General features: G+C 43.8%; 2 protein-coding genes and 1 long non-coding RNA gene across 4 annotated transcripts; 2 read left to right on the forward strand and 1 right to left on the reverse strand.

Moving 5' to 3' along the window:
* The first annotated feature begins 1,816 nt into the window (after nt 1–1,816).
* Nucleotides 1,817–37,407, forward strand: LOC137357233 (bifunctional methylenetetrahydrofolate dehydrogenase/cyclohydrolase, mitochondrial-like). Of its 2 annotated transcripts, none has more exons than XM_068023408.1 (8): nt 1,817–2,015; nt 8,309–8,493; nt 13,248–13,370; nt 17,779–17,931; nt 18,711–18,818; nt 20,167–20,259; nt 22,082–22,207; nt 37,069–37,407. In XM_068023408.1, exons 1-8 carry the CDS (start codon nt 1,924–1,926, stop codon nt 37,080–37,082), a joined length of 894 nt encoding a protein of 297 aa, XP_067879509.1. In that variant the 5' UTR covers nt 1,817–1,923; the 3' UTR covers nt 37,083–37,407. The 2 variants fall into 2 exon arrangements, with proteins under 2 accessions (XP_067879509.1, XP_067879508.1); XM_068023407.1 differs by lacking the exon at nt 37,069–37,407 and adding an exon at nt 25,947–27,033 and having other exon boundaries at nt 1,821–2,015.
* A 5,089-nt stretch (nt 37,408–42,496) lies between these two features.
* On the reverse strand, nt 42,497–112,452 carry LOC137357123 (electrogenic sodium bicarbonate cotransporter 4-like). Its single transcript, XM_068023174.1, has 23 exons — nt 112,356–112,452; nt 102,290–102,450; nt 101,368–101,523; nt 99,165–99,260; nt 98,870–98,925; nt 92,674–92,831; nt 91,944–92,031; nt 91,280–91,434; nt 90,750–90,875; nt 80,724–80,898; nt 77,830–77,963; nt 75,699–75,970; nt 70,328–70,389; nt 64,945–65,145; nt 63,511–63,624; nt 59,239–59,400; nt 54,305–54,483; nt 52,482–52,554; nt 51,646–51,714; nt 50,617–50,790; nt 48,389–48,544; nt 44,757–44,853; nt 42,497–42,567 (listed from the first exon to the last, which is right to left on the reverse strand). The coding sequence occupies exons 1-23, from the start codon at nt 112,406–112,408 to the stop codon at nt 42,533–42,535; spliced, it is 2,952 nt and encodes a 983-aa protein (XP_067879275.1). The 5' UTR covers nt 112,409–112,452; the 3' UTR covers nt 42,497–42,532.
* LOC137357124 (uncharacterized) lies at nt 48,431–52,800 on the forward strand. Its single transcript, XR_010971143.1, has 3 exons — nt 48,431–48,581; nt 50,625–50,840; nt 52,693–52,800. It is a non-coding gene; the product is annotated as an uncharacterized lncRNA (long non-coding RNA).
* Nucleotides 112,453–144,179: the final 31,727 nt, after the last annotated feature.

Consider the following 144,179-nt stretch of genomic DNA (forward strand, 5'->3'; position numbering starts at 1 on the left):
TCTATGCTGTACGACTCTGGCTCTATAATATAGTTAAAAGAAAATAATAACAAACATGTTAATAAAATTCCCTTTCTGTTCTGGGCCTCTCCAAAGCTGCATGTTTACTGGGACTTAGCTTTCTCATGGTCATGGTGTTTTCACTCCGCTTTGGCCGCATCTGTGATTCCTATTTAAGGAAAGATAGTCTATGCTTAATTACAGTGAGTTGATTCTGCAACAGATTACAAAAATTGTAGGTTAGTGACAAAGCAAGCATTATTCATGGCTGACGGAGGAACAACTTGAGTCAGTTTAAACTATGAAACTGCTTTCAGATTGAGTTTAAAAACACCACTTCTATCGGTATTAGTTTGTGGTGCAGCTTTAGGCCACTTATTAATTCAGCTATTCATTTATGAGCTTAACTTAAAAGGCACAAATTGCATTTAAATGGCAGTTTCTACGTAGGCAGACGTCCCATGGCGCTTCATAAACAGAAAAATTTACACTGAACACACTAGGATCAGTGTCCAAATCTTGGTCAATAATTTGTGTTAATAAGAGAGGGAGGAAAATTTGGAACCATTGACCGAAACAGGTTAGTTCTCGCTCTGAAATAAGAACAAGAAATGCTGGAAATACTCAGCAGGTCTGGCAGCATCTGTGGAGAGAGAAGCAGAGTTAATGTTTCAGGTTGGTGACCTTTCAGAACTAGCAACTCCAGGTTAGCTCTCCTTCTGCTTCGATGCTGCCAGGCTTAATAGGGGTTTCCAATGTTTTTCGTAAGAGTTACTGCTTACTATGCCTCAGGATCATAGCATACATACCAAACCAGTTTTTAATGTGGGACAGTACTGAATCATTTTAAGCTGGAAGTTTCATACGCCCTTGAAATGATTTTGCAATAGGGATGTGGTTTCTGATGCTTATCTCCTGTGAGCGGTTATTGCGACACTACTTAGTGTAGCCATGGCAGTAGCAGCTGCTGAGGGCATGCCACCCGTCTGGGCAGTCATTATGGTCGCTAATTCTCTCTCTCAATGTTAGATCTTGTTGATCACATTATAATGGCCCTGGGTTTCTGCAGGGTGCTCTGGTTTCCTCCCACAGCCAAAGACTTGCAGGTTGGTAGGTAAATTGGCCATTGTAAATTGCCCCTAGTGTAGGTAAGTGGGAGGGAATATGGGATTAATGTAGGATTAGTATAAATGGGTGGTTGTTGGTCGGTACAGACTCGGTAGGCCGAAGGGCCTGTTTCAGTGCTGTATCTCTAAATAAATAAATAAATCAATAGGTGAGGCACTTTTTTTTTTATATACGAGTATACCATATATTGCAATTGGACCAAATCGCCGGAGGAAATGGAGAGCCCCTGAATATGTTATCCTTTGAACAATTGATGCTTGCAGCAAAGGGGATAATCTAGGCTTGTCTTGGAACGGACGGTGAATTTCAAGATTAGACGGTTGGTTGTCTATATCGCTGATGGATAGCAGCTTGGTCTTTCAGGTAAAAAGGAAAACCCTGAAGTTTGCAGCTGCTGGATGTAGTGGTTTGGTTCGATTGTAGTTAACCCAGTAGATTCTGCAATAACATTCTACTTTTTAATTTGTGGAACTATAAGTATGAAGCTATCAGGACTTAAATGAACAAGAAATATGAATTTGTCTCTTTCCGCACCAGACCAAACGTATTCTGTAAAGTTACGTGACGACAAAGCTAGTGACGTATGTTGGTTGCACGGTAACCGAATTAGAAACTGGTGATTGATAGCCGCCTGGCGAATCAGCAGCGGCTACATTTCCATGGGTTAACCAATGGCATTGACTAAAAGGCGGGAATTCTGCCCCTCCCCGCCTTTGGCGGACGTTGAAGGGGTGTAAAAGGCAGGTACAGAGCGGGCAATAAATAGCCTTGATTCTGGGCAACTGCACTAACAGTATGGCTCACAGCAGCGGTCTCCTCCGGAGCTTTAGCGCCAGCCTGAGTAGGCTGTGTGTTCAGCATCGCCAATTACACGTTACCGCACCGAGGTAAGACATCTTTACCGCTTGGCAATGTTGGGAAGTGAGGATGTCTGAGTGGGCTTTGCTGCTGGAAAGCCTCTCCTTGTTCATGTGCGCCAAGGGGTGGGAGCATGCGGCGGCTGCATGATGAAATATCTTGAGCTGGTTTCGCGAGAGCAATCCGAATCACGTTCTCGTTTAACATGAGGCGAAGGAGAAAAGCTTTTATTCATTGTTTGCAGATCAGGAATAAAACGATGTGGAAATAAAATGTTTCCGCTCAGCAAGTTCCCGCCCTCTGATTCCAGCTAATATTTGGGGTTTTTTTAGGCAAGGGAGAGGATAAGTAGTTAACTTCATTAAGTAATTTTTGGCTGGTTTGTCAATACTTTCCCGCGCCCCGGATTCCAGTTTATTTTTTTGTGCCGGGGGTAGGAAGCAGAAGTTAGCAACTCTTTTTTTGAATAAAAAAATCTTAATCTTATAAACCTTCTGTATTGTTGATTATGCTGGTCCCAGGTTGAGATTATTGTTAAATGTTTTCCGCCCTCGTGTTTCCGATCACATCTCAATGTCATGTTTATTAAAATGTGCTCCGTTTCTTTCTGACGAAATCTCATGTCCCTCGTGTATTCAAATGCTAGTTTGCTGGATGTATAATCTAAATTTAGAAGTGTATCAGGTTTTCTGCTCGGTTAGCGTCGATGTTTGAATCATTTGCCACATGCTATTCAGTTCTTCCTACGTAACTTTCGCTCTGCATGGTGCATCCCAAATTAAATCTGGATTTTGGTCAGTCTATTTATTTTATTTATTTTAATTAATTTAGAGATACAGCACTGATGCTCCGACTCAGTCCATTCGCTGGTAGAATGATCCAACTGTTCTTTCCTGTTGGGGTGGGGGTGGAGAGGGGGGGATTGGATTTGAAAGTATATTTTGTTGGTTAAGAGACTACTTGTAACTGCTGAAGGAAACTATGGTACTGAATGAAAAGTTAAGTCTCGAGCAAATAATTGCATTAGTTAATGCTATTTGATTGCATTTTCGTTGAGAAGTCTTTTAACAAAAGGCTGTCTTGAAACTGATTCCATAGGAGAGTTATTAGATGTTTGCAGTTTCTTGATCATCTCCAATTGCCATTCTTTTTAAGTCCATGGGATTCTTTAAAGATACACTCCTAAATAGCAGCTGTCGATTCTAAATCAGGAGATTGGACAGTTACTCTGCCTCAGTTTCCAGGAATCGTGAGTTACACTACCAGGAAGAGCTTTTTAAATCCAATTAATGGTTTAATGTAAGTACCATTGTTGAAATTTTGAGAGAAGTGTCTTAGTTGATGTGTCATGGAAGGGGAATGTCAGAAACCTTCCATGAACACTGCAGCTCTTTTTGGACAACAAATTACCATATTGACAATTTCTTGTACCGTGCACACACTTCACACATGGGAATTATTTAACACTTTATGTTTGGTGACCAGATTTGGCTATCTTGTTCTTTATCCTTACATTGGATCACGGTTAATATGTTCAATGCCAAAAGTAAATTGGGAGTTTGTATCAAGTTTCCTTGTTACTATTTGTGCATATATTTTAAACATGCATTACTGCATTTGATGTGGCAGTATCCCTTTAACACCTTCAATTACGAGGAGCAACTGGCACTTTTTGGGGGATATTTTGTTTGACCAATGAGTGCTGTTAATTACATGGGGTACATTTGGGATGGAGGCATGAAATAGCTGTGTGTTGGGCAAGTTGAAACTTCCAAACTGTGACGAAATGTTTATTCATGAATAGAGTGGCTGAAGTACTCTCAGCTCGTAATTCTTCCACTCAACTCACTAAACAAGCTCTTCAGCACTTTTATTTGTGATCAGAAATCAGCAAGCTGAAGATTAATTCTCAGCCATTATTTGAAATACAAGGACAGGTGAATCTCCTCTTAGTATGAGCACAATACCACCCAAGTTTCTCTGTTCTGACTGGTTGACGTGCTTTGATCTGTTGCAGTGTCTGCTCGTCTTCGCTGGACTTTCCTGTTCTAGCTCCTCCTTTTGCGCTTCCTGAAAAGCTTCAATTCATGGTAAAAAGCACAAACGTAGATGCTATGCTTTTTGGAAAGTTGCACTATTTCCCAATGTTGTGGTTTATTGAGTATCCAACCATTCAGCCACAGGGTTTTTTTTTCTCTTATTCAATCCTTTTGAATGCCCTGACTTGCTGAGAAATAGGATTTATGGGTGCTGGCAGCCCTTTTGTCCCTTTTACCAAAGTGGCTGTTTATGTGGGAGCTTGGACAGTTGGCGCCTGTAGATCATTGGACACTGCATGAGCGTTAAAACCAAGTTTATCTGGTTCTCATCCTGTGCCCACATAAGCACTTTCCAGTAGGGTCATTGAATAAACATCAGGAGCAGGGATCCAAGCCAACCTTCCCTCCTCTTGACCTGATTTGCTGAGGTTAATTGTAGCACCACAGCCCTGCCCTTGTACCACAGATTGAGAATCATACGACGCATTTTCTGTTATTGCTTTGATTCTACTGGAAAATGTAGAAATCTGATTATTGGTGAAGCAGCTCCTATATTTCATTGAGCTTGGTATCCTTTGTGTTGCTTACCGACATTAAATTAAGGGGATATCTTTGTTATGGGGAAGGGAGTAATGTTCTGTGATTCTCAATCTATGCTGCTGGTAGCAAGAAGACTGTTGATTTGAGTGTTTGTTTCGCATCAATTGACCTGGTCAGACAAGCAATCCAACAATCAGTCTTGGATGAACCCCAATTTCCTGCAGTTAAATTTGACTAAGTTTCGGCCCCAGCCACAAATGCCAATTCCTCGCTACCAATTCCATCACTGCCTTTGGCTCAACCAGGCTGTTTGCAGTCTTGATGTGCTGCTCGACCCCAAGTTGAGCTTCAAACCCCATGTGCAAAATTCTGTGGCCTGTAAGATTGTAGATATGTTTTTACATTGTGTTTAGTATGCAATGAAGACAAAACATTCAATACAAATCTTAAAACATTGCCGAAGCTGGAAATACTGAAGGCTAGGCAGCACTTGTGGAGTAAGAAACAGAGGTTAATGTTTCAGAACAAGATGTAGCAGATTTTAAGCAAGTAGAGAGCAGAGAAAGAGGGGAGAGGAGGAACTAAGGAAAGGTCTGTGATTGGGTAGAAGACTGAAGAAATACAGCTAATGTAGCAATTATGGTTAAAGTACAAGAGTAGGCTGAATTTGTTTAAACCATGTGCCTTTGCAGATCTTTTTTCATTCTTCTCCAAGGCCATTGTGATTGTTTAGATACAAATAGGATGTACCCCAATTGGTCATAACATACCCAACAAGGTTAAACTTAGCAAGAATTGGATCATGTTTGTTTAAAATATAGTATCAAAGAGCAATCTAAAGCAAAACTCAGGAACTTTAGTTGCCTTAAAGGTGATGTACAGTGAGCAACCCAGACACGATTCTCAAGGCATTCTTTATATGCAAGTTTTTAGAGGTAGAACAGCGTCCATTGCTTCTATGTAGTCACGCCTATATCATGCATATTGTTACGTCTGGTGACTTCAAGGATTTATCCTTGGTCCCCTCCTATTTCTCATCTCTACGCTTTCCCTTGGTGACATCATCTGAAAACAGTGTCAGGTTTCATTTGTATGTGGACAACTTCTCCTGTACCTTATCACCTCTCTTGCACCTTTCACTGTTTGTAAATTGTCAGGCTTCTTATCCAGCATTCAATGCTGGAGGATGAGCAAACGTTTCTGCCACCTAAATATTGGGAAGACGAAAGTCTTTCTCTTTGGTCCCTGCCACAAACTCCACTCCCTAACCACCATCCATCTAGTTGTTCATAACTTTGGTATCTTATTTGACACCACAACAATCACATCCACACCATCACTAAGACCATCTACTTCCACCTCCATAACATTGCCTGCCTCTGCCCCTACTTGAAATCAACTGCTGCTGAGACCCTTATCCATCCAAGCCTTTGTTATCTCAACTTGACTATTCCGATGCACCCTAGCCATCGTCCCACATTTTGCCCTTAATAAACTGGAGGTTATCAAAAACTCTGCTCCCTGTGTCCTGACTCGCACCAAGTCCCCTTCACCCATTTGCTTGCTGAACTATATTGGCTCGCAGTTTAAAAAAAAAACTTCAATCTTAAGATTTTTCAAATCACTCTGTGGCTTCACCCCTCCCTACTTCTGTAAGCTCCTCGAGCCCGACAGCCCTCAGATATTTGTGCTCCTCAGTTCTGGTTTCTTGGGCATTCCTGATTTTAATCGCTTCATGCAGCTGCCAAGGTCCTAAGTTCTGGCGATCCCTCATAAATCTCTATCTCTCCTCCTTAAGACCTACCACTTTGACCAAGCTTTTGGTCACCTGTCCTATAATCTCTCCTTATGTGGCTTGCTGTCAAGTGCCTTCTGTTGGTTTACTACATTAAAGGCAATATAGTTGACCATAGCTTTTTATTAATTTGGCTAAATATTATAGCGACACGGTCCATATCCTGTCCTGCTCACCCATTGCTCCCGTTCTCACTAAGCTACATGGCCTCCTGCTTTTGATGTCTATAATTTTAAATTGTTATCCTTGCATTCAACTCACTTCATGACCTTGCTACGTCTGACCTCTCTAACGTCCTAAAGCCCTACAGTCCCATCATTTCATCAAGATTCTGTTCCTTTGGCTCTGGCATCTTCCACTCTTGCTCTACCATTGCGGCTACAATTGTAGCTTCCGAAACCCTACATTCTGAAATCCCTCACCTCCTTCAAGACCCCTCCTCTCTTTTCCAAAGTTTTGCTCATCCTTCCTAATTGCTCCTTCTCTAGTTCTGACTTCTGTAGACTGTTTTAGGTTGTTTCGCTACATTACGTTAAACTAAGTTGATGTCAAGTGCAAACCCTTCAAATACAATCAGTATGCATTTAAAAATACATGAACTAATCAAGGACAACCAGCTTGGATTTGGTGAGGATAAGTCGCATTTCACTAGAATTTTTTTTTTCTTTTGAAGAAGTGATCAGTTGACTACGTGGAGGGGATGCAGTAGATGGAGTAAATATGAATTTTCAGAAGACATTCATCAAAATATCTCCAAGATCCTGAGTAATATTCAGGCATCTGGTTTAATAGTAAATGTAACAGCATAGATAGAAAGCTGGTTAATGGGTATAAACAGTTGGGGTACATCGATGTTGCTTATATGAAAGAAAGATTGGAAGTGGTGTACTCCAGACTTCGGCATTTGGGTACGCTTGTGTTTTTGGTGTTAGATTGAGCCTGAGAATGAAGCAAAAATATGGCTCGGTGAACAGTGAGGATGACCGAAAGACTAAAGGAATATATCCACAGGTTCGCAGAATAGGCAAAAAGGTGCCAGGTGCAATCTGCTTTTAAGTTTGAGGCAATACATTTTGGGAGAAAAAAAGAAGACAAATGTACACATATTGGAAAGATGGTGTAGATAAACAGCTGGATCTAGTAAATGAAATATGCAAGTTTTTGAAAGTAAGAATGATGGCAGAAAAAAGCGACTAAAAAGGCCCCACAGCATTTTGGGTTTTCTTAATAGGGACACAGAGCATGAGTTTTTTTTTAAAGGAATAAATTAGTACAAAATATTGGTTAGGCCACAGTAGGAGTACTGTGCAATTTTGGCTGCCTAATTATAGAAAGGAAGTCAAAGCCATACAGCATATATAACCTAAGCTGATTTGAGGAGGGATGGCAAATTAATTATGAGGAAGGACTTAAGCTGCTTATAATATTTCCATTAGAGTAGAGAAAGCTAGAAGGTGATTTTTAATTTTTTTATATCATGAAGGGTTTTGGTACTGAATAGAAAGAACAATTTCTTCTGGTTGGGAATTTGGTGCCTTAATAATGAAAGAGGTCAGGAGAAATCTCTTCACATTGGAGGTTGTTGCAGCATGGAATATTTTGTTACAAGAGGTGTTTGAGACAGATGCATTTGGATCATCTTGGCGGTGGGGGAGAAATTGGATAAATAATTGAAATTGAAGATCCAGAGTGAAGAGCAGGACTGTAGGATTGTTCCAACTAAGAGCCGATACTTGCACAGTGCATGGTTCTTAAGATTAATTATTAGCCATAGACCTGTGCTTCACTTTGTAAATGAACAAGAGAAGAAATTTGGGAAATTTCTAAGATGACACCAATTCCGCCTTTGAGATCCCAATTTAAGCTCATCTTTAAGTTAAAGGAAGGCCTTCAGTTTAATTTGTCTATTCTCCTGTCAAATTTTCTGAGCCTCTTTTCTTAATTTCAGAAACGAGGCAGTGATCATCTCTGGAAAAAGGCTTGCAAGGCAGATTCAAAAAGAGGCCAAGCTTGATGTGGAGAACTGGGTTGCTGATGGGAACAGGAGACCACATCTCAGTGTTGTTCTGGTTGGAGAAAATCCAGCCAGTCATTCTTATGTGAAAAATAAAACAAAAGCTGCTGCTGATGTAGGTATGGATCCCAATATGTTTCCTCCATTTTGTCTGTGTAGTCTATTATGTGGAACATGAATGTTGAAAACACACATTTGCTTAGTTTCAGTGCGTCAGTTGGACTTAAGACTTTTCTATTCAATGTTTTTCTTGTGACAAGCGGTAATCCCATCTTTTTGTTGCAGCAGAAGTTGTTTTTCAGGAACCTGCATTTTGCAGACTACTTCTGCTGATTTAGAATCCTGTTCCTTATTTCCAACAATTCTTAGAAGGGGTAATGCTAGGAGATTTGACGAGCTAATGTGATTTACATTGTTCTTGAAATAGACACAATACATTAGTTTTGGTGGTAAATCCTGATGGATAGAAAATATAGCTGTCTTCACGACTGATTTTTGAAAGACAGAATATGCATGTGCAGCAACTACAAGCATCACTGCAATTGAATTTGCCTGCTGCAAGTTTTTCTGAGTCTAAGATGGAAAGTTTGGGTCTTCTGGAAGCTAAAGTCACAATGTGGAATTTGGATTGCACAAGACTAAGAATCTAACTTTATACTACTGATTTAGCTTTTAATATGATCCTATCAGACTTGCATACACAATGACCATCTCCCCTTGACATTACTGGATCCCCCACTATCAACATCCTGGGGGTTACCATTAACCAGAAACTAAACTGGAGTAGCCATATAAATACCATGGCTACAAGAGCAGGTCAGAGGCTAGGAATCCTGCGGCGAGTAACTCGCCTCCTGACTCCCCAAAGCCTGTCCACAATCTGCAAGGCACAAGTCAGGAGTGTGATGGAATACTCTCTACTTGCCTGGATGGGTGCAGCTCCAACAACACTCTACTTGACACCATCCAGGACAAAGCAGCCTACGCCAGCAACACACAGTGGCAGCAGTCTGTCCCATCTACAAGATGCAGTGCAGTAACGCACCAAGGCTCCTTAGACAGCACCTTCTAGACCCACGACCTCTACCTCCTAGAAGGACAAGGGCAGCAAATGCATGGGAACACCACCACCTGCAAGTTCCGCTCCAAGTCACACACCATCCTGATTTGGAACTATATTGCCATTTCTTCACTGCCGCTGGGTCAAAATCCTGGAACTTCCTCCCTGATGGCACTGTGGGTCTACCTACCTCACGTGCACTGCAGCGGTTCAAGAAGGCGGCTCGTCAACAATTTCTCAAGGGCAATTAGGGATGGAAAATTATTGTTGGCCTAGCCAGTGATGCCCACATCCCATGAATGAATTTTTAAAAAAAAATTCAGAATTGCAATGTTAAACTGAAAATCTAACTTCGTTTAAAAAAAACATTGCAAATAGCAAAATTTTAAGTACAAAACTATTGTGGGAGTTCAGTAAAGTTTTTTTTAAATGGCTTTGTTAATGTAGGAGAAAAAGGGCAATATCTGTAAATATAAATTTTAGTGATTTGACTGGAGTGTTTCAAGATAACCAATGTTCTGGTGTAGCATGAGTTGAAAGACAAGTTGGCCTGTATTGAAAAGCAGCAACTGCAGATACACAATTACCTTCCGGCCTAATATCAAATTCCATCTGTGCTTCTGTGAAGTGCCTCGCCACGTTTTCTACTGTCAGGCTGACGAGAAGAGCAGCGATTTGTTTTTTAAAAAAAACAAAGTATCGAACCAAACCGAAGTTATAAAAAAAATTTAAACAACTTGAAAGAGACTGGTACATGTCCTGTCAACAAAATGGAGGACGAGACACCTGACCCTCAGCATCTCTTGCACTCCAATCCACATCCATATCCACTAAGACTGAAAATCAATTAAGCCCCGTCTGCATGGAAATGCGACAGATAATCTCACCTGGATCTGAGCTATGGTCCAACACAAAGACACAAGACCTGTCTCAGACTTCTCATCTCCAAATAATCTCCATTACAAGAGAGTGTGAACCACCCTCGTCTCAGATGGGGGCCATCCTCAGCCCAGCTAGGACTGAAACCTGAAGTCACATGGGTGAAGCCAATCCTTGTAAAATTCACCTTTTAAAAAGCAATAGTTTGAGGAACAAAGGGGGAGTCTTTTCAGGACAGGACCGGAGACAACGTGATCAGTCTGGTCTCCTCAGCCACACACTGCAACAAAAAGCCATCTTAAATTCCAGCAACACAGAGAGATCCTTTCCAGCCACCACAGTTGAACACTGCTGAGACAAATTGGAAGCTCAGCACAGCAGAGACAAGAGAGTGCATTTGCAACAATGACTTTTCTACCCGTGAGAATTGACCCAAGACATCAACACCATCTTCAACCGAAAGTTGACTGCCAGGAGACTGCAACAGCCCAATGAATACCAGACAACCAGCCAACGGGCCTGCAACTTTAAAATTCACCTTCTGAGGAGGATCCCACAGGTTATTCCTGAAAGTACAGACTTTTACAACCTGAACTCTGAACACTTCTTATCCTGTACCTTTCTTTCTATCTTCTCCTGAGAGTGCATGTGAATGCATGCGTGAGTGGTGTTGCAATCATTTCGAGTTTTGTTCAAAATAGTTATTTTTTTGACCTATGTGAGAACCTGTCATCTGTCTGCTTATTTGGCAAATAAAGCACAAGGCGTTAAAACCCTAGTAATAAAAACACTTGCCGTGGTCAGTTGGGAGGTGAATAGCGGGACTGAGTTGCACCATCACCCACCTGGCCGGACACTATATTCTAACAATTTGCATTTGCATAATTCCTTTGATGTTCCAGTAAATTGAGCTGCTTCTTTGTGTAGACCACAAATCATTCCTTTTAATGGTTGAATGAATAATCCAATTTATTTTAATTTGGACCTTAGTGAATTCATGTTCAAAAGGATAGAAATGGGGGGAAAAACTTTCACGGTGTGGGGGTAATGAGAGGAGGCGAGAGAAAAGTAGAATGTTTGTTTACTTTTGCAAGAACTGTATTGTATTCTCTGCAGAGCTGGCTTATTTGAGGCATGCTGGTATTGGATAAGCACTCGTGAGACTTGGAAAACACTTTCTATCTTGTCGGTAACAGTTAGCTGGAAATGACCATGCTTCCTGCTACCAAATCGGCTTTGAATTTAATCACAGGTTGGGTGGCAGGAACTATTATTACAATAGATATTGTGGACTACATTTAGTGGTCAGAATGCCTATTTCCACCTCTGTAACATCACCTGACCCTGCTGCTACTGCAGAAAGCCTCATCCATGCCTTTCTTACCTCTAGACTTGCCTATTGTTATGTACTCCTGGCCAGCCTCGCATGTTCTACCCTCCTTAAACTTGAGGTTGTCCAAAACTCTACTGCTTGTGTACAATCTCGCACCAAATTCCCTTTACCCATCAGCCATGTGCTCACTGACCTACGCTAGCTCCTGGCTAAGCAATGCCTTGATTGTAGAATTCTCATCCTTGTTTTCAAATCCTCCATGGCCTCACCCCTCCTCCTCTCCCTAATCTCCTCCAGCCCCACAACTCTTTGATCCCCACTGATCTAATTCTGGCCTCTCGAGCAACCCCAATTTTAATAGTGCCACCATCGGTGGCCGTGCCTTCAGCTACCTTGGCCCTAAGATCTGGCATCCCCACCCTAAACATCTCCACCTCTCTATCTCACTTAGCTCCTTTTAAGATGCTTCATAAAACTTGGTTCTTTGACCAAACATTTGCTCATCAGCCCTTCATATTTTGTTTTATAATGCCCATATTAAATGCCTACTGTTCCTGGGCCTCAACTTCCCCACATAGCTCTTGAGATTAAATTGGACAGTCTCGCTCATAATCCTGTCCAAAAGACACTTTTGGCTTTCCTGATTGCTCAGTGAGAAGCTGAGTCAAACAGATGGAGAAAATCACTGGTTCATTTCCCTTGCTGAGTTTGCTGGTAAGCTGCGAGGGTGGCGACCCTAGGTGAGAGAAGGAGAAAAGAGCCAACTTTTGACATCTATTTAGTCAGTGACTTGCTGGAAGGACATCTCTGGATTTTCAGGGAGGACAGGATCGGGTGTGTGTGGTATCTTAAACCAACGTTCTCTCTGAAGGCTCGCAATAGTTCAGTATCCGGAAGCAACAAGAATGAGGAAGAAAAGGTTAGGAGATGGCTAGCTTGATCCATGAATTTAATGTTTTTAAGTCTGAAAGTGACCTTGAGGTGCTCTCGTTATAGCCATGATGTTCAGCAATTTCCGATCGTAACCTCTGTCCCTTTTTTATATGTTTGTGGTTTTGAATTTTGGACAGCAGTTGATGATGATTCTACTTTCCCATTTCACCTGCAGACACTTTTTTTTGTTTCCTTACTTATCCCATTATCTCCCCATTTTGCCTTGCACCATCATCCCTTTTGCCATTTAATCTCTTATCTTCCAAACTATCAGACCGTTGCTTTTGTTCTATCTTAGCTTCTCTCCTTTTATTGCCTCTATACTTGCTTGAAACCTATCGGAACTCTAACATTTTAGTGCTCTCACTGTCTGCTCTCTCTTTTTCTCCCCCCACCCCCAACACACATGCTGCGGATCTTCTGAGGTATTTCCGACATTCTGTGCTTTATTTTCCAGTTTTTCAGCATCTGCAATGTTTTGTTTTTGTATAAGTGAATTAACTAGCCTTTGGAGAACTCACAAATTAAGGGTACTAACGGACAATAAGAGATATTAAAACAGATTAGTAAGATCATTGACTGGGAGATTGCTGCTGCTTCAGACTGCAATGCATTTGAATCTTGCATGTTTTCTTTGTCGTAACTGTTCTTTTTGCCTTGTTGAACAGGTATCACAAGTGAGACCATTCTGAAGCCAGCCAGCATCACTGAGGAGGAAGTACTGCAGCTGATTTCCAAGCTCAACAACGATGATAAAGTTGATGGCTTGCTTGTGCAGCTACCTCTACCTGGTACGGGTCTGTCATACAAATGAGCTCTTGTGCTGAATACTTATTAGCCCTATTTACTTGAATAAAGGCATTCATTTTTGTTGGCACTTTGAGTTTATGGTATATAACTTAATTATCCATCTGAATAGCTGGAAAATTCAGCTGCCATATTAGTGTACAGTGCAAAACTGTTAAATGAATAATTTTTCCAAGTCACTTTATTCACTTCAAACTGTTTTACTATTTTAACTGTTGGATCAAGTTACATAAACTGGATTGCAATTGCATTAAAATGGTTTTATAGTTATTTACTTCATTGTAATATACACATGACAGTGCAGCACAACAAACCCTTTTTTAAAAAAAAAGCGACTTAAACTTTAAAAAACTGATTAATCACAGCTAGCGATGGCATTTCCATTATTCAAGAGACAAAGTTTCTGCCACAGATTGTTGCCAAAAGGTTTGTTGCTGCTAAAACATTAAATTTCAAACATCACAAAACATGAGCCTTGGCATCTGAGGTGAGAAAGACTCTTCAACATGACTGATTTGGTTACAAGGCAATTTCCACATCTAGGTATAAAGAACTCAATTGTTTTATTCTTCAGTTCCTTTAGTACAGATCCATACGAATGCTATCCATTTCATGTTCAATCCTGGTTAAATGAGTCTTGCATTAAGGAAGAAAACAAAATAAGTTTGAGGCCATCCAGCTGACTGAATGTGATGGCCCTTCACTCGAGCAATCCAAAAATAATTCCACTGCCCAGCTGTTTCACCATCGCCCTGCTTCAAATATTTATCCACTTCTCTGAAAAGATGTAATGGTCTCTGCCTCAGTTGTTTCATATACCAGCAAGTCGCACTTGCAAGGAATTATTTCAGCCCCTTGGTGGGAGCGCCTTTGCTCTTCCAGACCATTTTTATCAGTGTTTATCACCATTTGGGTATCCTCCCATTATTTGTTTGTTTTCTTCAAAATGCACCATTTGGTCACTTTTCTCTTCCTTAAATTAGATTTCATTAAATTAAATGACACTTGTTTATGGCTTTGCACAGTCTGGTAGTTTGTGTTGTTTGCCGCATAGAATCATAGAAAGTTTACAGCACAGAAAGAAGCCACTTGGCCCATCGTGTCTGCACTGGCTGAAAAACGAGCCGCAGCCTAATCCCACCTTCCAGCATTTGGTCCGTAGCCCTGCAGGTTTCAGCACTTGAGGTGCATATGCGGACACCTTTTAAATGAATCTGCCTCTATCCTTTCAGGCAGTGAGTTCCAGACCCCCACCACCCTCTGGGTGAAAAAACTTTTTCCTTTTGTCTCCCCTCTAATATTTCTACCAATCACTTTAAATCTATGCCCCCCACCCCTCCTCATCACTGACCTCTCTGCTCAGGTGAATCGGCCCTTCATCTCCACTCTATCCAGGCCGCTCATTTCAATCAGATCTCCCCTCAGCCTTCTCTATTCCAAGCCCCAGCCTATCCAATCTTTTCTCAGAGCTGCATTTTTCCAGTCCTGGCAACATCCTCGTAAATCTCCTGTGTACTCTCGAGTGCAATTACATCCTTTCTGTAATGAGGTTACTAGAACTACCCACAGTATGCAAGGTATGGCCTAACCTATGATTTATACAGTTCCAACATAACCTCCCTGCTCTTGGATTCTATCCTTCGACTAATAAAGGAAAGGATCACCTTATCGACCTGTCCTGCTACCTTCAGGGATCTGTGGCCATTCACTCCAAGGTCCCTCACTTCCTCTGCACTTCTCAGTATTTTCCCATTAATCGTGTATTCTTTGCCTTCTTTGATCTCCCCAAATGCATCACCTCGCACTTCTCCTCCAGCTTGAATTCCATTTGCCATTTTTCTGCCCATCTGGCCAGTCTATCGATATCTTCCTACAGCTATCCTCCTCTTTATCAACCACACAGCCAATGGAAAACTTCTTTGATCATGCCCCCTACATTTATGTCCAAATCGTTAATATATGCCACAAAAAGCAGAGGACCCAGTACCAAGCCCTGCGGAATGCCACTGGAAACCACCTTTCAGTCACAAAAACACCCGTCAACAATTTATTTCCAGCCACTGAGCCAATTTTGTATCTACTTTGCTGCAGTGTCCTAGATCCCATGGGTTTTTTTTTTTAACCAGTCTGTTATGTAGGGCCTTGCTAAAAATCCATGTAGACCACATCATCTACACTACCCTCATCTATCTTCCTTGTTAGTTCAAAAAATTTGTTCAGTTTGGTCAGACAAGATCTTTCTTTAACAAATCCATGCTGACTATCCTTCATTGACCTCTGCCTTGTAAGTGACTGTTTGTTTATCCTGTCTCTCAGAATTGATTCCAATAATTTGCCCACTACTGAGGTTAGACTGACTGGCCTGTAATTGTTCGGACTATCCTTCGCTCCCTTTTTAAACAGAGGTACAACGTTAGCAGTTCTCCAGTCCTCCGGCACCACACCTGTATCCAGTTAGGACTGGAAAATGTTGGTCAGACCTGCAATTTCCTCTCTTGCTTTTAACAGCCTAGGGTACATTTCATCCGGCCCTGGTGATTTATCAACTTTCAAGGACGCTAATTCCATTAATACTTCCTCTCTCCCTATGTTTATCACATCCAATACCTCACCCCACTCTTTTTCTTAACTACAATATCTGCATCCTCCACCTCCTTTGTGAAGACAGTCACAAAGTATTTTTTAAGAATCTTTTTCCTTAGTTATCCTCTTAATGTATTGATTAAAAACTTTCATGTCATCAGCAACTTTTGACATTGTTTCCAAATCCATATCCCTACATATGTCAAGAAGAAATGTGCACTGCGCTAACCAAGAAGTGTGGTTTAATAACTTCAGAATTCTCCAGGGAAACTTATAAAATGCTGTTTTCTTCTCCTTTCCAAGAATATCCTGAAACTGCAATGTGTTTTAAAGCTCTGAAACTGGTTGCAAGCAGCTGAACAGGAGCAATCCAAGGTGACTCTGCTCCTGTCTTGTTTTCACTGTTGTAGGCATTTGAAAAGTATAGAAGTTTATGTGCTGATATCCACATGACCAAATTAGAACCAGGGACATTTGGAGCAGAAATTTCTGTCCAAAATACTCTTGTTGAATTTGAAGAAAAAACCTTAACATATTTGGCACCTGCTATTATTCCTTTTGGAGTTGCCTAGTCCAGAAAATATGCACTTATTGACTGACTATTCAAAGTCTAATGTGTTACAGTTGCCAAAAGATAAGTCAAGCAAAAGGAGAGAAACATTCAACTTGGCATTATCTGCCTGGAGATACTGAGGAACAAGCAATATGTAGCTGACCTTTAGTACAGCTGTGAATGTCCAAAAATATTTACAGTAGGTGATTTGGCGGGGGTGAGCAGCAATTAGTTTAATCATTCCATAGGGAAGGAGTGGGAGGTGGGGAAATACTTGCTGACTTTCCTATGTGGTGATTTTAGATTTCCTTCTAAATTTCTAATGAGCCACAGTCACTTCCTCACTAGGTATTTTGCTAGTGACGTGAAATGTATTGGAGACTAGTTTTAACACTTGGACCCACTGTCATATCAGAATGAGGCCTGGAACAGAGCAACCACTTGATTTTTTTTTTTCCTTCTCTACTGTGTCGAGTAGCAACCCATTATTTCCACTGCTCTTGTATCCAAAAGATCATGCTCTGGGTTGTTTCTCTTTGGCCCTTTTATTTTATAATATATAATTAAAAATATGTTCTTAGCTTGTGACTGGGGGGTTGGCGAGATGAGCTAGTATGGAGTGCCTCTCCAATCCCATCTGATAAGAGTATCCCACCGGATATCAACCTAGTATTCAGAGAGCAGAATTATCCTTTCTGCGTGCTGGGTACTTGGTGGTATGGGATCCAAAAAAGCTAGGCTTACAGTAGAGTAACAGTACCTTGGTGGCTCAGTGTTATGTTCAAATGTGTCACCTGAAGCCGATGATCAGATCACTGCCTTGTGTCCATTCTTTAAATGGAGTGGGGGAGGTGTTGGCAAATGTCAGGGCCTGTTATCAATGAAAGAATTTAAAAATAAAGAATTGGGATGAAAATTACAGACAGGACGATTGAAATTACAGAATTTACAGCATAGAAACCGGCCATTCAGTTCAACTTTTCTGTGCCGTTGTTTATGCTCCAGACAATCCTCCTTTCCCCTTACTTCATCTCAATCTATCAGCATACTCTTTTATTTCTTTCTCCCTCGTACTTTTCTAGCTTCCCTGGCAAACCTGGAAGCCTTAGCATACCAGCTCAATATGAATAAAACAGAATGCCTTAGTTTTGTTCTTGTTACATTGGAATGTGCTTAATTGTACAGCCTGGTTTCAATCCTAACTTTTTAAAATAGCGAATTATCCTAATTGTTTCAACATTGAATTATTTTCTTAGAGCACCTTGATGAACGCAAGATCTGTAATGCAGTGTCTCCTGGTAAAGATGTGGATGGATTTCATGTGATCAATGTAGGCCGCATGTGCCTTGACCAGAAGTCCATGCTCCCTGCTACACCCTGGGGCGTCTGGGAAATAATACAAAGAACAGGTGATTTTGACAAGAATATCTCTTGGCCAGTAACTTGCACTGCAATAATGACAGCTTACCTGAGCAGGAATGTATAAACCTTTTATATATTGCTTCCTGTCTGAAAAGTTTTGAATTTGAGTTTTGTGTTTCCGTGCCTCTTTTATTTAAAAAAAAACAAGCTAAAAATTCAATGCAGTAGGGTTTGGATTTCAGATGTAATATTAACCCAAGGGCCCTGATTTATGTGGCATGACTTGAAGAGTAAGGTTTTCTCTTGGTGTTTGGCCCAGCAGTGATTCCCTCCACCAACATCTCCAGAATCCTGGTGTCGGCAGGAAGAGAAATAGTGTACAACTTGATAACCATGTGGGAATCTTCAGCCTTTGAGAAGATGTATGATACTTAATGGGACAGAGAAACTAGTTTCAAATGCACCATGACAGTAGGGCACAGATTCAAGGTGGTGAAGACAAATTTTTGACTGATACAGGAATATCTCTGAATACATAATATGTAATAAACTTAAATCAGTTTTGGTAGGTTGCCTGGAAGAGCAGTTCAGGCCAGGGGAAATGGCAGGGTTGGTATTCCGGAAAGATGAAATCAAATCCGAACCAGTTTTTCTGGTGATAGCTGTGCTGGCTGGTTTCATCAGGTTATGGTTATCGCTAGTAGTAAAATAAAAGACTGTTTTGCTTTGAGAGATATGTCGACCATATTTAAGTTTTTGAATCGCAACCAAGAACCTAAGTTGTATTAGTTTTTATGAATTAACAGGATGCCATTTTTCCATCCAGGAATCCCAACTCTTGGGAAGAATGTTGTTGTTGCTGGACGGTCAAAAAATGTGGGAATGCCCATTGCTATGCTCCTGCATACTGATGGTGCTCATGAGCGTCCTGGAGGTGAGAGATGTAAATGATCTGTGAAGAATTAAATATTTTTACAGGGACTTCCTTTTGAAGTTCAGTGTACTTTATTTATCCCTCTTAGCTGTTGTTCAAAAGGAAACTTTCATGTTGAAACTTAAGTGCTATCTGTATTTTATGTGGCTACTAAATCTGGGTTGGCAAAGGTGGAAATATTTTCAATGTGACTGCAGAAAAATTACCCTTTGGAAGTCTTTTATTGCTTTTTTATGTCGTTACAAAATAAACCAACTGTTGTAAAGATTAGCTGCAGGATTATGTTATCGCTTTTTATTTCACAAAGGCTGAGTCTCCTGTGGCGTGAAGCTTGAGCTGTTGTACGTGTGATAAGTTGGACTTCATTGTAAAGGGCTAACAGTTGCCGCCACCTTACAGCCACTGTCCATCTCACACTCCACTCTGTTAGTAAGAGTGTGTATATTGCACTCCAACCTGATACATTCAGGCTACAGTTAAATCAAAATATTTTTGCATGTAATATAAAGACATGCGAAGATGGAAGTACAAAAATAATGTAGGGAACGAGCAGTACAAGAATTTGCTTACACAATATATACTTTTTAAAAAAAAATAAGACACTCAAGTCAGTTCTTTGCATTGGCCTTTGGCATCTCCAAAGAACGTTTGCATGTGTGATGGTTTAAGTCAATATAGTAGTCTGTTGTTTTTTGATTATTTCATTATTTTCGATGCCTGATTACAGCAGACACTATTCTAAATGTCCAGTTTGAGTCTCCAAATAAATGTTGGTCTCCAAAAGGTTCTGATACCAAGCGTTTGCTTCTTGGCTCATGTACTTGTCAAACTGCCTGTGTAATGTGGACACTGAATATTCTCAGGAAATGTTTGTGTACTGACTGTTGCCCTGACACAAAATTAAAAGAATTTGTTTCAAGATATAGTTATCCACGCACCTTTCAAATTAATTTAACCTGTTTAACATAACATATTTTCTCCCTATTTGACGCATGAAAAATAATCTGCTCTTGTCACAGTTGGATTAGAGAATTAAGGTAATATCTCAGCATCTCTTCAGAGACATAGCTTCAAAACTTAGGATCGAGCTTATCCTATTGATGCAGATCACTGCATTTATTCTTGCTGTGCCCCCTTCAGTTTGAAGAGCTTGATCTTCCAGTGTTAGCTTGTCTTTATAAGCTACATCTACAGGTGCCTCACAGGAGGCAATTAGTCCCTTCCAGTCATCTGTTGTATTTATCACCAAGCACGCATTTAGAGTTCTTGTATCTCATCTTTACATAGAGCACAAGCATTTAATACTTTTGATTGCTACTCAAAAGATAATGCCACTGTTGTCTTGCAGGGGATGCCACAGTGACCATCTCTCATCGATACACACCCAAAGATCAGCTGAGGGAGCACACCAAGCTTGCTGATATTATTGTGGCTGCAGCAGGTGAAGAAATGGTTTCAAGTTTCGGGAATGTTTGAGACTGGAGTCTTCAAATAGGTTGTCAAACGTGGTTAGGCTTCAAGTGCAAAGCATACAAAGTATTTAATAACCTTTTTTGATAAGTCCAAAACAGCAAATAAAACATTCCCCAAAAATGTGAACTCCACCACGTAACTGTTTGACTTAACCACCCCTTTACCAAACTCTGAGCATTGCTAATATTTACAAGGAATTTAATCTTTTCAGAAGGTGTGGGTAGGCAGTTCAGGAAAAATGAATGACTAACTCTGACTCACAGGGTGTGCCTGGCCTCCTGCTTAACTCTGGAGATGATGAATTTGCAGGTGTCAATAATTATTTGATCCTCCAGTTGTTCGACAAAAAAGTTCTGATTCACTACAGCACAGGAGCATCTCTGCTTTTGTGGATTTTATCTATTTTATTACTAACCTCATCTATGCTTTTTCCCCGACCCCCCCCCCCCCACCCCCACCCAAACCAAAAGCAGGAACCACAAATCCACAAATGCAATTATACATTTCCAGAAAACATGAATTAAACTAAGACTTACTAAAGTGCCACTGGCAAATTTCACGGCAAGCACCGTTTAACAACAATATTTTTCTCTTTTAGTACTAAATAAACTTAGAAATGAGTCAATTTGATCATCTGTACAGATTAGGAAACAGAGAGAGAGGGCAAAGGGGAGAAGATATGGTCAGTTTGTGTTATCTATTATATTTGGAGTCATCAATCAGAAATTACCCATCAGGAAGCTTGTTTGTCAAGGCTGTGGCTCCCGAATGGTTGGACAGCACTGAATTAGTTCTGATTTTGTCCACAGCAATATCTCAAATTATTCTGGCATTGGGATGATTAGCAATCACTCTTTTTTGTTCCTCATGGTTATTTCCAGAAATGCATGACCTGTAATTCATATACAAGTCTTTCCTGGTATCTACTTGATTGCATCACTCCTTGTTTTAATTTATCACAAAAGCCATGGATGATTTCCCTTCTGCTGACTTGAGGCGAAGGCAGGGTCATAGAGTTGACCAATTCAGTTGGAAGTTTTTTTCAAGCGCTGTGTTCAGTGAAATTGGTATTTCTTTCCCTGCTATCAATAATTGGAACTGACTCGGTTGTGCAATATACTGTGACTGTGAAAACCCTTTTAGTCAATGGTTTCGTTTATAGTCTGGCAATCTTCTAATTTAGGCATAAATCCCAGCAGTAACTTAATAACCGAGATTGTTAGATTCTTTGCTTTGATATTTTTTTTAAAATCTGAATTGGCACAAGTTCAGGACTTGGGTTCCAATAGATTTCTTGGGTCTTTGTGTAATCATAAGGATATAAGAAATAGGAACAGCAGTAGGTCGTACAGTCCTTCCAGCCTGCTCTGCCATTTCGTAAGAACAAGGCTGAACTTGTACATAAACTCCATTTTCCCACCCTATCCCCACATTCCTTTATTTCCTTAGTGGTGAAAAATCTAGATTTCAGTCTTGAATGTACTTATCCAGTGAGCGTCCACAACCTTCTACGGGAAAGAATTCCAAAGATTCACAACCCTTTGAGTGAAGAAATGTCTCCTCATTTCAGTTCTAAATGACCAACCCCTTATCCTGAAACTATGTCCCGGAGTTTTCTAGACTCTCCAGCCCTGTAAGAATTTTGTGTTTCAATGAAATCAGCTCTCATTCTTCTAAACTCCAAAGAAGATAGGCCCATTCTACTCAATATCTTCAATTTCTTGAGCGATAAAAATGCATATTGATTTTCCAAGTATTGTGACTTGATCACCTTCCCTTCTGCATTGCAGGTATTCCTAACCTAATCACAGCTGACATGATTAAAGAAGGAGCAGCAGTCATTGATGTTGGTATTAATCGTATCCAGGACCCCATCACTGGGAAGCCCAAGCTTGTTGGCGATGTTGATTTTGAAGGTAATGGAGGTTTAGCAGACCTAGAGTTATTAAAATAATACTGGCGGGCAGCCATAAAGGCGGGGCTAAAGTGTGGCGAGTCAAAGAGACAGTTGGCAGGAAAAAAGACAAGCGCAAGGGGAGAGCCAACTGTGTAACAGCCCCGACAAACAAATTTTTCTGCAGCACCTGTGGAAGAGTCTGTCACTCTAGAATTGGCCTTTATAGCCACTCCAGGCGCTGCTCCACACACCACTGACCACCTCCAGGCGCTTACCCATTGTCTCTCAAGATAAGGAGGCCAAAGAATAACGTGAAATATTGAGAATGCATGACTTAAACCTGATCATTTCAGTTATGGTTAGTCAGCTGAAGAAGGGTAGTCTACTTCCAAGTCTGTTTTGTGCTTTTAAAAAAAATTACCAAATAATTTGAAATGATTTAAACAAATAATTTAAACAGTAAAATGTGAATTTGATGCTTAAAGAAACGTATTACCTTATGATTTGAATTTATATAGTACCTTTAACATAGCAAACTGTCCCAAGGCACTTAACGAATGTTAACAATAACCTGTTTTTGACACCAAGTGGCAGAAAGAGCTTTCAGGACATTGGTGCAAGAGTTAAGTTTTAAGCAGCATCTTAGATGTCTAGGAAGGGAATTCCAGAGTTTTGGGCTAAAGTAGCTGAAAACATAGTTGCCACTTGTAGAGTGATTAAAATCAGGTGTATGCAAGAACATAGAGATCGCAATGGCTTGTAGGACTGGAGGAGGTTCCAGATTTTTTGCGGGGGGGAGGGGGTGGGCAAGGAAATGAAGTGATTTTGAAAATGCTGAATTTTAAATTGAGACTCTCAGTCCAGGTGGCAGTGTTGGTCAGCGAGCACAGGGATAATGAGTAGGTGACACTTGGTGTCAGTTAAGATATGGATAGCATAGTTTTGGATGCGCACAAGTTTAGGAAGTGTGGAAGAAAAGGATTGGAATAATCAAGTCTAGAGTAACAAAGGCATAGACGAGGATTTCAGCGGCCAGTGGGATGAAGCAGCGTTGGAGTCTGGCGATGTTAAGGAGGTACACAAAGGTGGTCTTAGTGATGGAGTGCATCTTGGGGTCAAACTCAACACCAAAACTCCACTTCAGGTATTTGTCAGGAATGGAAACAGTGGTCAATTTGTGGCAGGGATCAAAGACAGTGGCTTAGATGTCAGACCAGCAGTGTGACAAATCCGAAGTATCCAGAAAGCAGTCATGAGAGAGTGCTGAGTGTTGTCAGTGTACTTGTGAACCATGATATGTTTTTGCATGATATTGCTGAGGAGCAGCAAGTGGATGAGAAGCAGAAGGGGGCCAAGGATAGATCCTTTGGGACTCCAGAGGAATGGAGTGGAAGTTGAAAGAAAAAACCATTGTTGGTGATTCTCTGGGTATTGTTCAATAACAATGGAAGCAGGCAAGGGCAGTCCACACAGCTGTACGACACTGAGGTGGATGGTGTGGTCAACTGTGTCAATGGCTATACATAGGTTGAGAAGGATAGTTTGGTACAGTCACACGTAGAATGTCATTTGTGACTTTGATAAAGGATTGTTTCTGTAGTGTGGCAAGGTTGGAAACCTGATTGGAGGGCTGATTTAGCAGATTTGAATGAAGTTAAGTGAAGTGTAAAATAGATTCTCAGTTGCTGTGTTCACTCTGCTTCAGGTAAGTTGTTAAAATGAAATGTTACATTTTTACCCCTTTTTTAATGAGGTAAAGTTCAGGGGTGAGGAAGCTCTGGTAGGAAGTCATAGGACTATACAGCACAGAAACGGGTCCTTTTGGCCCATCATGTCTGTGCCGGCCATCAAGCACCTAACTATTCTAATCCCATTTTCCAGCACTTGGCCCGTAGCCTTGTATGCTATGACGTTTCAAGTGCTCATCTAAATACTTCTGAAATGTTGAGGGTTCCTGCTTCTACTACCCCTTCAGGCAATGCGCTTCATATTCCACCCTCTGGGTGAATATTTTTTTCCTCAAATCCCCTCTAAACCTCCTGCCCCTTACCTTAAATCTATGCCCCTTGGTTATTGACCCCTCCGCTAAGGGGAAGAGTTTCTTCGTATCTAACCTATCAATGTCCCTCATAATTTTGTATACCCAATCACGTCCCCACTCAGCCTTCTCTGCTGCAAGGAAAAGAACACTAGCCTTTCCAGTCTCTCTTCATAGCTGAAATGCTCCAGCCCAGGCAACATCCTGGTGAATCTCCTCTGCACCCTCTCCAGTGTAATCACATCCTTCCTATAGTGTGGTGACCAGATCTGTACACAGTACTCCAGCTGTGGCCTAACTAGTGTTTTATACAGCTTCATCATAACCTTGTTGCTCTTATTTTCCTTGCCTCGGCTAATAAAGGCCAGTATCCCATATGCCTTCCTAACCACCTTATCTACCTGTGCTGCTGCCTTCAGGGATCTATGGACAAATATATCAAGATCCCTCTGACCGTACTTGCTAGGGTCCTACCATCTATTGTATATTCCCTTGCCTTGTTAGTCCTCCCAAAATGCATCACCACACCCTTTTCAGGATTAAATTCCATTTGCCACTGCTCCGCCCATCTTACCAGCCCATCTATATCATCCTGTAATCGAAGGCTTTCCTCTTCACTATTTACGACACCACCAATTTTCGTGTCATCTGCGAACTTACTTATACAGCCTATATTCACTTCTAAATCATTAATGTACACTACAAACAACAAGGGTATCATCTTTGTGTTCATTCCTCACCTTTGAGCCAAGATGGGGAGTGTCACACAACCCAGTTTGATCCTGATATTCCCCCTAATATCCCCAACCTACAGAAACCTGCATTTCATAAAACAATTGGAAGAGTCATGGCAGGGACCAATTTTTCTACCTCAGTTTTTTCTTGGCTCATTGCTGGCACAGTAATGATTTGAGCCTGGGGTCCTGCAAATCTACAGGACTGAGTACCAGTGCATGTACTGTTGTTTGAGCCAAACAGTTGAGTACTTCACATCAACTTTAAAGATTGCTTTGTTAAATTTCTGTACATGTTCTCCAAATCCTGCTGGTGGCACAAATGGTTCCTGTGGAACAGTAGGTACCCGGTAGATTCAGTTTCCACATGTTCAATTATCAGCCACTGTTCTTGTAAGAAAACATTCCAAGGTGCAAGAACAATGGAAGTCCCACATTAAAATCTCCAGCGAAGTTTTTAGAATGCTAATTTTGATGCTTGCTGTCTGAGATGTAACCTTTCATCTCCCTGGTCTGAACAAGTCTGTATATTTTCAAATTATGGTCGACTTGATTGGATTAGAAAATTAAGAGTTGTTAACTAGCTTGTGACTTGTTCATTGCTTCTATTTACTTTGCATGTGATTTCAATTCTTTTTGAACTGGGAAATGACACTGGAATGGGACCACATTATGGAATGAATAAATCTGCCACTATTCATTGTAGGATTTTTAAAACCAGTCCATGTCAACTTTTTGGGAATTCAGGCATGGATTGTTATAAGGTACAAGATGCTTAGGAAGTAAGACTGAGTATACATAGGCTGAATACTACCTGTGTTATCGCCAGACTATCAAGAACTAGGTAGCATTTAAATTGGTCCTACACCTCGGAACTTTCGAAGTGAACACATTTGCAAAGTCTACAATCTAACCCTGCATGAGTGCAGCTACAGTCGGACAAACATGTTTTGCAACATTGTTTTTAACCTGCGTACCCTTTTCAGAGGTGAAGAAGAAAGCCAGTTTTATAACACCAGTACCAGGAGGAGTTGGACCCATGACAGTTGCTATGCTAATGAAGAACACCATCATTGCAGCCAAGAAACTTTTGAAGCTGAGAGAGAACTGAACAAATTTACGCTGTGGTGGTGCCGCAGAGAAATGGGGCACAATGCCCTAATAAACATTCCAATGTACTGTTTTTACATCTTCCCATACCAAAGGCTAACAGTTGAGCAATTTATTTATTTTCATATTTTATGCTTTGAAGGCATTGCATTTTTCATTTTGCATTAAGTGTAATTTATTTAGAAGTACCTTCAGTTAAGAATCTAAATTATGTGCAATTTTTTAGTTTGTCTTATTGAGAGGCTTCCTACACAAAGTCCTTCAGGGCAAATTTTGGGTATATCTGTTCCCCTAAATGATGACGCTGTTTTTATTTCTGAGTTTGAAGTAGTAATGAGAAGAGCCGGTATTTTATGTCAGGAGAGGGCCATGGTATGCAGCTTATAATATGTTAGAAGATATTAGTGAAGGAACTCCAACAAAAGTCTTGCTGGTGCAGTCATTTAGTACTCACTCGGAATATTGTAAAATGTGCAATTTTACAATGATACATAAAATAGGCTATCACTTTTTTCATTACCCTATGCTGGAAAAAAAGCAAAGGAAAGCAAACTTAAATTCCTTAAATTATTTGGACAGACTGGATTAAGCTCAAATATGCAAATATATTAAAAATGGTTGTACTCAGAAAATACAAATGTATTAAAATGACGACTTGGCTATTCTGTTGAAACACCATTTTTGTGAGATTAGTGATAATCTGCATTGGAACATAAGCATGCTGTTTCTCAGAAGGTTGCGACAGAGGTTCTGCATTCTTTTCTTGCCATATCAACTGTTTTGATGGGGGGGGGTTTTTAAGTTAAAATTATGGGGTTCGGATGTAGTGACTAAACTGAGCATCCTCAACTCTCCAGTAAAATCTGAATTTTTATTGTTTGATGCCAGACATCCAAGCATTGTATTATTGACATGGTGGGAGTGGTTCAGAAATAACTGAAATAAAGTTTGTTAAAACTTAAAGTGAATTTTGTCCTCTCATTGGGAGTTTGTGGCAGTTTAACAAAGACTGCCAAATCTACAGGTATGGAGATGATACTTTGTTAAAGTTGCCTGTGCAATATCACTGAGCCAACATAAATAATTATGTTTTTAAATAATATTTCACAGTGCCCCAATAGTAGTTAGTTTGGATCGGGTTATATCTGCCTGGTACTCTTGAGGAAATGGACATTTATTTTATAAAAACAATAGATTGCAGCAAAACTGTGCAATTGATCACAATTGAAATGGGCACTTCAACCAACTCTGAATTCCCCATGTTTATAGGAGATACATGGTTTAAGTCACCAGAAGAATGATCAGCTCTACCAGTCATACAGGTCCTGTATCACAAAGCTGTTTTAAATGTAACCAAAAAGGAAACAAATTCCTGGTTTGATCCCTGATCTAAGAAATACTAAAACTGGATGCAGCGCTCTTGGCTTCATGAACACAAAATTCAAGTATTGTTTATCACTATAGGGCCTGATGGAAAATTAATATATGAAAACAAGTATGGAATAAGGCTTAGCTATCATGTCCATCTTCTTTGCTTCTTCTCCTCCCCTCTCCCTCACAAATAGTCTTGTCAGGCAAACCTCCCCACCTGTCAAGACTGAGACATGCATGATTTTGCCAAATGAACATGAAAACTTCAAATTGCAAGCCCCTGACAGAAAGATATTTGCATAGTAACTAGCAGAGTTGGAACAAGGGACTATGCCCTGACCCATTCAACCAACAATGGACTTTTGATTACCAGACATTGAAGGTGGGGGGGAGCTAGCATTCCAGGTTGACTGCGAAGACAGCAGGAGTCACAAACACAGAAGAAGTGATCAGACCACTTTTAGTCACATTACTATCTGGCTGTTGAGATTTGAACACCCAACAAGGGATTTGAACTCAGAAAGCTGTGTGCTTCCAGTTGCAACAGAACCTCCTCTCCAGTCCTGCCTGCCTCCATCTCTTTACCATGGAATGGAATCTTGTGAAAACACATGAATCTCAGAGAAAAGTCTCCTTCATGAACAAGGTTTAAGAACAACCCTGGGCCCTGACGAGCAGCAAGACGGCCTACAATCAAGTGAGCTTGAAGCACGATGAACAAGAAACTCTTCTGATCTTGCCTCAAATCTCTCTCCTGTATTTGCCTCTTCTCTTTTCTGCCCCGATCTGCATATGTATATCTCGTGGGCGTGCCATATATCCAGAGATGTGAACCATATTAGAGTTTAAGTATCAATAAACTTCACCTTTCTGCTTTAAACCTAAGAAAACATGGTCTGTGGTTGCTTTGCCTTATAATTGGAATAAGGATTCACAAAAAGGGGGGAGCTCAAAACAGTGTGTTTAAAAATAAAACCCTGTTACATTAAGACCAGGTAAAGACAACAAAAGATCCTTGGTTGCATTTCTCGCCTGGTCTTAACACTTCTATCTCACGAGGAATGGGTACTTGGTGATTTTATCTGAAAACATACTCCAACAAACAGTTTCTGCCTTTAAAAATGGAGAGAAACAAATGGTGGAAAAAGAGCAGTGGGGTGGAAAGTTAAAAAGGAAACCATGAATGCTTTCTCACACACTGCTGTCTCGGAGCCACCATTCTTAACAAACTGGTACGATCAATTAGTAGGAATGGAAATTGGCCTCTTAGCCAAAGACTGAATGGAATCCTATCCATGTTGACAGGGAAAGTAAAAAGCCAATAAAATCACTTCCGGAGCTCTAGGATGGCTCAATTGGTATAAGGAACAAAATGAAACTAGGAAAGACCCTGGTTCAGGGACTGGTTTGTGCTGAATGAGCAGTTAATCTGAGGCCACTAGTTGGGAATAACATCAAGCAGACTTGCTGCTCCTACTGACTATTTGGAACACCAAGTTAAAATATACTTGCATAAAAAAACACAAAATATTGGAAATAGTCTGAAGATCATGCAGTATCTGGGGAGAGAAAAAAGAGTTAACGTTTCAGGTTGATGAATTTTCTTCAGAACTGGAAAAAGTTCGAGATGTAACAATCTGCGATTGGACTTCCCAATGTGGAGGAGACTATTGTGAGCACTGCATACAGTTTACTAAATTGAAAATAAGTTATTCGAGTATTTGGGGCCTTGGACGATGTGAAGGGAGGAGGTAAAAGGACAGGTGTTGCATCTCTTGTGCTTGTTTGGGGAGGTGGTGTGATGTTTGAGGGATAGACCAGGGTGCAGCAGAAGGAACCATACCTTTGGAATGCTGGAAGGAGACGCAAAGGTATGTTTGGTGATGGTGTCACGCTGAGGGTGCTGGAAATAGCAGGGGCTGATTGTTGAAGATGGAGTCGAAGATGAGGAGCAAGGGAGCCCTATTGTGGTTCTATGAGGGAGGGGAAGGGGTGAGAGCAGAAGTGTGGGAAATGGAAAGGACACACTCGAGGCCCAGTCTATCATGGGGCAGTGTGGAGAAATCCCTGGATGAGGAGAAAGGAAGACATCACAAGCACTGGTATAGAAGGGAAAATATTCCATAATGCACGAGTATGATGATTGAAGGCACTGCCACTAATGCTAGAGGGAAAACATGATAATTTTGCCTTTCTGTTAAATAAAAGATAAACCATCATAAAGACCACAACAGTAACCAGGTTTAATTCTGCTTGACCCCGTGCAACACCGACGTTGCCATGCCATATGGGGATGTTTTCTACTGTTATCTATGGCTGTGTCCCTTGTTTATCTATTTCCAAACAAAGCTAATGCTTTTAACAACCTCAGAAAAATAATCAAATCAATTTCTGTGGAGAAGTAATATGGTCAAAATATTCAATGTTCCCACTTGGATTTATTTTTAAATAGTGTGATCACATGAGAGGATTGTTACTGCAGAAAACAAGATATGACACAGCATTGAAAGTAAGTCCCAACTGCTCCAAGGAAATGCTTTCTTCTATTGATTGCTGGTGGTACCTGTCCTCTGTAAATGGACATTTTGGAATAAAGCATGGTGGTATTGAATACCTCAAGATAAACACCTGCACACAGCTTTGGAAATAGTTCTGATTTATAACTCTTCATTTCCAGTTGACCAGTGTTCGTAGCCTTGGTGGTGGTTCTGTTGCTGAATCTGACACATTTTGTTGAATTCACCTTGCAGCACAAATGGGTTAACTGTTGTGCGAGATGTTAGTATCCGTGCAAGCACAGTAAAGTTGAAATGATTTATGACTTTAACCCTTTATGAGGACTAAACAAATCAAGAGTACAGCCCTATGAATCTCCTTTAATTTAGTTCAAAGCAGACAAATTCTCATAGACACTTATTTGGGTCCAAAGAATTGAACTAGCTTTCCCTCAAAGAAAGAAAACTAACGGAGAATATTACCATGTTTCAGAAAGCCTATTTTTAATAATTATGGATATCCCAGATATAAGTGTCTGGGAAACTCTCTTCAATACGCATCTCTCCACTAAAGAGACAGAGAGGGGGTTCTTGTAGTTGTATACAGAATGCTACATGAAATGATTTATTAACTCTTATATATTAAAGAATTTAACATACATTACACTTTTAAGTGGATAAGAATATCACAATATCAAATGTTACTAAGAGATGTAACACATAATCTTATTTCTAACATATAATCCAAAAATGTAACCTTGCTAATGTTACAGCAAAATATCTTAGAATATCCATCAAAATTTAAAGTAAACTTTCACCTTAAATTCCCCAAGTAAGCCATGGGGTGAGAAGTATTGTTTGAGGAATTCAACACTTTTAATTTATGCTTCAAATACCTCATGTTTCTACTGTTTCTAAGGTGTCATCTGACCTTTTTGCATATGTGTTACCTTTCTGTGTGTGTTTTTCTTGCTTTTAAGATCCATATTTGGTAGTATCATTAACTAATATCTCCACTTAATGTTTTAGTGGAAACCCCCTTCTCTTGAAGTTGTGAGCATTTATCTGGTCGAAATATTTATAATTGTGTTTTCTTGACCTCTTGTTCCATTTATTGTTTTATCACAGTGTTTTATGGTAGGTTGAACCCTCTTTGTGGGTCAATCTGCAAGGGGAATTTCAGTCAATCTTGAAAACTAACTATTCAATCTTTAATTCTGAGGTATAATATATTAACTATATCTAAATTATACCTAATTAAGCCTATTTTACCTCTATTCCATCATAAAGTGATATTTGCAACTGGATGGAATGAACCCTGGATTTTTCCTAATACTGAATATCTGATTCTTATGACTGGTTTGAGGGGTCAACACACCTCTTTCCAGACCTAAAATGACAAGTGATGATCTTAATGTCACAAGGAGTCACTGTTTATCTTGCTGCCAATACACAGAAGCACCAGACAAACCCCTGTATGAATGGGGAATCTTGGTGTTCCAATGATCATTAGTGTTGAGTTTACAAGTTTGCATCTGGTGTGCCTGCAACACAGTAAAGTAAATATGCTAAATGTTTCTGTCATAAATGCCTTCAGCGAGTTGGGTGCACTGCAGTCGTGCTGTACTCACAGAAACAATAGAGCGATGTTTGAGGCGCTGCCCCATGACAGCTGACCTTGCAAACAATGGATATGGCAAATTACCTCCTCACTGCAACCAAGCAATAGTTTTATTTCAGTACTGCTTTCGAAAACAAAACACCCAGCCAAAGATTTTTCAGTGCACTCACAAGCTCCATTCCAAGATCGATTTATTTCATTCATGTAAGATGACAGTGCTGTAGAATGAAACAGTTGATCCAAGTGAGAGAGTAAGCTCTTTAGTCTATCCTATCAATGATATTTCCACTTTCCTTAAAAGCTTTTTATTTAACCTTAAAGTGAGCCACTTTATTTCCAGTCATGGAAGTGCAGCCACTTGGAACTTTATTCACATTCACAGTGGACAGTCCATTTTATTTGGGATGTTTCAAAATCTTTGGATTGATTCAATCCAATCAATCTATTCAGCTGCTGGCTTCAGTTGAAAGGATGTGTGTAGCCCTCTGCATCACTCTATCCCCAATCATCTACTGATGAATGAACAGTAAGCCTTACACAATTTCCTTTAATTGGTCTAACTTCAAGATTAAAGTATTAAATCATTACCACTAAATGAAATTAAATTGTATAAAAATTATCTGGATGGCTTTACCTTTTAAATGAATGAAACCATAATGGTTAGTTTGGGAACTGTTTTTCATTGTTTGGGACTTCTGTTAGTTTATACCAACTCAGATGCCCCAGTCCACAATTTTCTCATCCTGTCGTCACTGACCATGGAACCATGTTCCACCTTTCCAAGAAGACATGATCAACTCAACTCTAATCTGTCCCTTTTTGATTAGTTATTTTGTAATATTGCAGCTACAACAACACTCAAGAAGCTCAACACCAAGCAGGACAAAGCAGCTCACTTTATCGACACCCCATCTACTACCTTAAACATTCAGTCCCTCCACAAGTGACAGCAATGTATACCATCTCCAAGATGCACTGCAGCAACTCACCAAGCCTCCTTTAACAGCACCTTCCAAACCCGCAAGTTCTATGACAGTAGAAGGCAGGAGAGAGACAAAAGGGATAATACTGCTGGGCAAAAGGAGGGTAATGGAAGAAATAAAAACAAAAGGTGAGTCCAGAGGAAGTGTGAATGGCAAAAGCAAAAACATCAGCTGCCGTCCACAACCAAAAATAAAATAGGGGTCTTCTAATATAGCTCAGAATAAGATGTACCTTCCTTCCGCTCTCTCAGTAAAGTAAAATAGAGATATCAGGGTAGAAATTGTGAAGCATGACACATTTCTGTGCAAGGGAGAAAGGAAAGGTTGTATCTCAGCGTAAGAGGCTGAAGTTCTGCACAGTTCCATCGGGACTGAACAGTGTACAAAGCAAGAAAGAGTGACTTTCATTAAAGGAGCGTCTGTGGTAAATGTATTGAACAGCTATCATGGATAAATACCTTTCCTGACGTGAGATCATTTAAAATGCTACGGCACAGGCTGAAAGCTAGGTTCTCAAAGCTGCCTAGTACTATGTTTTCTTTTGTGTTATGTTACTTTATTAATGACCTTTTGAGTAATTCTACTGAATTTTGATCCTTGCATTCCTATTTGCTTTTGATGAGCGTCTTTTGAGTAGATTTTAATATCCTTCCGTTTCCACCAGCCTTTTGCTGACGGCTGTTCCCTGTCCGAGTGACCATTAGCCCTGGAAGAGGTGCTGCATCACCAGAATTTTCCTCACTCCCTGTGTCCAGTCCAATAGGCGCAGGTAGCATGAAAGGAGCTTATTAGAATGAGCTGGTCTTTGTTGAACTGATGCATTCAGTTTACCTTGACTGCTTCAGGGCAGCAACTTTACTACTCTGCCCATTAACACGACCATAACAAACAGGCCAGCTGAGACCCCCTCGGCTCTTGTTTGTGAGTTTGTGTGACAGGCAGCCCGAGCTTTGCTTCTTGTACTGAGCTATATTACTTTTTTTAAGCTTATATACTTTTGTCTCCTTCCCTCATTTCCCGACAACACTCATGACTCTCCAAGCATAAGCAGGTGAGCAACTTCCAAACTTCTGCCCATGCTTCTGGAATCACTTTCTCACATGTTAACACCATATGGTAAATTACCTGGCCTGTGCTCAACACTTTACTATTACAGACGTGGAACTACCTGATAGCAACAGTATTATCAGCTAATGCAATATATACTTTAAATCATATAAGGCATGAAATATTGCACAATCTCTCAGTTATTGAAGGAGTCACCTGTTGTGTGTTGTATCAGAGGCTGTTATCTTTTCAAGATTTGAGAGTGGCCTTACGAGGTTTATTTGATGTAGTTTATCAATCTGTCGTCCAAGTGGGTGGGACTGCACTTGCCTGGTTCCATTCGTATCTATCTCATCCTGGTCAGAGACTTGCTTTCAGTGGCTTCTCTTTCCACTGGTGTTCCCCAAGGATCTATCTTTGGACCCCTTCTATTCCTCATCTACATGCTGCCCCTCAGTGACATCATCCAAAAGCACAGTGCCAGTTTCCACTTGTACACTGATTCTCAGCTTCACCTCACCTCCACCACCTGTCTCTAAATTGTCACACAGCCTATCTGACATCCAGTACTAGATGGGCAGAAATTTTCTCCAATTAAATATTGGGAACTCTGAAACTATTGTCTTTGGTCACTGCACAAATTCCATTCCTTAGTCACTGACTCCATCTCTCTCCTTGGCAACTGTCTGAGGCTGTTTGCAATCTTGATGTCATATTTGTCCCTGAGATGAGCTTCTGATCACATATCTGCACCCCTTATATCTTCCTCCATAATGTCCCCTGATGCCTCTGCTGTCTCCTGTTGAAACCCTCATTCATGCCTTTGTTACCTCTCGACTTTACTATTCTAATGCAGTCCTGGCTGGTCTCCCATGTTCTACACTCCATAAATTTGAGGTTATCTAAACTGTGCTGCCTGTTTCCTAACTCACACCAAATCCCATTCACCCATCACCCCTGTGCACTCTGACCTCCCGGTTCAACAATGTATTTAAAAATTCTTTACCTTATTTTCAAATCCCTCCATGGCCTTGTCATTCCCTATCTTTGTAATCTCCTCCAGCCCCACAACCCTCTGAGGTATCTGCGCTCCTCGAATTCCGGCCTCTGAGCATCCTCAATTCTAATTGCCCCACCATTGGTGGCTATGCTTTCAGCTGCCTGAACCCGAAGCTCTGAAATTCCCTTCCAAAAACCTCTCTGTCTCTCGATCTCATTTCTTTCCTTGAAGACGCTCATTAAAATCTATCTCTTTGACCAAATTTTTTGGCATCTGCACTATTATTTTCCTTTATGAGACCCCTATAAAGCATTTTATTATGGTAAAAGTGCAATATAAATAAAAGTTATCAGAGAAGGAGACAGGAACAATCAGCTTGATAGTGGAGACTGCAATCTTTCTAAGAAAATTGTTATGGTGGGCATGTGTCAAGAGGTGGTTTTACAAAAGTGAGGGAGCAACACTGAGGGATCATATATTACATCAGCAGTGTTGTCTGAGGAAGAACCAGAGCAGAGGCCAAATTCAGGAAGCAAGCATAAATCTGAGGAAGCTCATTGGTTGCCAATGTGCATCCTCTGTAATGTCACAGCAGCAGAAGACTGAATATTACGTTCATGTAATTTGGCTCTTAGGAAAAGTGAAATCAACTATACTTTAACAAAAAGGGGAGATTGAACCTTTCCTCTATAATTAATAAACTGTTACCAAAGTACGAGGAATAGATGGCTTCAATGTGGGTGGTTTTTGAAGATGCAATCTTCGTAGTAGATTATTGGTTCCAGGGACAAACAGTCACTTCATTAAAAAAGGATTCCTGGAAATCATAGAAAGAAGGAACTTGCATTTAGATAGCAACTTTCAAGTCCTCAGAACCCCCTAAGTGTTTCACAGCCAATGAAATACTTTTCAAACATTGTCACTGTCATGATGTTGGCAAATGTAGCAGCTAATTGAGCACAGCAAGGTCCCACAAATAGCAATGAGGTAAATGAGCTGTTTTAAAATCTGTTTCAGTGATGTTGCTTGAGGGATAAATAGTGATCAGGACACTAGGGAGAATTCCCTGCTCTTTCCAAAACAGTGCTATCGGACTTTGCACGTCCACCTCAAAGGGCAGGTGGAGCCTTGGTTTTAACATCTCATCCCATCTCTTCTCTCAGTAAAAGGAATCAACAGTCGTAATTTGCATGCATGCTTATGTATATTTATCTGTGAACGTTGTATTTGTATGGATTTGCATTGTGTGTGCAATAATCTCCATTATTGAATGAGCATGTCAACTGTTTGTATCATGTAATGCAGCTGAGTTGTAGCAAGGAATTTTCAACAGTTTATTTTGTCCAACTCCTCATATAGCCAGGAGTGACAAGATGGCGAAGAGAGTCATAACTTGTGCAGCCTCCTAATGGACTGAGTTCAGAGTAGCCCATTCCCTCCCCCTGCAGAATACCATCTCCTGAATGGATTCAGGACCGTCATGTATATTCTTACCCAGGAACAAAATGGGAATGCGGGTGTGCCGCTTGTGAGTTCTCAGTTTTTTTTTCTGCTCGCAGCCTGATCAGATTTACTTTCCCAATGTTATTGCATAGGCAAAATTGTTTTAACATTCATAACACAGGGCAAGGCAACAAAACAGCAGAGAAACATTTAGTTACTGGTAAATAATACATGCATTGATCCAGTGCCTTATCATATTGAAGTTTCTCAAAGAAATTAGAATTAGAATTAGAATATTACAGCACAGTACAGGCCCTTCGGCCCTCGATGTTGCGCCGATCATCTGACCTACACTATTCCATTTACATCCATATGTCTATCCAATGACCACTTAAATGCCCTTAAAGTTGGCGAGTCTACTACTGTTGCAGGCAGGGCGTTCCACGCCCCTACTACTCTCTGCGTAAAGAAACTACCTCTGACATCTGTCCTATATCTTTCACCCCTCAACTTAAAGCTATGTCCCCTCGTGTTTGCCATCCTCATCCGAGGAAAAAGACTCTCACTATCCACCCTATCTAACCCTCTGATTATCTTGTATGTCTCTATTAAGTCACCTCTCCTCCTCCTTCTCTCTAACGAAAACAACCCCAAGTCCCTCAGCCTTTCCTCGTAAGACCTTCCTTCCATACCAGGCAACATCCTAGTAAATCTCCTCTGCACCCTTTCCAAAGCTTCGACATCCTTCCTATAATGCGGTGACCAGAACTGCACGCAATACTCCAGGTGCGGCCTCACCAGAGTTTTGTACAGCTGCATCATGACCCCGTGGCTCTGAAACTCGATCCCCCTACTAATAAAGGCTAACACACCATATGCCTTCTTAACAGCCCTATTAACCTGGGACCTATTAACCTAGCAACTTTCAGGGATTTAAGGGATGACTTCCATTTGACTGTTGTCCAAGCTGACTGATGTGACACTAGTAATGTTTCACAAACAATAATGAGATGATTAACCAGTTCATCTGTTTTTTAGGTGGTGGTGGTTGAGGGCCGAATGTTAGCTGGGACATCAAACAACCTTCCTGTTTTTCTTTGAATAATGGTGTGGGATCTTGAATATCTACCGCAAAAGGACAGCACCGCAAATAAAGCAGTATTCCCTCAGGTCCTGTATCTGAGTGTTGGCCTAGGTTCGGAGTTCATATCGTGTTATGGACTCAAACCCATAAGCTTACAACCCAGACAGGAGAATAATGTCAACTGAGTCAAGATCCCATTTAGTCATCAGCATTTGATGGCATGTTTTGAACTAAAGTTGCTCATGTGAATATAGTATTGTCAAATCATTGAACATTTTCTATTATGTTTGTTATGGCAAGTAGTCACCAGTTAGCTTCATTTGAACTTACAAATGTCAATAACATTTTCATATATAAAGCTAAACAGAGGATCAATTGTGTGCAAGTGTGCTGGAGGATTTATTAATCACATCCATGAACCTTTCATCTACTCAAAGGAATTAGCATTGTTAGTCTCATACAAAAATGTATGAACCCTCAGGCATGAGTTTTCCCCACCCCTTCAGAATCCAGTCTCAGCTCTTAGATGACAGCTTTTACTGATTGTTTATCCTTCAAGGACTTTCTTACTTTTGGACCCATTCACTGAACAGCCACCATATTATACATTTATGGAAGTGCATAGTAATGGAGGTAGGAACTGCTACTTGCTACCAGTCTATAACCAGTTTTTGTCTATTCATAGAGAGATACAGCACTGAAACAGGCCCTTCGGCCCACCAAGTATGTGCCGACCAACAACCACCCATTTATACTAATCCTACATTAATCCCATATTCCCTACCACATCCCCACCATTCTCCTACAACCTACCTACACTAGGGGCAATTTACAATGGCCAATTTACCTATCAACCTGCAAGTCTTTGGCTGTGGGAGGAAACCGGAGCACCCGGCAGAAACCCACACGGCCACAGGGAGAACTTACAAACTCCACACAGGTAGTACCCAGAATCGAACCCAGGTCGCTGGAGCTGTGAGGCTGCGGTGCTAACCACTGTGCTGCCCTGCACAGGTCATGAGCAAACCTGACCTTGGATAGAAGTAATAATGTGCTTTGGGCTCGTAAAGGATTCGGTTCCACAGTTTCAGCAAAGTGTGCATGAGATAAGGTGAACCCAGTATAGAGGTCTGTAACGGATACCTGCAATTATACAGGGCCTTGGTGAGGCCACACCTGGAATATTGTGTGCAGTTTTGGTCTCCTTATCTGAGGAAGGATGTTCTTGCAGTAGAGGGAGTGCAGCGAAGGTTTACCAGACTGATTCCTGGGATGGTGGGACTGACGTACGAGGAGAGATTGAGTCGGTTAGGTTTATATTCGCTGGGGTTCAGAAGAGTGAGGGGGGATCTCATAGAAACCTATTAAAATTCTAAGGACTTGACAGGGTAGATGTAGGAAGGATGTTCCCAAAGGTGGGGGAGTCCAGAACCAGGGGTCATAGTCTAAGGATACGGAGTAAACCTTTCAGGACTGCGATGAGGAGAAATTTCTTCACCCAGAGAGTGGTGAGCCTGTGGAATTTGCTACCACAGAAAGCAGTTGAGGCCAAAACATTGTATGTTTTCAAGAAGGAGTTAGATACAGCTCTTGGGTCTAAAGGGATCAAAGGGTATGGGGGGAAAGCGGGGACAGGTTACTGAGTTGGATGATCAGCCATGATCATAATGAATGGCGGAGTAGGCTCGAAGGGCCGAATGGCCTACTCTGCTCCTATTTTCTATGTTCCTAGACTCGAGTTGTTTTATATTTCCAGACATGCCCACTTTGTAGGTAAGCCTCTGAACTTATGATTAAACATGGTAATTGCCTACTGAAACATTAATTTCAAACCCAAATGTAATTGTCAGCAAACTGTTTGAGACTATTTAACCTTCTATCTGTATTAATTAACTGAGAAGAGAAAATGCTAACAATTGAATGAAAGACGATTCAACAGGAGCAGGTGCTGAGGATGCAGTTAATAATGTATTTCAACTCCTTTTAGCCGTACACTTTGGAAGACAGTGGTGAGTGTTTTATTATTTACATAAAGTACTTTATTTTTTTCCTTCCAGAGTTGCTTTGCTGATTGAACTCAAAGTTACCTGATGTCAAACGTGCTTCACTTTTGAATTCAAAAATGACAGATTTGCTTGCACCTAATTTCAACTGATTTTTCTTTAAAAGTAAAACCTGAAGAATCTGACTGCCAAATTGGAGGAATACCTCCCATCTTTCTTGTCTATTTTGTTCAATTCCTCACTTCTTAGCATGAAGATAGACTGCTCGAAAAAATGTTGCAGCAATAGTTTGTCATACACAATTTCTACAGATAATTTCAAAAACAGCAATTACAAAATAAATTAGAAAGGGAATAAAGAAATACATGGTTGGCATTTGTAGAGCAACCTGAACCTGCCAAGAAAAATGATTAAGTTTGATCAGGTATTCCCAATTTTGTACCACTTAAATAGGAATAAACTGCACCAACATCAAATAGAAAAACTACAGCCCAGGAACCTTTGAAAAGCTACTAGATGATTAACAGCTATGTGACCTACACCATCTGAGTTCCCTCCACTTCATGCATTGTGCAATATAATTAAAAACTATTTGTTTGTAAAAGCAGTAAGTTGTTCTCATCAGGATTACAATCCTGTTGAATCAAACGGAGCAAAACCTGCTCTTAACAGCAATGATCTTAATGAGAAAAGCTTACAGGTGCCAAAGGATGCATTTACATAAACAATGGTTCAACCTCTTCACAGCATCAAAGTTAAATCTCAAGAGAGAACTGGCTTGAAAAATTACAATTGCCTCAAAGCAATTTCCCAATTCTTGGAATTTGTTGGCATATACTGCAGTCTTGTCTGACTGGTACTAACAGTTGTTTGCTAATCTTTGATAATGTCACTATCCTTTAAAAACATATTTTACACAACACAGGCAAAGGACAGCATAGATACATAGAAGTCTTCACTTGTGGTAGATACTCAGATCTGGTATTATGTCTGGACAAAGTGCAGGTCTCAGAAAGTTAACATGCACAAATTGTGGCTCTGATCTGTCAGCCCATCAACAGTTCACGAGGTCCATGTGCTAACAAAGGTGTTTCTGGAAGGACCAGGCTGTTATTTTCTAAAGCTATGGCAGAGCAGGCTACAAAGTAGTCTCACCGCCTGTGTCTCTCCGAGCCTTCTCGGTGTCTGTGTCATCATAATCGGACTCCATTTCTATCTTGACCTGTGGGACAGAGCATATGGCGTTCCGGGAGTAATTGAAAGCAGGGGAGGATGGGCAGGAAATCTTGAGGTGTAAAGTTATACTGTGGAGAGATTGAGACAGAAGAAAACATTATTCCCTTCATTTGTACACAGTTTTATTCTAAAGTATGCCATTGAGAGCACCTCAAACGGCTCCAAGAGTCGGCGCTCTTCCAAGTGTGGTACTGAGTCTTGTAGACAAGAGAAGTTCCAGAATCAATGCCCAGTCTGAACTGAATGAAGTTGTCTCAGTCACGTTCACAGTAAGAACATGAGAGTCAGCCTCAATACAGTGACAGCAAATTTGGAAACCAGCCTGAGCTATAACTCCAGATCTAGTGAGGTTTGCTGAATAATGAGTATGTGGACAAAATCAGGTTCGAGTGTGATCAATCGCCACAGTTGATTATGCCTCTATGAAGAGTTTTAAGGTGCATAATGTAAATGCAAATGATTAACTTGCTGACGTTCACAGTTCACACGTTTACTAAAAAGCTGTTAAATCTCTAACATCTTTCAGTTCTGATGAAAGGTCATGGACCCGAAATTATAACTCGGTTTTCCACAGATGCTGCCTGATTTGCTGAGTGTTCCCAGCATTTTTCTGCTTCTAACCACTTTGTCCCATCCTTTCATAAATGTTCCGAAAATATATTGCAGTAATCTGCATTACTCTAACAAAAAATGTGCCAGACTTTAAGCCTTTCTTATTATTTATATTTTCTCACACCAGGCAGCCTCCTCGTGTTGTGTATTGTACTCCTTTCTAAAGCCTCAGCATCATCCTATAGTGTGAAGCCCAATACTGCACTCAGTACTCTCACTGAAGTCTTAAAGTTTTATATAGGCTGATCATTACCTCTTGGCTTTTAAGAACATAGGGACAGGACAAGGCCATTCAGCTCCTCGAACCTGTTGCACAAATTGTTTAAATTGTGGCTGTGTCATGGTCCTGTAGTTTTTTTTTCGGAATAAGCTGTTTGCCTTTAAGGCTTGCAAGGGATCAGTATTGCTTTAAGAAATGGCAAGCCTCAGGAGTTATAGGAAGGTGCATTTTCGTTGCCTTAGAAACAGCCATTTGGAGTCTGCAATTCAAAGGGTGCATTCTCGTTACCATAGAAACGGCCACTGGGAGTGAGTCTCATGTGATACATTTGTTCCAATTCAGTTTTGAACTGGCTTTTAGTTGAAGACAGTTTGTACTAACAGACAGACAGGACACAGACAGCTGTGGTGACCGCACCTGGAAAAAGAGCTCTCAACCATTTAAACTGAAGGAAGAGGATTTTAGCCTGTTTAATTATTATCTCTTAAAATTCTAAAACATCAAGCCAAAACAGAGATCTCTGATAATTTAAACTGAAGGGAGGGAAGTTAGACTGTGACAATCCTTTATCCCTCAAAAACTAAAGTCAGATTGATTCCATTGAAAGTGTTTGTAAGTGGTTAATTGTTGAAATTCGCTGGAGAAGGAAAGCAACATTGGACTGTAAATTTGCAAGGACTCTTTTTTTCCTATTTTAAATGTTGTTTATACCTTCATAGTGTTTAAGAATTTAGTTCTTCTAATTAAAGAGTTAATTTGTTGATTTGAAGACACCTGGTTTGGTTAGCCTCATTCGGGGGTTAATAGAAGTGCAATTTGGCCAGTCTTTAATTTGGAAAGTTTGAAATGATATGTTAGCCGATCTGTGGAGTGATGGGATTGAATTAACAGTGCGTTGGTGCCACCGCAATCAGAATCGTATATTTTGATTGGGGGCTTTGACAGGAGCAGTCGGTCGTAACAGCTGATCGACCTCAATTCCACTTACCCGTCTTGGCTCCATTTCCCTTGATATGCTTACCTAACAAAAATATTCAATATTTTATATTCTTATGAATAAAGAGTTCCACTATTGCACTCTTGACCAATGAATTATTTTTGAAATATAGTGGCTATTATTTAGATAAATGACAACTTTTTTACTGTAATACAAGCAATTAAAACAACTTGGTTGTTTCTGTGCTCTGTATTCTGGGCACACAGAGCAATACAGTCGACACAGAAATCTAGTCAATGCAAAGACGTGCACTCATCTGGAAGCTTGCAGATGTTTTATCTTGTAATAAGAGAGAAATAAAAAGACGAGCATACCTGCGATCAAGTGAATCGGAGTTGCTTGGCGACAATTCAGCTTGCATAGCTCCAACTGGAGGACCTTTCTCCTGGTAACCAACCACATTCACAGGTCAGGTGAAGTAAAGACATTAAACAGACCCCATGTTGCACCCCTCAACTCAGCATGGTTCCATTGCGATATCCAATATTAAACAGCACCATGGAGAAATGTGAAATCCCTGAACTAGACAAAAATCAGCCGATTTTTTTGATTTATGGAAAATCAGTGATATACAGCTCAACACTACCTGAATTGCAGCCGTATAACACACGGCAAGTTGAGCAGGATGCACTCTACTGGCTAAAAATGTGAAATTCCTGATTTGTGGGTGAGGACGTTTGCTACCCACAGCATCATCTCTCTGTTATCATCTGAGTTGAGGCTGAAAAGCTAGGATTTAGGTCACGGTCAGAGCATATATGAAAAATCAGTTGGCAAAAAGATTGATTTGGCAGAATAAAATTTGGGGAAAGTGGCATTGAGTCAGACCTTTTGTCCAAGATTTAGAGTGGAACATTTTGTAAATCAGTAAGTTGTACTTTGTGGACAATTGGCGCATCAGAAATAAGAAAAAAACATGAAAGCAAATCCTGGTCCCTCCCTCTGGCAAGGCGTGGCTTCACCCAACAATGTCCCCATAAAAATACAGAGGAAGGAAACTTGCCGCTTTTACCCACTCTGGGCCTATGTGGGACTCCAGCACCAGTCCATTATGGTTAACTCTTAACTGCACTCTGAAGTGGCCTAACAAGCCACTCAGTTGTATCACCGCCTTTCTTGGGCAACTGAGGATGACCAACAAATGCTGGCCTTGCCAGCTACGTCCACATCCCAGAATTAGAAAGTAAAACTAGAAAATTCTGGAAATACTCAGCAGATCAGGCTGCATCTGTGCATAAAGAAGGGTCTTAATGTTTCAGGTCGGCAAACTTCCATCAGAACTGCAAAAAGTTAGACATGTAACAGGTTTTAAGCAAGTACAGTGGCAGAGAAAGGAGGGAGGAGAGGCAAGTTCAAGAACAGCAGAATTCAGCAAAGGTGTTTTCCCTGCCTCTGTACTTGCTTAAATCCTGTTACATCTCTAACTTCATCCGGTTCTGATAAAAGGCTCTGAACCCAAAATGTTAGCTGTGTGTTTTCCCCTCTCCACAGATGTTGCCTGACCTGCTGAATATTTCCAATAGAACAAGTGTCAAATTCTGTTAATGCTCCTCTGAAGCATCTTGGGATTTTCTACTATGTTAAAGGCACCAGATAAATGAAAGTTGTTGTAGTGGAATCACATCAACACCAGCGTGAATGACAGTGTCAATTCATCTTGATATGAGAAAGCATGGGTGAGATAATAAGCTTTTTGAACATCACAATAACCCTGAAACCCAGTGCTGTGGATAATCTGATACGAGGGTGAGCAGTAAAGTGAAGTGATGCAGGGTGTTTGTGACAGATTTCAAGAATGGGTCCTGATACTTTGTTGAAGTAAGTCTTCCAGGGATAACTATCGCATAATTTTGGGAGAGGTCACAGTCTAATAATCCTACAACAAACTAGTTTTCCTATCTGCATATCTTTTGCACTATTTTCTAGTTCACCAAAAGCATGGTAGGCTGTGCAAGCTGCATGTTACTGGAGAACTTCAATCAGATAATTATTACTTTTATGAAATAAAGTATAATCTTCACGTTATGATCTAACTGTCAAAGCTTGTTCATCATTACTGGAAGTAAACTGATCTATTTAAGAAATATAATAATCATGAAGCCATCAAATTCTCATTCACTGAAACCTATTTGCAAATCCCTTCCAAAATTGAGTGGCAATTGTCAAGGAAGATACAATGATAAAATAAGAGATTTCACTTGCGCAAGACTTGTGAAAGCCATATCGAGGTAGCTGAGGCCAGCCATGGTAGTACTGGGCTATGATAGTAAGCTTCAGTGGCTCAATTGGTCATTTTAGCAAAGAGCCTGAGGAGCTACAGCCAACAAAAAGGGAAGTTGGGGAAGATGAACAAGGCAAAGAAATTGCTAAAATCAGGTAAGAAGAGCAATAATTGAGTGATTGTGCTGCAAGATTCAATAGCTAAAGTGGAGTACAGATGATTACATTGTTAAAGTGTTTTCATAAGATGAAAGTGATTATTGGCTTTAAATGTGTGGAAGAGACGAGTTGATTAGTTGAGTATCCAGTTAAGACATTTAATAACAAGAAGTTGTTGTTGAGCACTTTACTCACTAGCAGGGCCCTGCGAGCCATTTTTCTGTGGTTCAATTTGTTCCATGGGAATCTTTACTGGCGCTGAGGGAGTGCGACTCTTGGGCTGGAGGGAAACCTAGAATTTCAGGCAGAAGGTTTAGGACTTTAATAGATACAACATGGTTATCCTGAATTTGGTAACAAAGTGAAGTGGTGAGTATTTTGAAGAGTAGAAAGTCCTGATAATCTGAAGGTTTGTCCTCAGACTGTTATCGCTGAGCCAAGCTACTATGCTATGGGATGGTAGAAGGCAGTCTTGTACCTGTGATTCTTCACATGGCTAATTGATGCCTTTTGGCATGAGCTGTACACAATGCTTGTGGCAGCAAGATCAGACTGTAATCTAATTTCAGGTTTGGATGATTATCAAACTTTCAGGTTTGCTTTTTCTGTTGTGATTTGTTTCCCTTATCCAACTCGCCTTCTGATTTTATTTCTTTTCACCCCTTTTACTTTTGCTTCTATCTCAAAAGGGAGCAACTCATGCTGGGCTTTGATTTCATTTGTGACGTTGGGTTTCTGCTATCTTGTGGAAGTGGCCGTTCTTGACATGTAGGTCTGGACCTTTGATGATCGCCATGACAAATGTATTGGATTCAACCTTGTTTGATAGATACATTTCCAGCAGAGAACACCAGTTAGGTTCAGAAACTTGGCACTTCTTGTCTTTTTCTTAGCCTAAGAAACTGAAAGCTAACTGTAGAATCTTTGACTGAGTTTGGTCAAACACCAGGGACTGATTATTGAGTGCAGCCCATGTCACCTGTTGACATATTGGATGATTCCAATTGTCACGCTGAAGGACCTTGAATCAACAGTGGGGCCATATTAAGCTATGCCTAATTAGGACCTGCTAAGTTCAGGATGCCCTTAATGGACTGAGTATAAAAGAACAAAAGGCACTCTGAAAGAACTAGTCATTTTGTCCATTCTCCCTGCATTGACCTGTTTTAAATTTGTCCTTGTTCAAATATTATTCACTTCCCTGTTAAAAACAATTATGGACTCTGATTCTAGCATTGTTCCTAGTAGGGCACTCCACGTATTTACAACTCCCTCCTTAAGAGTTTTCCCTGATTTATCCCTTCATTCTTTTCATGATGATTATGAATTTATGCTCTTTAGTGACTGACACAATGATCAGTGGAAATAGTTTCTCCTGATTTTCTTTATGAAGTCCCCTCAAGTTCCTGAACGTTGCATAAGATGTTGTGAATGTTGCATAAGATGTTCTCTTCGCATTCTTCCAAAGACTTGAGCACAAAATCTAGGCTGATGCTCCAGTACAGTACTGAGAGAGTGCTGCACTAATCGGAGATGTCTTTCGGATGAGATATGAAACCAAGGCCCTGTCTGCTCTCTCAGGTGGCCATAAAAGATCCCATGGCACAACTTGAAGACGAACAGGGGAGTTCTCCCCAGTTTCCTGGCCAGTACTAGTCCTGGTCATTATCACATGACTATTTGAGAACCTTGTGTCTGCACGTTTCCTACTACAACAATGATTACACTTCAAAACTACTTGATTGGTTGTCAAGCACTTTGGGAAGCCCTGAAGTTGTGAATGGCACTAAATAAATGAAAGTCTTCCTTTTCAGTGCAATGAACAGAGCCCCAGTTTCATAGAATCGTAGAGTAGTACAGAATCGCAGGAGGCCACTTGACTCATCGAGTCTGCACCGGATCTTTCAAAGATCTATCCAGTTAGTGCTATTCCCCTGCTCTTTTCATATCGCTCTGCAATTTTTCCTGTTGTTTCTGTTTTGTTCCTCAACTGAGAGCTTCTCATGGCTGGGAACAATTTTCAAATAAAGGCCATGTTGTAAGATGATCCAGAAGTAGGTTTCAGGTCACCACTTGGAATCCCTTCACTGGCTGGGAACAGTTAGTTCATTTTCTTTACTTCTGAGTAAGGTAAAGTTCTGAACGACCTCACTTGTGACACTTTTCACAATCAGTTTTTACAGATGGTTGTGCAAATAGATGATAAATTTTAGTGAAATCAGTGGGCTCTCCTTGTCCAGATCAGGAAGATCCCAGGCTTTGTGGTAGAGGGTTACATGAGTTCACCTCTCTCCTTGGTGAGCAGAGGGGAAACGCCACCTGAGATTTGCACTCTCAGTTATCCAGTGATTGTGCTGAGGAATTCATGTGTGTCCATGTTACATGAGGACAAGATGAGTATTAGCTCTGAAGTGCTCATGGAAAATAACCTGCTCATACCCAGCACCAAGACTGAACAATCAAAAACAATGACTTGGGTGAGATGGTGGAGAGCTGTCAGTGACCATAGACCTGTTTCAAAATTTTTTAAACCACTCCCCCTCACTTCTCCAGCTTTGAGATGCTCCTTAAAATCTATTTCTTTGTCCGAGCTTTTGGTCACCTGTCCTAATATCTTCTTTGGCTTGGTGTCAATTCCTATCTGGTTCTGCTCTTGTGAAGTACCTTGGATATCTAACTATGTTAAAGTTGCTACATAAATACAAATTATTGATCTGTAGGGGAGGGAAAATGCATCAATAGTTTCTTTATAATACTTCAGTTTTAAGTGAGAGACAGAGTAATGTTACAAACGAGTCATTAACTTGTACTTAGCTTTTGATGTAGTGCTGTTGTGTGACCAGCAGAGTGCACTTTAATACAAGTCATGCTGCATTGACCGAGCCACTATCTTGCATGAAGAGATTTTCCACCCTCAGAAGCTTCAATTATTACACGGTTTACATAAAAACTAACAGATTCCCGGGAATAATTACGCACTGCAGTTTAATTTAGGGATCTGGGTTCCTCCTTTCAGATCAACCCTGGGTCTAATTTCCGAAGTTCCGAAGAAGGGTCACTGACCCGAAACGTTAACTCTGCTTCTCTTTCCACAGATGCTGCCAGAACTGCTGAGTGGTTCCAGCATTTCTTGTTTATATTTCAGATTTAATATTGGGGAACTATAAGCACTGCTAATTTTTGGGAACATTTTCACGTTTAATTTTATTTTAACAAATGTTGACTGCAAATGTGCTCCACCTGATTTACACTGAACAATTAATGTTGTGTTTCCAAAACATAGAATGATGATGCATTCAGATCTTCAACTTGATGGTGGATACATCAGCAGCAGCAAAGGCAGGGCCTGAACCTTGATGTTGTGTCCACGGTTGTTCTTTCATTGACAATTGGTTCAGCACAACTGTTTCAACAAGCACGTGCAAGATACCAAAGCATTGGTGCCTATCTAAGTCGGTGAGCTACAGTGCTCCCTGTGAATGTCACTCCTTAGTGGAAACAATGGCTCACATAATCATCCCTTATGTAGTTGTGCATTGAGTGTGCTGGTTGGGTTTTATGGTGTAGGCATGCTACTTGGGGTGTTGTCTAGCCTCACAGAGATGCAATTTCAATCTGATCAGCCTGAGGAAGATTGGAAACCTCACCCAGAAAATTTCTGGTGCTGTTACCTTTGGATGAAATGGTCATGTTAGTGGCAGTACGGTAATTGTGTGGTTTACTGACAAAGTGCTAATTGCTTGTTTCTGATCGTGCATCTACATTAAGAGCAGAGAGCAAATCAAATGGAGAAATGGTGAGTATTTCATTGCAATTGCATTGCTTACCTCATCGACACTGTCTCTGTCTTGGTCTTTGGTCTTTTTTTTCTTCTTGTCGTCTTCCTTTTTGTCTTTTTCAGGTAAGATGTCATCTAACCAAGCAAGGTCATGCTGGGAGAAAACTAGGTCCAAGAACTTCCGCACAAGAATGAGTGCAAGGATCTAGCATGTTGATGGAAATAAGTACAAGACTTTGCAGGTGAACATTTGTGCAAAACTGTTAGAAATCGCACAAGTAAATTAACATGGAATGCAATTCTTTGACAATCACAGTATTTGCAAAGAATTAACTTTTGCCAGACAGAAGCTTTTGCCAGTAAATTTTCCCACTTTGGTGTTAAGTGTTTGAATTCCGAGAAGCAAAGTTGAAAAGCTTGTGGAAGTGTGATGGTGGAGTGTGACATACAAAGACGGAAAGAGACTATTCAGGATGACCCACAAGAGTATTGTAGCCACATTCTTGAATGGAGCCTTCAGCTGTGGGTTTTACTGGTACCTGAAGTTGGCTCTGAAAATCTCCTTTCTTTTCCCAACCCTGACCTAAGTGCATTCAAGTGACTTGAAAATACATACTTGGCTCTGGCCATTTAGTGGCACAGCACTTGGGTTTATTAATATCCTGTGCCACCAGTCAGCCTCTGCAGAAGACTTTGAATCCTTGCTGTAGTGAGATCCTGTCTCACTGCTGCTTAATTTTTCTTAACTGTAAACACATGTTCCCAGTCCCTCTTCACCTGTGAAAATTAGAACAAGATTCTGGCAGACATTCTGAGCAAGGATGTCCACGATAAATAGAAAGAAGCAAATTGCATGTCAAATTGTAGAATCAATCCAAAACATCAAAATAAAAACTCTTCCTCTCAATCTCACAGCAAAGGGAAAAGTTCACACCCGTTTAAGATTGAGAGGAAGAATCAAATTATTTGTTGAACAGAGCATGTGTTATAACGCAACTATCCGAGTTTATGCGGCACCTTATCATGCCCTTGGGATATCCCAATGCTTCATCACAACCAATGGATTACTTTTCCAAGTATTGTTAACTGTTGTGCAGCAACATGGACAGTAAAAATATACTGAAGGTGAATAATGTTGCACATGGCAACACACTGAGGTGATGAGGATTCGAAGCAATCATACGGCACAGAAGGTGGCCATTTGGCCTATCGTGCCTATGCCAGCTCTTTCAAAGAGCTTTCCAGTTAGTTCCACTCCCCTGCCCTTTTCCCATAGCCCTGCAGGGTTTTTTTTTCCTTTTCAAGTGTATATCCAAGTCTTTTTTTTGAAAGTTCCTATTGAAGCTGCTTCCACTACCTTATCAGGCAGTACATTCCAGATCATAACGACTTGCTGTCAAATAAGAAAAAAGGTTTGCTCATCCCCATGCTTGTTCTTTTGCCATTTATCTAAAATTCCATTTCTCATGTCCATGCTCAGAAGCTACTGTCAGCTGCAAGCCCTGAAATGGCACCATTCTCTGATTTCAATGAGTGCCTCATGGCCTCATAATCTAAATATTGAGACCATTCCTACATTACTGTGTTTGGAAACAACATGAAATCTGGACTGGATCTGTGGTCAGTGTTAAACCTCCCTCTGAAGATATGAGTTTTACTTTCATGTGACTGGACTTCTCGAACAGTTCCTGGATGGCATTGTTCTGGCTATTTTTGGAGTCCATCATTGGTTAAAGACATGACTGTCTGTCTGCACCTCTGACCAAAATAAGGTGGTTTCTCAAAGTGTGATTCTAATTTTGGAATGTTTTTGCTTTCTAATTAACATCTCAAATTTAACATTCTCATCCTTGTGTTCAAAGCCCTCCATGGCCTTGCCTATCCCTAGCTCTGTAACCTCCTCCAGCCCATGAGAACTCTATGTTCCTCCAATTCTGATCTCATTCCCGAGGCCCTTCACCCCACGTTGATGGCTGTGCCTTCAGCTGACTAGACATCAAGTTCAGGAATTCCCTCCCCAAGCCCCTCCATTTCTCTACCTCCCACCCCTTCTGAGGTGCTCCTTGAAACCCACCTCAACAACCAAGCTTTTGGTGACTTTCCGAATGCCTCCTCGTTTGGCTCGCTGTCAATTGCTGTCTGATTAGGCTTCAGTGACGTGTTTTGGGATATTTTACGATGTTTAAGGTGCTTTATAAAAGTGCATATTGCTGTTGCAATTTAAATCTTACCTATGGAACCCTGGTAAAAAGTTGTAAAATACTGACAACCTCTTACCATGATAGGAAAAATGATTGCTGCTACAGTGGACTTCAAGATCCAGAGAACAGCCAAACAGATGACTTGCACCATGGTGAATAAGTGCACTCGGCGGAGTGGCACATGGCGAAGATAGGTGTAATCTGGCTGGTGTTTGGAGGGCATCAGGAATAGTTTGCACCGATCCCAAAACTGCAGAATCAAATTTTTAATGAAGACCAAAGTTTGAAATCATAATAAAGGTGAACCCACTTCAGATTTTTCATTTAAAAATAGTTTGTTTGATTGGCTTAACAATATCCTAACATTTCGTGTCATGACTATAAAGTAATGTCAGACCTCCCTCTGTGCACATTATATTAAAAGGTTTAAGCAGGAATAATGTGCAGCCAGAAATTGGATAACTGCTGACTGATGATCTGCAGCAGTGCAAGTTGTACTCCAGGGAAACCGTTCATCCTGGGTATGTGTTAGGGTCCATCTGGGGTTAAGGACATGATTGTCTGTGTGAAGATCTGACCCAAGTAAGTTCACTTATCCAAATACAACACGAATTTTGGACTGGTTCTGGTTTCTAGATTGGAGGATCTATGAACAGGTGTGCGCTTTGTTGTTGGTATTTATGTTATGATATATCAGTCAGAGGAGCCTAAGTGCAATAGCAGTGGGAGATGAGACATGTCATAAGTGAGAGGGAGAGGCATACATAAATGTTACATAAGGTTACATAGAGAGAAAATGAGATGGAAAAATGGTAGTGTATGAGAAACATAGTAGAGAGGAAAATAAGAAGACAGAATGAAAGATAAATGGACAGAAACCAGGAATGAAAGAACAGAGGGTGGGAGAGAAGCATAGAATGAAGCAGAGAATTTGTTTCTCCATGAGTAACATCAGAGGATGTCAATTGGTAATGAAAAACCTTGAGCATGTTTCTCCTTAACCATTTTTCCAGTGGTGGTAACGTGACTGATAGTTTAATGCTTCTGCTGCTTGTTCAAATGCAAATGAAAGAGAAGACTTAATTTAATTTAAAAGCACACCAACCTGAATACCATTTAAAGAGGCCACACCCATATAAAGGAAGATTCCATATAGCACTGCCATTGGTATGTACTGGGAATGAATAAAAGAAGTCATTACTATTAGATAGAAGTACATTCTGCTGCTTAAATAGTTTACGACTCAATAAAGTGATTAAACTGAGAGATTATGCAATTAAATCCTTAACACTCCCATTCCCAATCTGCGGCTACCTAATTCTCCACTGGTATAGTATACAACTATGCCAACATCTACTTTCAATGAGTGATAACAAACAAAAGAACTTGCATGAATATGCCTTTCGTAACCTCAGGATGTCCCAAAACAGTTTACACCAATGACTATTTTTGAAATGCAGTCACTGTTGTAATGTAGTAAACCCGGTAGCCAATTTGTGCAGAACAATGCACCACAAACAGTAAGGTAAGTAGTGTTAGTTGAGGGATAAAAATTGGCCAGGACATTGGGGGGAACTCGCCTGCTCTGCGTCGATAAGTGCCATGGGATTTTTTTATATCCATCTGAAAGGGCAGATGGGTCCTCGGTTTAATGTCTCATGCTAAAGGTGGCAAGATGCAGTTCCTTTCATTGAGTCTCAGATCTTGTTAATGAGAACATCAGCTAGTCAATACAGCAATTAATTCAAAGATGGAACAGAAGCAAGTGAACCAATCTCTAAGTCCATTTCTTGCTTGGATAACAATGAATAATACTATGGCAACCCTTGGCTCCATTTTAAAAAAGGTACTGACTCCTCTGCGATTAAAGAAAGCAAGTTTATGAAAAAGTGCCTTCTGGAACAGCTCAGCTTTATTACTAATCAGTCTGGTAAAGCTTACCTTCAGAATTGGAGCCAAAAACACAGAGACTCCTGTCAGAATGAACACAACAACGCCAGTGAGCCTTTGCTCCCTGGAAAAGGAAAATAAACATTTAGGTGCTATAGAATGTACAATAAATCTGAAAAGACTACCTTCTATTTCTTTATCTGTGTTGTATTTTATTTAAAAGGCAATCTTTTTTTTTCTCAACATGAATCTCCTGCTACAGCAACCAATGAATAAAGATAAATGGAATCATTTGTATGGATGGGGTGGACAAGTGAATGTTGTTACTCCCTTCACCAAACCTGCCTGGTGGCTTCATTCTGCACCTACCCTGGACATAGGTTTTCTGGTAAGAAGACAGCCAATCAAGTCGCTTGTTATTAGACTCGAAAAGAACCACAAGCTACATGTTGGAAGGTTGTTACAGGGAATGTTGACATCAAGGAAAATAGTTCTTAGGATGCTAATTGTCCAAGTATTCCATAGCATTTTGCTAAAGAGAGACTGCTAATTCGAACTGTCAAAGCTGACAAAGTCAACTAACAGAAGTTACTGGTACCTCTGCATCTTGTATAGTCCCATACTTAGTCTATTTAGCTGAACAATGAATGTTAGAGTTTAGGCTTTTGCCCAACATCATTACTCCAGTTCACAGCTAGATGACAGTTGCCATAATCAATCTGTCCCTTATTCAGTAAAATCTTCATCCTTATTCTCCATTATGCCGGGGTGAGCCTGTCCAAGTTTAATCATTCACCCCTAATTATAGTCTATCATTCACTAGAGAATGTGTAGGATACTCACCACATTCACCTTTCATCTCAGAATGCTGAAATTAGCAAATTGCTACACTAATATGTGGATTAAACTCACATGACAAGGTAAAATTATTTGGTCAGGGTTTATTAACTTCTGTATATTCTTTAAGAAGTTAAGAAAATGACACAGAGTTACTAATATAGTACTGTAACCAAACTTGCACAAAAGGCAGAAAACTGCAAAAGCTGGAAATCGGAAACTAAAACAGAAAAGGCTGGAACCACAAAGCAGGTCGGTGGGACCTCTGAAGAAGGGCCCTCCTCGGAATGGGGAAAGAAACAAGTAATTTGCAATAGTAATGAATGGGACTATAACAATGTAAGGGGACTACTGCCATGAAATGGTTTTCCGTGCAGCATTGACTGCAAAGGAAAGTGTGTCGGTGAGAACAGCCAATAGCAGGCACTTAACATCAAGTTCTCTCTTCCTCTTGGGGATTTTCATGGATGAAGTCCTAGAAATAAAAAGCGTAAAGTTCAGGGGATCCTGTTTCACGCACTTCTATAAAATTGGACTTGGGTTAGACTTGGCTTTTATCTGTCTTTTGTGAGTGGTTAGTTGTCAAAAGAGCTAACGACAGAACCTTTTCTATCTGTCTGTTCATCATCACAATGTAAAGTGGATATGTTGAATGGAGGCCTTTGCCAAAGTCTCTTGTGCAACTTCCCAACTGCTCACGCTGCATAAAGATTATATTCATGGGATTCTAAACAGGGCCCTTTAAATGAAAATCCTTTGCAAAAAAATCAATAGAAAACCTTGACTATGCAATAACTATGCTGGTTATCAATTGATTTTGGTAACTGACTGCAGAGCCCCCTTAGCTTGAAGGAATTTGCCAGTCATGTGAGTTTATTGGAAAGGAATGTTTGCAGATTGGTCGGTATTTTACAGTTACGAGACATGACTAGGAAGCTTCGATGGAAATCAGCCTCTGACCTGTCCAAATTTGGGATCATCTTACCATGCAAGTAAAACAAAAGAGAAATGAAGACAGTAGCTCTGTGCTCACGTACCTGACCCCAAGGAACTGTGGTTGCTCTCCTGGTGCACTCGTTTCTGTTTCCATTTTTAAACCATCAATGTGAGCAATGGAAATAACAGTTGCTGCTACGTACCATGGAAGGCCCATAAAAGAACAAATTGCCAGTAGAAGACCAACCCAGAACAGATCTAGGTGGTAACCAGCTCCTTTCTGCAGCACAGATAGAGAAATAGTTTAGTTCACCTAAATGTTACACTGGTTCTGCACAATTTTCATTCAAGACTTAAACTGAAACATGTGCTGACTTGGTAAATATTACTTTATGAAAATAACAGACCTTTCACACTCATATTTGATGCCCCATATCATTTCGAAAATTGCTTGGCTAGAACCTGCTTGGGATCCAATATTTCACATGAAACTTGTTGATGTGAGAACTATCATCTTTACCAATCATGATGTGAAGGGAGAGAATTGTGCACATCCCACACTGAATTTTTGGAGAATTGCACCCAACGGGCTGAATCTAATGAGCCTGCCGCTGTTCCCAGCGGCAGGACTAGAAATAGGTGCCGCTCCCAGTCGTCACGTGGGCGGCCACCCCACCACGATCACATGGCAAAGGCCATTTTGCGTAATGGAGGCGCAGGGTCCGTCCAATCACGCACGGGGGCAGGATGTGAGACACTGAATACGGTGTCAGATAAATTCAGAGCAGGTGCTGGCACTATATTTAAAGCCCTGTCAGTCCTGCTTGCATTGATTCCTTGTACTCATTTGCTGCTAGCTTATCAAAACTGAGCCCCGTGTTGCAGTGACTCTGGGCCCCCCACGCCAAGGCAAACTCCGCAGAATGACAGAGGCAAGACACAGGGTGGGCCCACAGTTTAGCGATGCCTCCCTCGAGATTCAGCTCCAGGCTGCAAGGGAAAGGAGGGCAGTTCTCATCCCTAGCCATGGCCTGACCAAGCAAGCCTGGATGGAGATTGCTGAGGAGGTCAGCAGCTGTGGGGTCACTCCCCAGAACTGGGTACAGTGCTGCAAGAGGTCAACGACCTCCTGTGTTCTGTCAAAGTGAGTACTCCACACCTCTCTCCTTTTTCGTGATTGCAAGTGGCTGCACAGGAGGAAGCAGGACATGGGGAGGGAGACACTACAATGGCGATGGCAGAGGGAGTTAGGCATCGCTTCATCTTGACAAGACGCATGGCTGCATCTCAGCCACAGGCCGCCTTCTTTCACAGCTCACCCCCATTAACTCCCCTGAGAGTGAGGATTGGCTTCCATTGACCTGCAGTTCACTTCTGGAAATCCACATCATGTATGTATATAATGATGAGATCTGCACAGTCTAACCCACACATATTTATGTTCTCTCATGTAGGTCAGCGTCCACAGGAGACTCAACCAGAATAGGGACAGCCGTCCACCTCTGAGGAGGAAGGGGGAACACTCAGAGGATGCACCGTACCATGACTCTCCTGCATCTTCCACCAGCGTAGATACTCTCACCTCAGTGGGTCTCCGATTGGCATTAGATACAAGGCCACAAACTGGTGAGAGCGCTGCACGTGTGCCAAGCAGATGGCTGAGGCCACTGACAGTTGGAGGGCTGTGGTTGGCCAGGCTCATGCTGAGCCCAAGGATGATGACGAGCCTCTGGTGTTGACAGCACAGGGCATGCTGGAGTCGCAGAGAGAGGTAAGGCAACATCTGGCAGAGATACCAGAGGCCATGACCAGCCATGAGTGGATGATGGAGCAGTCAATTCATGCCATGAGTGTTGCCATGTCTCAGGCATATCAGCGCATGGCTTCCTCCATTGGCAAAACTCATGGAGAGTCAGATCCCACAGATGTGCACAGACCTGCACACCATCACCTCGGCCATGATCTCAACAAAGCATTGGCAAGGTAAGAGAAGGAACAGGAGCCTGGAGTCCTCTCCAGCTCCTGGTCATTCTCTGATGAGCAGGGAGGTTCTGCTGAGTTTTGAAAGGGAAGAGGAAAGGTGGACTTCCACAGCTAGGGGCTCCTTGTCTGGGCACCGGCTCCATAACCTCTCGGCCAGTGAGCCGAGCTCCAGCAGCCGCGACACCTGAGGAGAGTGCTGCACCTGAGACCCTGATCCTCCTTGCAGAGCCAACAATGGCCTCTGCACCCTGCTCTTCCCCTATGCAGTGATGGACATGGCTGCCTAGCTGTCGCTGCATTGAAGCCTCGCCTTGTGCCATGAGCTTTTAATGGTCGGGAATCCAAAGGCATGTGAGTGATGCCTGCTGTCTACTTAATCCCAAGTCCCCATTGAATTAGATGCAAATTGAAAACATTTTTTTTATTCATTCGGGGGATGTGGGCGTCAGTGGCAAGGCCAGCATTTTTTGCCCATCTCTAATTGCCCTTGAGAAGGTGGTGGTGAGCTGCCTTCTTGAACCGCTGCAGTCCATTTGGGGTAGGTACACCCACAGTGCTGTTAGGAAGGGAGTTTGACCCAGTGACAGTGAATGAATGGCGATATAGTTCCAAGTCAGGATGGTGTGTGACTTGGAGGGGAACTTGCAGGTGGTGGTGTTCCCATGCATTTGCTGCCCTTGTCCTTCTAGTTGGTAGAGGTCGCGGGTTTGGAAGGTGCTGTCTAAGGAGACTTGGTGCATTGCTGCAGTGCATCTTGTAGATGGTACACACTGCTGCCGCTTGATGGCACTGTTGATGACACCTTCCATCACTTTACTGATGATTGAGAGTAGACTGATGGGGCGGTAATTGGCCAGGTTGGACTTGTCCTGCTTTTTGTGTACAGGAAATACCTGGGCAATTTTCCACATTGCAGGGTAGATGCCAGTGTTGTTGCTATCCTGTAAAGCTTGGCTAGGGGCACGGCAAGTTCTGGAGCACAGGTCTTTGTACTGTTGCCGGAATATTGTCTGGGCCCATGGCCTTTGCAGTATCCAGTGCCTTCAGTCGTTTCTTGATATCACACGGCTGAAGTCTGGCATCTGTGATGCTGGGGACTTCAGGAGGAGGCCAAGATGGATCATCAACTCAGCACTTCTGGCTGAAGATTGTTGAAAATGCTTCTGCCTTATCTTTCGCAGTGATGTGCTGGGCTCCCCCATCATTGAGGATGGGGATATTTGTGGAGCCACCTCCTCCAGTTAGTTGTCTAATTGTCTACCACCATTCACGGCTGGATGTGGCAGGACTGCGGAGCTTAGATCTGATCTGTTGGGATCTGTCTATCGCATGCTGCTTACGCAGTTTGGCACGCAGATAGTCCTGTGTTGTAGCTTCACCAGGTTTTGACAACTCATTTTGAGGTATGCCTGGTGCTGCTCCTGGCATGCCCTACTGCATTCTTGATTGAACCAAGCTCCTGGCTTGATGGTAATGGTAGAGTGGAGGATATGCAGGGCCAAGAGGTTACAGATTGTGGTTGAGTACAATTCCGCTGCTGCTGATGGCCCACAGAGCCTCATGGATGCCCAGTTTTGCATTGCTAGATCTGTTTAAAATCTATCCCATTTAGCACGGTGGGAGTGCCACACAACACGATGGAGGGTATCCTCAATGTTAAGGCGGAACTTCGTCTCCACAAGGACTGTTCGGTGGTCACTCCTACCAATACTGTCATGGACAGAAGCATCTGCGGCAGGCAGATTGGTGAGGACGAGGTCAAGTATGTTGGTCCCTCACCACCTGCCGCATACCCAGTCTAGCAGCTATGTCCTTTAGGGCTCAGTCAGTAGTGGTGCTACCGAGCTACTCTTGGTGCACTCTTGTATTAAAAGTAAGTGCTCAACAATTTAAATACATTCCTGTCGCGTTGGGTCAGTGATTCCGCTTTGGTGTTTTCCCACTGCTTACTAAACCTGGAACTGACGTCATGGTGCCAGATTTCTGGGCGGATGCTTCCAACAGGATTCTCCATCCCCCCCACGCCACCTTTCCTGTTCCAAACAGCTGCACTAAATATTCAGCCATTTATCTGCTGCAAAAGGTGCATCAAGCCACCTTTCTATTCATGAGTTAAAAAGGTGAGAAGGTGTAAAAATAATTCAGGAGTGTGTGAGTATTCAAGTCAGGAATTTTTCATTTAAGTATTTTTTTGAACAAAAGACAATTATTGTGTTGCGTCAGTCCTGGATCACAAGCACATAACCTTTTCCAAAGCACAAAATTGCAGGTTCTCCTGACCACTTGCACACTATGGTTGTAGGTTTAAGAAACTAAAACCTTGTTTCTCTGTGATGTCACGGATGGAGGTGAGGGTTTGACGTGATCGGCACCGGGACTGACAACAGATGGTCAAAGCAAGTTCTGGTGGATATCAAGGGGCCTTGTGGCCCAAGGCTAGAGGCCTGAAGAGGCCAGAAGGATGAAGGTAGCTTGTGACTGGACCCTGAATATTCAATAAAGGAGAAGAAAGTGGGTGGGCTTTAAGGATGGGTGGAGTGAAGACTGAAATAAATATACAGAGGGTGGTGGGTAAAGAAAAAGGAGTTGGGGGTAGTCCCAGATCCAAACTTGAACAGGTCTGAAGTTCGAGAGGCAGTTTTAGCAGTGGAGAATGGTGGGGGAGTGAGGAGTGGGCAGGGGAACGGACAAAAGTAGCTGATATGCCCTTCTGAGCTGGGACAGCCCCATCAAGGGATCTATGTCAGCCAGATCAGAGATAAACATCATGAAGGACTGGTTATCAAAATTCCTAAATTGATGAAAGGCGAAAGACTGAAGAGATGAACTTCAAAAACAACGTATTTACCAGGTTAGTCAAAAATATTGATTGAAAACCCTGAATTGCCCACAAGTTAACTTAGTCCCATTGCAACACAGTAAACCTTTCTGCTTCCTGCAGGAATGTTATTGAGGTTTCAGATAGTTGCACTCCTTATCCTTAACCATCTGTTGCTATGGACCCAAAGCCTTTGTAAGTATCCTGTTTCGCATTTAGCAATCTGTCACCTACCTTTAGTTTGTGCTCCTTCCTGTTGACAATTACGCCTGTGATTTGTTGGTCCATGAAGATCAGGATGGTGACTAGTAGAGCAGGTAAAGCACTGGCAAGATAGATCCACCATGGGTTTTTACCAAAAGGAATAACAAACCACCCTCGATCTGAACGGGTCGGCTGAAGGGAAAGGTTTGAAAAAGGTGGCTCTTCAGTTAATGTGTATGTTTTTCAGCCGTGATCATGAATTGTAACATTTTACAACATTTAGCTTTGCCTGAAGTTCTTGAGATAGTACAATACAATAAGACAGTTGAAAGCCTATTGAATTACTGAGGTTATTTTGGAACATTCTGAAGTCTGAATTTTTTGGAGGGGCCACAGAATTTTTTGCCCATATCGGGCTCTGGTTCCAACAGTGCTGGTGGACTCCCAGAGCTTTGAGATGAACATCAGGAAGCTATTGGAGTGTGATGGAGGTGGGGATGCAGCAAGTTGTTTTATCTTCACCAAACTGCATGTACGCTATTAGTGGAAATTGCTAGATAATGATTGGATAATAACCCCTCCCAGAAATGCAGGTGAAAGGGACCCAGTTTGTCTGAAAGGCATGCTTATGGTTCATTCCTCTCCAATGTCCTTGGTATGGCTGCTGACTGCTGCTATTTCTAGTAATTCACAGGAAAAATGCACCTTACTCATTATATTACAGTCCTTCAGAGCTCCATAAGCACAGTTCTTCAGACAATTGGACACCCTCCTCCCCTTCCCTTCCAACCTCCTATTATTATAGTGTGAAGTTGAAACCTTTAGGTTTTGGTATATGAGAGCTTCCTGCAATTCGATCTACTTGAAATTGTTAACCACCATCACCTCAATCTGCCCTAACTGAAGTATCCTAACCTGAAAACAAGACCATTGTCGAGCATTAATTTAACCCACACTATTTGTGACTATTAAGTGCAATTCCTATGAAGTACTTTGCTATTTTCATCCTTGCATTTTTTTCCAAGCCATCTGAAAATTATATACATTTCAGAAGAGCTTATTGCAAGGATGCAAGCAACTGAATTGTATTTTTCCCAGTGTGTCTGTTCCACACTGTAGATTGTCAGAGAAGCAACCATTAATCTTAACCCAATCTATCCAGGGGGCCTAGGGATTTTTCTTGTCACAATTACAACATCAGCTGAGGAGTCAAATTAATAGCTGTTGCACAGTCACTTCATGTATAGAACTACGTCAATATGTGTTCGAAATGAGTAACTGCTTTTTGAGATCACCTTCCAGGTTCACATTCCAAGAGCAGGATTTTCGGTTTTGAGTCGGGTTCCCAACATCAGCATTAAATGGGGGTGCCGACCCCACACTGTGTGAAGAACAGTCACCCGGCAACCATTTTCCCTCAAATGGCCAGTTAGTGGTCAGAGGATGTGCTTGCAGTCTAATTATGGATGGCGGGCAGGCCCTCCAGCATGGAAGGAGCTGCAGCCTGCTGTCTCAGCTAAGAGAGAGAGGGCGCCTCCATCTTGAGGCATCTCCTCAGCAAATTTTAAAACTTTTCAATTAAAAAGTGGCCACAGCTGCCAGGCCACCATCATGGAGGGGGAGCCCCTGCATTGTGAGGCCTGTGGCCAGACAGGCAGGGAGGACTTCAAAGTCTGTCTGGAGTGCTGGCTCCAGTCTGCTGCCGGAAGGCCGCAAGAGACAGCTGGCCTGTTCTCGACGTCGCGAGGGGATCGCAGGCCGGCAGGAAAATTCCATTCGGCCTCTGGTAAGTGACCTTAATAGGCCATTTACTTACTTTAATTGGCTACCTGTCGCGTGCAGGCGAGTCGTCCTTCTGCCCCGATCCCAGGGGTGGGATGGTGCCAGCAAACTAACATGCAGGGCGAATATGCCTCCATATGGAATCAAAAATTCTGTCCTAAATGTCTCTGTCGGCCTTCATTCTAGTTTCGACTGCCTTTTTGTTCCTGGGCTTTCCCCCAGTTTTTTTTTTTGCCTCTCCCAGGAGATTACGTGGCTGCTTAGGTAGGGGTGGGTGGGGCAGAGGTGAGTGTTTAAGTAAGAATACTCCAGGCATCACAGGAATAATGGCCTTTCCTGTCTGTCATTTTTGTATGTTTGGAACATAAACTAACAATTCTGAACCCAGTTTGTTCAGCGTGTCCTTGAATGGAAGTGAAGAATTGACCAGTCAGAGAGTTTCCCAATATAACTTGAACAGTTAGCTTGGTAATTTATCTGTACTTCAACAGGTGTTAAAATGAAGACTTGGTGCAGTCTCCTATTCAAACCCAATTTTTCCCAGATCCTTAAATTTGTTGAACACCTTAGCTTCCGAGTTTCCTTTTACTTCACAGTATTCAGGCTTTTGAAATGCACGTTTTGTGTCACCTAATTCTTACTTTACTTGATCTTGTTTTCTCCTATTCTTTCTAACCTTGCTAATGGTCACCACAGGTCTTGAACCTTCAGTATGCTACCTCAACAAAAATCATGTAAAAGGCACACAATGATTTCCTCTCTCGAAAATGTATTGTGCTGAAAAGAATAAAAGAATTCTCCACACAACATCTGGACAGCATAACATACCCTCTTTTAAGTTTGAAAAATGACAAACTTCATATAGTAGATGTGGAGGTTGAAATGGTTTCGAAACTAAATTGCTTTTGTTTAAACATTTAACCTTTGAGCACTTAAGATGCCAAAAGTCATTATTAGGAAATGGAACACAATCACTTGATAACATCCAGCTTGAACATCCAACTTTCCCATTCTCAAATATGGCTTGAGGTTAGATGCAGAAGAAAGATGCATTTATTTGTATAAAATCCAATCTCTACTAAATAGCTACTGTTGCTAGCATCCAATTACTATTCTTGGTATCTGGCATCCTTAAAGTCAATGAAATTGTGTTGAAATATGAGCAGTTTTCCACTCCAGTTCGATGCCTATGGATCAAGACTAATTCAATAGATGTGGAATCATTATAATCAGCACAAAGTGCACATCCATCTCACCATTGAAGGCTTGATTTAAACTAGGGCCTGGACATGAAAGGACAGTTCCATAAGCCAGTACACCACTCAAACCATTTCCTAATTATTTGATTTATCATCTTGTAACTGAAAAAAAACCCTTGGGATTTACCTTCAGCTCAGTAGGCACTTGAAGTTTTGGTGTGTTCAGTCCAAAAAGCATATCAATCCCAACAAAAATCAGAATAGACGTGAAGATAGAAAAGTCACTGATAAGTTTCCGGAGCTAAGATAGACCCACAGAACAGATGGCAAAAACATTCAGACAGAGGTATCACATAAGAAGAGAATAAGAATCAATGAAAAAAGAAAGAGGCAGAATTAAAATAAGTATTTTCAACATTGGTTAGAGGAAAGACGTTGCACTTCATCTCAAATAATGTGACTCACATCAAATCTTCCCCTGTTGCACCAGGCTCGAGTAACGATGATGTTTAGTGTGCCAAAAAATAATCTTGAGATAAATGTTAGGGAGAAAAAATTCTTGAGTGCATCAAGATTGTTGGCTGTTATGTGAACATAAGGAACTGAACGAGAAAGTTGACCCATGTTCACTCAGTGAACTAACTGAAAGACACTATTATTTGCCCCCTCTCACTTTGCATCGTTCCACTGGATGAGCAAGTGGTCAGGCTGAGGTGAAGCAGTTACTGATGTGAACAGGGACTTGATTGGAACCTAGAACTGCCACTGTTGGAAAAACAAAAATGTGTTCTTTCCTGGTTAAATGAAGCTCCTGAGGAGTGCAGTATGTTTGGCTGCCATTTCAGGTCTCTATACTCTGCGACAAGCTGCTTAGCTGGTGTCAGCTCCACGGCTTTTCTGGCAGAGCAGAGCATGCAAAAATTTGTGCCAAGCCCAAACCTATCCAGATTGGCCATCCTGCTCCACCCCCACTCCCACCTCTGTGCCAGACAGGAGATCCATGGGCTATGTATGGTATATGAAAAAGCCAATGCTTTTCTGATGGAGGATTCAAATGACTAAGCTGAACAGTAAGCCATATGGGAGAAGAGAAGTTACCTTAGTGAAGAATTGAAGGTTTCATGATTTGGCCCTCATGACTCGGAAATGAATGGAAGTCAACAAGCCCAATGATTTATTCAGTGTGGTACCCTATTCAATATGGTACTGTGTAACCTAGAGTGCATTTCAGCTTCAAAAACAGTTGGGAGGATGCCTTCTAAACTATGCACAGCAACAGGAAAATAACTATAGATAGTAAATAGCCAAGTTCTATTCAAACCTTGATTTCACTGGGGACATGCAGTTTGGGTGTATCCAGTCCAACAACAGCATCGATTCCACAGAAAACAAGGATCGAGATGACTGTGGAAAAGTCAGTGATCAGGCTTCGGATCTGATGGAAAATAAAGGGATGAGTAGACATGGGGAAAGGAGACAAGCAGGGAAGGAGATAGACACATGCAGGGGTCAGGGTCACAAGTGCAGGTACAGTGCTGAAGGAAAATAATCTGGGTTGTAGCCCTTGCCGATACTCCAAGGTGAATGAGGGAGGAGCAGAGTGGCTACACAGACAAACTCAACATGGGAATTGTGAAATGTAGTTAAAACTTTTAAAGCTAGAAAAAAACTGGACTTTATCTCCCACCCTTCATTGACTTGTACCTACCTTTTGAAGTGACCAGCAAAAGGACATTCCTTTAAATTCCCATGCATCACTCCAAGTGCAATTGCTAAAATGAGTGACATGCCATAGTATTTCATTCCTATGCTACTCAAATAAAGGCCTGCTACCTGACCCAAACTCGACGGGAGCCGACGACATGTGCAGGGTTCGGGACGGGTCGGGCCGGATCAGACACACACTAGCACCACCTCAGGTAAGTGACTCTAATGTTAATTTACTTTTTGGACTTTAAAGGTGTTTTTGCTACTGTTATTTTAAGCTTGTGCAGGTAAGGAGCAAAGTGAAAAACGGAAGGTAAGTTAACTGATGGTCGAGTCAGGTCAGGTCGGGCGCAGGAAAAATGGAAGGACTCGGGCCGGCTCGGGCTCGGGTTGGGTCTCATTTGCAAACCCGAGCAGGCCTTTATACTCAAAGATGACTTCAGAATTTGGGACGTGTGCTCTGTTTCATTTTTGAATACAGATACAATACATGTTTTTTGACTGCTTTAACATGAAAATGAAAAGTATTCCATTTCTAATTGACACTGGAAATCAGGTTGACAGAAGCTGGATTGTGAATTTAAACCTCACTTCTTCAAAGCAACTTTCTCAAAAACTTGGGAAAACAAAATTGAAATGAATGATATTTGAACACGGACAATAAGCGAGTGGCACATTCTGCACTTTTGAAGCAACTCCAAGAACGTTTAACAAACCTGATTTAGTGCTTGTCGGCAAGACACTTTCCAGCCAGTGGACTAATTCTGGTGCCCTGTTTTTGCTGATTCACATCATGGCTGTCTTGCACAGATAGACAGGACGTTGATTCATGCCTCTGTACAAAATTAGTGCCAGTGTGGGAGGTGCCTGGCTTTCAGGCCACTGGGGTGAGGAAAGACCTTGGGTTCACATTGCCTGCCGATTTAACAGGCTGGAGATACTGTTAGATTGATAGAGACCCAACAAGAAGGAGAAAACAATGGCCTAAGGAAGAGAGAGGTGAACTTGCACAGTCTAAAAGCCACAGGTGTTTGAGCAGAGCACTTACCTTGGTAGGAAAATAATGACTAAACTTGAATTTCTTGAGAGACACAGTCAAGGAGTAAGTACCAAAGAAGAGGATGAAAGACATGAGAGCCAGGTCTGGAACATACTTGCAGGACTTTCCAACTAGGTTCCCACCATATTTGAGGCATTCCGTCTTGCTGAGCTGACTCCAGTCCAGTACTGTGGCATTGACAACATTGTACTTGGAATAGAAAGAAGAAACATCAAGATTCTTTAAGAAAACTCTCAACTGATATATGCATTATCTGGGCTATACAAAGAGTCAAACTCCTTTTGCTTTAACCAGCTTTGTTAGAAGCTCCAACTGCACAAGCAGTGCAGCCTCCCCCACTATACAACACTTGTATAGTGTCAGCTGTGGCTCAGCGGGCCCCAGTCCAGAGACTTGAGCACTTCATCCAGGCTAGTCTTCATGGTAGTACTGAGGGAGTGCTGCAGTGTTGCATCTCTTGGATGAAATGTTAAACCAAGGCCCTGTATGCCCTTGCAGGTGGACAGCAACAACAACAACTTGCATTTATATAGCACCTTTAATGTAACAAAACACCATAAGTGTTGTACAGGAGCATTAGGAAATGGAATTTGACACAGCTAAATAAGGAGATATTAGGCCAGGTGACCAACAGCTTGGTCAAACAGGTAGGTTTAAGGAGAACAACGAGGTAAGGAGACAGAGAGATATACGGAGGGAATTCTAGAGCTGAGGGACTAGGCAGCTGAAAGTATGGCCGCTAGTGTTGTGGTTCCAATCGGTAATGCTCGAGAGGCCAGAACTGGAGGAGTGTAGATATCGAGGGGTGTTGTAGGACTGAACGGGATTGCAGAGATAGGGAGCGGAAAGGCCACAGGGCTATTTGAAAACGGATGAGAATTTTAAAATACAGGCGTTGCTTGACTGGGAACCAAGGTAGATTGGTGAGCACAGGGGAGATGGGTGAACGAGACTTGGTGAGAGTTAGAATACAGCAGCAAAGTTTTAATGGCCTAAAGTTTGTGGATGGCAGCATGTGGGAGGCTGGCCAGGAGTGCACTGAAATAGTCAAGTGTAGAGTTAAGTCTACTTGGCAACAACCTGCTCACTAATGCTCAGTTTGGGTTCCGCCAGGGCCACTCAGCTCCTGACCTCATTACAGCCTTGGTTCAAACATGGACTAAACAGCTGAACTCCAGAGGTGAGGTGAGAGTGACTGCCCTTGACATCAAGGCAGCATTTGACTGAGTATGGCATCAAGGAGCCCTAGCAAAACTGAAGTCAATGGGAATTGGGGAAAACTCTCCACTGGTTGGAGTCATACTTAGCACAAAGGAAGATGGTGGTGGTTGTCGGAGGTCAATCATCTGAGCTCCAGGACATCACTGCAGAAGTCCCTCAGGGTAGTGTCCTAGGCCCAACCATCTTCAGCTGCTTCATCAATGACCTTCCTTCAATCATAAGGTCAGAAGTGGGGATGTTCACTGATAATTGCACAATGTTCAGTAACAACTCCTCAGATACTGAAACAGTCTGTGCCTGCATGCAGCAAGACCTGGACAACATCCAGACTTGGGCTGATAAGTGGCAAGTAACATTTGTGCTGCACAAGTGCCAGGCAATGACCATCTCCAACAAGAGAGAATCTAACCATCTCCCCTTGACATTCAACAGCATTACCATTGCTGAATCCCCCGCTGTCAACATCCTAGGGGCTACCATTGGCCAAAAACTGAACTGGAGTGGCCATATAAATACTGTGGCTACAAGAGCAGGTCAGAGGCTAGGAATCCTGAGGCGAGTAACTCACCTCCTGACTCCCCAAAGCCTGTCCACCATCTACAAGGCACAAGTCAGGAGTGTGATGGAATACTCTCCACTTGCCTGGATGGGTGCAGCTCCAACAACACTCAAGAAGCTCGACACCATCCAGGACAAAGCAGCTCGCTTGATTGACACCCCAGTTACCACCTTCAACATTCACTTCCTCCACCACCAATGCACAGTGGCAGCAATGAGTACCATCTATAAGATGCATTGCAGCAACTCGCTCAGCATCCTTTTACAGCACCTTCATAACCTGAAACCTCTACCGCCTAGAAGGACAGAGCAGCAGATACATAGGAACACCACCACCTGCAAGTTTCCCTCCAAGTCACACACTATCCTGACCTGGAACTATATCGCCGTTCCTTCATTGTTGCTGGGTCAAAATCCTGGGACTCCCTTCCTAAGAGCAGAAGGACTACAGCAGTTCAAGAAGGCAGCTCACCACTATCTTCTCAAGGGCAATTAGGGATGGGCAATAAATGCTGGCCTTGCCAGCGACACCCACAACCCAAGAACAAATAAAAAAAGTCATAGTTGAGAGTTTCAGAAGCAGATCAGCTGGGTCAATGTCGAAATTGGGCGATGTTGCAGTCTAGGCGATTATGAGGATGTGTAGCAGGAAACTTATCTCAGGGTCAAATATAACACCAACATTGTGATCAATCAGGTTCAAACTCAGACTGTTGCCAGGGGATGCCAGGAATAAGTGGTAAGAGAATAGAGTTTGTGGTGAGGACTGAAGACACTGGCTTCTAACTTCTTAATATTTAATTGGATGGAATTTCTGCTTATCCAATAGTGGATGTTGGACAAGAAGTCTGACAATTTAGAGGGAGAGAAGAGATAGAGCTGGGTATCATTAGCAGACATGTGAAAATTAATGTCATGATTTTGGATGATGTCACTGAGGGGAAGCGCATAGAGAATGGAGAAATAGAAATGGATCAAGGATAGATTGTTGGAGGACACCAGAGGTAATGATGCAGGAGCAGGAAGAGAAGCCATTGCAGCTGATTCTCTGGCTGTGACTGAATAGATAAGCATGGAACCAGGTGAATACAGTCCCACTGAGCTGAATGATGATCGCTAGGCATTGAAGCTGAATTTTGTTGTTAACTATGTCAAATGCGACAGACAGGTAGAGAAGAGTGAAGAAGGATACTTTATCTTTCTCACAGTCAACTGAAATGTCATTTGTGATTTTAGTAAGAACTGTTTCAGTACTGCGGCAGGGGTGAAATTCATTTCAATTGATTCAAACAAGGAATTCGAAGAAAGATGGGCACGGATTTGGGAAGCAGCAACATGCTTAATGACTTTGAAGAGGGAAGGGAGATTGTAATTGTGGTGGTAGTTTGCAAGGATGGAGGATTCAAGGGTTTTTTTTTTTAGAGGAAAGGAATGATGTCAGAAGATTTGAAGGAGAGGGGGGCAGTACCATTAATAATATCAGTTAAAATGGGAGTCAGGAAGGGAAGTTAAGTAGTCAGCAGATTTGTAGAAATAGGGTTTAAAGAGCAAGAGATGGGTCTCATCAACAAGATGAGCTTGGAGGGAATGAAGGGAGATGGAAGAGAAACTAGAGAAAGGTTTGAATTCAGGATTATGGCAAGAGGGAAACCTTGGAGGAAGTTTGGCCTGGTGGGCTATGAGGAGGGAAGCAGTAGAGGCAGCTGACTGGAGGGTTTCCATCCATGAGCTCATTGCATTTATTGTTGGAGGCAAGGGAAGGTGCTTTAAGAAGACAGTTTGTGGTGGAGAGCCTGATGTTATTTTAGTCTTTCAGGATAATCTTTGAATAGCTTTAGCAATGGAGAGAAGGAGCCAGTAACGCTTTATGTGATCCAGCCATCTATATGGTTTCACCAGTTGTTTGCTAAAGACATTCAAGTCTGCATCCCTTGGACATAAGAGAGCAGAGATGAGGGTATGGAGGTGGGGGGAATGTTTAGAGTGGGAAAGAGTTCTAATGGGGGAAAGGGCATTAAAGATGGTGGAGAGAATGCGTTTAGTAATGATTAGCTGGTGAGATGTTCTGATGAATTAAAAACCAAAGTCTAGTTAGTTGGGAATTTGAGAGTGCAGAGGTAAGTGACTTGGGAGAGAGATTTTTCCAGGGTTGGATACAGGAAGAAGTGGGAGGCGGGAGGGTATTGTAGGTAGAGAGTGACACAAGGAAAAGATCATAAGTTGCCTTTTCAGTGATAGTAACGATTGGGGTAGCGAGACGGCATGAGATGACAAGATCGAAGGGTGGCTGTGTTTGTGGGTGTTTTTATATGTAAGGAGAGATTTAGGGAGGAAAGGAGGACAGTTAACTCAGAGGAGAGAGAACAAGAAGAGTCAAGATAGCAGTTGAAATCACTGAGGATGAGAAGACACTCAATGCAGAGGCAGAGGGAAGAATGCAGAGAAGATATCTCAGTGAGAAACTTGGTGTGATATTTGAGTGGAACGTAAATGTACAAGGATTTTAAATGAGAGGCATGAGCGGTGGATCAAGGTGAGGTCATGAATGGCTCTATAGAAATACAATTCTTTCTTTCTAACTCCAGAATTCACAGGGAAACTGTGATGATTAATTTGCCAGTTCATGCAAGATATACATTAGTTCTTACATATGTTAATCATAGCTTTAGTTGGGAATTGACAACCTCTCAGAGTTGAAGGTGCAGTTTTGGTGTTTTATACCTGCAGTTATAGTAATTCTCACACAAATATTTTTGTTTAGTTCCAATATTTCGAACTGAAATTGTTGCTTTTGGGCATCTGCACCTGACAACAAAATTGAATTGCTCTGGCATCACCTGGGTCAGATTACTCCACCCAGGCAGCTTGGCAAAGGCTTGATCTCTCACTTTTGTCATAGATGCATTGAAAACATGCTCCGAAACTGTCAGTGAAACTATGCTTAACTCCTTTCTAACCCTGAATCAGCGTGCCATTTAAAAAGATTCCAACTTGCAACTTGCACACAACTTAAAGGTCACAGCAACTTTCTTCTGCTGAAATGTTAGTTCCTGAAAGGTGCTGTGCTTTTTAAAATTCATTCTCAGGGTGTTGGCGTCACTAGCAAGGCCAGAATTTATTGCCCCTTCTTAGTTACCCGTGAGAAGCTGGTGCTGGACCTCCTTCTTGAACCGCTACAGTCTGTGTGGTGAAGGTGCTTCCACATTGATCTTAGGTAGGGAATTTCAGGATACTGGCCCGTGACAATGAAGGATTGGGTTATACATGTCCAAGTCAAATAGTACGTGGAAGTGATTGTGTTCCAATGTGTCTGCTGCCCTGATCTTTCTAGTTGCAGGTTTGGGAGGTGCTTTTGAATTTGAGGGTTGTGCATTTGTGGTTCCAGAAATTTTCACCCAGATGCAAGCAACAGCAGGAGAATTTGTGCTATGGGGGGGCAGAGAGAAGATACGCCTTTTCAAGCTCCAGTATTTTCTTGTGCTGTGGAAAGCTGTGACCCAAACTGTTCTGCCCTGCCTGCTGATGGAGACTGAAGACAACAGCTCTTATTGAGATCACGCTCAAATTATGGAAATTAAAAGCAGAAACTTACCAAAGAAATGTTAGTGTTGTTCAGGGCCAGTGAATCTGAAGCATTGAAGAAAGTTGTATTCACTGTGAGGCAACAAAATAGTGTGTTTAGTATCATTAATAAAATATCAGCCTGACAGGCTTTGTTTAGGTTGAAATTCCCTTCTTGGGCGCTTTCATAAACCATTGCAGCCAATAACATAAACACCCAACCTTTAGCAAAACTCTAAATCTAGGAGCTGTGATAACAACCCATCATTTTCTTCTCTTCCTTTCCATGTGAGTAAAGTGTTTGACTTTGCTGGCACACATAGCAAAGGAGATTGATTTGGAGCTGGGCTTGACTCCCACTACTCCAAGTGACTCATTTGTGAACAGAAGCAGAGAAGTTGTTCTTACTTTCTGTCCTATCTCTCTCTGTGTCCTTGGGCCACTATCACAATGTCAGCTGTGGCAAAGTTGGTAGCACTCTTATCTCTGTGTTAGAAGATTCTGCGTTCAAGTCACGCTCCAGGACTTAAGCATGAAAATCTGGGCTGACTCCAGTACGGTACTGAAGGAGTGCTGCACTTCAGAGGTGCCATCTTTCGGATGACTGAGGCCCTGTCTGCCCTCTCAGGTGGATGTAAAAGAACCTATGACACTATTTGGAAGAAGAGCAGGGGAGTTCTCTCCGGTGTCCTGGACAATACTTATCCCTCAATCAACATCACTAAAAAAGATTATCTGCTCATCACGTTGCTGTTTGTGGGAGCTTGCTGTGCACAAATTGGCTGCTGTGTTTCCTATACTACAACAGGTGACTCCACTTCAAAAAGTACTTCACTGGCTGTAAAGCGCTTTGGGACGCACTCAGTCTGAAAGGTGCTATATAAATGCAAGTTTGTCTTTCTTTCTATTTACCACTTAATCAACATCACCAAAACTGATGATCTGGTCATTATCACGTTTCTGTTTGTGGGAGCTTGCTGTGTACAAATTGACTGCCATATTTCCAACACAGTGGCGGCACAGTGGTGCAGTGGTTAGCACTGCAGCCTCACAGCTCCAGGGACCCGGGTTCGATTCTGGGCACTGCCTGTGTGGAGTTTGCAAGTTCTCCCTGTGTCTGCGTGGGTTTTCTCCGGGTGCTCCGGTTTCCTCCCACAAGCCAAAAGACTTGCAGGTTGGTAGGTAAATTGGCCATTATAAATTGTCACTAGTGTATGTAGGTGGTAGGGAAATATAGGGACAGATGGGGATGTTTGGTAGGAATGTAGGATTAGTATAAATGGGTGGTTGATGGTCGGCACAGACTCGGTGGGCCGAAGGGCCTGTTTCAGTGCTGTATCTCTAATCTAATCTAATCTATTACAATTGTACATACACTTCAAAAGTACTGCTTGGCTGTAAAGCACTTTAGGATATCCTCAAGTCATGAACAACACCATATCAATGCAAGTCTTTCTTTTTGTTTTTAAGATGAAGGGTTTGGTTCCTCTCAAGTGGTTTTGGACATGAGGAGTATGCTCTGGAGATAGAAACTAAATGATCATGAGCTAATGTTTAGTACGGTTTGTGATACTGACTGCATTTGTGAGATCTGTGGCCTGGCCAGTCCTCATTTTTAATCTGATTCATTTGTTGTATAGCTTGCCTGGTAAACAATATGACCTAGAAATTCACACAGGCCTATTTTTATGTACCTTACCTGCCCGTGCTCACATGGGGAGATCCCAAGAGACCCAGAATGTGGGCCTCGGCCCCCATCATAATGTAAATGCCACTGCGGCAGGAGCCCGCACAGGTTAGTGCTCACATTTCCAGCTAAGTGATTGGGTAGGATGGCTTGATCTGGAGGAGAAGGGGAGGGTCTTAGATTCCATGATCAGTGTTTGGTGGGGGATGGGGCAGAAAGATCACAGGCCTCAGGATGCTGTCAGGGTTGGGAGTACTCCTGGTGGAGCGAGGAGGTTGGCACAGGGGAGACGTTGGGGACGGGTGGTGGGGCGGTGTGGGGTTTGGATGTTGGAGTCGGCAGTGAAGTCAGAGATCTTGGGACTGGGAGCAGCAGCGATGATGCTAAGTACTTAACTTTATTGAGCGATGTAAGGTTTAGTATTTGTTTTCCCCAGAGACAATCAGCACTGGTGGTGGCTGCCTCAGGGCAAAGCCAAATTGCAGCAGGAAGCAGAGCAGGAGTTAGGCCCCTTATTTACATTTGCAAATGGATTTAAGCCTGTTATAGATGGAGGGAAAAGACCCCTCTTGGTTGCCCTTTACCAAGATGGCAGCTGCACAATTCATAACAGAATTCATAACACTGCGGCACAGTGGCACAGTGGTTAGCACCGCAGCCTCACAGCTCCAGGGACCCGGGTTCAATTCTGGGTACTGCCTGTGTGGAGTTTGCAAGTTCTCCCTGTGTCTGCGTGGGTTTCCTCCGGGTGCTCTGGTTTCCTCCCACATGCCAAAGACTTGCTGGTTGATAGGTTAATTGGCCATTGTAAATTGTCCCTAGTGTAGGTAGGTGGTCGGGAAATATAGGGACAGGTGGGGATGTGATAGGAATATGGAATTAGTGTAGGATTAGTATAAAAATGGGTGGTTGATGGTCGGCACAGACTCGGTGGGCCGAAGGGCCTGTTTCAGTGCTGTATCTCTAAACTAAACTAAACAGAAACGTGCACGCACGCATCGCACACCATTTTCATCCCCAAAAAGCACCCGTTGTGCCCAAACAACGGGTTCAACTGATCCCAATTTTCCACCCTAGATCATTCATTGCCATTTAAGCATGAACCCAAAGACAGGCAGTAAGGAAGCTGTATGAGGGAGGAATGAGCCCAAACATTCAGGAAATGGAAGGTTAAATCACAGCAATAAAATCTCAGAGAATCAGAGACCTCTGAAGGTTGGCTTTAGATTCTAGTGCAGAATAAATCTCACTAATGAGACTATTTTCTACTTGGATTTATAGAGGATATCAAGTGAAATTGTGCCAAAAATCCAATGGTGCAGATCAGGCATCCAATCTTACTTCCACCTCCGCAAATGCGAGTATTACATCTAAATGCAATGGAAACAACGATGAACATCTGCAATACTTGGAACTGAAGTTGAACATTCTGGGAAGCTTAAATGATTTATAAATCTCATATTTAAAGTTTTGAACTGGTTTCTGTTTAAGATGTATACGCAGACAAAAGAGGCATTCTCCATCAAATGAAATATATTACCCAGCTGGTTGCAATAAACAGTTTAACTCCTCTTTCATCTTAAATGCATTTGCAAGTGTTTTTCCTTAAGTAAACCCTGGTTTTCAAGTGGCAGCATGAGTCAATTTGATTCATATTACTTGCAATGTAAACAAAAGGTTGTCCACTGATCTGCACAAACTGTTTATTCACTAAAGGTTTCTGTGCAGACTATGTGTCATTGTTCAACCTCTAGATCATACATTTACTGCTGCTGTTCATTGTCGAGACAGAGGTTTGCCCTTGAAAACCCAAAACATGGCACTCGTTCGAAGGAAGAATCTGCTCTTTAGAAATGTAACATAGCACCTTCCTTCTTTTTAAACTCCTATCTTCAAGAGAATTATCAACCTGTCCAGCAATGTCTGCCTCCAAACTAGTCAGGGAGCGAAGATTGAGGCCATTGCATTTCAATATCCTGCAGAATGCTTGCATGCTGGGAGAGATGTACAATCTGTGCAACTTGTCCACATTTAAAATGGTTCCCTAACTATGGAACTTTGTCTGACTTAATTTTTAATCAGACAATTTTTGTCTCATTATACAACTGTGAACTGCCTTGGGGTGTTTTACGACATCAAAGATTCAACTCCAAGGGTTAGATTATGAGGAGAGGTAAAACAGGCTTGAATGCTCTGAAATAGAGAATGTTATGGGGTAATCTGATTGATGATTTTAGTAGTTTGAAAGGATTTGATAGGGTAGATAGAGAGAGAAACTTTTTCCATTGGTGGGGAAGTCAGGGACAAGAGGATGTAACCTTAAAAACAGAGCCAGACCATTAAGGAGAGAAGTTAGGAAACACTTCTCCATACAAAGTGTGGTAGAGGTCTCTCATAAAACGCAGTAGATGCTAACTCAATGAACAATAATATGAAATGTGAGATTGACAGATTTTTGCTAATCAAGGGTATTCAGGAATATGGAAGTAAGGCAGGTAAATGAAGGAGGTAATGGAGAGAAACTTTTTCCACTAAATCTCACGAATGAAACTATTTTCTCCTTGGGATTTATAGAGGGTGTCAAGTGAATGCGGGAATGGGCTCAAGGGGCTGAATGGACTACTCCTGTTCCTTTGGTAATCTGAGCAGCAATGCTACTAATGGCAATAAGGGAATGTTCTTCCTCAAGAGAATGATGACACTTATTTTATGCATGGTGCCTTTGTGGTTCAAAATAATCAGACTTCCAATATGCAAACAGTAAATGATGGGAAGGGTCCGAATGAGAGATTTACCTACATTCATCTGAATGACACATTTCTAATGCTAGAACCTCCATTCCCAATGCTTGTTTGAAGCAACAGGTACGATAAAACATTGTCAAAGTCAACCTAAATGTGAGTAATTTCATTTCCAGGTCTAGTCAAAGTGCTCAGACATAGAGAGAGGAAGAGAAAAAAAATTGACAGGCTTTAAAAGAGTTTTCTCGAAGATACTTACCCAGGATTGAAAGCAGCCAACAGTTTGCAGCAGATATAAAAATAGTAAATAATCAGTTACAAAAGTCATCTGAATAGTTGTTGACAAAAACATGCCCATTCAAAAAAACAAATGCATTTCGAGATGAATGTTCCCTGTGATCAGAATAAGTTGTCTTTATAATACAAGAAACAGTTTCAGGCCAAAACAGCCCTGTTTTTCTGGGCTGCTGGTGTGATTGCATCCACTACATATATAATTGTGTCTGAGTATTTGTACAAGAGTGATAACCCTGATGTTTACCGAAGGTGCTGATGCAGAAACCCTGGTGATGCACTTTCTGCATCAGCAGCTTGCACATTTCTCTGGCATGAAGTGCTCCAGTTTTAAGAGTGTTTGGTACCTGTCAGTACAAGTGGGAGTTCTGCAAGTGTGACAACACTTGAAGCCTGAACACCTAGGCCACCTGTTGGGAACCGGCAGGTGGGTGGTTAAAATAGTGGTCGTGTATTTCCTGCCACACCTATTGAGATAAACTATGGGATCCTCTAGCCTGAATGGACATAAAGTAGTTCAAAAATGGTCTACTTCAGGTTTATCTCTGACAGAAATGAGCTATAAGTAGAAATATGGTGTGAAATTCTGTAGAAGAACATAAATGAGTTTTGATAGTTTGGCATTTCAATCATTTGTTTTCCTTTTTTTCCCCTCTGTTCCAAGTTAATAGCTGACTCACCTGAATCTGGAGCCACACACTCACAGTTGTACATGGTCACGTAGTCTGGCTTGTAGCCAGAGTTGATAGGGTAGTATTTGAAGGCCCCGATCATTTTTTTGATGGCGTCGTAGATGAAAATGAGGCTGATAAGCATGGAGAAGCCTTCCTCTGTGAAACGGGTGATGTACTTAATGATGAAGCTGGCGTCTGTGGCAACAAGAAGAAGGCACTGAAGGGCAGAATGGAGACCAATCCAGAGCCGGAATTCAAGGTAGTCCAAATCATTATTTCTGCAAGAAAGATATGTGTCCTTTAGAGTGAATATTACAAGCCTAGGTACGCAGTAAGCATAAAGTATTAAGGGTCATTGTGTCAGACCAGTGCTGTTTGTGTCTGATGAAGGAATTAAAACTAAGTTATTTGCAGTAATATTAGTGCAAATCAAAATTCCATTTCCAGTGCTAATGCTTGAGCTGGCACCAGAAGCAAGTAACCATGAAGCGACTGGATTGTCAGAAAAGTTCCTCATGTCCTTCACAGAAGGAAATGTGTTGCCTAACCTGTAACTTGCCTGGACATTACTATGCTGACCCTTAAGGACTTCTCAAATTGCCTAGCGAGCAAGCCATACAAATTCAGGTCAATCAGTGATGGACAATTATTACAAACTCGTCTGCATGGCCCACATCTTATGAATAAATGTTTTTTTTAAAAAGGCATATTGGATTAAATGATGTGCCGAAGACAGAATCCAAAAAAATCCTGTTTTTTTTATGGAAATAAACAAACATTAAGTCATAGACAAGCATGTTCCTCATCCTGTTTAAGGTTGTGATCTGGTTGCGTGAGTTAACTTGGTAGAAAGCAGTCAGCCAAGCAGTCAAAAAGCACAGCACCCTCTACAGAGCATCTGGGATAGGGAAAGCTACTGGGTGCCTCATTAACCAAACAGATTGAAGAATTGTTAATGAGCAGCGCAGAGTCTGAACCAGGAAGGTCAGTTAGAATAGCAAATTCAATGTCATATCAGGTACAGAAAGCAAAATAAAGAGCAGGTAAAAAAGAGAGAGGGGGAGAAAATAGACAGAAAGAAAAAGTAAAAAAAAAGTTACTTTAAGTCACCAAAAATACACAAAAAAAATTGAAGTAGATTTTCAGGACTGTATTTTAAGATGCCGCCGCCGAAGTAAGCGGTGGACATAAAAAGTGTGGCCCGCGTGCACGGGCGCCAAGAGAGAAGCCGCCGTGATTTCAAACGCAGTGGCTCATTTGCATGGCCGCGGTGCACGTCCCCCCCACGATGATGTGGAGGGGGTGGCAAGCTGTTGCCGGCAATAGCGTCCGGTGCCATTGCGCAGGCACCATTTTTAAAGGGCTGACAACCCTGAATGAACATTAAAATTTAAAGGACAAATTAAGTGAAAGTTTTGCTCAAATAAATGCAGTGAGCTTTCCAGGCATTCTCCCTCCCTCACAATCCAGCCCTCAGTGTCAGAGAGGTTGTTTTGCATTAATTAAGACTTAACACACTATTAAATGGTATTTGGTCTGGAAGGGACAAACCACAACTTTGCTTTGAAGTGACTTTAGTCCAGATCTATGAAGTAAGTACAAGGACGTCACCCCATCAATACATCTGAAACGTGAATCAGACAGTGAGATGTAGCAGGATAACTCCGACAGCAACTTCCGGATGTTTGCATTTAACTGTGTGGTCACTGGAAGTTGCTGTCTGATATCCATGTTAATAACAGTGAGTGCTGTTAGCCTGACCATTACTTTTGCAGCAAAACCGGGCCCATTGTATACAGCTGTTCCTCTGCAGCAAGAACAATGCTCTCAGAGCTGCAAAGTAACATTGTAAATAGATGTACAATTTTCCTCAAGGTCATTTGAAAGAGCAGTTGAAAATTCGAACCATTATATTGAAATAACCCTTTACGAAGGACTCCTCACACAAAACCCAGCACCTCAGCCTGATTATAAACTCAAAACATGCAACATATTCCTGAGGTTTGCTAAATGATGGAGAATTGCTGTCCTGTTCAAACAACATTCGGACTTCACATCAATCTGCCTCTTTTTGGCAATGAAGTAATGAAAATGACATACTTCCCTTCATTGAAGTTTAATTGACCAGAATACTCACTTGCTGAAGTCAAATAGGAGCTTTTCAAAAATGAGTATCGGACCTGTACTACTCAGGATGGTGAGAGGCTGTCCAGCAAACAAACAGAACACAGCGCCAGTGAAGGCAGTGCCTAGAAAACTTTCGATTACACCCTGTTATAAAAAAACAGTCTGTTAGATTGAAGTGGAAGTCACTAGGTTGCAATTGCATTGGATGTAATGAAGGATTATTAACTTTTTGCCAAAGCTTGAACTAATCTGACTCAACACACTTCATGCATGGCTGTTCCATCACTTACTGTGGCATTTGGTTATGTTTATATTTCTGCTGCTCACGTTGTACTAAGTAAAAGAGAATGATACAGTCATTCACAAGGTCACTTGATAGATTCAGCTGAGGAAGATCATTTGGCCCACACTAGTCATCCCTCCAGAACACAACATCTAGTGCTGCCATAATAGAAAACATCTATTTTCTCAATGATTCTGGGATTTCTGCCACCACTTGCCCTACGGAGAATTCCATCTCACTTGGTGAAAACTCTTTGTGTGAAGATCTGCTTCCTAAATTTGTTTTTCACTCGTTTGAGTTTGTGGCCCTTCTCCAAGTGGCATGATTTCACATGAAGTATGCTTTAGTTTACAATATTTATCATCTATATGTCACCGAGGGTCACTTGCAGCTGATTCTTTTTGAAAGGAGAGTAGCCGAAGTTTCTGATGTTTTTGCCCATAATGAAGCCTGTTGGCACTCAGGATCAGTGTCCTGACTCCTCTCTGCAGAGCCTCAAGGTTTAGTCTGAGCAAAGTACCATATAGTTTAAGCATCACTTCCTCGGATTTTAATCGTGCTGTCTTGGCAATATATCTCAGTGTTTTATTTGCTTTTTTGATTGTCCCTTCAGGTTGAGTGATCTGAAATGACTAAAACATCTGGCAATTTCAATTTTCTTCAGAGTTCTGAAGCGTACAATCTTACAACACAGCAGGCCACCGAGTCCGTTGTACCTGTGTTGAATTTTTGAAAAAGCTATCCAGTTAGTGCCACTGTCTCTGACCTTTCCCCATAGCCCTCCAAATATTTCCTTTTTAACTATATATCCAATTTCTTTTGAAGGTTAATATTGAATCTGCTTCCACCACCCTTTTGGGCAGTGCATTCTAGATCACAACAACTCACTGTGTGAAAATTGTCTCCTTATCTTTTTTTTCTGTGTGGAGCACATAGTGGTCATTGCACGGATTGTTTGTAAGTCAGTCGACTCCTATGCATCCTACAAGGTCAATATGGTAATAAGGCTTGAGCTCCTCTGTTGCTTCAAGGTAAGTCTTGAAAATGTTGCGAACCCTCAATGCAAGATTGAATGCAGCTGGTAAATTAATGTCCCGGAATCACCGGGGCAATGAATAGATTTTCCACTCCAGCTGCACCACCCAGTTAAAAACTGAAGGCTTCCCATAACCCATATATTTGCATATATGCAGCTTGGCTGTTATCGGGACCGTTCCGTATAATCTCTTAAGGTCATAAAGTCAGTGAGTGGAAGTGGATAGCAGCTTAAAGCTTGCCCTATTTTGTGCTTCATTTTACAAGTACAAACAAAGCCTTTTCGTTCAGCTAATGTCAAGAACAGAAGCTGGAATGAATACAGCACCAGCTGGTTACTGTGGCAGCTGGTGACACATGTTCTGCTCACTAACAGTGCAAAGAAACTGATAGATCTTGGCCACAGCATCCTGTTGGATGGTTCCCGAGCAGACCGCCAAAGTCATTTGGCAGAACGCCTCATCACCAGAACTTTCAAACAAGCACCAAGACGTAGCTTGGCTGGTGGTGAGAAGAGCCCTCCCCATCAGATCCTTCATGCACGCCTGGAGTCTCATCCCCTCCACACGCTGCCCTCGAGGTGGCTGTGGTGGTGAAGAGACATTTTCCCACCTCCTTCTGGAATGTGTCTTTGCCAAACAGGTGTGGAAAGAGATGCAGTGGTTTTTGTCGAGGTTCATCCCAAGCAGCTCTGTAACACAGGAGTCCGTGCTCTACGGGCTGTTCCCAGGGACGCACACCGAGATAAACATCAACTGCTGCTGGAGGACCATCAATTCGGTGAAAGACGCTCTTTGGTCTGCCCAAATCTTGCTGGTCTTCCAGCGCAAAGAGTGTGTTGCAGACTGGCACATTCCAAGGTCTAGGACTACGTGCTGAGGGGCGCACTAAAGCTTGGGGCAGCCGCAGCAAAGGCTCAATGGGGAAAGACCACTGTGTAAGGTCCCCTCACCAAAGTGAACTAAGGGGCTGGACCCATGAAAAATCCCTCGGGCTGTGTACACCAAATATGGGTTTGCTGTAAAATATATATGGCAGGTAAAATGGAATGGAAGGGTTGTGAGGCAACTCATTCCTGTATTGAAGAAAACTGATCTCCTTTGCACTTTTTGGAATGTCAACTTGGTGCTGTTTTGAACTCTTGTAATGTATTTTTCTTTACAGATTTTTATGAATAAAGTATATTTTGGAAAAAAAAATCTTGCCACAGCAGCCTTCATAATACTTGCAAAATCATGTGTGAGGTAAAACAAATATAACTAGATTTCAGATGAATGTCCCTTTCAGTTAACACAAGTGGATCGATAGATGACTGACTAGTGATTGAGCCTGAACCTGTGTCCTCAGTCAGTGGAGGCAGATGTTGATTAGGAGGCATGTTTTTCATGCAAAACAAAAAAAAACTTTTCTCCTTGATAAAAGGAGTTCTCAGAAAACACGTGTTTATAAAAACACCTGAAATCTTGTTATTACTTTCAAAGAAAATCAGCTATTCCCTTTTATTTTGGGTCCTCATTCTCTGAATGAATGTATGTTTGGGTGAGTAGAAGTGGAAGTGGCAGTGAGCAGTGTGGTGTAGTTATCACCTGATAATTGTCTGTTGCATCACCCAACAATCCTCCAAAGGTGATGGCATTGGTAATGCAGCCCAGGTAGATGAAGAGGATGGTGGAAATGGACTGAATGTGGAATCCTTCATAGAAATCACTGGGCAACCAGGGGAGTTTCCTTTTAATATCCAGCATCAGCCCTCCGCAAAACCTGCAGTCAGTGAGAAACACAAACTCAGGAGTGTAAGTCGGTAGCAGCAGTTCTTTCAGAGAAAACTGGAGGAGTGTTGGTCTATCCAAAAATGTCCACATGTATAATTTAGTACATCCAACTACTCTAAAGCCAATTCTACTTTTTGCAGTTCTCTCTTTGAACCCCTGCTCTCTCTCTGTTTCAAGTTTGAAATGGATCATTACAAACTCCTTCACGATGTGCTGATTTTCTGTATGGAACAGATTGAATGTTACTCTATTGTACAACAAAGAACTGGAGGGATAGATAGCAGTATTCTGATGCAGTAGGGTACCTTAGTCCAAATAATGCACAAGTTACAAGCCCAGAATTTGGCCTTTTGAATCCAGTAGTGTTCTTTATTACTTTATAAGTTGTTTGTCAAGGTGGTTGGCGAGGAGAGGGATTGGGTCAGGAGTGGTGGGTAGGAATGGGAGAGGGATTGAGTCAGGAATGGTGCGTAGGCGTGGGAGAGGGATTGAGTCAGGAGTGGTGGGCAGGAGTGAGAGTGGGATTGGGTCCGGAATGGTGAGTAGGAGTGGGAGTAGGATTGAGTCAGGAATGGTGGGTAGGAGTGGGAGAGGGATTGGGTCAGGAATGGTGGGGAGGAGTGGGATTGAGTCAGGAGTGGTGATTAGGAGTGGGAGTGGGTTGAGTCAGGAATGGTGGATAGGAGCGGGAGAGGGATTGATACAGGAATAGTGGGTAGGAGTGGGAGAGGGATTGGGTCAGGAATGGTGTGTCGGAGTGGGATTGGGTCAGGAATGGTGCGTAGGAGTGGGAGTGGGATTGAGTCAGGAATGGTGGGTCGGAGTGGGAGTGGGATTGAGTCAGGAATAAGTGGGTAGGAGTGGGAGTGGGATTAGGTCAGGAGTGGTGGGTAGGAGTGGGAGTGGGATTGGGTCAGGAGTGGTGGGTAGGAGTGGGATTGGGTCCGGAATGGTGGGTAGGAGTGGGAGAGGGATTAGGTCAGGAATGGTGGATAGGTGTGGGATTTGGATTGAGTCAGGAGTGGTGGGTAGGAGTGGGGGAGCGAAATGGCTCATAAATGGATATATAGGAGTGGGAGTGGAATTGGGTCAGGAATGGTGGGTAGGTGTGGGAGAGGGATTGGGTCTGGAGTGGTGGGTAGAAGTGGGAGTGGAATTGAGTCAGGAATTTTGGATAGGAGCGGGAGAGGGATTGGTACAGGAATGGTGGGTAGGAGTGGGTGAGGGATTGGGTTAGGAATGGTGGGTAGGAGTGGGATTGAGTCAGGAGTGGTGGATAGGAGTGGAGAGGGTTTGGGTCAGGAATGGTGGGTAGGAGTGGGAGAGGGAAATGGCTCAGGAATGGATGGATAGGAGTGGGATTGGGTCAGGAATGGTGGGTAGGAGTGGGAGAGTGATTGGGTCAGGAATGGTGGGTAGAAGTGGGAGTGGAATTGGGTCAGGAATGGTGGGTAGGTGTGGGAGAGGGATTGGGTCAGGAGTGGTGGGTAGGTGTGGGAGAGGGAAATGGCTCAGGAATGGATGGATAGGAGTGGGATTGGGTCAGGAATGGTGGGTAGGTGTGGGAGAGGGTTTGGGTCAGGAATGGTGGGTAGAAGTGGGAGTGGAATTGAGTCAGGAATGGTGGATAGGGGCGCGAGTTGGGATTGAGTCAGGAGTGGTGGGTAGGTGTGGGAGAGCGATTGAGTCAGGAACGGTGGGTAGGTGTGGGAGAGGGATTGGGTCAGGAATGGTGGGTAGGAATGGGAGTGAGATTGAGTCTGGAGTGGTGGGTAGGAGTGGGAGAGGGATTGGGTCCGGAATGGTGAGTAGGAGTGGGATTGGGTCCGGAATGGTGGGTAGGAGTGGGAGAGGGATTGGGTCAGGAGTGGTGGGTAGGGGTGGGAGAGGGAAATGGCTCAGGAATGGATGGATAGGAGTGGGATTGGGTCAGGAATGGTGGGTAGGAGTGGGAGTGGGATTCGGTCAGGAATGGTGCGTAGGTGTGGGAGAGGGATTGGGTCAGAATGGTGGGTAGGAATGGGAGTGAGATTGAGTCTGGAGTGGTGGGTAGGAGTGGGAGAGGGATTGGGTCCGGAATGGTGAGTAGGAGTGGGATTGGGTCCGGAATGGTGGGTAGGAGTGGGAGAGGGATTGGGTCAGGAGTGGTGGGTAGGGGTGGGAGAGGGAAATGGCTCAGGAATGGATGGATAGGAGTGGGATTGGGTCAGGAATGGTGGGTAGGAGTGGGATTTGGATTGAATCAGGAGTGGTGGGTAGGAGTGGGAGAGGGATTGGGTCCGGAATGGTGAGTAGGAGTGGGATTGGGTCCGGAATGGTGGGTAGGAGTGGGAGAGGGATTGGGTCAGGAGTGGTGGGTAGGGGTGGGAGAGGGAAATGGCTCAGGAATGGATGGATAGGAGTGGGATTGGGTCAGGAATGGTGGGTAGGAGTGGGAGTGGGATTCGGTCAGGAATGATGCGCAGGTGTGGGAGAGGGATTGGGTCAGGAATGGTGGATAGGTGTGGGATTTGGATTGAATCAGGAGTGGTGGGTAGGAGTGGGAGAGGGATTGGGTCCGGAATGGTGAGTAGGAGTGGGATTGGGTCCGGAATGGTGGGTAGGAGTGGGAGAGGGATTGGGTCAGGAGTGGTGGGTAGGCGTGGGAGAGGGAAATGGCTCAGGAATGGATGGATAGGAGTGGGATTGGGTCAGGAATGGTGGGTAGGAGTGGGAGTGGGATTCGGTCAGGAATGGTGCGTAGGTGTGGGAGAGGGATTGGGTCAGGAATGGTGGATAGGTGTGGGATTTGGATTGAATCAGGAGTGGTGGGTAAGAGTGGGAGAGGGAAATGGCTCGGGAATGGATGGATAGGAGTGGGATTGGGTCAGGAATGGTGGGTAGAAGTGGGAGTGGAATTGGGTCAGGAATGGTGGGTAGGTGTGGGAGAGGGATTGGGTCAGGAGTGGTGGGTAGGGGTGGGAGAGGGAAATGGCTCAGGAATGGATGGATAGGAGTGGGATTGGGTCAGGAATGGTGGGTAGGTGTGGGAGAGGGATTGGGTCAGGAGTGGTGGGTAGGGGTGGGAGTGGGAAATGGCTCAGGAATGGATGGATAGGAGTGGGATTGGGTCAGGAATGGTGGGTAGGTGTGGGAGAGGGTTTGGGTCAGGAATGGTGGGTAGAAGTGGGAGTGGAATTGAGTCAGGAATGGTGGATAGGGGCGCGAGTTGGGATTGAGTCAGGAGTGGTGGGTAGGTGTGGGAGTGGGATTGGGTCAGGAATGGTGGGTAGGTGTGGGAGAGGGATTGGGTCAGGAATGGTGGGTAGGGGTGGGAGAGGGAAATGGCTCAGGAATGGATGGATAGGAGTGGGATTGGGTCAGGAATGGTGGGTAGGAGTGGGAGTGGGATTCGGTCAGGAATGGTGCGTAGGTGTGGGAGAGGGATTGGGTCAGGAATGGTGGGTAGGAATGGGAGTGAGATTGAGTCTGGAGTGGTGGGTAGGAGTGGGAGAGGGATTGGGTCCGGAATGGTGAGTAGGAGTGGGATTGGGTCCGGAATGGTGGGTAGGAGTGGGAGAGGGATTGGGTCAGGAGTGGTGGGTGGGTGGGAGAGGGAAATGGCTCAGGAATGGATGGATAGGAGTGGGATTGGGTCAGGAATGGTGGGTAGGAGTGGGAGTGGGATTCGGTCAGGAATGGTGCGTAGGTGTGGGAGAGGGATTGGGTCAGGAATGGTGGATAGGTGTGGGATTTGGATTGAATCAGGAGTGGTGGGTAGGAGTGGGAGAGGGATTGGGTCCGGAATGGTGAGTAGGAGTGGGATTGGGTCCGGAATGGTGGGTAGGAGTGGGAGAGGGATTGGGTCAGGAGTGGTGGGTAGGGGTGGGAGAGGGAAATGGCTCAGGAATGGATGGATAGGAGTGGGATTGGGTCAGGAATGGTGGGTAGGAGTGGGAGTGGGATTCGGTCAGGAATGGTGCGTAGGTGTGGGAGAGGGATTGGGTCAGGAATGGTGGATAGGTGTGGGATTTGGATTGAATCAGGAGTGGTGGGTAGGAGTGGGAGAGGGATTGGGTCCGGAATGGTGAGTAGGAGTGGGATTGGGTCCGGAATGGTGGGTAGGAGTGGGAGAGGGATTGGGTCAGGAGTGGTGGGTAGGGGTGGGAGAGGGAAATGGCTCAGGAATGGATGGATAGGAGTGGGATTGGGTCAGGAATGGTGGGTAGGAGTGGGAGTGGGATTCGGTCAGGAATGGTGCGTAGGTGTGGGAGAGGGATTGGGTCAGGAATGGTGGATAGGTGTGGGATTTGGATTGAATCAGGAGTGGTGGGTAGGAGTGGGAGAGGGAAATGGCTCAGGAATGGATGGATAGGAGTGGGATTGGGTCAGGAATGGTGGGTAGGTGTGGGAGAGGGTTTGGGTCAGGAATGGTGGGTAGAAGTGGGAGTGGAATTGGGTCAGGAATGGTGGGTAGGAGTGGGAGTGGGATTGAGTCAGGAGTGGTGGGTAGGAATGGGAGAGGGATTGTGTCAGGAATAGTGGGTAGGAGTGGGAGTGGGATTGAGTCAGGAGTGGTGGGTAGGAATGGGAGAGGGATTGTGTCAGGAATAGTGGGTAGGAGTGAGAGTGGGATTGAGTCAGGAATGGTGGGTAGGTGTGGGAGAGGGATTGGGTCAGGAATGGTGGGTAGGTGTGGGAGAGGGATTGGGTCAGGATTGGTAGGTAAGAATGGGAGTGAGATTGAGTCTGGAGTGGTGGGTAGGAGTGGGAGAGGGATTGGGTCCGGAATGGTGAGTAGGAGTGGGATTGGGTCTGGAATGGTGGGTAGGAGTGGGAGAAGGATTGGGTCCGGAATGGTGGGTAGGAGCGGGAGAGGGATTGGGTCAGGAATGGTGGGTAGGAGTGGGAGAAGGATTGGGTCAGGAATGGTGGATAGGTGTGGGAGAAGGATTGGGTCAGGAATGGTGGATAGGTGTGGGAGTTGGATTGAGTCAGGAGTGGGGGGGGAGGAGTGGGAGAGGGAAATGGCTCAGGAATGGTGGATAGGAGTGGGAGTGGGATTGGGTCGGGAAAGGTGGATAGGTGTGGGAGAAGGATTGGGTCAGGAATGGTGGATAGGTGTGGGAGTTGGATTGAGTCAGGAGTGGGGGGGGAGGAGTGGGAGAGGGAAATGGCTCAGGAATGGTGGATAGGAGTGGGAGTGGGATTGGGTCGGGAAAGGTGGGTACGAGTGGGAGTGGGTCAGGAATGGTGGATAGGAGCGGGAGAGGGATTGGTACAGGAATTGTGGGTAGGAGTGGGAGAGGGATTGGGTTAGAAATGGTGGATAGGTGTGGGATTTGGATTGAATCAGGAGTGGTGGGTAGGAGTGGGAGAGGGATTGGGTCCGGAATGGTGAGTAGGAGTGGGATTGGGTCCGGAATGGTGGGTAGGAGTGGGAGAGGGATTGGGTCAGGAGTGGTGGGTAGGGGTGGGAGAGGGAAATGGCTCAGGAATGGATGGATAGGAGTGGGATTGGGTCAGGAATGGTGGGTAGGAGTGGGAGTGGGATTCGGTCAGGAATGGTGCGTAGGTGTGGGAGAGGGATTGGGTCAGGAATGGTGGATAGGTGTGGGATTTGGATTGAATCAGGAGTGGTGGGTAAGAGTGGGAGAGGGAAATGGCTCGGGAATGGATGGATAGGAGTGGGATTGGGTCAGGAATGGTGGGTAGAAGTGGGAGTGGAATTGGGTCAGGAATGGTGGGTAGGTGTGGGAGAGGGATTGGGTCAGGAGTGGTGGGTAGGGGTGGGAGAGGGAAATGGCTCAGGAATGGATGGATAGGAGTGGGATTGGGTCAGGAATGGTGGGTAGGTGTGGGAGAGGGATTGGGTCAGGAGTGGTGGGTAGGGGTGGGAGTGGGAAATGGCTCAGGAATGGATGGATAGGAGTGGGATTGGGTCAGGAATGGTGGGTAGGTGTGGGAGAGGGTTTGGGTCAGGAATGGTGGGTAGAAGTGGGAGTGGAATTGAGTCAGGAATGGTGGATAGGGGCGCGAGTTGGGATTGAGTCAGGAGTGGTGGGTAGGTGTGGGAGTGGGATTGGGTCAGGAATGGTGGGTAGGTGTGGGAGAGGGATTGGGTCAGGAATGGTGGGTAGGGGTGGGAGAGGGAAATGGCTCAGGAATGGATGGATAGGAGTGGGATTGGGTCAGGAATGGTGGGTAGGAGTGGGAGTGGGATTCGGTCAGGAATGGTGCGTAGGTGTGGGAGAGGGATTGGGTCAGGAATGGTGGGTAGGAATGGGAGTGAGATTGAGTCTGGAGTGGTGGGTAGGAGTGGGAGAGGGATTGGGTCCGGAATGGTGAGTAGGAGTGGGATTGGGTCCAGAATGGTGGGTAGGAGTGGGAGAGGGATTGGGTCAGGAGTGGTGGGTGGGTGGGTGGGAGAGGGAAATGGCTCAGGAATGGATGGATAGGAGTGGGATTGGGTCAGGAATGGTGGGTAGGAGTGGGAGTGGGATTCGGTCAGGAATGGTGCGTAGGTGTGGGAGAGGGATTGGGTCAGGAATGGTGGATAGGTGTGGGATTTGGATTGAATCAGGAGTGGTGGGTAGGAGTGGGAGAGGGATTGGGTCCGGAATGGTGAGTAGGAGTGGGATTGGGTCCGGAATGGTGGGTAGGAGTGGGAGAGGGATTGGGTCAGGAGTGGTGGGTAGGGGTGGGAGAGGGAAATGGCTCAGGAATGGATGGATAGGAGTGTGATTGGGTCAGGAATGGTGGGTAGGAGTGGGAGTGGGATTCGGTCAGGAATGGTGCGTAGGTGTGGGAGAGGGATTGGGTCAGGAATGGTGGATAGGTGTGGGATTTGGATTGAATCAGGAGTGGTGGGTAGGAGTGGGAGAGGGATTGGGTCCGGAATGGTGAGTAGGAGTGGGATTGGGTCCGGAATGGTGGGTAGGAGTGGGAGAGCGATTGGGTCAGGAGTGGTGGGTAGGGGTGGGAGAGGGAAATGGCTCAGGAATGGATGGATAGGAGTGGGATTGGGTCAGGAATGGTGGGTAGGAGTGGGAGTGGGATTCGGTCAGGAATGGTGCGTAGGTGTGGGAGAGGGATTGGGTCAGGAATGGTGGATAGGTGTGGGATTTGGATTGAATCAGGAGTGGTGGGTAGGAGTGGGAGAGGGATTGGGTCCGGAATGGTGAGTAGGAGTGGGATTGGGTCCGGAATGGTGGGTAGGAGTGGGAGAGGGATTGGGTCAGGAGTGGTGGGTAGGGGTGGGAGAGGGAAATGGCTCAGGAATGGATGGATAGGAGTGGGATTGGGTCAGGAATGGTGGGTAGGAGTGGGAGTGGGATTCGGTCAGGAATGGTGCGTAGGTGTGGGAGAGGGATTGGGTCAGGAATGGTGGATAGGTGTGGGATTTGGATTGAATCAGGAGTGGTGGGTAGGAGTGGGAGAGGGATTGGGTCCGGAATGGTGAGTAGGAGTGGGATTGGGTCCGGAATGGTGGGTAGGAGTGGGAGAGGGATTGGGTCAGGAGTGGTGGGTAGGGGTGGGAGAGGGAAATGGCTCAGGAATGGATGGATAGGAGTGGGATTGGGTCAGGAATGGTGGGTAGGAGTGGGAGTGGGATTCGGTCAGGAATGGTGCGTAGGTGTGGGAGAGGGATTGGGTCAGGAATGGTGGATAGGTGTGGGATTTGGATTGAATCAGGAGTGGTGGGTAGGAGTGGGAGAGGGAAATGGCTCAGGAATGGATGGATAGGAGTGGGATTGGGTCAGGAATGGTGGGTAGGTGTGGGAGAGGGTTTGGGTCAGGAATGGTGGGTAGAAGTGGGAGTGGAATTGGGTCAGGAATGGTGGGTAGGAGTGGGAGTGGGATTGAGTCAGGAGTGGTGGGTAGGAATGGGAGAGGGATTGTGTCAGGAATAGTGGGTAGGAGTGGGAGTGGGATTGAGTCAGGAGTGGTGGGTAGGAATGGGAGAGGGATTGTGTCAGGAATAGTGGGTAGGAGTGAGAGTGGGATTGAGTCAGGAATGGTGGGTAGGTGTGGGAGAGGGATTGGGTCAGGAATGGTGGGTAGGTGTGGGAGAGGGATTGGGTCAGGATTGGTAGGTAAGAATGGGAGTGAGATTGAGTCTGGAGTGGTGGGTAGGAGTGGGAGAGGGATTGGGTCCGGAATGGTGAGTAGGAGTGGGAGTGGGATTGGGTCTGGAATGGTGGGTAGGAGTGGGAGAAGGATTGGGTCCGGAATGGTGGGTAGGAGCGGGAGAGGGATTGGGTCAGGAATGGTGGGTAGGAGTGGGAGAAGGATTGGGTCAGGAATGGTGGATAGGTGTGGGAGAAGGATTGGGTCAGGAATGGTGGATAGGTGTGGGAGTTGGATTGAGTCAGGAGTGGGGGGGGAGGAGTGGGAGAGGGAAATGGCTCAGGAATGGTGGATAGGAGTGGGAGTGGGATTGGGTCGGGAAAGGTGGATAGGTGTGGGAGAAGGATTGGGTCAGGAATGGTGGATAGGTGTGGGAGTTGGATTGAGTCAGGAGTGGGGGGGGAGGAGTGGGAGAGGGAAATGGCTCAGGAATGGTGGATAGGAGTGGGAGTGGGATTGGGTCGGGAAAGGTGGGTACGAGTGGGAGTGGGTCAGGAATGGTGGATAGGAGCGGGAGAGGGATTGGTACAGGAATTGTGGGTAGGAGTGGGAGAGGGATTGGGTTAGAAATGGTGGGTAGGAGTGAGATTGAATCAGGAGTGGTGGGTAGGTGTGGGAGTGGGTTGAGTCAGGAATGGGTGGTAGGAGTAGGAGTGAGATTGAGTCAGGAGTGGTGGGTCGGAGTGGGATTGAGTCAGGAGTGGTGCGTAGGAGTGGGAGTGGGATTGAGTCAGGAATGGTGGATAGGAGTAGGAGTGGGATTTAGTCAGGAGTAGTGGGTCGGAGTGGGAGAGGGATTGGGTCAGGAATGGTGAGTGGGAGAGGGATTGGGTCAGGAATGGTGAGTGGGAGTGGGATTGGGTCAGGAGTGTTGGATAGGAGTGGGAGTGGGATTGAGTCAGGAGTGGTGGGTGGGAGTGGGGGAGGGATTGGGTCCGGAATGGTGAGTAGGAGTGGGAGTGGGATTGGGTCCGGAATGGTGGGTAGGAGTGGGAGAGGAATTGGGTCAGGAATGGTGGATAGGTGTGGGAGTTGGATTGAGTCAGGAGTGGTGGGTAGGAGTGGGAGAGGGAAATGGCTCAGGAATGGTGGATAGGAGTGGGAGTGGGATTGGGTCAGGAATGGTGGGTAGGTGTGGGAGAGGGAATGGGTCAGGAATGGTGGCGAGGAGTGGGAGTGGGATTGGGTCGGGAGTGGTGGGTAGAAGTGGGAGTGGAATTGAGTCAGGAGTGGTGGGTAGGAGTGGAGAGGGAAAGGGTCAGGAATGGTGGGTAGGAGTGGGAGTGGGTTGAGTCAGGAATGGTGGATAGGAGCGGGAGAGGGATTGGGTCAGGAATGGTGGGTAGGAGTGGGAGTTGGATTGAGTCAGGAGTGGTGGGTAAGAGTGGGAGTGGGATTGAGTCAGGAATGGTGGATAGGAGCGGGAGAGGGATTGGGTCAGGAATGTTGGGTGGGAGTGGGATTGAGTCAGGAATGGTGGGTAGGAGTGGGAGAGGGATTGAGTCAGGAATGGTGGGTACTCCCTCTCCTGCCCACCATTCCCAACCTAATCCAACTCCTACCCAGCACTCCTGACCCAATCCCACTCCCGCTCACCACATATCATAAACTGCTGTGGTATCTTCCTATAATTTCTTGGCGATGGGTGGTCTATCCCCTTGGAACCTTTAATAACCCAACATGCTGCATTGAATGGCTACGACAGTGCAATAAATCCAGTGAAATGTATACCTTCCTGTCCACCTTAGCTCTTCCCCAAGTACGTGTGGTGCTGGCATTTCTTCATCATCGCTTCCTCCTCCACCTCCTGCTGAACCATTCATCTGTCCTGACTCATTTAGAGAGTAAACAGACTTCCTGTTGTAGAGACACAGAGGTGGGGAGAGAAAGAGAGAGAGAGACGGAGAGAGACAGAGAGAGAAATAGAGAGAGAGTGAGACAGAGAGAGAAAAAGAGTGAAAGAGAGAAAGGCAGAGAAAGAAAGAGAGAGAGAAAGAGAAAGGGCGAGAGAGAGAAAGGGAGAGAGAGAAAGAAAGAAAGAGCGAGAGAGAGTAAAAAAGAGAGAGTTAAATGGTTTGTGTTCAATGAATTTTGATCTCTGTTTTAAGGTAATCAAACAAGGAGTAGAAGAACAGATTTGTTACTGGTCAAATTTCAGTCAGAGAATATGCTCCAAGTGAACCATTTTCCCTCTCATGAGGATAACATACACATCTCAATGAAGAAGCCCTGCAAATGGGTGAGACTGAAAGAATTCCTACCTTTTCTCAGCGGGCGTTACTTTCTTGGGTGGCTCTATCCTGATCTTAGGATCCCATTCACCAGGAGGCAGAACAATGACTTCATCAAGGAATTCATCGATGCCAGCAATCAAGTCATCTCTGTCTCTCGCTTTGTAAGCCACATCACTGAACAGCTGGAGCCCAGTGTAACAAAAGCAGAATGTGAATATCAGGCACACTAATCTGCAGACAACTCCAGTTCAATTCAGTTCATTAATAACGTGAATAATTAGTATGACAATAGGGGGGCTATCCATGAATGCTGTCCAGAAGGACGATCTAACACCAAGTTTCTGAGCTTTTGGTGCAAACTCAGTCTTTACTTTTTCTGCTCTTGGAGAAACTTTGCTCTTTGCTTACTAAAATTACAAGAGAGGAATTCCCGTTGAGAAACCCTTTCGTGCTGGGAGTAAAGAAATGACACCAACTAGCAGCAAGATAGTGATAGTAGAAAATCCCCCACAAAAAATGGTTCAGAAATGGCCTTAAACTATGGAATAAATCTTTTCACTCGACCCTTTAAATTTACTCAGCTGAGTAGTGAGAATCTTGGTTTTGCTGAAGTAAAAGACTGGTAATCATTTTCCTTTGACCTGCTCAACGAGCTCTACTTTTTCTCATAGGTTTTAATTTGATAACTCACGTCATCAACCATCAGTGTTGCCATTGCTCTTCCAATCTCGCTGTATGATTTGCCTTTCCCTTGAGGACCCAAAAGAATAAAAATAAACCTGTTCGGGAAAGATACCAAAAAGTTAAAACTGTGGACATAATAATGGCAATTCCTCTGTCTTTGTTCTGCAGGATGTGTACTCTTTTGAAATTGAAGCATAATCATAAGTTTGGCTGCATACCCACTACACGCAGCTTGTATCTGACCTGACATCATTTAATACACCTCAACAGAAAGCTAATTGACCTGCAAAGAGGTCCCAGATGGAATAAGCACCAGCACTGAACCATGTGTCAGCTATCAAACAGATGATTCACTTCTCAGTTCAACACAATAATTATCCATGTCAGCTGAAAACCATGTTTCAAACGAACTGAATCATCGGCCTGCAATCTTGTTGGGAAATTTGGCAAAGTCTATTAACAATCTACACAAAGGGAAGTGAAGGAAATCACTACTTCGTGGTAAGTCTCGATTAAGTTAAATTTGAGGGCCAACCTATCATATTATTTTGAATTCATTCAATTTGTGAAATGAAATTGCAGCCCATCTGAAATTCAGCAGATGGAACTGTGCAACACAATGCTTCAAAACAGCAAGTTAACATCGCTTCTAAAATGTCCATAGATGACAGCATGTACATCTCAATTGTGCAGTATTATTTTTACACTCAGCTCATCAACATTCCCTCTAGGTGTACCTTGTTGGAACTGCCACTTCTGTCAGTCCACCCAACATTGTTGACTGCAAGAGACGGACAAAGGCTACAAATGGCTTATCCAGAAAGTCGACTTCTCCTACAAGGATATTTGAGGCTTCTGAGTCGCGAGGTATTTTCTTCTTGAATTTATTCTTAAGCTGCAAGAATTAAAGATATCTGTGTTGGAATTCAGAATAGTGGATTTCTGCAAAGCAGAAGGTGATAAAGGAGAAGAATATTGAGGCTCTGTGGCCATGAACTAGAAATTGTTTTGAATCCATTTGGTTTTGCTTTTGGATGACTGGCCAATTATTCCTGCAGTTTGCCTGTCCCCAGTGCAGAAGGAAGGTTGCTTATCGAATGCATACTGCTGAGCTCCATTGTGCTTTCAGCATGTGACAACCAGTCAGTAGAAAGTGCAGACAAAGCTTCAAATTGACTCCAGGAACAGGATACCTGAAGAACATTTGCTTTCACAGTTTTTAACAAAAGAAGGAAGCAAAGTTTCCGACACCGGTTACAAACTTTGTTGCACCTGATATCATCTGTCCAATTTTGAAATCTTGGGCTAGTTACCAAAATCTAGTGTTGCCGTGGCTGGCTGGTTCATTGAATAATTAACTGTTTGAACCAAAGCATTGCATCACCTGGAATCCCATTCTTCTAAGACAACTGAACAAGCATTGCCATAGAGGGAATGCAATGGAGGTTCATCAGAATAATCCCTGGGATGGCAGGAATGTCTTATGAGGAGAGAGAGTGGGGGAAAATGGCATCGAGGTAGATGATCAGCCATGATCTGGTTGGATGGCGGAGCAGGCTCGACGGGCTGAATGGCCTTCTCCTAATCCTATTTCCCATGATCCTAAGAGATTTAGGGATAGCGCAGGAAAGTGGCGTTGAGGTAGATGATCAGCCATGATCTGGTTCGATGGCGGGACAGGCTCAATGGGCCAAATGGCCTTCTCCTGCTCCTATTTCCCATGATCCTAAGAGATTTAGGGATAGCGCAGGAAAGTGGCATTGAGGTAGATGATCAGCCATGATCTAGTTGGATGGTGGGACAGGCTCGATGGGCCAAATGGCCTTCTCCTGCTCCTATTTCCCGTGATCCTAAGAGATTTAGGGATCGCACAGGAAAGTGGCATTGAGGTAGATGATCAGCCATGATCTAGTTGGATGGCGGGACAGGCTTGATGGTCTGGGTGGCCTACTCCTGCTGCTATGTTCCTAAATGACAATTCTTTGTGACTTTGAGGGTATTTGGCTGCATGACCCAGACACCATTAAAGAGCCCATAAAGGTGGTTAAAGTTCAGGGTTTGGATAAGAACCAAGGTTTCCCCTTTAAAATAGACTTGCAGTAAAGCACAACAACAGAGCTATAAACTTACTTTGCAAAATAAACAGGGCCAAACCTTTATGCTCCAGGGGAAGGATTTTCCTGTGGGTTTCAGGACCACACCATCAGGCTCAAATGGGGGTCTGAAGTCCCGCACTATGTCGAAACAGTCACTCATTTGTGACTTTCCACAAATTGCCAATTGGTGGCTGGGGAGGTGGTGCTTGCTGTCTAATTAATCAAAGTTGGCAGGAGGACTCTCAGATCTCAAAGGCCAATAGATAACAGCAGCAGGATGCTGTGGCAGGTGAGTGAGAGAGAGGGCACCCCAAAATAGAGGCACCCTCTCCAACTTTTTAAAATGTCAAGTTAAAAAAGGGCCTTTTCAGCCAGGCCACCACTGTGCCACTAAGACTGCCTGAAGCGTTGGCACCCCCAGTCTACTGCTGGCTCTCCTTCTCCAGGGAGCTAAATTGTCTCCTACCGTCTGCGGGACCTGGAGGCTGACTGGAAAGTTCCAGTCCACTTCCTTCAGTAGGCCTCAATTGGCTTTTGATGACTGAAATTGGTTACCCAATGCTTGTGGGTAGGTAGCCCCGCCACCAACCACCCCCCCATCAATCCTGCCTCTGGAAAAATGGAAGTGGGAACCGGCACGCTGGCTGGTGGTGTTATTTTTACTGCTCACCTGCCCCAGCGGGATCTAAATATCTTCCCTATATCTCTGACAAGCTCTCTGTACATGTTGACTGCTACTGGACCCTATATCATTCAATATTTAGCCAGCCAACGTGATGAGGGCTATAAGCAGGGTGTGTAGTCAGGAATGTGAGCACAGGACTAAGCTCCATCCTCGTGATTCCAGTCAATGGCAATCTGCTACTTCATAATCTGATTAACAATTTAAAAATGTGGCATATTTTATGAAAACTAAACCGAGGTGAATCAAGCGTTATTATTTTCTTTATTTCTTTGACCATTTTTCTACAACCTTTTTCTAAGTTGCCAATGTTTGAAAATCACAGGCAAAAAAGTTCAACATGGGTTTATTTAGTGACGATATGAGTCTTGAGATGTATTGCATTGAGTTGTTGAACATATCTGTTCTTTCCGTTACTCAATATCAATGTATTCACTTTGATATGTTGTACCTGGACTCCTTTTAAAGAAAGCTTCCTGCTGTGTCAAAAATTGGATAAAGGTGCCATCTGTTTTAGAGCAAATCAGACAGCCCTAGGCTTGATTCCCATACTGTACTGACTTAACTGCTCTCTGCTACAGCAGCATATGTTCTTGGGGAGGGGAAGAATGAGGCATTACCCTCACTCCTGGTTGCTGTCCAATGATCCGTGTGGATCCATAAGGACATGGTTTTGACTGGACTGTCCATGCTGGCATAACCTGCAAGCATTCTACTCAGGCTCACCAATGAAGAATAACCACTGGTAGCAGCTTTGATGTATTCATCTCACAGCATGAGACGGTGTATTGGAAAACCCTCACCATCTGATGTTCAATGCCTCAGAGGAATCATGTACCGATATCTTCATTGTGCCTGTGTTTTTGACTGCTGCCTTCAACCTAATTCTGAGCCCAATAGTGTGAGGGAACTGAGCTAATGTTCAGACAGTCCATGACGATGGCTTCCTTCATCTTCTACCAGACACTGTGAGACTAATATGACTCAAGCTTCAAAGATAACATTACAGAAAGGTAAGAGTTTATGATGTGGATTTTTAAAGACTGACTTCTGGGGCATACACGGTGTACACAGCATTTGTATTTGACAGGAGGAAAAAAAATGACTTGATTTCAAAGGATAACAATTTAATATTGAGACGAAATCCACGTGTTTTTTTTTAAAAATAACCTCTCCAGTCTGATGCATGAAGCCTTTGTTAAATGGAGCAACAGTATTGGTTTGATGAGGTCCATCTTACCCAGAACTCTCCCAAAATTACAAAGTCATTCCTTGTTACTAAAACTCGAATATGCTGATAAAAACTTTGCCCATAATTTGCCATGAAGTATAGCTCATCACTTGTTCCATGGATGTGATGACATGCTCCAGATGATCAGTTTCTGAAGTGACACCCATCAGCTGCAACATGCTGCCTGCTTACATTTTTCAATCATCGAGTCTCCTGAACTAGTTTGATGACTTCAGGGGGTCGGAGTGAAATTTTCCACCTTTCTTCCCCGAATTAGATTTTTAATGTATTTTGTCACCTTGCTCATAGGGCCACAGGACAGAAATAGGCCATTCAGCCCCTCAAGCATGTTGTCCTATTCAATTAGATCATGGCAGACCTGTGTCAGGAAATTATGTGACTTCAGGTGGGGTGGGGCATGTAAATATTGTGATGTTTGAGGCATTACAATTATGTGGGACAGGCTGGATGAACCAGAGGCTTTTTCCCTGTCTATCAAGTTTGTATGTTTGGTTGTAACTTCTTATAGCATGAGCCCTATGTTTTTCTCAAACATTGATGAGCTTTTTAAACTCAGTGGTTGATTGGAAGAGTTTGATCAAATGCTCAACACCCTTTTTATTTGTTTGTGACTGCAATGATGATAAATCTAGTTCATCATTCTGTCAGAAAATACACAGCACTGCTGCTCCATCTCCTTTCTCAGCCATTCACTAATAGGTACACCCTTTTAAAAGTCAAAAAAAGCTTCTCAAGACATCTCCAGACCTTAACAACCAATGAATTACTCCAGATATAGTCACTACTCTTATGTAGACAAATGTGGCTGCCAATTTTCCCGAGATCTCACAAACAACAAGAACAGTGATCTTTTGTTGGAAGAGAAAAGAATGTTGATAAGAGTTCTAGGAGAACTACTTGTTCTTCGTTCAATGGTGTCATGGCATCTTTTAGTCTTATATTAGGATGAATCATAATATTTAACTGACTGAAAGGTTTTATGTTCTTTTGAAGATAAACTGGATAACTGGAGGTGCAATGCAAAAACCGAAAGGATGTAGGGAAATATCCGAGTCAATGAACAAGCCGACAGAGACTTTTAACAATCCCTCAGCACCTGAGAGTTTTGCTGTGTAAGTTTTCTTTTCAATGCTGGGCTACCTGGTAGCGTTGAGGGCTCAGTCCAGGAAGCAAACTGCACGTGCATGTCTGAGATTCCAAAGAGATCTGGGAATTTGATATAATTTGTTGGTTGCTTAACAAATACACATCCACTTCAACATTGTAAATGTATCATGTGCTGTGTGACTTGTAATGAGTTCTTTATGTTGTCTGACGCAACATAAATGAGATACGTGGAGTCCAGTTTGCTGAAGTTCTCTAAAAGGTTTATCAACAGCTAAACCAGTATGTACAGTACAGAGCAAACTATTTACAGACCCGTCCTCTAGGTGTTACAGTTGCAGAGTGACGCTGGCTTGTAGTCACATGACTACATCCTGGTACTTAGCTCATTAGCATGCTGAGATCTTCAAGGCAATCATACAACAATACTGAGCCATTTATCCAGGAAATGGCCAGGTCAAACTTTTGCAGGCGTGCTGCAATGGAGTTTCAGTGCCCTGCGTTCGGGAGGGGAAGGTAGACCTGAAGCCTGTTTTGATTGCTGCTGCCCAGTGAGTGGTGAGGACAGCATCTGGCTTGGCTGTGATGCCTCTCACAGCTTACCAGTCTATTGAAACTCAATGCTGAGCCTCTAACATGAGGAATGGGCTGTTGAACAGTCTTCTGGAGGACTACAGATCATCAATCTAACATGCTCAGAGAAGAGCGAGCGTTACTGGAGAAACTCCATCTCCGCCTGCACCTCCCCTTCCCTTACTCTCTGCATACCTGCTGTGACAAAAGTATTCCCCCTAAACTAAATAGAGTGTTTTGTGAAATGTTTTAGCTGTATCCCATCGTGTGTTTCTATATTACGAGCCTTTCAGCTGTTCACTGGGCTGGTGGATACTGAACAGACCTCAGTACTCCTGCTTTTGGGTTGATCAACAGAACAACATAAAAAGCACAATTAATTTTTTTTGGCAGCACCACATCTGGAAGGCATGAACACACGAATTAGGAGCAGAAGTAGGCCATTTGGCCCATCGAGCCTGCTCCACTAGTGACACTAAAAGCTGGTGAGTACTGTACAGTGCTGCTCAGCATTGCAAGTGCACATCAGCAATCACTATCCTTCTGATATCAGTCAGGTACAGTCACAATCCAAGCTACTGGATAGAACCAGGCTCCACTTTACTACAGAGAGATTAATTTTTACAAGGATAGGTTAAAGCGTTGGATACTGAGGGAAAAAAACCTTGCTTAATTTGCTGTGAAGGCACAAAAATAGGATGGATTCGAGTGAGCTGGATGTACTGCAAACACTAAAGCTGGATTTGGAGGCCCTGTTTGTTCACAACCCAAAGCAGGGAGACTTCTGAGTAAGCTCTGAACTTCCACTTGGGTTAACAATGATTAATTTACCTTTGACTTAGTCTTCGAATTCCTGCCACACAATGTTCTGTGACTGAGAGCATGGTTGGATTACCAGTTGCTAGCCCATAGCAGTGGTGCGGTAAGGGTATTGCATCTCAAGTAATTGCTCTCTTTACCTGAAGTCCTACATTCCAGCAGGATTCATGAGATACCTCTCAGGAGAATGTTTCTTTTCTCCTTCTCACTGCCAGGGGCACTGAGACAATTAGAGTTGCCTTTCCTGCACCTTGGCTAATGCAGCACCCAGGGAAAGAGGAGAGTTTCGCTGTTCTATGCAGGGAAAGTTCTGTCAGGAAAGTTTCAGCTAACACAATGATGACAATAGTTCAGAAAAAGAGTACATGATGACAGTTTCCATCCATTGGTCCATGATTGAGACTTACCTGATCTGTGCTGGGCGTATCTGCAATATCATTCATACTTCTGCTTTGAGCACGACCTTTAATAAAGGAAAATACATCATTACCTCACTTCATTTGGAAGTCACATGGGTATCTCGAAGAAAAATAGACAGGGTTGAGGAGACAGTGGTTGGAATGAGTTGGCATTTCAGAATTGAAGGAAATCCTTCAATTTATTGGCGAGTAGTTTCTTTGGAAAAGGTTGTATGCATGTAGGCTGCATGCGGTGCCTCCATCTTAGTTACCCAGTCACCGGGTAACTTGGTAGGTGACTTACGTAGCCTTCCATAACTGGGAGCCTGCCTCATCCCCAAGTCTTCAGTAGAGCGGTAAAAGTTTGTCCCAGTGCCAGGGATTCGGTTGGGACTACGAGCTGCGGGCAGCGTAGTAATTCAAACAGAAAGTAATTCAAACGGAAAGAAACAAAGAGATATAGTTAGTGAAGGGCACCATTGGAATGTGTGTTCATGAAACAATCATTGCAAGAAAACAAGATTTCTTTCTCTATCTGTTCTGACTGGGCACTGCCTGCTTCAGATGCCAGTGTCAGCCCCATACAAGATAAAGCATGCACAGTAATCCTATCGCTCTGCTGTCATAACCTTTGGTCATCTGTGAGATGATCTGTAGTCCGTATATTAGCCCTGCTTTTCTGCCTCAGCCAGACTGTCAAATTCTCACTGGCACATTTGTGCTGAAGACTTACACTAGCCAAGAGTGGAATAGAGCCTTGCCCAAACTCTGTTCTCTTCCAGCTGGCAGATAGTGTTCAGAGAAAAGTAACTCCCACCTGTCTTTTCCATTCATGTGTATTGCTGCATTATCTGCAGCCCTGAAGCAATATAACAACAGCAACGTACATTTATATGGCACTTTTTAGCACAGTAAAACATCGCAAGGCATTTCACAGGAGTGTTATCAAACAAACTTTGACGCTGAGCAGCAAAAGGAGATTTTAGGAAAAGTGACCAAAAGTTTGCTCCAAGAAATAGGTTTTAAGGAGTGTCTTAAATCAGGAGAGAGAGGTAGAGAAGTGGAGAGGTTCAGGAAGGGAATTCCAGAGGTTAAGGTCCAGGCAGCTGAAGAAATGCCCATCATTGATGCTGCAAAGAAAATTGGGGATGTGCAAGAGGCTAAAATTGGAGAAGCGCAGAGATCATACACTTGTATATTGTAACACAAGGTGAGAATGGCAATATCCCAGACACAAAGCACTGCTTGTACAGGATGTCCAACCATTCTGTGTGTTTAAGCTACTCCCTTTATAATCTCACGTACTGTACCAAATGGCGGAGTTAAAGTTAGCAAGCAACAGGCTTCAGTGTCATTACTGCTCGAAGTTGAGGTGCTACAAGGTACGTGAGATATGCCCAGGATTACCGTCCCTTTGGTTTCTTTTCTCAGCAATCCCTCCCAATGGTGCCACGCTTCTGCTTGGTCCCTCCCTATGACTGTTGAAACAATTATTAGGAAATCAACATGTAGGAAAGTAACAGACACAAATACCCTTCCTGGTCCAGATTCATCATGTTCCACTACCTTGTTGGTCAGAATCCTTTTTATTCCCATCATTCAGAGCACAGATAATTCTGTAAAAAGCCTGGTGTTTGATGAGCCTCTTAAAGCCTACCAGATTGTCGACCCTGATTCAGTATGAATACATGACAACTGACCAATTGTCCCCATAGTCTTCTCAGTGCAAACTCACTATATTCACGGATATTATGAGAGTACGTTCTGAAACTCTCTCCCAAAAGGCTATGGATGCTGAGTCGATTGAAATTTTCAGTTGTGAGATCGATCTATTTTTCTCAGGTGAGGGTATCAAGAGCTGAGAGAAAAGGTGGGTCAATGGAGTAGAGGCACAGGTTATTCATGAGTTAATTGAATGGTGGAACAGGGTCAGGGAGCTGAATAGCTTAACTCCTGTAACTATGAGTGCAGCCCTTCTCTTAAGTTGATGATATTTTGGTCAGGCATTGAACTGGCACCTCCAATCTGGTGTGTTCAGAAATTATCTCGAAGTTACAAAAACTACAAATTAGTCACAGAAAGGAATGGAGTGAATATTGAGAAAGGGACTGACATAAAATTGCATACTCAAAGAATTTTGATGACGTTATGCTTTTCAAATAATTTATAAAATGCACAATCTGACATAATAATTGCTAAAATAAAGGAATTGGTTTTGAGTGTAACAGGGTAGTAACAAATGAGAAGAAAGTGAGCTGATGGTGAAACTGAAAATGATTCAGGGTTTTCTTTTGATAATCGAGGCCCTTTCCACAGCGAGTCAGAATGTTGCTTATAACTGAGGCATTGCTGTCAATGTGGGAATTACTCCAACTGTGAATTCTGTTCATAACTGAGAAATGAAAAGACAGATAAAGCCCATGCCCAACTGTTTGTTTCTGATCCATAAACTGTTTGTTGCGAATACCTCAGTACCACATCATGCATGGCTGGGCTGCTCTCTTTACCTGACGATGCTGTTGATGATTTCCCAATGTCAACTAGGGAGCGATGGATGGGTTTCTTGGTTTGGTGACGATGCTTTCTCAGGAGGATGTACGCTATCTGTTCTCGTACCTCTGCTTTAATAAGTCCATCTTCAATCTGCTTGTCAATGATGTCATCTGTAATTAGAGATCTCTTAGTCATTCTGTCACACTGGTCATTTCATGTCTAGTCATTAGTGGGCCGAATGGTCTTTTGTTACCTTGCTTTTAATAAGAAAATATTTAGCTTTTCCACCTCTCAAGTTATGTATGAACCCTGAATGAACAGGTGGGAAACTAGGGGTGCAAACTTACATCCTTCCATTCTGCAGTAACTCTGGCACTTTGCTACAAGATCAGAAGATCTATACTTGGATGAAGATATTTCAGCCCACTTCATCTTCTCGTTCCACAATGCTAAATCTACCATCTTCCCATTCCAACAGTGTACTGGCCCCAACCAGACTTCCTGACAAGATGCTCCAACTATTGATATGTTCCTGGCATCTGTCATAAATTTGTCTTCAAACCCTCAAACCTCTTATCCTGCTGTATCGGAAAGTATTGCTCTATTCTGTTAAATATTTTGTACACCTTTATAAGGACCTGTCTGCAACATCTATTTTGAAGGCGGTAGAACTCCAGCTTATCCAAACCTTTATTAAAATGTTAATTGAGCACACTTAGCGTCTGACTATTGTCATATTTAATAGAATTAACAGTAATGTTGCCATATGGTTTTGGCATAGTGATGAGTGGGAGAAACTAGAAGACTTCCTGCATTATTTTCATTCAGTTGGAAACATTTTCACACAGATTATACTCTCGGTCATGTGCACTGACTTACTTGGTTTGAAAGATTTTTAACCAGTTCACAGCAAAGGACATGAAAACAGTGTCTTACCTATTATCTGTGGTAATGAATATCCATCCAAGTCTAACAGTACTGTCTCTGTCTGGAGGCATGTCCGCAGCTCAAACAGACTGTGTAGAGATAATGTAGACACATGAGGTTTACTCCATCTCTCGCCTCCTTCCTCTACCTTCTCTTCAAATTTTACCCATCTTGAAAGAGAGAGTGAGAAAGATTTAGCACATTGTCATGCAGGCCCCCACCTGCCAAGAATGAGGCATATTAATTTTGCCACGTGGACATTAAATTTCAATTTGTTGCTGGAAAGAAGAGAAGGCCTGTTACAAGGACTGCCAGACCTTGGCTGGAAAAAGCACATTTACATACTGACAGACATTGAAGGCAGGGATGCACATTCCATTCCCTGCTAAGATGATACAATACACAGTGCCAAGACGTGGTCAGACCAGTTAGTCACATGACTAACCTGCTTGGCAACCTGGGGGTTTCTGAATTGTACAGTTTGAACTGAGAGTCTGCAGAAAGCTGTTTGCTCCTGGACTGTAAAGACCTCTCCTGGCTGGCTCGACACAGCCTCTCCTGTCTGCTCCCATCTCTTCCTCACAAGCCTCTGAATCCATTGAAGACACATGAACCCCTGGAGAGAAAAGTCTCCTACAGCGAACAAGGTTTTAGAAGACTACTGGGCCCCAACGAAAAGCAGGATCTACCGACAATCAAGGACTCTACAGTGAGCTCAAAGAACCATAACAACAACTCTTCAGATATTGCTTCAAACCTTTCCACTTTATTTCTTCTGCTCTTTTGTGTCTCTCTATTTGCATGTGAATATCGCATATGCATGCTAGTGTGGAGCGCGGCGTGTATCCATAGGCGTTAACCCAATTCGGGTATAAGTTTATTTCACTTTTCTTCTTTAAACCTAAGAAAGTCTGATTGTGCTGGTTTCTTTGCCTCAGAACTGGAAAGCGGTGAACAAGGATTCACCAAGGGGGAGCTAAAAACACGGTGTGTTTAAAATTAAACCCTATCACAGTGAGACCAGGTGAAGGCTGAAAGGGAACCCTAGACCTCTTTCTCACCTGGTCATAACAACATACATTTCAAAGAGGCTTTTTCACGTAGGTTTTAGTAACAGAAATTCAGCCTCTGACTTAGCATTGTGTATTAGCGCCCTGAACCTGATATGACTACAACAACAATATTTAGATCGAAGTAAAATACGGTGGATGCTGGAAATCTGAAACAAAAACAAGATGCTGGAACTACTCAGTGAGTCAGGCAGCATCTGTAGTGAGGGAAACAAAGTTAACATTTCAGATTAGTGACCTGATGGAAGGTCATTGACCTGAAATACAAGCAACATTTATATAGCACCTTTAACATAGTAAAACATCCCAAGGTGCCTCACAGGAGGGTGAGCAGAGAAAAATTGACACTGAGCCAAAGGACAGGTCACCAAACCCCTGGCCAAAGAGATTTATTTTCAGCTGAGTCTTAATGGAAGATAGAGAGGCAGAGAGTTTTGAGGAGGAAACTGGAGGCCTGAAATACGAAAATACTGAGAAGTGTAGAGGAAGTGAGGGATCTTGGAGTGAATGTCCACAGATCCCTGAAGGTAGCAGGACAGGTCGATAAGGTGGTTAAGAAGGCATATGGAATCCTTTCCTTTATTAGCTGAGGTATAGCCTATCAGAGCAGGGAGGTTATGCTGGAACTTTATAACTCATTGATTAGGCCACAACTTGAGTACAGTGTGCAGTTCTGGTCACCTCATTATAGAAAGGATGTCATTGTACTGGAGAGGGTACAGAAGAGATTTATGAGGATGTTGCCGGGACTGGAAAAATGCAGCTATGAGGTAAGATTGGATAGGCTGGGGTTGTTCTCCTTGGAACAGAGAAGGCTGAGGGGAGATCTGATTGAAATGTACAAAATTTTGAGGGGCCTGGATAGTGTGGAGGTGAAGAGTCTATTCACCTTAGCAGAGCGGTCAGTGACGAGGGTGCATAGATTTAAAGTGATTGGTAGAAGGATTATCAGGGAGATGATGAAAAACTTTTTCATCCAGAGGGTGGTGGGGGTCTGGAACTCACTGCCTGAAAGGGTAGTTGAGGCAGAAACCCTCAACACATTCAAAAGAAGTCTGGGTATGCACCTCAAAAGCCGTAAGCTGCAGGGCTACGGACCAAATGTTGGAAGATGGGATTAGAATGGGTGGATAATTTTTTGGCTGGCACAGACATGATGGGCCAAGTGGCCTATTTCTGTGCCTTTAAACTTTCTATGATTCTATGAAGGCACAGCCTCCAATGGTGGAACAGCAGAAGGGGGTGGAGTGCGGGGGCGGAAGTGGCTACACAGAAGGTGGAAAAACATAAAGCTATAAATAAGAGCATGCCGTCAACCCACTGGTTCAATTCACCAGGCAAAAAGGGGTAAGATAACCAAAGCTCGGGTCTATGTTAAATACGTTAGCAAATTACACAACATATCACCTATGATATGAAAACAGAAAATGCTGCAAACACTCAGCAGGTCTGACAGAATCAGTGGAGAGAGTAACAGAGTTAATGTTTCAGGTCAATGACCTTTCCTCAGAACTGGATGCAGTTAGAGATTTAGCAGTTTAGAAGCAAGTACGGAGGTGTTGGGGTTGTTGGTGGTGGAGCAAAGAACAAAGGGACTGGAATAGGGGGGGAGGGAGGAGTGATTAAATGACAAAAGGGATAATGGTGCATGGCAACCGGGGATGGTAAGAGGACATGTAAAGAAAGAAAAGGCAGGTCTGAAGGAGCTGTAACAGCTGAACCATTAACTGCACTTGCTCTCCGAGAAAATGGTTCTGATCTAAACTTATGTTGCTGGCAACATGGGAAAGTTACAGGAGGCAGTGTTAAATAGTTGAGGTCCCTATGTGTGACATTTCACTTCTCTGGCATTGTAGCAACAAAGATACTTTTAGTGGAGATGTGTGACATTCCACAAGGCATACCAGAGCTGGTTACAACTGTGTATGATTGGCAGGCAAATGACTTCTCCACATATGACCAGAAACTTATCAGCAGCTGATGGAATGTTTTGGAAATCTACGAATTCGACATACAAACTGGACTTTCACACAACTAACTATCATACCACTCAATATGGCTGTTTGCTCTCTCATGGCCATCAAAAAAACTACCAAAATAAAAAGCAAGGAATGTGTATTATTCCTACATTGTCATCAAGACAGGAGGTGAGCTAAAGATTGTGCCTGTTTCCACACAGGCAGCCCCTACTTGTAGCTGTGTTGTTAGTTGGGGAGTGTGGAAGTCACACTTAGCTGGAGGGAGGGGAGAATGCGACAGGAGTGGTCAGTGGCTAATTTTGCATTTGAACATTGCCAGTAGAGGAGATTTCCTCTTCTCATGAGATACACTTATATTATTAACACACAGAATCATAGGCTGCAAAATTCAGCTCCAGAGCGTCTGTGTTTTCGGTGCAGGGTGCCAGAGGTGCACGACAACACAAGAAAGGTTCCACTCCCTGAATGTGCAGTTGGTGTGCGACCATGCTCAGCACATCATGCGGGTGAATGCTAGGATCCAGGCAGCAGCGATGATACCTTTCTTCTGTGCCAGTGTGCAGTACCATTAGTATTTGAGCCAACACACCAAACCAGAGGGTGACGACTGGGTGACAAGGGCAATCAGCTGACCTCCTGGCTCATGACTGTCCTCTGCAATCCAAGCACACATTGGCAGTATGAATATAGTGAGAAGCACACGGGACTGAGCACAGCATTGGAATGCTGCTGCAGCACTGGCATGGCGTGAACGGCTAGAGAAGTGCCCTGTGGTACTTGTTCCTTGCCCCTTCCCCTTTTAAATTGATCTTTTTCAACCCCGACATTAATTGCTCTGCTTATATGCATTGCTACAAATAAATACACAGTGCCTGAGGAATACATTTGATTTTAATTGAAGAGTATTTTATTGGTTATAACGCACTTTGGGACATCCTGAGATTGTGAAATATGCAATAGAAATGCAAGTTTTTTTTTCCTTTATTGATCCACTTCTTTTAAAAGCTGTGACAGATTTCACCACTGTATCTTTTACAGAATTCTTCTCTTTGGCCTCCTTATCTCGAGAGACAATGGGTAAGCGCCTGGAGATGGTCAGTGGTGTGTGGAGCAGCGCCTGGAGTGGCTATAAAGGCCAATTCTAGAGTGACAGACTCTTCCACAGGTGCTGCAGAGAAATTTGTTTGTCGGGGCTGTTACACAGTTGGCTCTTCCCTTGCGCTTCTGTCTTTTTTCCTGCCAACTGCTAAGTTTCTTCGACTCGCCACACTTTAGCCCCGCCTTTATGGCTGCCCGCCAGCTCTGGCGAACGCTGGCAACTGACTCCCACGACTTGTGATCAATGTCACAGGACTTCATGTTGCGTTTGCAGACGTCTTTAAAGCGGAGACATGGACGGCCGGTGGGTCTGATACCAGTGGCAAGCTCGCTGTACAATGTGTCTTTGGGGATCCTGCCATCTTCCATGCGGCTCACATGGCCAAGCCATCTCAAGCGCCGCTGACTCAGTAGTGTGTATAAGCTGGGGATGTTGGCCGCCTCGAGGACTTCTGTGTTGGAGATACGGTCCTGCCACCTGATGCCAAGTATTCTCCGAAGGCAGCGAAGATGGAATGAATTGAGACGTCGCTCTTGGCTGACATACGTTGTCCAGGCCTCGCTGCCATAGAGCAAGGTACTGAGGACACAGGCTTGATACACTCGGACTTTTGTGTTCCATACAGCATTCTACCTTAAAGCAAACACTTCAAAGTTTATTGAAAACAATGGAGTTGCTTAATCCCCCCTCCCTCTTACTCCAGGTGGCTACACCAAGTAAACCCAAGAGCGTTCACCAATTGTGTGCCAAGGCTGCAGACAAAATATGCAAGACAAAAATCTTAAAGAAACAGTACTTTAATTACAACATGATTTGTGGTTTCCTTGGCACAGACTGGTCTTCTTGTGATTAATGAATGTACATGGGTATCAGAGCAAAATATAATGAAATAAGGCACAAAGGGCCCTTTTTAGAAAAGCAAAACTGCTAATCCTAATATCTAAATTATGATTTAAGTCATGATGCAGATTATGCTATTTATTGACTTCAAAGACTTTGGAAATTATATTTTGAACAAACTAATCATGGTGTTTGACTGAATAACTTCCCATTCTCATGACGTCTCAGTTTCGTGTGCAAACGAATGCTGAGTTAGCATTGTCATCGGGTTAGAAGCCGCAGGAGATTCTGTGCGGCCTGGTATTGTACTTTTATCGAGGAACTCACTAGCTACCTATTGCTGTAGTAAGTGAGAAACAATAAACAGAAGGCTGAAGAAATTCCATTGGATTTATACATTTGTTTGAATGTTAAAGCACATGAAGCACGACCATGAAGAGAGAGGGCTCAAACTCCTTTTGTGATTTGCAGAGTGATTGAACTTCCTCTTTAACTTGTTCTGCTGAACAAGCTCTCCTAGAACGAATGTATATCACGAACTGAACTCTAAAATTGAAGAGACTTACCTGCTGGCCCAATATTTCCAAAATCCTCTTTCCTGGTTTAAAAAAAAGCATTTAAGTTGGAAGGTGCAAGGTAGATGCAGATAAACAAGGTCATATGACTGATCTTGACTTATCCATGCAGTAAGACTGCATTGCCCCATGAAGGCATCCATCCGGTTCTTAAATGCTTGCCTTCAATACCTCGCCTGCAAATCCATTCCATGTGCCAATCACTCTCTATGTAGAAGAACTTTTTCAAATCAGTCCTAAATTTTCCTTTTACAATTTTGAACCTGTGTCCAACGATCGTGTTCTGGATTGACCTTGCTTTAAAAGAAAAATGAAGGAACTCGCATTTTTTTTTACACTTTATCACATCTTCAAGATGTTTTAAAACATTTGACAGCCAATTCATGACTTTTGGAAGTGTAGTCATTGTTTTGTAGGCAAATGTAATTTGTGCAATTCAGCACACCCGTACACTTGTGGATGTGACCTTGGTGAGTGTTAGCGTGTGCAGTGAACTGGAAGGAAGCACAGCAGGCAGATCATCACATCAATTCATGTGCAATTCATGGATGCCTACCTTCTTACCTTACCCCATGCTCGAGGAGCGGTGACCCTTGAGCGATACATCACCAACTGTTTCTCTCTAATGGGGAGAGATGTCTTTGGGACTGTGGCTACAGCACTTTGATGCATGTGGCTTCTTCCAGGCTGAAGCTGCAGATATTTGCTACATCTCACAGATTGCCATCTACTATTGTGTATGGGAGGTCACTGAGACTGTCTACTTAGTGAGAGCTAACTACATTTCATTCTCTCTTGCCAAAGAGAAGCAGGCAGTTTGAGTATCTGGCTTTGCAAGGATTGCGGGGATCCCTATAGTGCAGTGTGGAACTGACTGGACACACAGTGCTTTCCGGGTACCACGGATCTGTCCTGTACTGGAACTGAATGTCTTAATGTTCAGCTGGTGTGTGACCATTGGTAGAGAATCATGTAGGACAATGTCTGGTATCCTGGCAGTGGTCATGATGCCTTCATTCTGCAGCAGTACACTGTGCCAGCTGCATTTCAACGGCCATGGCAAACCAAAAAGTGGCTACTGGGCGATAAGGATTATCCACTGACGACATAGCTGCTGACTATGGTGCGCAACCCAAGCACGCGTGGGCAGTATATATACAACGAGAGCTATGTTGTTCCACAAAATGTGATCGAGCGAATGATTGGCATGTTGAAGCAATGCTTCTTCTCCCTGGACCACTTAGGAGGAGCCCTTCACGACTCAGCAGAGCTGGTGTCATGAGTCATGGTGATCTGCTCCATGTTATGCAACCTCATCATCAAGAAGAGACAGCCCTAGAGGATGAGAAAGTGACAGCCCCTTTCTTCCTGGGCTGACCATGAAGAACTCATCTGGGTGAATGCACTGAAAGCAGCCTCAAATGCCCATTCACCCCAACAGTCCCACTCCTTAACTTCCCTTTGTCACTGACTTGTCACTGACCATCACAGTCACCACTTAGCCACAATACCAAAAGAAAAGCCATCAGAAATTAAACATTCCAAACCAAATTGATAAATCAAATCATGCCATATTGCATTCAAAAGTCAACCAATCACCCTTGTGCATTCCATGTGCCTTTGCCTGTCCTAGTGCTCCTCTGCAGTACTACCCCAGTGGCTGCAGCATGGCTGATGGAAGGATGTTGACTTTGAGTGGAGGAGACTGCAGATGGCCTTAGAGAATGACCTCTAACAGCTCTGGGCACAGAAGACCCAGCTGCGGATTGCACTATCTTGGCATAGGCAGCAGCAGTCTGGGTTGGCTTGCTAGCAAGCAACATCAGGGCAGTGCAAAGTGATAGGGATGCTATCATCGTGAGAGAAGACAGCAGGTTTGTGTTCCATTGAGCCACTGCCACCTCAGCAATCCTAGTAATCGGCAAACCCATTTAAATACTGGTAACACCAGCCATAATGGCAGCAAGCTGAGCTTTTCCTGCAGCACACATACCAATGTTTCATCTAATTTCCCTTCGCTGGGCACTACACAGATTGCCGTTTGTCTACACATGCACACATCTTAAAGGGATGACTTCAGGTCCATTGCCTGTTAGTCCCCTGCATGGTAAATGCTGGTAGTCACACACCTGTGCAGCTGAGAGGGAACATTGTCTCAGACATTGGATGCCTGCTATAAAAGCTGCAACATTGACCATCAGATGCTGCATCATAGCTGGGTGCACAACTGTGAAGATGGAGTTGGCCACCACTTCCATGCTGGAAAGGATGATGCCCAAGCTCAATGCAAAACTCTGTGCCATTTTAATGCTGGATTCCTCCTTGCTCCTTCAAATTAACTGTAGACTTTCTGATAGGCTTCCCAGTGCACCAAGCCTTTCATTGTGCATATCCATCAGTATTCTGCTGTAGACAGCCCCATCAGTGTCCTCATTTAAGTTCTCTGCAGAGGGACTTGTGTGTGACTTCACCCTTGGCGAGCTGGCACCTACACGATCCTTGCTCCACACCCTGGCTGCAGCCCACGTGCCCAGTGTCCCACCATGAGCAGCTCCCACCTTTAATCTATCCTCTCAGAGCTGGTGGCTGAGTGTGTGAAATCACTTGATGGTGTTGTGTCTTTATCATCACTCTCTTCTTGATGTTCTTCCATTGCCAGGCCAGGTTGCAGCTCTTAGATATCTGAAAGGAAAAAGGTAAGGTTGCGGTATGGGGCAGGAGGTGCATGCTAACACCATCAGCAGCTTGTAAATCAGAAGAGTGATGATGTGTGTTGAGGGGGAAGTGGGATGTGAGAAGGAGGATTAGGAATCAGGATACAGTCATCTTCAATGGTTTCAGCCCTGCTGCTGACCACAGCCAAAGCAATGGCTGACCCAATAATGGCCAGCACAATCTCCTCTATGGGAGTTAGGACATGCAGCAGTGCCCCTCCCACTCCGGTTAGTTCCTGCTGCCTCCGGTTGTGCAGCGCCTTATCCTTTAAGAGAGTGAAGTGTGTCAGTGAGTGTGGTGCAATCTGTTTGGCTGATGTGGTTGTCATGTTTGAATAGCTGGCAGCGTGTGCAAGCTGTGAGATGTGTGTGTAAAGCTTGCTGCAGTGCTACGTGAGTGAAAGTGAGGTGAAACTCTGAATGTGAGGTATGAGGCCTGCTTGATAGACATTGTTGATCGATGAGTGATGGAGGTGAACTGAGCAATGTGTGAGGCCAGTGGTGCATTTGTAGGATACGGCATTTGAAGATATATTTGCTGACCTGACCACGCGTGTGAAATCATTGAACTTCTTGTGGCACTGAATCTAGATCCTTGTGGCTTGACTCCTGGCATTGACCTCCATGGCTATGTGCTCCCACTGCTTTTTCAGCATGTGTGTGGCAGGCTCCTGGACCGCTGCATTTTACAGGACATCGCTCCTATTTTCCATCTCTTCCACTAAGGCCTCCAATGCAGCATCTGAAATAGTTGGAGCCCACGCTTTCCCGTGTTGTGCCACTCCTTTTTGTTTGCCAGGTCAGATTCACCTCCTGCATGACTACCAGCACCTGGTCCAGCCACAATGCACTTCCCCTTTAAGAGGTACAGGCCAGTTTTCAGCAGTGCAAGCTAGCTTTAAGTGGTGCTAGGAATTTACGATACTGGGCCCCCTGCTGATGTGCCCAGCCAATGAACAGCACAGTTAGCAGTGGCTGCACACAACAATCATTCAAATGAGCAGGCAGCATGAAGTTGGCCTCCTGCCTGCATTACACTGAATGGGTACAGACTAATCGCACATTGTAATGCCCAAACCCATTTTCAGGGGCTATCCAATTTAGCCCCCAGTATCTCTCCTCCCCTCTCTCCCCTGCACCCCACCAATCAGGTTCTGTTTCTTCCCTTGTATAAATAGATCAGACCTTCATTACCATGACAATGATCTATACAAGGAAGCTAAACAGCTGCTAAAGTTTGAATTTGTTACTTGGTCTCAATAGCCTTAGTAACTGTCGTCGCACTCTGACTTACATTCCCAGCAAAGATAAATCGGAAGAATTTTGCCAGTCAAGATTGTGGGATGAGGGAATAAATAGTTGATCATTTTCTTAGCCTATTTAAAGTACATTTACAAAACTTGTTCTGATCATAAACTTGGCATTGATGACATTATTCTTTTGTGTCTTGCCCTTCCTACTTATTTGTCTGTTATTCCTTCACATGAAATAGGAACAGGAGTAGATCATTCAGCCCCTCGACACTGCTCCATCTTTCCATGGCTGATCTTCTGCCTCAACTTCACTTTCCCGCCTGCTTCCCATATCCTGTGATTCCCTGAAAGACCAAAAATCTGTCTATCAAATGGGTTCTATATGCTTCAAACAGAGTGATATCAACCCACTGCTCGGCTGTTTGTACCTCAATGGTTCCATCATCAGTCGTGGCCAGTGCTTGAGACAAAGATACTGAACAACAGCATTGAAAAATGTCATTCAAAAAAGAGTAAATCTCATTGGACTTCAATCACTCACTCACCTGGCAGATTCCTTCCATTCTAGTTCATCTCCATCATGCTGCAGGGTATCCATCTCCGTGAAAAGAGTTGGAGTTGGGCCATCATCCTCTTCTCCAAGAATGTATCTCAGACGCTCAGCAGCAGGAGACACTGTGTACAACAAAACCCATCACATCCTGTCAGAGTCAGGCTATGAAGTATCCTGGCAATCAACAGCTCGACACACCTTTCAACATGAGCTTGCTCTTGACTCTTTCCATGCACTACTGCTCACTGAACTGCTTCTTTATCGACATTCAAGTTGGGGATCAAATATTAAATTCATGGCAGCCCCTCATCTCCACAAACAGGACACATCACTTTTGGACAACTTGATTCTTTCTTCGACACTCCAGGTTTAGAATGAATATATTGCTGTTAGGATCATTAATCGAAATGGATATCCTCAAACACCAGTGACACAATCAGCAGACAGAATAGTGCACAGAACCAGGTTTAGATCCCAGGCAAATTTGAAGTCCTTCTTATTTACTGATACGAAGAACGATTTAAATGCTGTGACTGCACCTCTGAACATTAACTTATTTCTTCCTATCTTGACTCTATCTTTTCTCCCCTGGTCCAGTCTCTTCCCACCTACATCCGTGACTCTTCCGACGCCCTACGTCATTTTGACAATTTCCAGTTTCCTGGCCTTAACCACCGCCTCTTCACTCTGGACGTCCAATCTCTCTCCACCTCCATCACCCACCTGGACAGTTTGAGGGCTCTCCACTTCTTCCTTGAACAGAGGTCCAACCAGTCCCCATCCACCACTACCCTCCTCCGCCTGGCTGAACTTGTTCTCACATTGAACGACTTCTCCTTCAACTCCACTCACTTCCTTCAAGTAGAAGGTGTTACTGTGGGTACCCACATGGGTCCTAGTTATGTCTGACTTTTTGTGGAATATGTTGACCATTCCTTGTTCCAATCCTACTTAGGCCCCCTCCCCCAACCCTTTTTCCGGGACATTGATGACTGTATCGGTGCTGTTTCCTGCTCCTGCCCGGAACTCGAAAACGTCATCAACTTTGCCTCTAATTTCCACCCTTCTCTCACCTTCACATGGTCCATCTACATGGACACTTCCCTTCCCTTCCTCGACTTCTCTATCTCCATCTCCGGGGATAGGCTGTCTACTAATATTCATTATAAGCCCACCGACTCCCACAGCTACCTCGACTACACTTCTTGACACCCTGCCTCCTGTAAGGACTCCATTCCATCCTCCCAGTTTCTCCGTCTCCGATGCATCTGCTCTGATGATGCTACCTTCCACGACAGTGCTTCTGATATGACTTCCTTTTTCCTCAACTGAGGATTCCCCCCCCACTGTGGTTGACAGGGCCCTCAACCGTGTCCGGACCATTTCCCGCACCTCTACCCTCACCTCTTCCCCTCCTTCCCAGAACCGCCACAGAGTTCCCCTTGTCCTCACTTTCCACCCCATCAGCCTCCAGATCCAAAGGATCATCCTTCGCCATTTCCGCCACCTCCAGCGTGATACCACTACCAAACTCATCTTCCCCTCCCTTCCCCTGTCAGCATTCCGAAGGGATCGTTCCCTCCGCGACACCCTGGTCCACTCCTCCCATGCAATCGCAGGAGGTGTAATACCTGCCCTTTTACCTCCTCCCTCCTCACTATCTAAAGCCCCAAACAGTCCTTCCAGGTGAAGCAGCGATTTACTTGTACTTCTTTCAATGTAGTATATTGTATTCGCTGCTCACAATGTGGTCTCCTCTACATTGGGGAGACCAAACGCAGACTGGGTGACCGCTTTGCGGAACACCTCCGCTCAGTCCGAAAACATGACCCTGAGCTTCCTGTTGCTTGCCATTTCAACACTTCCCCCCTGCTGTCATGCTCACATCTCTGTCCTGGTCTTGCTGCAGTGTTCCAGTGAAGATCAACGCAAGCTCAAGGAACAGCATCTCATTTACCGACTAGGCACGCTACAGCCTACCAGATTGAACACTCAGTTAAATAATTTCAGAGCATGACTGCTCCCCCTTTTATATTTTGAGTTTTCTTTATTCTTCTTCTTTTATTTTAGTTGGTTTCATCATTCATTTTTTTACCATGTGCCTGTTTGTGCTTTTCATGTTTGTGCTTTTGGCTGGGGCTGTTCATTATTCTGTCATTTAACACCCTCTCTGCACTAACACTTTGTCTTTCACCACACCATTAACACACCCTTTGCCTTTGCTCCATGACCTTCTTGTCAGTTATTCTCTGTGACCCTCTGTCCTATCAACACCTTCCCTTTTGTTCTCTTTACCCCCACCCCCACTTTATTTGCTTAAAACCTATTACATTTCTAAAATTTGCCAGTTCTGATATAAGGTCACTGACCTGAAACGTTAACTCTGCTTCTCTCTCCACAGATGCTGCCAGACCTGCTGAGTATTTCCAGCCTTTCTTCTTTTTATTTCAGATTTCCAGCATCTGCAGTATTTTGCTTTTATTACATTATTGGGCTTTCTTGACACTATTCCAGTCACTGTGTCTCTGACAGACTGACACACCAGGTCAAGGACAGAAGCCAAGGATACGAGGAAATAAAGTGACAATGAAATTGTCCAGAAGTGGAGTTATGCCTGCACAGGCACTATTTTGTGGAGTTGAAACCAATTTGTCAATATCCTGTATTTGACTCCATGTCTTTTTGGATATTTGTCTCAGAGAACCAGCTTTCTAACCTAAATACAGATCCATAGCTGCTTGTCATGGGTAGCTGAATAATAGCCTCTGCCATCTGCCCATTACAGAATTGGCTTTGTCTTTTCTCAGTTTTGCAGTGTTGTGTGTGACGCTTTCTTACCTTCCCAAAGGTTGTGGCTTATTTGAGCAAACCAGAATGTCTATCCATGTATGTTATCAGCCCTCACTGATCAACTTTAATCCCATTCCTCTGCATTCTGCACATTGAAGGGCAGCTGCCATTCATTACGCCATTCTCCTACCTTATTTAAATCAGTCTACTCATTTTATCTGAATTATTAATCCCTATACACAATGTTTGTGTTATCTGTTAATTTAAATTTCATTCCACCCTGCTCCCCCATTGATGATAACCCTTTGTTTACAATATTTCAACAGATTTCCTATCTAGCGTAATATCTGTTCTATAATCCCATATAATCTAATCTTTCAATAAGTTTCTCTGAGCCATTTTATTGAAGGCTTTTTGTAAATCAAGGTATACAACATCAACAGGAAGACGAAGTTCCAGTATTTTCATCATTTTGTTCAAGAATTCTATTCGTTTAGTGAGGTAAGACTGAAACTGCCTGAAGCAATATCCTTAATAACTTTCAAACTCTTCAAGTCATCAGAAATCACATCTAATGCTTATTTCTGTCAAACTGATGGTCCTGGAAGTGTCAGGGTCTGATTTCTTCCCCTTCTTAAACAAGAGGACGACATGAGATTTCTTCCAATCCATAGTCACAAACCCAGGTTTTGGTGAGCTCTTGGTTACATGAGGCTTACATATTCCTTAAGCACCAGATTCCATCTACCCCAATCAGTGTTGAGTATCTTAATCTTAACTTTCTGATGTTACACCTACGAAAGCAACTCTAGCTGTACACCTATCCTGTAGTAGCAGTGTAGCATCAGAAGTGAAAACTGATGCAAAGTACCTAGTTAGCTCAGCGCTCAATCATTTAGCCTCATACTGAACCGAACCTAATAAATTCCTCAAAGGAATAATGTGCTCATTGATTGATTCCTGACTTTGAATGTAACTGGAAAATAATTCACCGTTGCTACTACAGTTGTCCACTATCCTTTGTAACATTGCTAATATGGGCCTTCATTATCCTTGGCTGCTTTTTGTACTTCTCTCTACTCTCCTAGAACCTGCTGTCGAACCTGGTTCCACTCCACCCTGCTTCAGACGCTCCATTGCTTCACTTCAGTTTTCCATTAGTTTACCAGAATGTGTTGTGTTTCTGCTCATAGAAGTTAATCCTATTAAATGTAATTCTATTAACCATCACTTTGCTCCCCAGCATGATTCAAATGAAAGCTTTGGCTTTATCCTGAAGTTAAATACCAGTGACATTGACATTGCTGTCATGTCGTCATTCCCATCATTTACCTATCATTTCCAAGACCGCTGATTCTTCTGAAGTGCAAGTGAAACTTTCTGACTAAAAAGCAATTGTAACTAATTCTTCTGGGCAGGAATTCCAGTTCCTATGGTTACTAACCAATCCTACAACACAGTCTTCTAGTAAAATGCTCTTAAAGTGGTGATGGAGGGCAAGTCAAATTCTGCCTGTTCCACAAGCTCGCACTCTTTGACTCTATTGCAGAATAATTATAATATCTGCAAGCTTTTACATGATTGTCATTTTTTCATTGTAACTTTTCAACGAATCTCTGCAGGTAGTGCGACAGCAGGTCAGAGACATGCATATACCGTCAACACAGTGTAGCCACCTCCAGTAACAAACTGGGGACCATGGTGTTAAAGTGAATAGCTAACTGGAGCTCCTTGACGTAGGCTCCAGGCCTACTTTGTTACTGATGAGCTGATTATTTTCCCCGACCTTCTCTCCTCCCGCTCAGTGACTCATTGTGAGGTACATCTCCACAGCCACTGGCAGCATTTTGCTCCTTTGTCCAAGTGCCAAACTTGATGTGACAGCAAGTGTCGGAAGATTTCAACCATTGGAAGACGTCACAACTGAGTGTGAACTTGATCGACACACACACACACACACACACATGTTCACAATTGGGCAGTAGCAGTCTTCATGTATTGATTGAACGATAACATGGACAGTTGTGGTCAGAGGTCATGGTAGACTTGCTGCCCTATATACATATCCATTGACTGAAAATTGACTTTGATTCCTCACCCAGGATGTTGAGCTGGGGGGTTCGGGGAGGAGTTGCTTTCTGACTTACAGGGAATATTAGTAGCAGTCACTGCAGCTTTCTCTCATGCTGCTTCTTGCAGTTGATTGGAAGATTTCAGTAGTCAGAAAGTAGGTCGGCTTCTTGCCTTCTTAGCTGGACAAAAAGGGCACCCACCAAATTATTCCACTGCAACAAATTGTAGCTTTTGTTTGAAAGGAGTGGGAGCATCAAATTCTAAACGGCTTAAAAATTAATGTCTGTCCCCTTAAAATCTGAGTCGTATCCAAATTCATGTTGAGAAAACGCCATCGGTGTCGACAGACTGGCACACATTCCCTTTGTAAAGATGCAAAGTATAAACCATTCTTTGTACATTTGTAAAGCCAGCAACTGTGAAGTACACTTCAAGAAAACAAGAGCAAAGACCATTTCACTCAATACTTTTGCAGTGACCCAGTTATGTTCCTTACTTTAATGAAGAAATGTTACTGCAGTCTACAAAGTGTTAACAAAGTAACAGAGTGAAACAAAATGAATTACATCAGTTCTCTTGTGGCTACAAGACAAACATGCCAAACCTAGCCTCAAAAAGCAACTGACAAATCGACAACAAAGCCATGGTTTCAACCCTACCTGGTTCACTCTCACTCATTTTGTCACACACATTAAAAGCAGGCCTGTCTGTGCTCAGGGTAACTTGCTGCAGCCTTACAGAGTGTGTCAAAGCCTGTTACACAGAGCTGCTTGCCCTGGAGATTAAATGGAATAGCACGCCCTTTGCTGAGTTGAGTCCTATTGATGATTATGCCAAACTCAGTAGAGCTTACCCATTTCAATTCTGAGAAAGCTTTGACCTTAACTATTCCCGAACCTTTTCTAAAAGCTTCCCCTGTGCATCAATAAAAATGACCCCAAAAAGCAGATAATTCATTGCATTAAAATGGCCCCCTTACCTTTTTCAAACTTTTCCTGATATTTTAGAAGAAGCTGAAATGCAGCAAACGGTGAATATTTCTTCCTTTCTGGCCAATGCAAACTAATGATGTCCTTTCAGCATAAATCAAAGGAAATCAGTGAATACTTGCATGTTGTGGTTACAGTGCCTTGAGAAAGAACTTCGCAGACACTTGTCATTCATTCAAGAGGGATGGGACTTCCTAACCCCCCTCCCCCCTCCCTTTCTTCTTTCAACAGAAAGCTGGAGAAATGTTTTGAAGGTGAATATAGCTTTATTTTTATTTAAACCATCCCACTCTCTCTTCAAGAACAACATAATCCTCCAGAGTTCGATGGAAAAGCTGGCAATCTAGGACATGTTTGAAATTTTGCAGGAGAAGAAGAGGGAGAGGGAAGGAGAAATCTTTCCAGGAGCTGAAACCATAGGCCGGGAGTGAGTTGACATTTTAGTAGATGATTGCTGGGTGGCTCTGGCAGTGACTCTCACTGAGATTGATGGATTTTCATTAGGCGAAGGGATGATGGGCATGGCGAAAGGCTAGGTAAATGGAGTTGAGGTATTGATCAGCCATGATTTAATTGAGTGGGGCTGGCAGCAGGATTGAGGGGCTGAATGGCCTCCTGTTCTGAGTGCTGCATAATTGAATTGTTGCTTCTAGATGTTTCTGCAGCAATCTATTTAAAATTGCACACGGGCTGCAGTAAGTTCTTTTTTAAATATTGGCAATTTAGGATGCTTCCAGATTTGAGTGTAAAATATTCCCCGGCCAGACCCATAGCATGGCAACAGTTAACAGATCAGCATTTGCAATGCTGAGATTTATTTGTACCTTGAATCCCGAGTGGAAACAATGTGCCTTTAGTTCCTCGCGACTGTCTATGCTTTCAGAATCTGGCACTGAGTACACAGAAATCCCAATGTCCTTTACACACAATCATCAGAAGCTGACCTGGAAGCTGGTTTTGACCCTTGCATGACCCCGGTAAGCAGTCGAGCCATAAGTGGCGTGCGGCTGCAACTGAGATCAGTCAAAGTGTCAGAACTATTGCTCAGCAACACACTTCTTGCCACAAGTGTAAAAACTCCAAGTGAAGTAATTAATGGGCCAGGATTAGCTTCTGTGGAATTTCATCTCCAACATTTCAGTCCATTGATACAGCTTGAGCCAGGGAGATCATCTTTCCAACTTTGGTTTAAGGATGACACAATACTGAACCAACTGATTACTTGGCTGTCCTCTGAGGACCAAAAACAAAAGCCATCAAGACGAGTCAGACACTAAAAAGACTTTGAAACAAATGCATCAGGGCCTTTCTTTATCAGTGAAAAGTGCCTCATAATGAATCTAAAATGAACAGGGATTCATCCTGTTCTACAACTGCACACACAATTCTCCAGTATCTCACCCAAATGTCAATTTTCCAAACTGAGTGTGGAGATGGAGCTATTTGACCACAGGAGAAGCATGACAGCACACCCAAGTTGGTTTCTGATCTTGTAGTATGAGGGTTTGAAAGGGTTAATGTTGAGACAGTGTGAGGAATACCTCCTACCATGATGATGTAAGAGATCACATGTGAGAGAGACTTAAAGGGGAAAGCAGCAAGTCACCCAGGCAGCTGTGTATAGTAAAGATGTCATCAATGATTTCATGTTCAAAATCCTGAAGACTCAGTAAATCTCCTAGCTAGACTAACCAAACATACAACAGTGGTAGAAGAAACGAATTTGTGTTCTCACATGAACCTTCTTGCAGGGTCAGTTGAACTAGGGGCCTGGCTGATTTTTCCTCTCCTTATCTCAGGGGTACTGAAGCTTATTGCATCCAGCCTAGGGTCACCCTAGATGAGCTCAGCAAACTCAGCAATGACCAAGGATTAAACCTGGGTCCTTATTGTTTAAACATACAAGATCACAACAGAATGGACAATAGACACTATTTGGTGGACCTTAGTTCAATCCAGAGTAATAACAAACTGATGAAAGGTCACAGATCTGAAACATTAACTCTGTTTCTCTTTCCACAGTTGCTGCCAGACCTGCTATGTATTTCCAGCACTTTCTGTATTTATTTCAGATTTCCAGCATCTGCATCTCACCTTCCCTCACCTGAATGAATCTATAGTTTCTTTCTGCTCCCTAACTTTCAGCACATTTTAGCCAATTCCTCCTTGTTGTAGTGTACTGGACTATCTTAAGGTAGTGCTTCTTATTCACCTGATCTCTGCTGTTAAATATCTTTTATGAGTCATGGAACAATGTTGCTCAGCAACTGAGTACGTCACAGCAGTCAATCAGAGCTTTGAATCAATGAAATGACCGTACTAATGCAGGTGACAAGTTCATAATTCATTGTCGTTGTGAGCATTTGACATTTGTTCAAAATCTCCACAATGCTGGGAATTGACAGCAAAAGCCAATGATGTATTAAAAATAGCGATTGCTGGGAGTGTGGTAGGTTTTAATTTAAAGGAGCAACATATTCTGTAACCCAGGTCAAACTGCAAGCCACATCAAGTTGTTGAAAAATGCTGACATGAACAAAACAGCAATTTAAACAGTTCAAATATCAATTTTTTTAAAACCAAAAGTTTGCTTGTGATAACACGATACCAAATACATGATGGGATAGCCCTGTTCTTCCAAGTGCAGGTGGCAGTGTTGGCCTTGTTTCTGAAAGCTTCAATCTCTTCAGAGAAACAGGGTAGTTCTGTGACACAATGGACTACAGCTTCAGTGCAGTGTGTCACGTAGTCTTAACTCTTGGACTTAACCATTTATTAAGACCCTCCACGTGGAAGCCAATCGTTCCCACCAGAAAGTTTCGGGGACAGCTGGAGGAGGCACAGTCATGCTGAGCCAGTTGCTATTTTTTTGGGGGGGTGGGGTGGAAATATGAGAGTGTGGGTGAAGAAAAATGAAAAGAAACACACAATTCTCTGTGTCTATCCTCAGAATCTGTGCCTGTGGAGGGAAGGCCTGATGCTCCAACAGTTGTGAAGAAGGATGTGTCCCTGGTGACTCCTGAAATCCCAATGCCAGGGGGCAAAGGGATAAAGATCATTGGCACTTGTACCACCCACATCATCACATTGCTGTCCAGTTTTACTGACAATAGTATGGACCTGGCCAGATTGAATTGATGCAATGCATTTTGGGTCGTCGACCCTCTGGGATTGTCCAGGTTAAAGGTTAACCTCCTGGCAACCAGGAGAAAGATCATGGGGCTGTTAAATAATTGTAACTTTTTCATTTAGTTTGTACACTTTATTAATGCGAAATGTACTGGAGATGGGACATAGGCTGGGTAGTTGGAGATGAAAGATCAGGTGATGAAACCTCCAGGAATATATCCAATCAGAATTGGCGACCCAACATGAGCCATGACATCTCCATTGTAAAGTGTAAATGACCTACTGGTAATGTTGGCACTGTCTGCAGCAGTGGGCACTCTGCCACCTCCTTCATCGGTATCGGATCTGTCTTGCCTCTTGGGGTACCATTCCCCCTCATTAGCTTTCTCTCTGCTTGACGAGAATTTCCTTCGCCGTCTCTTTCTCCTATAGCCTTGGGGTGCAGGGATCCCAATATAGATAGCATTTTGATCTGGACAAAAGAAATGCTTTATGACGAGTGTCATATTTAGTAACATTCTTAAACTTGCTTAGTCTCTGTGGCAAGATTCAACTCTTTAGATAGAAGCAGTTAGCTGCAGCTGTCTATTTTTGCACCAGACTGGTTCTCAGCCTTGTTCCTTTTGCCTTGGCAGTGTTCAGTCCAGTAGACACCTTTTACTTCGGAACCTAGGAAAAGACGGAGGCCATTCAGCCCCGATTGAACCATTGAATTAAATCATGGCTGCTTTGTATCTTAATTCCATCTCTCACCAGCCTTGGTTTCCTTGAATAGCTTTGCCACTTTTAAGATTATGAGAAAATAGTTTCTCTTTATCTACCCTTTCAAATCCGATCATCATCTTAAACACTTCAATCTGGTCACCCCTTAACGGTCTATACCCTCGGAAAAAAAGCCAGGTCCATGCAACCTGTCCTTGTAATCTAATCATTTTAGCCCCAGTACCATTCTGGAGAAATTGTACAACAGTAGGCATATGGAAACAAATCTCATCATCAGAATTTCATGCTGCATCATCCAAATGTTTTAACAAGGAGCTCAATGAAGATCTGATTGTGAAAGGGTTTGAAGATGACGAATCATAGAAGCATACAGCACAGGTGGAAGCCATTCGGTCCATTATCACTGTGCTAGCTCTTTGAAACAGACATCTAATTAGTGCCATACCCCAGCTCTTTTCCAATTGCCAGCTTATTCAATTTCTTAAACAGTTCTTAACTCTTCTGATGATAAAATCAAACCCTGAGAGGGCAATGCTAATAACCTTGGCAGAGGTTGCAGCTCTTCCACATATAGGTGCTGATCATTCACACTACTGGGTCTGAATTTCATGTGTCAGTTTGCTCCACCCCCCACCCCCTAGGCTGGTAAATGCAGCCCTGCTGCCGGAGCATGGAGGAGTACCTGGCTTGGCACACCAGCTGCCATTGAATAGGCTGATCCAACTTATTCCTCTCTGTATTACAGCTTGTCCTCTGACAAATTGGGGAAGAAGGCAGTTCCCAGTGAGGCAGCAGCCCTCACCTCCTCTACAAGAATGGGCTTGTTTAGATGGGTGGAAGCTAAATCCAGCAACCAGTTACATCCCCACTCCCACAAAGTCTATTGTCAGTTCCGGCTTTAGGTCAGGCCCCCAGCGAATGCTGCTTCCAGTTGACATTGCAGTCCTTCACTATCACTCCAGCAGAGTGTTTGACTCTCACTCCAGCAGTGTGTTTCATTCTCACTCCAGCAGAGTGTTTCGCTATCACTCCCAGCAGAGTGTTTTTCTATCACTCCAGCAGAGTGTTTCGCTATCACTCCAGCAGAGTGTTTCACTCTCACTCCAGCAGAGTGTTTCGCTCTCACTCCAGCAGAGTGTTTCGCTCTCACTCCAGCAGAGTGTTTTGCTCACTCCAGCAGAGTGTTTCACTCTCAGTCCAGCAGAGTGTTTCGCTCTCACTCCAGCAGAGTGTTTCACTCTCAGTCCAGCAGAGTGTTTCGCTCTCACTCCAGCAGAGTGTTTCGCTCTCACTCCAGCAGAGTGTTTCACTCTCACTCCAGCAGAGTGTTTCGCTCACTCCAGCAGAGTGTTTCACTCTCAGTCCAGCAGAGTGTTTCGCTCTCACTCCAGCAGAGTGTTTCGCTCTCACTCCAGCAGAGTGTTTCGCTCTCACTCCAGCAGAGTGTTTCGCTCTCACTCCAGCAGAGTGTTTCACTCTCACTCCAGCAGAGTGTTTCGCTCACTCCAGCAGAGTGTTTCACTCTCAGTCCAGCAGAGTGTTTCGCTCTCACTCCAGCAGAGTGTTTCGCTCTCACTCCAGCAGAGTGTTTCGCTCTCACTCCAGCAGAGTGTTTCGCTCTCACTCCAGCAGAGTGTTTCGCTATCACTGCAGCAGAGTGTTTCGCTATCACTGCAGCAGAGTGTTTCGCTCTCACTCCAGCAGAGTGTTTCACTCTCAGTCCAGCAGAGTGTTTCGCTCTCACTCCAGCAGAGTGTTTCGCTCTCACTCCAGCAGAGTGTTTCGCTCTCACTCCAGCAGAGTGTTTCGCTCTCACTCCAGCAGAGTGTTTCACTCTCAGTCCAGCAGAGTGTTTCGCTCTCACTCCAGCAGAGTGTTTCGCTCTCACTCCAGCAGAGTGTTTCGCTATCACTGCAGCAGAGTGTTTCGCTATCACTGCAGCAGAGTGTTTCGCTCTCACTCCAGCAGAGTGTTTCACTCTCAGTCCAGCAGAGTGTTTCGCTCTCACTCCAGCAGAGTGTTTCGCTCTCACTCCAGCAGAGTGTTTCGCTCTCACTCCAGCAGAGTGTTTCGCTCTCACTCCAGCAGAGTGTTTCACTCTCAGTCCAGCAGAGTGTTTCGCTCTCACTCCAGCAGAGTGTTTCGCTCTCACTCCAGCAGAGTGTTTCACTCTCACTCCAGCAGAGTGTTTCGCTCTCACTCCAGCAGAGTGTTTCGCTCTCACTCCAGCAGAGTGTTTCGCTCTCACTCCAGCAGAGTGTTTCGCTCTCACTCCAGCAGAGTGTTTCGCTCTCACTCCAGCAGAGTGTTTCGCTCTCACTCCAGCAGAGTGTTTCACTCTCACTCCAGCAGAGTGTTTTGCTCACTCCAGCAGAGTGTTTCGCTCTCACTCCAGCAGAGTGTTTCGCTCTCACTCCAGCAGAGTGTTTCACTCTCACTCCAGCAGAGTGTTTCGCTCTCACTCCAGCAGAGTGTTTCGCTCTCACTCCAGCAGAGTGTTTCGCTCTCACTCCAGCAGAGTGTTTCGCTCTCACTCCAGCAGAGTGTTTCGCTCTCACTCCAGCAGAGTGTTTCACTCTCACTCCAGCAGAGTGTTTCACTCTCACTCCAGCAGAGTGTTTCGCTCTCACTCCAGCAGAGTGTTTCGCTCTCACTCCAGCAGAGTGTTTCGCTCTCACTCCAGCAGAGTGTTTCGCTCTCACTCCAGCAGAGTGTTTCGCTATCACTGCAGCAGAGTGTTTCGCTCTCAGTCCAGCAGAGTGTTTCGCTCTCACTCCAGCAGAGTGTTTCGCTCTCACTCCAGCAGAGTGTTTCGCTCTCACTCCAGCAGAGTGTTTCACTCTCAGTCCAGCAGAGTGTTTCGCTCTCACTCCAGCAGAGTGTTTCGCTCTCACTCCAGCAGAGTGTTTCGCTCTCACTCCAGCAGAGTGTTTCGCTATCACTGCAGCAGAGTGTTTCGCTCTCACTCCAGCAGAGTGTTTCACTCTCAGTCCAGCAGAGTGTTTCGCTCTCACTCCAGCAGAGTGTTTTTCTATCACTCCAGCAGAGTGTTTCGCTATCACTCCAGCAGAGTGTTTCACTCTCACTCCAGCAGAGTGTTTCGCTCTCACTCCAGCAGAGTGTTTCGCTCTCACTCCAGCAGAGTGTTTTGCTCACTCCAGCAGAGTGTTTCACTCTCAGTCCAGCAGAGTGTTTCGCTCTCACTCCAGCAGAGTGTTTCACTCTCAGTCCAGCAGAGTGTTTCGCTCTCACTCCAGCAGAGTGTTTCGCTCTCACTCCAGCAGAGTGTTTCACTCTCACTCCAGCAGAGTGTTTCGCTCACTCCAGCAGAGTGTTTCACTCTCAGTCCAGCAGAGTGTTTCGCTCTCACTCCAGCAGAGTGTTTCGCTCTCACTCCAGCAGAGTGTTTCGCTCTCACTCCAGCAGAGTGTTTCGCTCTCACTCCAGCAGAGTGTTTCACTCTCACTCCAGCAGAGTGTTTCGCTCACTCCAGCAGAGTGTTTCACTCTCAGTCCAGCAGAGTGTTTCGCTCTCACTCCAGCAGAGTGTTTCGCTCTCACTCCAGCAGAGTGTTTCGCTCTCACTCCAGCAGAGTGTTTCGCTCTCACTCCAGCAGAGTGTTTCGCTATCACTGCAGCAGAGTGTTTCGCTATCACTGCAGCAGAGTGTTTCGCTCTCACTCCAGCAGAGTGTTTCACTCTCAGTCCAGCAGAGTGTTTCGCTCTCACTCCAGCAGAGTGTTTCGCTCTCACTCCAGCAGAGTGTTTCGCTCTCACTCCAGCAGAGTGTTTCGCTCTCACTCCAGCAGAGTGTTTCACTCTCAGTCCAGCAGAGTGTTTCGCTCTCACTCCAGCAGAGTGTTTCGCTCTCACTCCAGCAGAGTGTTTCGCTATCACTGCAGCAGAGTGTTTCGCTATCACTGCAGCAGAGTGTTTCGCTCTCACTCCAGCAGAGTGTTTCACTCTCAGTCCAGCAGAGTGTTTCGCTCTCACTCCAGCAGAGTGTTTCGCTCTCACTCCAGCAGAGTGTTTCGCTCTCACTCCAGCAGAGTGTTTCACTCTCAGTCCAGCAGAGTGTTTCGCTCTCACTCCAGCAGAGTGTTTCGCTCTCACTCCAGCAGAGTGTTTCACTCTCACTCCAGCAGAGTGTTTCGCTCTCACTCCAGCAGAGTGTTTCGCTCTCACTCCAGCAGAGTGTTTCGCTCTCACTCCAGCAGAGTGTTTCGCTCTCACTCCAGCAGAGTGTTTCGCTCTCACTCCAGCAGAGTGTTTCACTCTCACTCCAGCAGAGTGTTTTGCTCACTCCAGCAGAGTGTTTCGCTCTCACTCCAGCAGAGTGTTTCGCTCTCACTCCAGCAGAGTGTTTCACTCTCACTCCAGCAGAGTGTTTCGCTCTCACTCCAGCAGAGTGTTTCGCTCTCACTCCAGCAGAGTGTTTCGCTCTCACTCCAGCAGAGTGTTTCGCTCTCACTCCAGCAGAGTGTTTCGCTCTCACTCCAGCAGAGTGTTTCGCTCTCACTCCAGCAGAGTGTTTCACTCTCACTCCAGCAGAGTGTTTCGCTCTCACTCCAGCAGAGTGTTTCGCTCTCACTCCAGCAGAGTGTTTCGCTCTCACTCCAGCAGAGTGTTTCGCTCTCACTCCAGCAGAGTGTTTCGCTATCACTGCAGCAGAGTGTTTCGCTCTCAGTCCAGCAGAGTGTTTCGCTCTCACTCCAGCAGAGTGTTTCGCTCTCACTCCAGCAGAGTGTTTCGCTCTCACTCCAGCAGAGTGTTTCACTCTCAGTCCAGCAGAGTGTTTCGCTCTCACTCCAGCAGAGTGTTTCGCTCTCACTCCAGCAGAGTGTTTCGCTCTCACTCCAGCAGAGTGTTTCGCTCTCACTCCAGCAGAGTGTTTCGCTCTCACTCCAGCAGAGTGTTTCGCTATCACTGCAGCAGAGTGTTTCGCTCTCACTCCAGCAGAGTGTTTCACTCTCAGTCCAGCAGAGTGTTTCGCTCTCACTCCAGCAGAGTGTTTCGCTCTCACTCCAGCAGAGTGTTTCGCTCTCACTCCAGCAGAGTGTTTCGCTCTCACTCCAGCAGAGTGTTTCACTCTCACTCCAGCAGAGTGTTTCGCTCTCAGTCCAGCAGAGTGTTTCGCTCTCACTCCAGCAGAGTGTTTCGCTCTCACTCCAGCAGAGTGTTTCGCTCACTCCAGCAGAGTGTTTCACTCTCAGTCCAGCAGAGTGTTTCGCTCTCACTCCAGCAGAGTGTTTCGCTCTCACTCCAGCAGAGTGTTTCGCTCACTCCAGCAGAGTGTTTCGCTCTCACTCCAGCAGAGTGTTTCGCTCTCACTCCAGCAGAGTGTTTCACTCTCACTCCAGCAGAGTGTTTCGCTCTCACTCCAGCAGAGTGTTTCGCTCTCACTCCAGCAGAGTGTTTCACTCTCACTCCAGCAGAGTGTTTCGCTCTCAGTCCAGCAGAGTGTTTCGCTCTCACTCCAGCAGAGTGTTTCGCTCTCACTCCAGCAGAGTGTTTCGCTCACTCCAGCAGAGTGTTTCACTCTCAGTCCAGCAGAGTGTTTCGCTCTCACTCCAGCAGAGTGTTTCGCTCTCACTCCAGCAGAGTGTTTCGCTCTCACTCCAGCAGAGTGTTTCGCTCACTCCAGCAGAGTGTTTCGCTCTCACTCCAGCAGAGTGTTTCGCTCTCACTCCAGCAGAGTGTTTCACTCTCACTCCAGCAGAGTGTTTCGCTCTCACTCCAGCAGAGTGTTTCGCTATCACTGCAGCAGAGTGTTTCGCTCTCACTCCAGCAGAGTGTTTCACTCTCACTCCAGCAGAGTGTTTCGCTCTCACTCCAGCAGAGTGTTTCGCTATCACTCCAGCAGAGTGTTTCGCTCTCACTCCAGCAGAGTGTTTCGCTATCACTGCAGCCTGAAGCCATGAAAGAAGCTTTGACAGGTGTCAGTAAATTCAATTCCCCTTTTCCCTAAGTTATCACATAGAATATAGTGCGGGGATATCAATATCATTTCTTGATGACCTGTAAAGAAGGAGAGACCTGTACTGGCTCATTTGACTGGGGATGGGGTGCTCACTTAAATGGAAAAGTGGCATTTATTTTTAATTCATTCATGGGATGTGGGTGTCACTGGCCAGGCCAGCATTTATTGCCCATCCCTAATTGCCCTTGAGAAGGTGGTGGTGAGCTGCCTTCTTGAACCGCTGCAGTTCATTTGGGGTAGGTAAACCCAGAGTGCTGTCAGGAATGGAGTTCCAGGATTTTGACCCAGTGACAGTGAAGGAACGGCGATATAGTTCCAAGTCAGGATGGTGTGTGACTTGGAGGGGAACTTGCAGGTGGTGGTGTTCCCATGCATTTGCTGCCCTTGTCCTTCTAGTTGGTAGAGGTCGCGGGTTTGGAAGGTGCTGTCTAAGGAGACTTGGTGCATTGCTGCAGTGCATCTTGTAGATGGTACACACTGCTGCCACTGTGCGTCGGTGGTGGAGGGAGTTAATGTTTGTAGATGGGGTGCCAATCAAGCGGGCTGCTTTGTCCAGGATGGTGTCGAGCTTCTTGAGTGTTGTTGGAGCTGCACCCATCCAGGCAAGTGGAGAGTATTCCATCACACTCCTGACTTATACCTTGTAGAGGGTGGACAGGCTTTGGGGAGTCAGGAGATGAGTTACTCGCCACAGGATTCCTAGCCTCTGACCTGCTCTTGTAGCCATGGTATTTATATAGCTACTCCAGTTCAGTTTCTGCTCAATGGTAGCCCCTAGGATGTTGATAGTGGGGGATTCAGCGATGGTAATGCTGTTGAATGTCAAGGGGAGATGGTTAGATCCTCTCTTGTTGGAGATGGTCATTGCCTGGCACTTGTGTGGCGCGAATGTTACTTGCCACTTATCATCCCAAGCCTGGATATTGTCCAGGTTTTGCTGCATTTCTACAGGGATTGCTTCAGTATCTGAGGAGTCACTAATGGTGCTGAATATTGTGCAATCATCAGCGAACATCCTCACTTCTGACCTTATGATTGAAGGAAGGTCATTGATGAAGCAGCTGAAGATGGTTGGGCCTAGGACACTACCCTGAGGAACTCCTGTAGTGATGTCCTGGGGCTCAGATGATTGACCTCCAACAACCACAACCATCTTCCATGGCGCTAGGTATGACTCCAGCCAGTGGAGGGTATTCCCCCTGATTCCCATTGACCTCAGTTTTGCTTGGGCTCCTTGATGCCATACTCGGTCAAATGCTGCCTTGATGTCAAGGACAGTCACTCTCACCTCACCTCGTGAGTTCAGCCCTTTTGTCCATGTTTGAACCAAGGCTGTAATGAGGTCTGGAGCTGAGTGGCCCTGGCGGAACCCAAACTGAGCGTCACTGAGCAGGTTATTGCTAAGCAAGTGCTGCTTGATGGCACTGTTGATGACACCTTCCATCACTTTACTGATGATTGAGAGTGGACTGATGGGGCGGTAATTGCCCGGGTTGGACTTGTCCTGCTTTTTGTGTACAGGACATACTTGGGCAATTTTCCACATTGCAGGGTAGATGCAAGTGTTGTAGCTGTACTGGAACAGCTTGGCTAGGGACGCGGCAAGTTCTGGAGCACAGGTCTTCAGTACTATTGCCGGAATATTGTCAGGGCCCATAGCCTTTGCAGTATCCAGTGCCTTCAGTCGTTTCTTGATATCACGCAGAGTGAATCGAATCGGCTGAAGTCTGGCATCTGTGATGCTGGGGACTTCAGGAGGAGGCCGAGTTGGATCATCAACTCGGCACTTCTGGCTGAAGATTGTTGCAAATGCTTCAGCCTTATCTTTCGCACTGATGTGCTGGGCTCCCCCTTCATTGAGGATGGGGATATTTGTGAAGCCACCTCCTCCAGTTAGTTGTTTAATTATCCACCACCATTCACGGCTGGATGTGGCAGGACTGTAGAGCTTAGATCTGATCCGTTGGTTATGGGATCGCTTAGCTCTGTCTATCGCATGCTGCTTATGCAGTTTGGCCCCTAGATAGTCCTGTGTTGTAGCTTCACCAGGTTGACACCTCATTTTGAGCTATGCCTGGTGCTGCTCCTGGCATACCCTCTGGCATTCTTCATTAAACCAGGGTTGGTCCCCTGGCTTGATGGTAATGGTAGAGTGAGGGATGTGCCGGGCCATGAGGTTACAGATTGTGGTTGAGAACAATTCTGCTGCTGCTGATGGCCCACAGCGCCTCATGGATGACCAGTTTTGCATTGCTCGAATTCAAAATCTATCCCATTTAGCACGGTGGTAGTGCCACACAACACGATGGACGGTATCCTCAATGTGAAGGCGGGACTTTGTCTCCAGAAGGACTGTGCAGTGGTCACTCCTACCAATACAGTCATGGACAGATGCATCTGCGGCAGGCAGATTGGTGAGGACGAGGTCAAGTATATTTTCTCCTCTTGTTGGTCCCTCACCACCTGCTGCAGACCCAGTCTAGCACCTATGTCCTTTAGGACTCGGCCAGCTCGGTCAGTAGTGGTGCTACCGAGCCACTCTTGGTGATAGACATTGAAGTCCCCCGCCCAGAGTACATTTTGTGCCCTCACCACCCTCAGTGCTTCCTCCAAGTGCTGTTCAACATGGAAGAGTACTGAGTCATCAGCTGAGGGAGGGTAGTAGGTGGTAATCAGCAGGAGGTTTCCATGTCCATGTTTGATCTGATGCCATGAGACTTCATGGGGTCCGGAGTCAATGTTGAGGACTCCCAGGGCAACTCCCTCCCTACTGTATACCACTGGTGGGTCTGTCCTGCCGGTGGGACAGGACATACCCAGGGATGGTGACGGCAGTGTCTGGGACATTGTCTGTAAGGTATGATTCCGTGACTATGACTATGTCAGGCTGTTGCTTGACTCGTCAGTGGGACAGCTCTCCCAACTTTGGCACAAGCCCCCAGGGTTAGTAAGGAGGACTTTGCAGGGTCGACAGGGCTGGGTTTGCCGTTGTCGTTTCCAGTGCCTCGGTTGATGCCGGGTGGTCCGTCCGGTTTCATTCCTTTTTATTGACTGTGTAGCGGTTAGGTACAACTGAGTGGCTTGCTAGGCCATTCAGAGGGCATGAAAGAGTTAACCACATTGCTGTGGGTCTGGAGTCACATGTCGGTCAGACCAGGTAAGGACAGCAGATTTCCTTCCCTAAAGGACAGCAGATTTCCTTCCCGAAAGGACATTAGTGAACCAGATGGGTTTTTACAACAATCGACAATGGTTTCATTAGACGAGCTTTTAATTCCAGATTTATTAATTATATTCTTTCTGAAGAGGCTTCAGTGGGAGTTTTACACAGCCCTGTTCCAGGTGACATCCAGGAGCCTTATTGTGTTTTGAATCACTTCAGTGAATTTGGCTCCATGATTCCAAGTATTTGATCACTCTTTGTGGATACAGGTTTCGAATCACCACACATATACTTTCTACAGGGTCATTGCATATTGACTGAGTCATTTTTCTCCTCCTTTTGATTCATTGACACTCAGGCCAATCAGCACAATGCTGAGCTTGGCGAACTCAATATCGACTCGGGATTAAACCTGCTGCCTTCCAGTTTGAAGAAACTCAGTGATACACTGGGTGAGTTTTACTTTATTTCTACATTAAATGTCTTTACTTACCCTCCTCCTCTTCATCATCATATCTTCTTCTTGAGTGCCCCATTGCCCTTTCATGGTCCATTCTTAATGAGAAGAAGGATGTTGAAGATAAAACAGAAGAAGTAAGCCATTCTGCTCTATGTTCTGAAGACAGTTACAATCAGTGTCGATAAAGGAAAAGGACATAGACTCTCTTTCTAATATATACAAAGTGTGCTGAAATGTCTTGACATCAGAGCTCTGTTGTGTATTGCAATTATCTGTCTTGCATGATTTGAAATGACTTTGGTTGGGTAGAACAATGTGTCTTTAAAGTTGCCTTTAGTTGGCTGTGGCTCTGGCTTGGTGTTTTGTTGTCTTGGTGTCAAGAGAGAGAAACAGTGCACATAACAGCCCAGAGATAGACCTTAGTCTTATGAGATAGCTGTCAGGGTTTCTTTAGTTTCACCAGCTGAGACATAAAGCCATTCAATCAAATTTGTTGTTTGTTTTTCTGATATGCTATTTCAGACATTAACAATAGGTTCTGTTGTGACTGGTTTTTCCGAGCAAATAACTCAATGGACAACCGAGAGTCTCCTGTTCACATCTTATCTACTGGAATGATACAAATGATGCATACATTTGCGGCACAATGATGCAAATGCGGCACAGTGGCGCAGTGGTTAGCACCGCAGCCTCACAGCTCCAGGGACCCGGGTTCGATTCTGGGTACTGCCTGTGCGGAGTTTGCAAGTTCTCCCTGTGTCTGCGTGGGTTTCCTCCGGGTGCTCCGGTTTCCTCCCACATGCCAAAGACTTGCAGGTTGATAGGTTAATTGACCATTATAAAATTGCCCCTGGTATAGGTAGGTGGTAGGGAAATATATAGGGACAGGTGGGGATGTGATAGGAATATGGGATTAGTGTAGGATTAATATAAATGGGTGGTTGATGGTCGGCACAGATTCGGTGGGCCGAAGGGCCTGTTTCAGTGCTGTATCTCTAAACTAACCTTAATAAGCAGACCATCAGATTAAAAAGCAGAAGCTGAAAGGTTGTAATCTCTGGATTAATCCCGGTGCCACGTGCTCGTGAATATAGGAATAGGAGGTTAGGGCAGATGAATGTGTGGCTGAAGACATGGTGCAGGAGGGACGGCTTTAGTTTCCTGGATCACTGGGTCTGTTTCTGGAGAAGGTGGGACCTGTACAAGTTGGACGGGTTGCACCTGAACTGGAACGGGACCAACATCCTTGCTGGGAGGTTTGCTAGTGCTGTTGGGGTGGGTTTAAACTAATTTGGCAGGGGGATGGGATACCGAGTGGAGGTACAGTCAAATATAGAATAGAAGTTAAGTCAGGCTGGAAGGCAGAGCAAATCTAGACCTGTTAAGGCACAAGCGAACAATGGAAGGCTGAATTGTATCTATTTTAACGCAAGGAGTGTTACGAGTAAGGCAGATGAATTGCGGGCATTGATTAACCCATGGGAATATGATATTATTGCTGTCACAAAGACATGGTTGAGTGAATGGCAGGACTGGCAGCTCAATATTCCGGGGTATAGAATGTTCAGGCGTCACAGGGGAGGGGGTAAAAGAGGAGGTGGCATTGCACTGTTGATCAAGGAGTCAATTACTGCAGTAAGGAGGGATGATGTCTTAGAAGGTTCCTCAAATGAGGCCATATAGGTAGAACTTAAAAACAAATAGGGAGCAATCACTTAGCTGGGAGTGTACTACAGGCCTCCAAACAAATAGTCAGGGAGAGATAGAGGAGCAGATATGTCGGTAAATCTCAGAGGGGTAAAAATAATAGGGTAATAATAGTAGGTGATTTCACTTCCCCAATATTAATTGGAATAGTCTTCGCGCAAGAGGCTTAAAAGGGGCCACATTCTTAAATTGCATACAGGAGAGCTTTTTGAGCCAGCACATAGAAGAGAAGGGGCAGTACTGGACCTAATCCTAGGGAATGAAGCCGGACAAGTGGTAGAAGTGTCAGTGGGGGAGCATTTTGGGGATTGTGACTATGACTCTGTAAGATTTAAGGTAGTTATGGAAAAGGGCAAAGATGGACCAGAAATAAAGGTACTGAATTGGGTGAAGGCCGATTTTAATATGATAAAACAGCATCTGGTCAAAGTGGACTGGGAGCAGCTACTTGTAGGAAAGTCTACATCAGATCAGTGGGTAGGACCAACAAGTCCAGGGAACCCTGGATGTCAAGGGCCATAGAGGATTGGATAAGGAAAAAAAAGGAGGCTTATGGCAGATTCAGAGCGTTGAAAACAGCAGAGGCCTTACAGGAGTATAGAAAGTATAGGGGAGTACTTAAAAAAAGTAACGAGGAGAGCGAAGGGGGACATGAGAAAACAATGGCGGGCAAGATAAAGGAAAATCCCAAGGCATTTTATAAGTATATTAAGGGCAAGAGGATAACCAGGGAAAGAGTAGGGCTGATTAGGGACCAAAGTGGCAATCTGTGTGTGGAGCCGGAGGACATACGTGAGGTTTTAAATGATTACTTTTCATCGGTGTTCACTATGGAGAAGGACGATATAGATGTAGAGATCAGGGAGGGGGATTGTGATATACTTGAACAAATTAGCATTGAAAGGGAGGAAGTATTAGGTATTTTAGTGGGCTGAAAAGTGGATAAATCCCCAGGGCCAGATGAGATATATCCCAGGCTATTATGTGAGGCAAAGGAGGAGATAGCAGGGGCTCTGACACAAATTTTCAAACCCTCTCTGGCCACAGGAGAGGTACCAGAGGATTGGAGGATAGCGAATGTGGTACCATTATTCAAGAAGGGTAGGAGGGATAAACCAGGTAATTACAGGCCAGTGAGTCTAACATCAGAGGTAGGGAAAATATTGGAAAAAGTTCTAAGGGACAGGATTAATCTCCACTTGGAGAGGCAGGGATTAATCAGGGATAGTCAGCATGGCTTTGTCAGGGGGCGATCATGTCTAACTAACTTGATTGAAATTTTCGAGGTGGTGACGAGATGTGTAGATGAGGGTAAAGCAGTTGATGTAGTATACGTGGATTTCAGTAAGGCTTTTGATAAGGTCCTGCATGGGAGATTGGTTAAGAAGGTAAGAGCCCATGGGATTCAGGGCAGTTTGGCAAATCGGATCCAAAATTGGCTTTGTGGCAGGAGGCAGAGGGTGATGGTTGAGGGTTGTTTTTGCACGTGGAAGCCTGTGACCAGTGGTGTCCTGCAGGGATCGGTGCTGGAACCCTTGCTGTTTGTAGTGTACATTAATGATTTAGACGTGAATGTAGGAGGTATGATCAGTAAGTTTGCAGATGACACGAAAATTGGTGGTGTCGTAAATAGTGAGGAGGAAAGCCTTACATTACAGGATGATATAGATGGCCTGGTAAGATGGGAGGAGCTGTGGCAAATGGAATTCAATCCTGAGAAGTGTGAGGTGATGCATTTTGGGAGGACTAACAAGGCAAGGGAATATACTATGGATGGTAGGACCCTAGGAAGTACAGAGGGTCAGAGGGATCTTGGTTTACTTGTCCATCGATCACTGAAGGCAGCAGCACAGGTAGATAAGCTGGTTAGGAAGAAATATGCCTTTATTAGCCGAGGCATAGAATATAAGAGTAGGGAGGTTATGATGGAGCTGTATAAAACTCTGGTTAGGCCACAGCGAGAGTACTGTATACAGTTCTGGTCACCACACTATAGGAAGGATGTGATTGCACTGGAGAGGGTGCAGAGGAGATTCACCAGGATGTTGCCTGGGCGGGAGCATTTCAGCTACGAAGAGAGACTGGATAGGCTAGTGTTGTTTTCCTTAGAGCAGAGAAGGCTGAGTGGGGACATGATTGAGGTATACAAAATTCTGAGGGGCATTGATAGGTTAGATAGGAAGAAACATTTTCACTTAGCAGAGGGGTCAATAACCAGGAAGCAGAGATTTAAGGTAAGGGGCAAGAGATTTAGAGGGGATTTAAGACAAGTTTTTTTCCCCAGAGGGTGTTTGGAATCTGGAACACACTGCGTGAAGGGGTGGTAGAGGCAGAAATCCTCGCAACATTTAAGAAGTTTTTAGATGAGCACTTGATACGCCATAGCATACAAGGCTACGGGCCAAGTGCTGGAGAATGGGATGAAAATAGATGGGTGCTTGATGGCCGGGACAGACACGTTGCGCCGAAGGGCCTGTTTCTGTGTTGTATTACTCTCTGACTCTATGAGTCAATCACTGATCTTGGGTGTTGAAACCCATCTTTGGAATGCTAGAATTCACCTGAGACAGTAAAGCCAGGCCCTATGGAGTTGCCACTTGTAACATTTCATAGACTATGTAGCTCAGACACACACCATTCGGCCCAAGCAGCCCATGTTAACATTCATGCTCCACTCAAGCCTCCTCCCATTCTTCCTTATCTAACTGTATCAACATTCCCTTCTCCTTTAATGCATCCCTATTATTAGCCTCAACCACTCCCTGTCGTAGTGAGTTCCACTCAACAGGGTAGATGCTGGGAGGATGTTTCCTCTCGCTGAGGAATCTGGAACATGGGGACGCAGTCTCAAAATAAGGGAGCGGTCACTTTGAATTGTAATGTGGAGAAATTTCTTGACTTGGAGGATTGTGAATCTTTGGAATTCTATACCCCAGATGCTCAGTTGTTGAGTATATTCAAGACAGAGATCTGTGGATTTCTGGATACTAAGGGAATGAAGGAATATGAGTTGATAGAAGATCATCCATGGTCTTATTTAATGGCGGAGCAGGCGGAAAGGAGCAAAAGGCCTACTCTTATGTACTTTTCTTCTGAGATGTTCAGAAGGGTGACCAAAATGTTTAGCAAAGAAGAGGATCTTAAAGGTAGGTATTAAAGGTGGATGGGGAGGTGGAGAATGAGGGCAAATATCATTGTTTTTGAAATACTTTGGTATTGTGGAATTTTTGTATTGCACTGCTTTTTGTTGCTGTTTCCATGGTATGGTACTTGTAAAGAAATGTGATGAGAAGTTTGGCATGGTCTGTCAGTGTGATATTTCTTGTCTTTTGAAGTGAATAGGGGAAAGTGGGGGGTAGGTGACAGTGCTAAACATCATGGTGAAAGGGCAGTTATTAGTCATGTAGAACTCGATCCCACTCATGTCACACATAAGGTGGTTTAGTTCTTGGGACTAGCTGGTCTGCTGAAGGAATTGCCATGGTCATGAGTTAATAACATTGCAACAGGACTGAATTAAATGAGCATTCTTTGTTACCAAATGAGTGGAAGTATCTCTGTTACTAGGTATTTACATGGTGATGATTCGCAGTATATAACTGACTATTTCAAAGAATATTTCTTTAGTTTTGCATGCAAATTGTATTCCCATCTCTGACATCCTGGAACCAATGGAGCAAAGGATCAAGCAAAAAATGGAGGAAGTGGGGTGATAGGTGAAACTTTTGTGATAGGTTCAGGAAGGACAAATGCTGGCACAGCCTTGTCATCCTCACAAAGCTGTAAAGGAAGAGGGTGTCGAATAGCTGACAATAGAATTACATTGAGTTCAACAATTTCAGATCAGAACCACAGCTCCCATTTTTTCACACAGCAGCTGCTGGTAATGATTCTGCTGTTGTCCTTTTCATTCCTCTAGATGCATCTTTCATTTCTTCCCTTGTCCCATTCCACCTCTATTTGTCTGCACCATCATCCTTTTCATGATTTAATCTGTCCTCCCTTCCACCCTATCACGGATCTTCCCTTTTTGCTTTGCTCTTCGTCCTTTTCCCTGCCTCTGTACCTGCTTAAAACCTCTTCCATCTCTAACTTTTGCCAGCTCTGATGAAAAGTCATCAACCTGAACTGTTTCTGTCTTCACCCTGCTGCCAGACCTACTGAGTATTTCCAGCATCTTCTGTTTCTGTAATAGGATTGCAGTTCTGAGACTGTTTCCTGTCGCTGAAACAGAATTCAGTTTTAAATTGTATTGTCAAGAGACTGAGTTGGTGCCAAAACAGATGTGAAAAAGCATTGGAAATCAATGAGCTTTGTGTAGAGAATATCATCCCTTTGCCATCCCCTGCACAACAGGGATAATTTGTGTTATTTTGTGTGTCTTTTTCTGCTCTTTAATCCTTATTAGAGGTACTGATTCTTGGGGCGGAGGACACAGGTATCAGCTGTCATCCTGTACCTTATCCACCTGGACATATATGAGCCGAGACAGTATGTGAGTTTCTATCTGAAAGCTATTTGATCATGAGGGCTGTTTGCTGCTGTTCTCCCCTGCATTCTCCAACAAGGGTTTGTAGTTAGTGATCAGGATCAGAACTGCACTGGAAGTGCATTGGTGACACTCTTTCTCCTTGTAAAAGGTGTTTCTGATGCACCTTCAGCAAAGTTACGGTGGTGGAGTGTGAGCAATACTGAGAAAATTGCTGGTTCTGGTCATTTATTTTTTTTCTTCCGAGCCCAGGCACAATATGGCAATTGTTCCACCCTGACTGAGGCCAGTAAACTCAGCACAGACCCAGTATCAAAATGAGGATGTGATGGTCTGACTGACTTCGGAACAAACTAGGCAACGGCCTTGCCCACGAGACCATTGGGGGAGTCTACTCCCCAGTTCTACAGCACAGGAGGTGTCTTGAGATATTGAATTCCCAATATGGAGAACATGTGCACCCAAAGACCATTGCGAAATCAGGCAAATAGCAAAATAGGAACCTTAAAATCCCACTGTTTCTTAAGCCTTTTCAATAGACTATCAGTGCTCAGATTTTGAAAGGAACTGGATTGTAATTTCAATAGGGAGCCTTATTTTCCTGAATTGTACCTGATAATCATTGAATCATAGAATGATGCAGCACAGAACGAGGCAATTTGTCCCTTCTTGCCTCTGCTGGCTTTTCAACACAGCTGTTCAACTAGCATGCCACTCTCCTGCTCTTTCCCCATAGCACTGGAAATATTCCTCTCAGGTATTTACCTAAATGCCCTTTTGAAAGTTATGATTGAATGTGCTTCCACTGCCCTTTTCAGGCAGTGCGTTCCAGATCACAACACCTTGCTATGTAAAAAAAAATCTCATGTCGCCTCGAATTCTTTTGTCAATACCTTAAATCTGTTGACCTTAACTGTGTGTGCCTGTGTGTGTATTTGTGTGTGTATGTGCAGGCACATGTGTACTTGTATGCATCTGTGCGTATGTGTGAGGCATAGGCAAGATGGGGACTGGTGGAGAGATTTATGAACCTTTTTTTAACCATCAATAGTGGGCCAATGGGCCAATAGGTAAAGGGTGTCACCAGCCTGAGGACGAAGCTGTATAGATCCAGAGTGCCAAGAATTGTTACAACACACAAGGAGGCCATTCGGCCCATTGTGTCTGCGCCAGCTCTCTGAAGGAGCAGTTCACCTAGTGCCATTCCCCCGCCTTCACCCTGTAACCCTGCACATTCTTCTTTTTCAGATAACTAGCCAATTGCCTTTTGAATGCCTCGATTGAACCTGCCTCCACCACACTCTCAGCAGTGCATTCCAGACCTTAACCACTCGCTGTGTGAAAAACATTTTCCTCATGTCACCATTGCTTCTTTTTCCATTCACTTTAAATCTCTGTCCTCTCGTTCTCCATCCTTTAAAGAGTGGGAACAGTTTTTCCCTATCTAACCTGTCCAGACCCCTCCATGACTTTGAATATGTCTATCAAATCTCCTCTCAGCCTCTCTTCCATGAGTTATAATCTTGCTCACAAGTCTGTTGTGTGGCACTGTATCAAACGCCTTTTGAAAGTCCATGTACACCACATCAACAGCATTGCCCTCATCAACCCTCTCTGTTACCTCCTCAAAGAAACTCCAGCAAGTTAGTAAAACATGATTTTCCCTTAAGAAATCCATGCTGGATTTCCTTAATGAACCCGCATTTGTCCAGGGGACTATTAATTTGGTCCTGAATTATTGTTTCCAGAAGTGTCCCCAACACTGATGTTAAACTGACTGGCCTGTAGTTACTGCGCTTATCTTTCCATCCTTTTTTGTACAAGGGTGCAACATTTGCAATTCTCCAGTACTAACTGGCGATGACAAAATAGCAGAGCTCTTTTACACCCTGTCTGATTCTTCTTTCCATTGACAATGGCCCAAGACTAATTTCACCCCTGGTGTCTTCTGACAGGAGGTGAGAGAAATGGTCAATGTGAGAAGATTGGCAGACCAGTTGCCGTGTGGTGATTCTCAATATCTTCATATCATTACGTCTGCATCTCTGTACATATCTTACAAGGTATGTTTTACTAGGCCAATGCTGGGCCTTTAAATAACTTGAAATTGAATATAATGATCTGCATTGTAATTGGACATGTCTGTGAAAATCAGTACTTTCTGTTTGCAGTATGGCCCAGATGTCAAATCCAATTCACTGCCACTTGAAATGCCTCACACTGAGCGTCTAGAAATAATTGATGGTAATCTGTGCATGCACTACATACCATGTTAAATTGTCATTTCATTTGCACAGGTCCATTGTGATAAAGCATAATGTTAACAGAATTATGAAAATTGCACTGCTCCAGCATATTGCCTCAAGTTCCCTCATTTGTAGAAATGAGTACAAGTTGTTTTTAATAAAAGAAAAATTCCACATTCATTTGGTAAATTAGTTTGTGTGTTCTACGCTGATATGCTCCCTTCCTTCAGCTGTGAGCTTGGAATCGTTTGCTGAAGAATGATGATTGGAGTTCTCGAGAGATCACGATGCAAACTGCAAAACCTCACAGCTTTAAATCAATCAGTTCGCATGGAGCCTCCATTTCAAAGAAAATGTCACCAATTTAGTAGCAGCTCATTCGAAGGAATATTTTATTGTATCAAGACAATAATCCCCAAGTAACACAACTTCTGCTGTTAGAATGGTGTGTTTCTGAGGTTCACAAAAAGCTTGTGTTAAATGATGATCAGGACACAACTTGCAGGGAATATTTGCTTTCTGTACTGGAGAAAGGGAGACAGATCAATGTGTGTTATGGAGAGTGTGCTTTACATGCTTTCACTGTTGATGACCTATTCTCAATATGTACCATGTGAGGGATTGTTTTGCCTGGATGATGTTGTCGATGGATTTTTCTATCAGCTCAGATGAAATGTTATGTCAGAGCCTGGACATTTCCTGTATTGAAAGGGTTGTTCATATTCATAAAATGCATCGATTGCAGTGTCTTCATCTTTGTGAATGGGCCCAAGCCAACACTTAACAGGATTTTGAGAAGGGGCAATGGAATCATTGACAATAATTTGGAACATATTTTGCTGAATCTGGTAATTTTCTGATACTTTCCAATGAGAAATAATCTGCTATTTGAAGCAGGTGCTCTTGACTTTTGGTGACTGATTGGAGCACAAGAAAGGCTTCGAGAATGATCGAATCTTACAGCATAGAAAGAGACCATGTGCCAGGTCTTTAAAAAGAGCTATTCCAGTTCTTTCTATGCAGCTTTACGAATTAGTTCTCTTCAAGTACATGTCCAATTACCTTTTAAAAGTTCCGAGAATCTCATTCCACCAACCTTTCAGGGTGTGTTGGAGGTCGTAACCACCCTTTGTGTGTTTACCAATTATTTTAAATCTATGAACTCTGGTTACTGACTGGCTTGCCAGAGCAAACAGTTTCTCCCTATTTGCTCTCTCAAATGCCCTCATAATTTTGCATACGTCTATTACATCTCCTCTTAATCTTCTCTGGTCCGAGAAGAAAAATGCCAGCTTCTAGTAGACAAAACAGGAATTGAAGAAAGGGCGGTTTCCAATAAGAAGATAGCTAAGGTACAGAGTAAGCACATTGCCATGAGACAGAAAGGAAGCTTGCAAAGCTAGAGCTGCCTGCATGACTTCAAATGAAACAGAAAAAGGAGGCATATGACAAATATAGTAGAGAAACAAGCTGAATATAGAAAGTAGTGAGGAGACCAAAAAGGAGATCTTTTTGTGGAGGCAGAGGGCATGGCTGAGGATTGCACTTCAGGAGTGCTTTGTATCTGTCATTACTAGAGACGAGAATTCTGCCCATTTAGCATGAAAGGAGGAGGCACTAATGATGTAGGATAGGATGAAATAGATAAAGAGGTATTGCAAATAGAAAAGTCACCTCGTCTGGATGGTTCTATTTTAGATAGCCCAGCAGTGAAAGATTGAATTGGTGCCTATTCTTTACACACTTATAAACTTTTATTGACAGAGTCATACATTACAACTATGCATCTCCAACCCAAAAACCACAGTTTCAGTCTGCTCCTATCTAGAAAAGCACACGTGAATCCCCAATTAATACCCACCACCTGGATACAATTAAACAAATAATATACAATTAACATGGGTGAGATGCATTCGAGGCTACTGAGGGAAGTAAGGAAATTACCGAGTCTCTGGCCAGTCTTCTAATTCTCCTTAGATATGGGGTTGGTGCCAAATGACTGGAAGATTGCAAATGTTACATCTTCATATAGGGGAGAGGGATAAACCCGGCAACTGCAGGCCAGTCAGCTTAACAATGGTGGTGGTGAGACAATAATCTGGGACAAAATTTATGGACAAATAAATGAAAATCAGCACAGATTTGTTAAAGGCAAATCATATTTCATGAGATTGTTTTGAGTTCTTTGATAAAGTAATGGAGAGGGTTGAAGAGGTTGTCAGTGAATATGAACTTTCAAAAGGTGTTTGATAAAGTGCCAAATAATAGTTTTGCAAGCAAGTTAAAGGTCCATGAATGTAGAATTGGCTAAGAGTCCAAAAGCAGCATATAGTGGTGGACCATTGCTTTTTCAGACTGGAGGAAAGTATACAGTGGTGTTCTCCAGGGCTCAGTATTAGGACTGCTGCTCTTTTTGATGTATATTAATTATACTCTTGGATAGGTATATGGATGATAGTAGAATGAAGGGTAGGTAGTTAGTTTGATCTTAGAGTAGGTTAAAGGTTCAGCACAACATCGTGGGCCGAAGGGCCTGTACTGTGCTGTTCTATGTTCTATGTTCTAATGACTTGGACTTGGATAAATATACAAGGCAGGGTTTAAAAGTTTGCAGATGACACAAAATTCAGAACTGTAATAAACAATGAGATGGATAGTAACAAACATTCAGGTGGACATAGACAGACTGATGAAATGGTCAAACACATGTAATGCAGAGAAATGTGAAGTGGTGCATTTTGGTCGGAAGAATCAGGAGTGGCATTATTATCTAAATGGTACAATTTTAAAGGGGATACAGGAACAGACAGACCTGTGAGCATATTAAAAGAGACACAGGGCTGGATTTGACGTCGGGCAGACCGGAACTGGCCACCGACATAAAAGTCGGTGGCGAACCTGCTTCTGCCTCGCCTGGGAACCCATCCCACATTTTCCGGTCCCCAGGCTTTAATTGTTCTGAGGCGGGGCTTCCACCCGCTTGAGGGAGGAAATCCCCCCTCATTGAGCTGCTGGCCAATCAGCGGGTCAGCAGCTCTTAGTTCCAGCAGCGCCACTGGGAGCGGTGGCCACTGCTGGGACTGCAGCCTAGCCGACGGCAGAAGAAGACGTGGAGCTGGGATCTCAGGTAAGTTTTGGTTGCCTCGTCAGGGGTAATCGGTCAGGCCGTGGCAAGGCAAGGGTGGTTGTTTGGGAGGAACGGGGGTGGGGGGGCCGTGTTAGGTCCCGGGGGTGGTTGGGGAAGCGGGGGCGGCCCTCCATCGGGCACCCTGTGTCCGATTATCTGGGCCCACCCCCAGGGGCGCTGAGAAGCTGCCTGCTTTTCCTGACTCCAGGATGCCCGCTTGCCACGTGTATAATATGGAGGAGGGCAAAGGCCCTTAAGTGGCCATTAAGTGGCAACTTAAGAGCCTGATTGGCCTGGGGCGGGCGGTGCATTTTCTGCCCCCCACCGCCCTACGTAAAGGGGGGTGGAGGCAGAGGCGGGAGTGGGTTGTGAAAACCTCCTGGAGCCTCCCGCTCCATTTAACACCAATCCCCGCCCACACCTCCACCACCAGCTGGCTCATTGGGGTGGTGTAAAATTCCGGCCATCGAGTATGAAAGCTATGAACTTTTATAATGTTTATAAAACTCTTGTTACGTCAATTCTGGTACCACACTGGGTGCAGAAGAGATTTACTGGGATGCTACCAGGAATGAAGCACTTCAGTAAGGTGGAGAGGTTGGGTTGTTCCATTTAGAACAGAGAAGATCAAATGAGACTTCTTCAAGTTGTTCAAAATCATGAATGGTTTTGATAGAGTAAATAAGGAGAAACTGCTTGCAGGGGAAGAAGGGTTGGTAACCAAAGGACATAAATTTAAGGTCATTGTCAAGAGAACGAAGCAACATGAGGAGAAGTTGTTGTGATCTGGAATGTGCTCCCTGAAAGGACAGTGGAAGCACATTCAATGGCAACCTTCCAAAGGAATTGCAGAAATACCTGAAGGGGAAAAATTTCACAGGCCTTTGGGTGAACTGATTGGATATGTCTTTCAAAAAGACAACAGAGCAATGATGGTCCAA

This window comes from Heterodontus francisci, chromosome 47, assembly GCF_036365525.1.
Source record: "Heterodontus francisci isolate sHetFra1 chromosome 47, sHetFra1.hap1, whole genome shotgun sequence".
NCBI lineage: Eukaryota > Metazoa > Chordata > Chondrichthyes > Heterodontiformes > Heterodontidae > Heterodontus > Heterodontus francisci.

Excerpts from the sequence above, each read along its gene's own strand:
- LOC137357233 (XM_068023407.1), top strand. The coding sequence starts at position 1,924 with ATGGCTCACAGCAGCGGTCTCCTCCGGAGCTTTAGCGCCAGCCTGAGT. Across the intron at positions 2,016-8,308 it reads TTACACGTTACCGCACCGAG|AAACGAGGCAGTGATCATCT; the intron begins GTAAGACATCTT and ends TCTTAATTTCAG. Across the intron at positions 8,494-13,247 it reads AAAAGCTGCTGCTGATGTAG|GTATCACAAGTGAGACCATT; the intron begins GTATGGATCCCA and ends CTTGTTGAACAG.
- LOC137357123 (XM_068023174.1), bottom strand. The coding sequence starts at position 112,408 with ATGGATACCCTGCAGCATGATGGAGATGAACTAGAATGGAAGGAATCT. Across the intron at positions 63,625-64,944 it reads GTCATTATTTTCCTACCAAG|ATCCGAAGCCTGATCACTGA; the intron begins GTAAGTGCTCTG and ends ATTTTCCATCAG. Across the intron at positions 59,401-63,510 it reads ATGTCCCCAGTGAAATCAAG|CCGACCCGTTCAGATCGAGG; the intron begins GTTTGAATAGAA and ends CTTTCCCTTCAG.